Below are 112,182 nucleotides of genomic sequence, written 5' to 3'. Positions count from 1 at the left end.
CCGTCAAAGTATCGGGACCGAATCAAGCATAACCAACGGCTCGGCGAGTGCCTAGAGCTGCACGGAATTCGGATGAAGTGATGTTCCTGTACGCGGCTGTATCACATCTCCCCAATATTTCATGACAAATTATTATTGCGGATGTGCGCTGCATCACGACAGCGAACTATTCATTGTATCTTCGCTTGCGATGGCCGTGTACTGCAAGCCAAGTTGCGGGGTAATTTTAGACGGCACGGCGTAAATGTCGGACAAACTAGCTAGGTCGGGCCTGGGTTAGGGTAGAAAGCTAAAATGATTAAGCTTAACTTAACTCAATCAAAGCAAGTGTTTCTGGTTTTCGACTAGCCGCTGTGGTTCAGACATCACTTGAATAGCGTTCCCACGTATGGCAATCTTGCTACGGACTTTTGGCGGATGCAACCAACCACAGATACCTACAAACGTCTACCAGGTGCTACTGCTCTAGTTGACCCATCACAATTCAAGTTGCAAAAAAAGCAGTATAATGGACAATTCAGGGAACATATCCCGTCTGACAACCTCAGAACCGCCACAATATCTGTTCGTCAATCATAACGACGCTTTCAAACAGAGAATTAGTCTACAAATGGCCCAAAAGGCGGTGTTCCTGGGCACCCACTAATTTCTTGGCATGTCCGTGATCGAGCGGCCGGCCGCCGCCCCATGTTCGTGGAATTGCTTTACTGCATTTCCGCCTAAATAGAAGCAGCCAGCGATTATGTAGATTGCGGTGGCGGAGAAGTAACATGACTTGGGTTGATTCTACCCGATCCCGAGTTTAATTAATATTGTCCACGAAGCAATTCATTGCGGGTCTTGTTCGTGGTGCCGATTCATTGTGGGGTTGTCTGGAAGACAACCATCGAAGCAAGCCAAGACTCGTATTTATCCGGTGCGAATGTTGCGCATTGTCTCAACATCTGCAGCTAGTCGACTAAATATTTCGATCATTTGCACAAGTGAGGAGACTCCAACTACGAAAAAATGATCCGTACACTAGAAACCCTGTCCAGGCAGATCACAATACGCGGTCACCACCCATTAAATCATCCCACTCACCGTCAACATCGTGGTTCTCAAAGTGATGACTGATAATCTTTAGTCGATTCTGCTTAAACAGTCACTTACAAAAGGCTCCAACTCCAAACCTCCACTGGAACAGGAAGGAGCATGACCCCAGACAGGTCGCGCACGATTGAGCATCCAAAAGATGGCATAACTGGTATTGATTCGGATGGACAGACTGTATGGTGTGCGTGGAGGATGAATTGAGAATATTACGCTCCAGAGTTTAATTCTTCCGAAATTAACGCTCTTTCCGAGATGATTTATAGCAAACAAGGTATGGATCATAAGTGAGCTAAAGTAAGCTAACCATGTGCAATGCCCTCCCCTAACCAACAAGACAACAGAACACGCCGCAGATAAAATATACAAAGGGACATTTTCCAGGACCCACTCAGCTTCTAGTGACTCAGAGAAGCTCCGTTTTATCCTCAATGCGTTCCATCGCTGTGTCGAAAATTGCAGCACGAATTTCGTCTCGAACCAGCTGCTCGAAAGAAATCTATCAATGTGGCTAATGTGTCGTCGCCGCTGAGAATAATACTCGGGATGCAGTCCTCAAATACTACTTCTCAGAGAATTGATGGAACATTGTGCTCAAGCCTGTATACTATACATTATCCGGGAATCCCCAAATAGTTTGGTGCGTCATATATCACAACGGTTGAGAGGGATCCAGCAGTGCGTGTGGAAGACTATCTGCATCCTCACATCGGCACACATCAATGACCACTGTCTGCATTTTCCCAAAGCATGTAGTCCACTTGAAAACTGACTGTCCAAATTGGTGCTGGTCGAGCTGACGACTGAGCCCATCGTCAGCTTGCTGGATGGTTGCCGCTATTTCTTGTTTGTTTGTTGAACAGCTGGCATTGTGTACTGCTTCTTTAAGACACAGCGCAATTTTCAGACAGAAGTGGAGCGCACACATGCAACATGGGGTGTCCTCTTGCGGGTTATGCACACACCTACTTCTAACGCAACCCTATTATTCATTTTGTCGTCGACATGGTAAGTAATCGCTGCCATGCTCCCATAACCAGTGGTTCTACGCTTTTTCACATCTGGTTGGAGACAGGCGGCTTCGAATGAGACAATCTGCCGCGAGCTGTCATACCACAGGTGGAAACCTAATACTGGGTGCCAGAGGGAATGGGTGTCGGCGATCCGATCCTGTTAGAATACACCCTTGTTCCTCTGTGTCACGACCGAGACTGAAAAACTGTCTCGGAATTCCTACGATCGTTGCCACCGATCGCAGTAAATAACGCGAACAAGTTGCACGCTGTACGACTTCTGTCGGGATTGGAAGGGGAGAGTAAATCCCTGCGCTTACCCGTACAAACCGCATTTAAGCACAGCAAGTAAAGATAAAGATACCGAACCAATCATTCAATCATCTACCTGATTCAGCAGCCAAGCCAATTCAGCTGCCGGTTGGTGTATCCTTTCTTGTTAGAGCCTGCAGGTCGTTCTCAGCCAGTGCCAGACCGCTTTGTTAGTAGTCGAATGTCAGTTTTCTCGATGTCTGTCGGCGTCTTTATGTTTCCTGTGAGTAAATCCGCCATCAACTACATGGTGACTACGGAATGATTGCAGCGCCAGGGTCATGGCAACCCGGCATATCTTTACCATGAAAACAAATGGCTCGTGCGGAAGAAGATGACAGTAAAATGTTATCTAGTACAGTCAAACCTCGCTGTAACGATGCATGAACACCCGGACATAGCGATGGTTTGATGCTCAGATTACATCGGGCTAACGAGTGTTTGGAGGGCGCAAGATGGGACATGGGATTGGCGGGTTCATAGGAGACTTTGTTCCGCTCTGTTCTGGCCCAGAAACTGGCGACGGCTGCACAAATACATTAATCTCAAAATCCAACTCCAAGAATTGCCAAGTCTAATTCACTTGCAGATTGCAGTCGCTCTTGTAGATCGTCTAGTATATCAGTATTTAATCCAACTCCACTCAAACAAGGAACACCTAGCTATCTCTCTCAAGCTTCATATCAATCACCGCGCACGAAAAACATCCGCGGACAACTCTAATCGGAGCCGAGCGCAGGAAGACTACGACAAATTTTCGAGTCGCCTCGTTCAAACCGCACGAAAAAGTACATACAAGAATTGCGTTTGCGAACACGTGCCAGCAACATGCGTAGAATCAGTCAGGAAAAAGAAGGGTTAGCGCCAGATGTGTCAGGCATGATACAGCACAGTCATCTCGCATATAGAGTAGTTAAGCGTGGTGAAGCCTATCCATGTTAATGTAGCTTGAGCCTAGCACTTAATAAATGCATTGATCCGCCGCCCTTCGGAATTTCCGGGCACGCCATCGCAGAATTCATACACACAAACCCTCTAGATGACTTATGCAGGGCGAATATGTCACTCTCAATTGTGAACGATTGCTAGCGTGTCAGAAATCTATTATCGATCAAGGACATGCGTCGTTATTATTGGATGGCATATGTAAATTTACAGATGGAATTTTTTCTTGACGGACAATTAGATGCCTTCCGCCAACTGCCAGTATGTTCCGATTCCGAAAGCGCCTTGTCTGCGTCCAGCACCGCGCATGTGTCACGCAGGGACCAGATCACTCGCTGAAAATAAGTGTCAATTTTCAGGTTTGGGGTTAATTTCGAAAACTAGCTTTGAGCTAATGTGCCTGAACGAAGCGCCGCACGTCCAATTTCTCTTTGCTTTCTGACCACGTGCGGCCGATTACTGGCCGCTGTGGCCCGGCGAATCAGTTTAGGCCGTTGCCAAGTAGCCAAACCTTGGCAGGGTCGTCAGGCCACGGCACGTTTAGCTTTAATGCTGTCAATAGAAAACAATTCCGAAAAGATTTAATTGACTGTACGATAATCCGGGCCGGCCGGGGTTGGCCCCAACCAATAATCGCGTCCATCTGAGCCCACGCACGTGCTTGTCCCGATGATGAGAACTCTTAGGTCGAGGCGAAAACGTTTAATATTCCGACGCCATATTACCTTCCCCTCCCGTATAAAAGCTCCAACTTGTCGTGCCGAGCTACTGTTTGCCAAGCCTTGGCAGTAAGTGGTAGCTTTCACCTTCGCCCTTTTGATTTCCGACAAAATGGCTGACCGCGCTGTTAATCACCATGGCCCTATTGCCGGTCAAATTCCCGTTCCCCACGGAGGCCAGGACTACGATACTATTAACGGACAGATAGTCGATGACGCCGAGAATAGTGATGCGTCGGGTCCGGCTGTTGACTCAAAGGAAGAGAAAGCCATCTTCTCGTACCTGCTCCATCCGGACGACAGTTATGACGAGAACGGAGTCTATTGGGCCGACATGAAATTCGGACAGCAATTGTCTTTCATTTCCAAAGTCGACAATGCGGAGGCTAAGCGAGAATGGGGAAATTTCTGGAAGATGTTTAAAAGTGACCCGCTGGGCCCTGTTTCGTGGTATTTCAGGGAGTGTGTTATTCCAGGCGCTGGATTGGGACTTGAGGGGTATGTCTAATGTCCATTCATGTAGCTTCTATATCTCCTGCTAACATTTACGTTAAATAGTTATGTTTTATTCTCAATTGGAAACGTGACGCCTTTGTTTCAGAAAGTTTGGCCACTTTGCTGGAAATCGGCTAAGGTTTGCAACAAAACTTGGCTTGACGCTACAACGTACCTCGAAGTCTGTGGCATCATTGTTGGACAAATTTTGGTTGGGCTCATTGGCGACAGTATCGGTCGTCGATTTGGACTTATTCAAGATGCTGTGATTATGGTTATCGGCTTGATCATGCTTACAGCGTCGTGGGGTACGACTCTTAATGGATGGGTTATCTGCTACTCGTGGTCGCTGTTCTTTTACAGTATCGGCGTTGGTGGCGAATATCCCATGACTGCGACTTCGGGAATGGAAAATGGCACTAGCTCCGGGAAGGTTTCAACCAAGGAGGATCGACTTCATCGTGGCCGCAAAGTGCTCATGGCATTCTTGATGCAAGGCTGGGGCCAGTTTTTCAACCAGGTGCTATTAATCCTATTGCTTCTTATTTTCCATCATGGAAGCGGAAATCCACCTTATTCGGAGGTTGCAGCTCAGTGGACCTATCGCGTTAGTTTTGCTATTCCAGCTTTGGGTACTTTATGGTTGGTATACTATCGTTACTACAAGATGCCTGCGGCAAGTAAACAACTGGTTCTTGCTAAGAGGAAAGCTAAGGTTACTGGCTATGACCTAGAGTCTTTGAAGTTGTGTTTTACGTATTTTGGACCGCGCATGTTTGCTACGTGTGTTGCCTGGTTCGCGAACGACGTGTTCTTCTATGGAAATAAGCTTTTCCAGAGTCAGTTCATTAGTGTCATCAGCCCCAACGAGACAAGTATTATGGAGGGTTGGCTTTACAATCTGATCAACGTCGGCGTCAGTCTTGTTGGTTACTATTTGGCGGCTTTCCTGATAGATCACAAGCTGTATGGTCGCAAGACGATGATGCAGGTTGGCTTCCTCATGGATTTTATCCTGTTTGTGGTACCGGGCTTTCATTACCATTATTACACTCAGAAGGAGCATATCACTGCTTTCCAGGCCATGTATTTCTTATCTTCCTTCTTCAATCAGTTTGGTCCTAACTCGGTGACATTCCTTGTTGCCGCTGAGGTGTTTCCAACGTCGGTTCGTGCCACAGCCCACGGTATTGGCGCAGCGTGCGGAAAGCTTGGTGCGCTATTTGCCGGCATTTTATACAACTACATCACTACCCAGCAGAAGTTCTACATTGTTCCTTGGTTTGGACTTGCGGGTATGGTGGTGACGTTCTTTTTCTTGCCTGATACTACTGGTCTTGATCTTAAAGAGCAGGACCGCAGATGGCAGTTTATTCGGGAGGGCAGAGCGCACGAGTACCACGGAGTTGCTATCCATCCTAGGCATTTGTCTTTATGGGAAAGATTTAGAGGCGTTGGAAAGTACTACGACCCTGAGGCCGATTATGAGCAGAAAGTCCATGAGATGAGAAAGGACTGGGAAGCTAAGCAGGCGAGGAAGTATGACGAGTTGGAGAAGGTTGACCACGACGATGATGATACTGAGTTCAGCGACGAGGTCAAGACCTACTTGGAGAAGACGGGTCAAGGTTTGAAGCCCGCGAACTAAGTTATTAGTGCGAGTCGGTGTTCGTCAAAAAATTGCGGAATTTCTGAGAACTATGCAGTTGTAATTTAATATTGGTACTTAGAGAGTGAATCTAATCTAGAATTTTTGATATCTGGTAACTTATTGTTTATTTAACAATTTAATTAATCGGCTTATTAATTTTACTTGCACGTCATAGCAGTGACGCGAGCTCTCCGAAGACGATTCCTCTTAAGCTATCCGTGTCAAGAAAGAATTTCATCCCTTGGATCTTCTGGACACAGATGGCGGTAGAGTTCCATCAACTGATGCGTACGTGCCTAGAAGGCAAGGTGCACACGTACGGACAGAGATTGGGATTGGCGGGTTGGTATGAAACGCCGTTCCTCTTCACAAGTCCCCTGACCCTAACGCAACTGCCAATGTTTGGAAGGCGCATGCTCAAGAACTATACTGTGCGCCGCGAAGTTATCACTAAGAAGGATAAGTTATTCGAGATTCAATATGATTATAAAACGGCAGCAAACGACTCTTAGTCAAGGGGAATAACTTCTGATTGAGCCAGCTTTGCGTATGAGATATAATATCAAGCTGCGACTATCGATCGCTGAGAAATTCAGAGACATTTAAATTGGCTTAGGATACCAGTCCCGAAGACGTTTCCGTGAAGTATAGCTTACGATCGACCGAATACGGGGAGTCCGCAACTTTCGGTGTGAAACGATTTTTTACAAAAACAAAAATTTGGTAATCGGATTACAGCCAATCGTTTTAACCGAATTCTAGGAGTTCTTGGCCGACATCAGCGTCTCGCATACGTCATTATGGTCACACCTGACGCAAACCCCCGCGTACGTTATCCACTTTTTATGAAAGATATTGTCTGTTCGTCCTCTACCCAACATCGCCGAAGGGTGCCATTTCTACTGCTGTAGCACTAGCAAGCTCGTGTACTAAGAATCGTTCTAAGGGAGTGCCAATTGCACACATTCCTTCTGTCATTTCCTGTACTGCTGTTGCTTGTTGAATTGTATGTATACACGATACGTCTACGACGGGTTAAGATATTTTCGGCTAGCAAATCTGCGGTAATATGGGTGGTCGAGTGATTCCGGAGTGAGCCAATGGATTGCAACAGTTCATGGTTCATGGTTCCGCTCCTGAGGGCTTCGTACCCACTTGGCGGCCGCCGAATCCTCGGGGTCCACGGCCGGAATCTTCTCGGATCTCGGTCAAAGGTGGCTCCGTCTCCTTCCGCTCGGGTGCCGCAATGACTTTGAGAAACGAATTGTTGTTTTATCACGAAGTGTAATATTTGACGAGCCTAAGTTATACAAAACTCGCGCTATGAATGACAGTTAACGTTTCGATGTTTGCTAGATCATGGTGAAAATGATTGCGTTCGTGAAGAGGTTTAAGGGTCAGGGTTTAGAGGATGACGAACTCACAAGAGTCCGCGATCGGCAATCGCGCTCGATCCTTTGAGTTCCGTTGACTCCCAGATTATCAACAGATGTGGTCTGACTTGTATGACTACAGTGTCGTTATCCACATGCTCTGTTCGTCATCAAGCCTGAGCTTATGGACTGTCTGGATATGTTGTGCCATCAAGGATTGATCCAAAATATGACCCGACCAACGTGCAGATGAGTAGGTTCCAACCCGAAACATACATCATCCCGAATCCTTCGAGCGACATTCTGTCTACTAACAATTAGTTAGGTCTGCCGGAATAACCAGCTTTCGGACATCCGCCAGAGCACTTTGAGCACCCATACTCGTGCTAAAAGACCTTGGCTACTTCATCGTCCTTTGTTGCAGTCTGGCCTTGCCGCTTCGGAATCGGCTTGATTTTGATGGAAACGGAAGAGCAACGTCGGATTGACGGATGCAAATAACTTCTGTGTAGGGAACGAGTGCATTGAAGGCCATGGACTTTGTAACGGCCACTTATGTAAGTGGGTTATTACTTAGGGTAGGATATCCCTGTCCGATCCTACATTTGATGTTGAGCATGCCGAACGTCGGAGATAGTGTGAAAATCCCACTACACGCGGATCGGAAAGGCACTCTTTCCTCCGTACAAAGAGCTCCTTCCTACCTGGGTGCCAATCTCATACTAGGTGGGCCAACGACAGAGCATTTGCAGTGATATACCTAGCCAGTAGCAAAAAGCTTTGCTCTCTCCTACCAATTGCCATAGTATTGTGGCCTTCACAGATTAATAAGATACAATTATACTAGGTTTCTACTCTCGTTTCTGTGTTGCTATTTTGTTCATAATCGTCCGGCTGTACTGCCTGACTGATGAAAACTCCTGCGTGAGACAGCTCGCTAGTCTCAGATTGATCTATATATGTTTCGAAACTCTTGGCAAAGCTGAAACGGACGGGACGGCATGACGGTCCAGCGTGCGATCCAACATGAGAGATGCGTGACGTCAGACTGTGGTCAGCCGCGCTTTCAGAGAAGTATTTTTGGCTATACAGCAAGTTTTCATTGTCGGGAGATAAATAGCGTATCGACCGTCTTCTGTCAGGCTTCTTTCATGAATCCAAAGAGCACAATGAATCTCCGAACGCTTGTGACTTTTGCGGCCATACTCACTGGCGTGCTCACGTTACCCTGACCCTAACCTATCGACGCCCGGTGGTTACGTTCATTCCTGGTTGCCCTCTAGCTGGCTCACAATTTTGTTCTTCTTCTACGCTTGGTGCAAATCTTAGGAGATGACTTTGTTTTATGATTTCTCTTGGATGAATTCACTAATGGATCGAGGTCCGTGGGCATACTCGTCCTGAATGGCAACGTGATGCAATGGGCAGAGTAATTCTTATTGGCTTAAAAACTGAAGCGTTCGTACTTGGTGGACGGAGCCTTACACTAGAGTTATAGAAACTCAAATTTCAGTTGATGTTAGCGATTAAACGTTTACTAATGAAAAGTGAGTACACATTAATGTTTTGGATGCTGCGAAAGAAGCGCTGGCTTTGAATTATTGGCTTGCCGACACTATAATAATTATGCGATGAAATTGGACATGCGTTTTGGGCTGTCCTAGCCTTGGGCCACTTAGCGTAATCCCAATCTGTCGAAGAGGAATTCGTCGAACCTGTCTGTCGCAAATGTAATGAAAGCATGCCTCAGTGTATCTAGAAAGTTAGCGGTGTCGAAGGGGATTAGTCTGTCCTGGATATTCGCAGCTTGCCGTTCCCATACATCATGAGGATAAAAGTCACGTATCCTCAGTCCACGAACTTCATGATCATCAAGGGCAACGGTAAATCCCTCCCGAATCAGGTACTAAAAATAGGCCATATTTGAGCAGATCATTCTCCACAGAAACAGGCTGGCAATACTGCTCACCATTCTATTGTGTGAATATTGTCGCCAGACTTCGATGAATACTTCAGTCAGCTCTCCAGCCCACATGTGATTCCTGTACTCAAGTGGACCATAGTAGCCTTGTTGGACGCTCAATTGGGCAGTTTCTCCAACCGCACGTGACATTACTGCCTTTTCTGCTCTCCAATCTGTGATCTCTCGATACCGACGAGTAGCAGGATGTTTAAACCGTGGCTTTTCTTTAAAGCATACCAATACAACGACATTAGCCCCACTGCCATTGATCCACATATCCTTATCATCAAGAAGTTTGCCATAGGCTTCAGTATACCCAACCTGAACGGCAATCACCATTTTGGCTTCGCCATCCAGATGCTCATAAATAAATCCTCCATCTGCCTCTTTTCGGCTCCCCCTGTACTCATCAGGGAAATGCTTGCTGGTAGATCCAACTAGGCCAATATTTTTTAATGTATGGGGACTGCGCGGAGATAGATATTCCTCGACGAACGCCATGGTCTCGGAGTCGATCCAGCGTGCTGCTCGTTCATGGATACCACTGGGGGCAGTCATTACGGTCAATGTCTAAGTCAGACTATTGTAAGTCAACGATGGGTACCTATAATATCAATTACTGTTAGTTACATTCTGACAACAGTGACGAGCAACAAACATCCGATCCTCTGAAATGCCGGCCTCCGGTTTTAGTTCGGAAAACGCAATGTCTAATTGCAGAAACTTTTCATAAGACAGCTGAATATCTAATCGCTGCTCTGGTGGATTCTCCTTCAGAAGCGTGAATGCCTCGTCGTAGTTGGAAAGTGCCTGCGAGTCCGTAACTGACATCTCTTTCTGTAAGCCAAAAAAGTGGATTCCGTCTCGGCAGCGTCCAATTTAACGCGTTTGTCATTTGCCTGGTCGGTGGCGGCAGCACTGTCGGGCACGGTGTTGATCTCGCCCATGACACGTGCGTCGTCTCTCCCTTTTCTCTTGACTGTAGACCTCGTGGCATATCTTACAGGCTTTCTCTCTGTCTGTCGGCTGGATTCGGGGGTCCTCAGCCTCTGAGTGATTCGCGATCGGCGCCACGCCCCGTGAGGCTCGGCTGCCGCTAATTGATTGAGGATCGCACCGTCGTAAGCGGTATCCATGGCGTCAATACGGTAATCTTCTGATGTGTGATGATTGAGTGCGGGTCACGACACTCATTTTCCGACACTTTCCGCCTAATATTTCGTATATATGTCGTTGTGATATATGCAATGTACGGATTCCATTTGGGCACAAATAATCCTTTTGTGGCGATTTTAAGCTTTTTCTTCGGTCCCAGCATTTCGGTTCCCTCAAGAGAGAGTCATGCACCATGATTATGATGCTGCCAACATCCAAGCCAACCCTAAGCCTGCAGAGAACTAGAGCCCGAACCCTCACTATAAATACCCTATCCCCGACTGCATGAACACGTAAATAATCTGACGACAAGCCGAGGCGGACTACCTCCTCCAACAATGAACCCGACAGAAACTTTTTGAGCTGTCAGCATGGCTTACTCTTTGAGTGACAGCTTCTGCACGAAATTCAACATCTCCAAACCATTTTTGCCTTACTATCCAGGGCAGCAGTTTACAGTTGTATCTCACGATCCTCCAGAGCCCACGAAAGGTAGTTGTGCTCTTAATATCCACACAGCTCGGGAAAGGGAGTCGAAGCATCCTCTCGAACGTTGTATCCTCCATCCCCCTTTACCGGTTGGCTGGAACCACCACGGTCTATCTTAAAATTCTTGAACCAGTCCGACTCGGTGATAACCATAGTGCTCAAATCGCCAAGGTTCAGGTGGATCGCGTTATTCCACATGAGTCCAATTCCCCACCGGTCGATACTCCCTTGATTGCCAAGTTCTACGACCCTCTTTATTTCGACCATGAGCAAGATGATGCAGACCCGTTTCTCTGCGTTGATCGCGACTATTCTCACGAGGCCGCAGCTTACAAGACACTGTCAGTCTTGCAAGGATCGACTATACCAATATACTACGGCTCATATTCAATGGAACTGCCTGCAGAAGCGACCGTTCGTTCTGTTCGATTGATCCTCATGGAGTTCATTCCTGGATCCTCTATGCAACAACTCAAGCCATCTGACTTCTCACAGTTAGACCGCCAGGTCATCATGAAGGCAGTAGTCGATGCGGAATCCTTAGTGTATACACATAATGTGAGGGATAGGGACATACACCCGAGGAATATACTTGTCCTGACCACTGCCACGGCAACGTACGATAGGCGAGTCGTGTTGGTCGACTTCGGAAGAGCTGAGCTTGGCCGGTCTGCTCATCCAGAAGATCCGGAAACCGAGGCGAGATATCTCCCAGGCGTTCCGATCAGTCCTTTGCTGCGCTGGAACGTGGCTTGGTGGCGTCATCGTCAGGCTCCTTTCAGTGAATGGGTTGACTGGGATTGGCAATCTTGGCTCGAACATAATTATGGAACGATAGACTCCACCTCAATGGGGTATATGATAAAGATATGGCTTCCTTCCTGGCTCACTAAACCGCTACCTCCGCCTCCAACCGGTGGTGGCAGTTATAGCGACGACAGTGATGAATGTAGCGACGACAGTGATGATACAGTGAATAAAATCCCGGTTGTCCGTCAGGAGTTAAATATCATAATCACTGACTGTGAGTGACGTGTTTTACAGCATGTACATTGCTCATGCTCTTCGTCTTTCCCGTCGCGCCTCTACAAATTGACTTTTTATATTTATAGTAATGGGACAAGAAAGACGACAAGAATAGAAACCATTTATTTTCGTTGTCGAGATCGAGAGTAACCTATCGTCCTTATCTGAGAGAAACGGAATATTCCAGTAAGGATTGAGGTTCCAGGGATGTAAACCTCTCAACTGCACTCACAATCATCACTGGGGGATTAAATTGTTCACCGAGGTCAGTAGCCGCGCCTGGCAACATCTGGCCAAGTTAGCCCCTAATAGAACGGTTGAGGGGCAACCGCGGGTGGCGAGGAACCGACTGGCGTCTACATGTTACACTATGCCTGATATCATATGTACTTTGCACACCTTTCGCTCGACCATATCCATAATACTAAAAAATGCTAGTTCATAACCAGAGACTAGGGGTGGATACGATTTGCGATTAATCGTTATTCGTAGTCGTAAAGTCCAATACGATTACTATACGAGTCTATGTAAAACTTTACGATTAACTATACGAGCGCTGAGGTGGGTTACTCGCAAAAAATCGTATAGTCATGCACGTGACTTTCATTATCTGCTCTGAAATGCACACGTAGAGGACAAACAAATAAATAGAAATAAATAGCACAAAATTACCATTCAGCTGCTCTTGAAAAGTGATCTGCAAGTAAAGTAAGCTTTCTCATGGTTCCTGACTCCATGGAATGACGTCTCTCTGGCGGCTGCCATTCTCGGCATCTTTGTGGGCCCTCCACGACCTTAGCAGCCAGGTTTCAGGATCAGGACGACATATTGGTTGTAGATGTTGATCTCGCAGAGTCCTTGATTGACCACTTCTGACAGTGTTTGCAAGCTATTAGCTGATCATTCCGAAGCTTCTTCGACCTCTTTGGCCTTCACAGTTGGCTAACCCACGAGTGCGTAGAGAGATATTGGAGTCTGTCCGTATCGGTGAGGATTCGAGATCGTGGATTTCCTCAGTTAACCCTGTAGAGGATGACTTAGAGGCAATCTGGCTGATAGAATCCTCGGGTTCCAGATCAACAGAGCTCTCAATGCTCGACTGGGCCGTGTCTGGCAAGATATTCTCCATCGGCTCATCTCAACCGTGACCATCATTCAATAATAAATAATTAACCGCTTGCTTTCGGCGGGGTCGCGTCGGAGGACCCGTATTTCTAAGTTGTCAAGCGCGCGGCAAATGATCGAGATAGTACGTTCGTATTATATTTGTAAGACAGTCAGGGTAAATTTCCTCACGCCATACCTAAATAGAAATACGATTACTATACGATTACTATACGATTACTATACGATTTTGTGGTAGACTATACGATTACTATACGATTTTGTGGTAGACTATACGATTACTTTACGATTAGGTTCTCGGTTTTGCGATTAACTTTACGAATAGTATAAAATTTTGACGGTACCGTAATCGTATCCACCCTACCAGAGGCTACGCCGGTGGGGGGAGGGGGTTCAGTGAAATGATCAGCTCGAATGGCTGAAACTGGGCTGGATAAATGTAAAGACAGACAGTAAATTACGGCACCATAGTTTATGGCTCTATCGGGGATCGAGTGTCGTTATAGCGAGGTTTGACTGTAAGTCTTTTCCGGCGGAGGCCTCTGACGGTTCGGTGGTTGCCGACGCCGGTATAAGACCTTCAGGAGCGGTCGCAGCAGGGTACAAAGTCCTCGATGAGATGCTCCTGGTAAACTTTGTACTGTCTTGACGAGAGTTTCTTGCGTGTTCGAAATCCTCAACATACTGCTTATGCGCACTTGCCGCGGTGTGGTATTTCCGAGACAAAACCACGAATAGACTATTCACTGCATGACAATGTACACATCCTTCTCCAGGTTAGTGACTCTTCAGTGTACCTGGCAATTCTAATGCGATCAGCGGTGGTAAGCTGTTGCATATTATTGAGCCGCACGGCGTGGGCCAACCCTCCTCGCCTGACACTTACACGTATCCAAAGCAGCCCAGGAATTTGGCACTCGTTAGTTTTGGCCTCATCTACTGGCGAATTATCATCTTACACGCTGAACCATTTGCTACACGTCGCTTCCTTAATTCACCAGTAATATGGCTGTCTTTGCGGAGCTGAATAATCCTGTCGATGCGTTTTGCAAAATCAAATATGACTATGTCATTGTTGGAGGGGGAACTGCCGGCTTGGTCGTTGCTGCTCGACTCTCGGAAGATGAGAATGTCAATGTTGCAGTACTGGAAGCAGGCGAACTGCGGCTCGACGATCCCATCATCACAACCCCGTTGCTTTCAAGTGCCGCTCGGGGAAATCCTACATATGACTGGTTATTCGAGACCATACCTCAGGTTCGTCACTGTGCATAAGCATCCTCCGGAGGGGTACTAAAATCTTCAGACTACTTTAAACAATAGGGCTATAAAGTGGCCCCGTGGAAAGCTTGTCGGAGGATCAAGCTGCATCAATAGCCATGTATTTGTGCGAGCGTCGCCGGAAGAATACGACGACTGGGAGGCTTTGGGTAACAAAGGATGGAACTGGAAAAATTTAGCGCCATACTTCAAGAAGGCAGAGACATTTCGCCCCATCCCAGATGGTCATGCCAGCATTCGGCAAGCCAATGAAATGACGTCTCATGGTACCACAGGGCCCCTGGAGACGACAATATGCAACGATATCAATGAATCGAATGTACTTTGGATTCCCGCATGGAACAATCTTGGTGTCAAGACTGTCCTGGCTGGCGCTGAGTCTCCCGTCGGCGCCCAGTTCACGAAGTCCACCATAAGCTCCAGGACAGGACAAAGAAGCAGTTCGCTCTCGGCCTACTATATGCCCAATGCGGATCGGCCCAACTTACATCTTCTCCCCAAGGCTTTGGTATCAAAAGTTTTATTTACACGTCCTAACGATGAGCTGATTGCAAGCGGTGTAGAATTTACTGTTGGCGACAAGCGATATGAAGTCAAGGCAACAAGTGAAGTAATTCTATGCGCAGGTGTTGTTAAGTCTCCTACACTTCTCGAGCTTTCAGGTATAGGCTCTAGATCTATTCTGGAGGCATATGGTGTGGAGACTTTGGTTGACAACAAAGGCGTCGGAGAGAACTTGCAAGACCATGCGTTCACCATAGCAGCACACCAGGTCTTGGATAGCAAGTATTCCCTTGACTCTCTAAGTACTTCACCCGAGCTGGCCGCGATGGCCATGGCAGAATATACGGCAACCAAAACCGGGTTGTTCTCAACAGGAACGAACGTCTCTACGTATATTTCATATGATCAAATTGGCTTGACGGCGCCGAAGATATCAAACGTGGCAAGCACGCACAGCATTCCAGGGTTAGAGAAGCAGTATGATCTTCTATTAGCACGGCTTAGGAATCCCAATGTACCAGCCTTTCAATTTACTCTCGTTCCTACGTATTCGCCGTGGCTTATGCCTGAACCCAAGCCGGAAGGTGTCAAAGATTGCCTCTCGATCATGAATTGTGTTGTCGCTCCATTTTCACGGGGATCGATTCATATTCAGAGCTCAAATCCTGGAGACAATCCAGTCATTGATCCTCGGTATCTTGAGCATTACGCTGACCAGGATATTTTCACAGCGGCTTCTCGCCAAGGGCTCAAGCTTGCAGCTACCGCACCACTGTCGGATGCTCTTGACAAATGCATTGTTCCAGCTCTACCGTTGTCGACAGATGAAGAATACAAGGACTTTGCTCGACGGACCTTGGGGACATTCTATCATCCCATCGGAACATGCTCGATGCTGCCTCGTGAAGATGGTGGAGTGGTCGACAGCAGCCTAGTGGTTTATGGCACAAGTAATCTCCGTGTTGTCGACGCGAGCATCTTTCCTCTGCACATTTCTGGCAATATACAGTGGACGGTGTACGCCGTTGCAGAGAGAGCGGCAGACCTGATCAAGCAAGGTGCTCTTATCCGTAATTGATGGAATGCCGCAATTTTTTTCCCTTTCTCAAATGTGTGTAAAAATTCAGGACCAAGGACTCGATAGCGAGAGAGTAGCCGGATATGAGGAGTTATCCACAGGTTTTTGTAACTTCGCGAGCATACGGACGTATGGTGATGGGTGCATAGTCGTACCTATATCGGTCGCACCGAACCAATTTAATTTCTCTTCCGTTCAATCTCAATTGTTAATTGCGGCATTTCACGGTGGTATCTCTCTCGGAGGCAAGGGTTGCCACTCTCTCGTAAAAATGACAGTGGTTCTGGTTCGTAGCCATAGTGGTAGGTTTTCCACTTTCCCGGCGCTGCACCTGAAACGCGATTCGCACATGGATGCGAGCATGTTTAATATGTTAGTTAGGTACTATTGTTACACAAGTCGGACAAGGTCAATATAAATGGAGAGCTATTTGTCTTTGTTGTGCTAATGAACATACAGACAATCACTTTTCAACGCCTGCCGCTAACAGTTTTTACGCCCAAATTTTACATGAAGTGTAGTCAGACTAATTTCCTAGCACGAATCACTTTTATACTCATCATGGGTCTTAACCATGCTGCTCCCCTGCTGTATTGGGATGACGCACGCCTCAACTACAACTGTTCAAATTGGCGTGGATGCTGTGCATCGAAAGGGAGCCGCAGTGACAACTGTGTCGGCTTCATTGATGGTACTGCCCTGCCGTGAATCACGTCTATGACTCATATATACTCACCAAATCTGTGAAGACGTCCAGTCAGCCTGCAAAGAAGACAAGCCACAGAACTGTTGGCAGCACAGCAGTAACACCGAAGACTAGAGAGACTGTGCACAATCGTGTTCCACAAGTGTGTTTCCATGGAGCAGTCGAAGATAATGGGTGTTGTGAGACGTCCGCTTTCACCAGACGCCAAAATTGAAATTGAAGTCCAGGCAAGATAGGCTGAATTATATGAACATGCACAGGAGACAATGAAATCAACAAGTCTGTACTTTAACAAGATCCGTTACGTGACTGCCGCTGACCGCTTAAATTTCAGGGTCCACGGTTCAGGGTTCAGGGTGTGCCGGCTCACTTTGCCAACATTGCATCAGCGTGCCGTCTTCAATGGCCATTGGGCACCCTGTTGACAGCGCCTCGTCATCATCCTTCCAACCTCTTACGAGTACAGTTGCGAACGCTGCGCATTATGAGATTTTCCTATATAAGACGAATGAAGAGTTGAATAATCCAATGTTAGCCATGCGCCAGCGTGTTACAAACGATTACAAAGCGAGAAGTTATATTCAGCAATATGCTACATCCAATGCATCTGCAGTCAAAATTGGTCGGGATACATTTTACTCGTTTGCAAATGCAGCGGTAAGGTATACAACACACGTAACCTTCCAGCGGTAGGGGCACGTCAGAAAGTGGTATGATGGGTTCAGCAAGATGCCCGAAGAATTCTTTCTCATTGTACTTGGAGAGTGCGTTGAATTCACCTATAGCAAACGACTCCGTAGAAGTCTCTTTGGTGGTCTAGAGCAGGGGAGGGTGGGAGTGACGAGGACGGTGAGGACGGAATATTATTCGGCGAATAATTATTCGCACCATTTTGCGTTGCGAATAACGAATAACGAATATTATTCGCAGGATGTCCGCGCAACGAATAAAATTGCGAATATATTCGCCGAATATTCGTTAGTGGAATATTTATTCGCAACCCCTGAAACCTTAAAGTGCTCATAGTTTATTACGGTTCCAACACAAGAAGAAGCAAAGGCATTAAGGCACAAAACAACAAGCAAGTGAAAGGCGGAGGCATAAACTGCAAAACGAAAGATGCATACCACGAAACGCAGGACTGACGCACTGTAATATGTGCGTGGTAAAAGCAACCTCTCACTAGGTCACAGAGCAAGAAAAGTGCGCAGCTCGCTATCAATTTACTCCTTACATCACATTGAGCTGGAAGGCTGTAAGAGGCCATATTGGCTCTTGAAACTGTGAATTAAATTTATTATTAGGGGGCATCCCCTGAGGACGTGATTAGATAAATTACGAATATTATTCCCACTGCTCAGGATTTGCGAAGAAAATTGCGAATATTATTCGCAGCGGTTGGGACTTGCGAATAACGAATACGAATAATGCCGATTACTGCGAATATTCGTATTCGGAGCAGCCCTAGATGGATTTCAGAAAAATGCGGCGGAGTCATTAATATTATTATGGGAATTATCATTCTCCCGTGAACCGACCCGACTTCATGCGCTCATGCCTAGAGAATCCATACAATGCACAAAATGCTTGACGATTTTACTACAGCATTACTGGTTTACCCTCCCTTCACCGGTCATCGCACGGGCACGCGTGCAAACACACTATCACCATTTGAAGGAGGATGATTCAAATGAACGCGAGCAGGAAGTTGCTGATTACCACTTTACCAGTGACGCGCCGCACTCATTGCCATCATCAGGTAATTTTGAATTTGGTCTTAGTACGGTGGGTACGATGCCACAGTGGCATTTCCGATATTATCAACTTTTTCAGTGGGCATTATTAATATTTCCTCTTAATATTATTACGGATATCAATTTGCAATTGTTTATTTTGTGTTTATACTCTATCCTTCGGCTGTGCAGTGAAGCTGTTACAGTACTCAAGTTCCGGGTACGGAGGGATCGCTGCGCTAGTCCCAAAGAGGAAGTAGGTCTCCGATTCGTACGCGATCGCCGCAGGCACGGAGCGGTGGAACTATTGTCTGATTAGAAATCAACAAATCAACAATGCGGTAGTGATATGGTCATGGCTGTTATTGTTCAGAGAATTAGTCACTTCGATCGCCGGCCTCGTGATGCCAGCTTGTGGGGATACTGCTTTGCAAGCCGACTTGATGGGCGGGTGCCTTGTTGATGAAAAGCGCAGTAAATCTGTCTACTAGCTGGAATCCTGCTGCTGAAGATCTCCTGTCCCATATTGCAGTCAGGGTGGATATATTAATGGCAGCGACACAGATTATGTCGCACTGCAATTGTTCGAGCGGAAACTGGATCTAATCCAATTTCTAGAACTAGCACATGCGATAACCGGTACAGGATGATAAAGTCAGTTTATGATAATTGCGCTCAAGACTTCGGGCCCCGTGTTCATCCGCAGTTCGTCCGCATGCCGCCCCCGACACGTTTGTTGCTGACGCGCTGCGAACGCTGTCAGCAGAGCGGTTCTTCGCGCGCTGGCTAGTAACTAGGTGGTCCTGCAATATAAGAGAGTCTAATATTCTGGCTGTTGAGCTTCTCACTAAATACTCACTTCCCTTGTGGACTTATCCAACGACATTGTACCGTTCAACACTATCTCCATCAACAGAATGGTCAGCAAGATCGCCTTGGTACTTGGTGCCGGTCCTAACATCGGCCACGAAGTCACAAAAAAGTTTGCTGCGAATGGCTACAAGATCGCAACTGTTAACCGCTCAGGTGGTGGCCCAAGCCAGTACTTCAAAATAAAGGCGGACTTGAAGGATCCTCAGGCCGTCCCCGGCGCGTTCGAGCAAGTCAGGAATGCTTTGGGTGAGCCGGACGTTGTTATTTATAATGGTTAGTAAGTCATAAATCCTATTCAGTACTTACGGCGCTGACGAAGGCAAGCTACGGCACGTCGTTTTTTGCCCGACGGTGATGCGTTCTCCCTCGCAATTTCGGAATTCGAGGAGGATCTGGCGATTAATGTTTCAAGTCTCTACGCTACCATTCACGAGGCTGTCAAGGGCTGGAAGAGCACTTCCGTCTCTCCTAAGACTTTCATCTTCACTGGCAATGCCTTGAATGTGTCTGGCGCACTGCCCACACTTCTTACCTACGGCCTGGGCAAGACGGCGGGTGCCCACCTCATCGATGCGGCAGCTAAGTCATATGGCTCGGATGGCTACAAATTTTACTACGTTGATGAACGCACGCCTGACGGTGGCCCGGTGAAAAATGACCGCGATGGCAACGCTCACGCTGAAATCTACTTCCAGCTTGCGGAAGAACCGGAGCAGGGACCGTGGGATTACACGTTTGTGAAGTCCAAAGGATTCTCCAAGTTTGAGTCGGATGACTGAGATAGTCACTGCTGTGCGAATAGTGCCAAATGTTAATGGACGGAACCTGGCATGACGAAGTATCGTTAATTTCCAGAACGAGTTGTATGCTTTCTCCAATTGCTGGTTGTCAAAGAAGGCGCAGTGAATACAATGAGGCTCAAAAACAAATAATATACTTAATATTAATAGTAAATACGAGAACATAGTTCATAATCTCTCTCCTCAATGAACTTCTACTTTGCAGCCAACACCGCCCCAGCATTCTTGTTGCTCGTAATTGCGAGCCAAACTAATTGACCAGAATTACTTTTCACCCTTCTCCATAGCATAGTGCACACTCTTGAGGTCGGTTGCCCCATTATCACCTGACTCGCAATCGCGAATACCAGGATTCAGATCAGTTGCATATGCAAGCGTTTTGAAGTGACGCGGCTTCACTCCAGCGGCATAAAGCTCGTCCAGTCTATCAAAGGAGATACCCTAAATTGTCACAATTAGCAAGGTCTATCTTTTTTAGAGCTGGACAATATCAGCATACCTTTGTTTCTGGGAAAAGGAAATACGCAACGACTGCTGTAATGGTTCCGGTGCCAAAGAAGATGAAACCAGTCTTACCGCCAAGATTACCGGCGTCCGTGTTGATCATATAAGGAATCGTAAACTGCATGATTAAGCCCCATACGGCATTCGAGACGGTGACCAGGGCCTGCGTGACGCCGCGAAGACGAAGAGTGGCGACCTCAGAGGCTAATACGAACCCTGTCGCACCGATTGAAATCTGGTAGATAATAGCCCAGATATAAATGAGGACAACAATCACCCAGCCGGCGGTTACCTGGTTGGGTAGGCAACCCATAATCCCGATGATGAGAAGAAGCAAACAAAGCACGAAGAGTGAAGGAACGATAAGCGTGCGTCTACCAAGCGTTTCGCTGAGTATGAAAACGGCACCACTTGCGAGGAGCATCACGGCGTACAGTATGCAGGATGCGAGGAAATAGTTTTGTATGTTGATGAGCTCAAAGAAGTAGGTGGCGTAGCCTGTGACAAATGTAGCTCCAATGAGTTGTTGACCACTGGCTGCAAAGATCGCCGTAATTGTCCGCTTCAGGTTCTTTCGACGGAAGCACTCCATCTCGGCCAGAGGCAATGGAAGGCCACAAAGTGTTGTGCGTTGACCCTCAATATTGGGGGTTGGTGCAACTTGCTGATGGCGACATCACTCTCCAGCGTTTCATCTCAATGTCATAAAATTGTTCATCACCCATACCATACATCCTGCGCAGCGACTTCTTCGCTTGTTCATATCGGTTCTGTCGTATGAGCCAATAGGGCGACTCAGGAAACCAAGGGTAGAGCGCGACAAGGAGAACTGTACGGGAGAGTTCAGAGATGCACAATACAATCGATGCCCCCTACTTACGAGGAAATATGTACATCGAAACAACGGGCAACCACCACTGCCATTTGCCATCGATGTGGCTGCTTCCATTCGCAATGACAACTCTAAGGCATATTTAGACATCCGTCCCAAGAGAACAATTTTGCAAACTTACATTGCGAATTGGCCAAGGACAATACTAGTGTTGAAAAAGCAGAGGAAGAAACCGCGAAGCTCTGGCCGACATGTCTCCCCGATCCAAAGGGGCGAAATAGTAAACATAATACCAATTGCGCCACCTATCACTGCACGTCAGCATAAAAGATACGAAGCAAAGCAACAATCATCGACAAACCATTAACGGCACGGCCTGCCAGATGCAATTTCCATTCCGTAGCTAGCTGTTGCAGCAGGACGCCCACTGTCGACGTGATGGCCACAACAAGAATTTGTGGTCTTCGACCATACTGTTCAAGGAGAGGTGCGGCGATAAGCGCAGCAACAAGATCACAAGCCGGGCCAATCGACGCCCACGCAGACAGTTACCTGACCGGAACGATGAAAGTGCCGTCGGCTTGAACTACTCCGAATTGGCGCTTAAACTCATCCAACTGGTGAGATCTTATTAATTGAATATTTACGTTCCGCAGCAATTCAGGAACGCTCAGATAATTCATCCTTGTGCATCTCTTTACGAATCTACCAGACCTAGGTAGTCATCTTTCTCGCAATGACGTGGGCTGACAACAGAATACCAACCAAAGCAACACAACGGGATTTCTCGAATACAGCAACTTTGCCTCAATGTGCTCAGTTTCGTTCGGTACGGAAGTGCAGTGCCATCAACCACAGGATAATGTTGGAGCCGATGTGGAATCCTGCCGTGCAGAATCAGCTAATAATCAAATGACTACTTTCTCAGCAAGTGGTGTTGGAACGAGGTACAATTATCGTCGGTTGAATAAAATTATTACAGTTGCCTGATTAAAGTTATGAACAAAACAATTTCCCAAGCGCAATTAGAGTAGGTAACGAGTGCAATGATCATGACATCACAATATATGAATCCCATGCGAGTTCTGTACTGGTCAGAAGCAGCAAGTAGAAATTTGAATCGAATAATGTGAAAAGAGTGTGTCCGAAAAGCTCCAATATTCGCGCATTAGACAGACTGTCGGAACATATTTTAGATAGATTATTTGACTCCCATATAACACTCAATACAACCAGATAAATAGGCTGTTTGTAAACCCTGGATAATTCTGCCTGAAGATCGGTTACCGACGCGGTGGTGATCTTTCCGTAGCCACGACCCCCTGCTCTAGTTAGCACTGACGTTATGAAGACCAATATTCTCTGACATAAATAGTGACACTTAGAACAGTCAACCCGAGAACTTTTTGAAAATGCTGCTCTTGTAGAATATATGCTCTGCTCAGAAAGCTTGGATAAGCTCGGATTATTATACTTGCCTGCAATCCGCTCGCACGGGCAGCTATTCATCGTTGGTTATATGTGCGCTGCCGAATTTGGCTTTCGATGATAAGTCAGTAAACTCAGATTTATTATAGGAGACTCATGGGGCAACTACTAGTACTCGCATTCAAAACCTTGTCTTGCTATTGAATCCGTTTTAGACAGTGCAAACGAATATAATTTCCTCTACAATGAATGAAAGGCAAAATTACCGGGGCCAAGTTTGGGTTCCAGAATGAGGGCATCTGTAACCCAGAGCTGCAAGTTATGTCTGGGCACTAACAATCTTGCCCCTGAAATCCACCCTGGCAACAGGCGTTTGTTCACTATCATGCGTTTGGCCGGGCCCGCCACCTGAGCCCACACTCCTCGTACTACGTTGCGTGTCTTGATTCGATGGCAGCCTCACCGAGAGGTCACGGAGAAGTACAAGGAACACGGAACACGGAACTGCAATCTCAACTGAACAAATCACTCTGGAACTATGCGTAACACGAATTCACTAGTCACCAAACAGCGGGCTATTTCTGTTCTCTGTGCCTGTCGCCTGATTATATTATTTATATATACCTGCGCCTGTCCGCACTGCTGCTGCTCCCGTCTGCTTTTTCTCCTTCCTCAGGGCAACGTTCTCGAGATGAAGTCGTCTCAGGGCCTCGCGTCAGACACACTCGTACGCACGACTACTGGTGCCAAACGTGTCGGAGATGTCCAAGTTGACGATTATCTCTACGATGCAGGAAATCGTCCAACACTTTGTACTGGTGTTGCACCACCTGCTACCGATCAGTTGAAGAAGATCATGTATCACGAGTTCGATTCCAGTGAATGGACATCTTTCACTTGCACTCCGGATCATCGACTTACTCTGACCACGACCGGTACACGACCTTGCATCTCAGGAAACAGGGTCTTCTGGTTTACTCGCTGTGACCGACAGCTCCCCGTAAAAGAAGCCTGCGATCTCCATCTGGACATTTTGAGTGACTACTTCTATCAAGATCTTGTGCGTGGTGATAACCATCCAGAGCCGGCTACTGTTCACGCGTACATCGAGACGGTCCTCGACCAGCGCTATCATCCCGATCACCAGGACAAATATTGGGCAGAGAGGCCAGAGAAACCATCCATACATCTATGGATATCTACTTGGATGTACTTTCTTCACGCAGAGCCGAAGCCGATGAGGTTGACTCCATGGATAAGGTGTTCCAAGACGTTGGTTCTACGGATGAGGTGTTTAGCATCGACGAGCTGAACCAATTGACTGGTATGTACTCCGTCTTGCGAGCCTTGACGCTGCCTCGTCCTGCTAACGCTTTCACAGGGGATCTTAATGTGCCCTCGGCCGAGTACTCTCTCCCAGAGGAGCCTTTTGTGCAGTGGGATCTGGCGAGCTCCCAGTCTACTCATTCATATGTTCCGTCATCGCAACCGCCTCCGCCTGACGGCGACCCTCGATCGAGTTCACCGTTGTCTGACTCGTCGTCAGCGTATCTGGATAATGCGCATGCGGACCGTTTTGCGGCTGTTCGAAAATCCCTTGACAGCATTAACTGTGATTGTGGTGGTCTTCGGAGGGTGGGGCGCCGCTTCAAAACCGAAGAGCAAATGCAGCTGGCGCTCAAAATTTTGCAAGGCGATCTTCATCATCTGGTTGATCCTCTCATTGTCAACGATGGCGAAGAGTTCTCCATGACAATCGGGGAGTATGAGCGACTCTGCAGCAAGGAGGTCAAACGCCTTTACTTGAAGCTCTATCGTACTCCGCTTGTCTTTCATCCATCCACATTGTCCGCAGGTCCGCAAGCTTTATTGGTTGATCCATACTTTTTAGGGTTGTGGCTCGGTGATGGCGACGCTGCTAATACGCGAATTACTTCCTCGGACCCCGAGACCCCGGTCTGGTTGAAATCTTACGTTGACCGACTCAATAGCTCGAAGCAACCAGATGATAATCTCTATTTGGCAGAAACGTTGACCCATGCGGCTGGCACGGTGATGGCAAACGGGTATAGGAGTAACTGTGATGTCTTCCAGTACAGGATCGCGTGCTTGCAATTACGACCAGGGAAAACGAATAACCCCGTTCTGGATGGTCTTCGGAGACTCGGCCTCCTCGGCAACAAAAACGGCGGTATTCCTCATGAATATATGGCAGCTGATGAGGACACGCGTCTGGCCGTTATTGCTGGCCTGATCGATAGTGACGGTAGCTATAACAAGAGAGATAACAACTACCGCTTCACCCAGGCTACCGATGGCCACAGAAAGATTGTGTACGACCTAAAGGAGTTAGCGCTCAGCTGTGGCATATCGGTCACCGGTGTTAGTCTACATATGACAACGAGTCCGTTTACTGCCGAAAATCCACACACGCCAGTGTATGCCATATATCTTGGTAAGGGCTCAGAAAAATTCCAGAAGCATCTGCTCATACCTCGCAAGAAAATGACTGGGGCAAAAACCTATTACTCTCATGATGCCCGCCCGTTCAAGGTCGTGGACGCACCAGCCGGCGAATATACAGCACTTGAAGTAAGGGGAGGCCAATTCCAACTCGCCAACCGCCTTGTCGTTTATAACTGACAGCTGCTATCTTTAAATCTTCAATATTTATAGTTTTATTATAAGTTATAAGTTATACGTGAACTAATATAAATATATTTAATATAAATTAAGTAAGACAATTATTTACGTAATAGTGAGCAACGTTTAAACCAATAACTATTCCCTATGGAAAGAGATTCAGCGCTTGGTTAATCATTCCGATCCACCAGGGGCACCTTGAAAAACGGACCTGGTACATTGCTCTGACGCACTGAGTACATTCGAATGACAGTTGTGATACGTAAATTTGCAAAAGATTCCACGTGCATCCCTTTAGACGCATCTCCATAGTAAAAAAATGAAAAAGACACACCGTGGCCATGCTACATGAGTTTAAGTGTTTGACGCACCTTGGTGTATGAAAAGTTTCAAAGTTTTTCCAAAGAAGCTAACTGGCCTCCGGCGACATAGTCAAGACCCAACATCATGGAACCGATTGATGTCCACAGAGCTAAGTGCATTTTAGTAAGAACAGCGGAGTAAGACCTAGCAAAAGACGGCAAACCCCAGAAAGCGTAACGATAATGCGTCCGAAGCATCTGCCATTTCTTCGACGGGTCAATGACCGTATAGTCAATCCTGCAGCGCTGTCAGTAAGCCTGAAACTGCTATGGTGTTCCATAGACGTACTGGCTCGAGGATAACTCCATTGTAGCTCAAGGTGGCTCGGATTTTGAGGTGAGGAACTGATTTGAACAATAATAGACAAATCGAACGCGTGACGGAAGTAAGGAAATGTTGCAACTATTTAAGATTCATTCTAGTTAACGAAATAATGACAACGGATGATCCACGGTAAGTTGCGGGGAATCTGGAGAGTTGCTACATTGCGGGGCCGCTTTTGTGGAAAGTGCAGCGACACATCAGATGGACGAACATGGGACGTGACTGGGCGAAACAGCGTTCTCGCGGAGGTCCGCCTTAGTTGCCATCTACTCGGTGCGTGGAGACCATTGACGGTTCCGCAATCCCAGACAATTAATCATTCGAGTCATCTGCTAATGTGGAGTAGACGTCGCAAAATGCGGGGAACAGGTGAGAGCCAAACTTTGTCGGTTGTTCGTGTCGACGATAAGGTTGGCCACCCCGCGCAATTAACGTTTGGGCGTCGCGGAGCTACTTCGTTCCTCCGCGTCATGAAGCGAGCTATCTCCCGCCGTCTTCGGATGCACTTGCGTGGTCCGCGAAAAAGATACGACTGTGCAATAAAGAACACTACGGCTTTATGTTGGTCAATAGAGTAGGGGTGTTCACGAATAAAAATTTCGTTATTCGTATTCGTAGGATATCTGCATATTCGTAACGAATAAAATCCGAAACGTCGAATACGAATAATGAATATTATTCGTAAATCGGCGTCGAGGCTAGTGTAGTAAGTACTTTATTTCTAGGGCTGTGTCGGATGCGGATATCCGCCTAATTTGACCGTATCCGCCATCCGCCATCCGCCATCGCGAGGTTGGCGGGTTTACATCCGTCATCCGTCATCCGCCATTACAAGTTTGTCGGATCCTCATCCGCCGTCTTGTCGAATAAATCCGCCTTCCTATCCGCCTTGATCGGATAAATCTAAAATAATTACACTAGCCTAATTAGGTTAGAGGATTTCCTTTGATAATTTAGCGCCAAACGTTATTTGGAAATCAAAATTTCACCCGATTCGTTAATACGACTCTCTCACCTTAAGTAAATAATAAAATAGTCAGGATTACAAGACAATGTACTTGTCAGCAAACGCGTGCGGCATCGACGATCTGCATTCTGTAAGCGCGTCGACGAGAATGTGCAATGTTCTGCCTGAGAATTAATCCAGTCTTTTCAAATCTCGAATACAAACCTCGAAATCCATAGCTAACTCGTTCGGACATTATATCCTCGCGGAACTCTAAGCGTTTCGAGAATATACACTTCTCAGCTACATTACAGTGAACTTGGACCTGACCTTAAATACTCCACATCGATCTTTCCTAATTAGGAAATTATTCGCCTTATCCGCCATCCGCCGGCGGATACGGCGGATAAATATCCGCCAATTTGGGACCTGGCGGATATTTATTCGACATCCATATCCGCCAACTTAAAATGCGGCGGATATTTATTCGAGGCGGATAATTTGGCGGATAGAATCCGCCATATCCGCCCATCCGTCACAGCCCTATTTATTTCTGTCAGCCATTCCGGGTTTATCACGCGTCGTTTGAACGCGTCTTTATTCCAATTTTCGTCTTGCGTTCCCTGGAAGTTATTCCTATCCATAACAACATGTCAGACACTGATTGTGAAATATCTTCTGTCAGTTGGACCGATGAATTGTCCGCCGGCTTATCCAAACGGGCTCAGAGAATCGACTGTCACTCGATGACGGCAGTGACGAGGAGGCGGCCCTGGAAGACCGGACTGTGAAGAATACTCGGTTGAATCTGCCACTGGAGGATAGTAAACCAATTACATCCAATGATTTGGCAATTCAATTGATTCAAGACTCAGATACTCCTACAGACTCTCCCGTTGCAGATGCTAGAGACCCTTGCGAGACAATGAGAAAGTTGATGCTATTGAGGGATGCTTATAGAAGAGAGTTTGCCTGTAATGAGTGCTTTTTATTGTACTAGTATTTAATTTTACGAATATTACGAATAATTCGCATTAGTAAGCAAGATATTTGCAATTATTCGTATTCGAATTACGAATATTTGTACGACTACGAATATGTTCGTTATTCGTGAACACCCCCACAATAGAGTCGCGCATTATTGTGGGGAAGCGAAGATGGAGGATTCGCAGTAATACTTTTACTGTCCAAGTGCAGGACATCTATCAGCAACCGCCACCTTAGCTAACTCGCCTCAATATGGCACCTGCCCTCTGTTGTCCGAATGATCGGCGATAGACATCATGTTTTCACTTCACTGCTCCATATGGTGAATGAATGATCCTTGTGTGCATCGGTTATGATTGTAGATGGGACTGACAAAGCAAATGTCCTGGATATGATACCGAAACAAAGCAGTACCATCCAACGTGAGCCTAGAACTGTTTGATAAGATTTCATCGCCCCTATAAGGGATTATTTTAGGTGGATTTCGAGAGAAAGGTCCGACAGCTTTCCTCTATGTCGCATCGGTTGGAGTTCGTCGAGAGCCTGATGTTCTATATCTCTCCATTCATTGGGCAGCCGACCACTTTCAAACATCCAAATTCTGCGCGCGTCCTCCATCCTCACAGCTGTCAGGCGTCAGAATCGCGAGTCCACGAAACAACTGTTCGGTCTCTGCCATACGAACTCCGATCCAACGAGATGTAACGTAAGTTTTCTGGCTATCGATCTGAACCAAAATGTCGTCCTTATTGACGTTAAGTTTCTCTAGATCCCATGTCGCCGCGAGGGTCTTGGTAGCACGCCAGAGACGGTCGCAAAGTGCTGCTCCAAGCTCACTAGTCATATTGCTCGAAGTGTACTCTATGTGAGCATCGAGACTTTGATGGCGATGAATCGCCGATGACGTCTTTAACTGACGAACAAGGAATGCTGCCTTCGACCAATACCGCTCTATGCCTTCACTATGTGTATCTCCAAACCAGGAGGCGATGAGGATGATACTTTACCTGACAGGAAATTTGATGGGCATAGACGTGAAACTTATTAACCGCAACGAGAAAGTCCTTGTCAAGTTCTTTACCTAGTATCTATGGACAGAATTAGTATCCAACATTGACATTCAAATTATAGGGACATACCGTCAGTGAACTCTCCAACGCACACCCGACATCATAGGTGACTCCCCATTTTGGCGCGGTAGGATATCGTTGGACTACCTGCTTGACAATCTCCAGAACATCTCCGAACGGCTCCCCTTGGTGAATAGGTTGCGACAGAAGAGAGGATGGCCATGCCGGCACACAACTCCTAGTAAAGCTTGAGAATCAATCAGAGCATCTCCAGGCTTTTGTTTCGGTGCTTGGAAGTTGCTCGCGCAGCTATTTGCCTTCACATTTCTAGCCTCAGTCTTTGTCATATCCATGAAAAATATACTCTGGTTCAGGTTCGGTAATAGGCGAGAATCGTTGCCATGTACTTGTTGAAAATTACCATCAATTGATATTGTTGGACGATCTTCCCTAGTTTCGCACCAGTGCAACCAAAACACGATGGACACAAGCTTGCGAGCGCGTTGAAACGAATTGATTCTGGATGTTTTGTCAGTGTATAGTATTACACATGGCAGTCAGCACTGGTCACTTGCCTGTCGGTTGCACAGACACTTTAATTTTGTCTTGCCTTTTGCGACCTTCTTGGTGCATTTTGAGCCAGCGGTAGTATGTATGACGGAATCTCTTGTCGAAGTCCGGGAACTGTTGCAGGTACGATTGTTCCAATGATTGACGCAATACTTTCGCAAATGCGTCGACAGACAGTCCGCCAGTATTCTTCAGCATGTGGAAAAGTTTGGGCGCACAGGAGCATTAGTCCGTACCCTAACTTGATCAATTGAATGACCCTGTTGTCTGGACGCAGTTGAATATATTGTGCATCTATACGAATTAATTTGTTTCACGCATGTAGGATGGCTCGGCGATTCGCATACGATTTATGTCAAGCAAAAGACAAGACCGGGAGTTGTAGCCTTTGAGAGTTGCTCGCGGCGGTACTTGCCTTGCCGTATTCCATGCGTCCGCATGCCGCTGTCTCTTTCAGTGTTCCGTTGTGACAATATTCTTCCAACGTTTATGATTGTATCTGCCGTAAGGTTGTCTGGCAATATATCAAGGGGGTTCTCGTCCCTGTGCTCCCAATGCTAAACGACGTTAATTCCACCAGGTAGATGTAGATGCACAAACGCAGAATGCTCACGTCTTCAACTGTCCCATAATCCTCATAATTTTTGACATAGTTTTCAATCTGAGCATTACCAGCCGACTTTATCTTCCTCTTACGACTTTTAGCGTTTAGCAAGGCTCGCGCTACTCCTGGGTCGCCGTAAATCAAGACATCGAGAGTGTTTATGGTATTTCATTCAAAGAATACGGTGCTCGTCTATTTTGCCTTTTCCTCCTTGTAGGCGGTCTGGAATTGTCCATGTCGTGGGTGATAATAATCGAGATCCCGAATTAGCGACGCGTTCTGAATTTGGCAATTGGATAACAGTGAGGTACGTGTACGTCCATACTTGTGAAGATGAGTTTCTTAAGGGTGTGGTACTTTGGACACTCCTCCAAAAATTAAGTGACACTCGGGGATTCGGCTGGCCGAATGGCCTAATCCGTCACAGGAGTTAGGGCAGCATACCCTACAATAGAGATATTTTGCCACCAAGTTCCTTAAAAGATCCTTTGGGTACATTACCCAATTAGTGCCTGCCCGTCCTAATTAGGCAATCGCAGCTGTTAAGGCGCCTTATCGTTAAGGCATTTCATGACTGACCTTATCCACTAATTAGGCAACTGCACTAATCCCAAAGGATGAGCAAGCTATCCCCACTCTGGACTAGCTCCAACCTTGAGCACCTACACGTTTGACCTAGCAAATTAACCTTGCTTGGTCTTTCTAAACACTACAACCAGCACTATACGCGCGTTTCTTGAACCGCGGAAGACGATCGTTAACCAGATTGCTCTAGATGTTCCATGCGTTTCATGCGAACTCACTGTCTTCCAGTAGCTCTTCTGTGGAAAAGTCCTCGAATTTCGTGTCTAGAGGCCCGATAAATCGTCCAAGCTACGCGTTCACCTCTACAAATGGATCTTCGATAGTCGTTAGTCCGGAACCCCAGAGTACTAGAGAGTCAGTTCCTCTAGTTTCCCCCATAGCATCACACATTGTTACTGTCTCACGCGCACGCCCACAATCGCGATTTCTTCCTCGTCGATTGATCCCGCCCTCTCACCAACACCAGGATCAGCTGTGCCGGCGATTGAAGATATCGAACGGCGGAAGCGAAGTTATTTGGACGAGAACTTGAAGGCTAGACTAGTCCGTCTATGTGTGCTCCACCAAAGCGAGTATGCGAGACGACGGAAAGTCCAGTTTTGGAAGGATATTCAAGTTGCCTCGAGCTTGCGCCTGTAAACTTTAATATTTTGGTTAAGGTGTTTGATGGCAAAATTTCTGTTTTGGAAGCGCCGTAAGAAAACAACTTAAGGGTTAGGGCTACCATGTTAGGGTGCGCACGGACTGAGAAACTATTGAGAAACTTTGTGGCAAAATGTCTCTAATGTGCACCGAACCTTTGTGGCTTATTAGGGCGCCACGTTCGTGCTTTAAATGTACATGGTCTTTGGTGGGCTCAGCGGCGATCGATGACTGCAAGCCAATCTTTGTGGCGACTCTCAACGATATCACCAAGTTCGACTCTCAGCATGACTTACCCTTTGAGTGACAGCTTTTGTACCAAATTCAACATCTCCAAACCATTTTTGCCTTATTTCCCAGGGCAGCAGCTGACAATTGTATCTTACGATCCTCCAGAACCCTCGATCGGTAGTTGTTCTCTTAACTTCCACGCCGCCCGGGAAAGGGAGTCGAAGCATCCTCTCTCCTTTACCGGGTTCAATTGGAACCACTACTGTTTATCTTAAAATTATTGAACCAGTCAGACTCGGAGACAATCATAATGCTCAAATCGCCAAGGTTCAGGCGGATCGCGTTATTCCGCATGAGTCCAATTTCCCACCGGTCGATACTCCTTTGATCGCCAAGTTCTACGACCCTCTTTATTTCGACCATGAACAAGATGATGCCGACCCGTTTCTCTGCCGCAGCTTACAAGGCACTGTCAGTCTTGCAAGGATCGACTATACCAATATACTACGGCTCGTATTCGTTGGAACTGCCTGCAGAAGGGACCGTGCGTTCTGTTCGATTGATCCTCATGGAGTTCGTTCCTGGAACCTCTATGCAACAACTCAATCCATCTGACTTCTCACAGTTAGAGCGCCAGGTCATTATGAACGCAGTAATCGATGCGGAGTCCTTAGTGTATACACATAATGTGAGGCATAGTGATATACACCCAAGGAATATACTTGTCCTAAGCACAGCTACGACAACCTACGATAGGCGAGTCGTGGTGGTCGACTTCGGAAAAGCTGATGTTGGAAGATCTCCTTGTCCAATAGATCCGGAAGAAGAGGCAAGATATCTCCCTGGCGTTCCGATCAGTCCTTTGCTACGCTGGAACGTGGCTTGGTGGCATCATGTTCAAACGTATTTCAGAAAATGGATTGACTGGGATTGGCAACCTTGGCTCGAAGATAATTATGGATCTATAGACACCTCCTCAATGGGGTATATGATAAAGATATGGCTTCCTTCCTTTCTCACTAAACGGTTACCTCCACCTACAGCCGCTGATGAATATAGTGATGGCAGTGATGACTTTAGTGAATAATCCTGCCTGTCATGGGTTATCAGCGCTGACGTTCATAATCACTGGCCATTCACTTCCCATGAGTTGTTAAGGTGCACTACGTGTATATGCTCCTTGTGGCCTGTCTGAGTCTGCCAATTAACTTTTATAATAATAGGACAAGAAAGAAAGAAAATGACTAGAAGACATTTATTTTCCCTGTCGAGATTTGAGTAACGTATCTTCTTTATCTGAGAGAATACAATTGATGATTCCTACAATAAATCACTGGGCGTTCACTGAAGTCAGTATCCTCGTCTGGCAGCATATTACCATATTTCGCCGTTAATAGTGTTGAAAGTTGTTGAAAGTCAACTTCTATCAACCTTCACTTTGACATCTGTCACTAGAATGTTCTATAGGGGTCTAGTGCACTCTAGAAGATTCTTAGGTGAGGGGTTTATGCTGATTGCGTAGACTCGATTCCGTAATCATATTCTATGATATTCGACAGGCCATCCTCGGCAATCACATGCCAGTATATGCACTTCAGCGATCTACACAAGAAGGGTCCTTCGATGGAAATGAGTATATTGCAATTTTAGAAACGTTTATTGCTTACTTCGACGGAGTTCGTGGCTTTGTCGCCGCTGAGGATTTTAATCAGGGGCTCAGGCAGTAGGGCGGTTGTTTCCCAAAATCTAGTACATACCCTATACGCATGAGCAAACTTGAGATAACCAATGTTAGGCCATGAAAAGTCAAGATGCACTGTAATCGAGGCAATAATTTCCCGTCATCCCTCTTTGAGCCGTTTGACGTTTGCTAACTTCCAAATCCGGTCCAACCGGTCCCCAGCTCGGACCGGGCTGTAAGTCTACATTCAGAACGAGGCCCTTCCGGTCTGGACCGCCCATAAATCGGTTTCCGGCCCCGAGCTCTAGGTCGCAGGTGAAGAAGCCTCGAATAGGACACCGGGTGACACGCCGTTGAATTGCTGTCCCACTGATCGGGATCGGAAATACGAACTGACTTTGCCCGTAATTCCGCCATCGTGAAGGAGTATGTACTGCAGGGATAAGTTGTTTGGCCTGGAAGTTTCTCTCATTTGCATCTTCAGGTAAACTTGAACGTCTTTCCTTCATTCTCAAATCATTGCGCCGATTGCCGATTGTTGAAGAACATCAACCTCTCGCGATCTACCCAGAGTTCTGCTTCTAACCTTCATCGTCGATGTCTAGCAACCGATCCGCCGGCGTGCAAGGAGTTCCCTCCAAGGTTGCAGATGGTGAACTTGTGGTGAAGGTTCATGCTTGTGCAACAGGATCGGCAACTTGTTCGATTCGTAGGACTCTTTGATTACGAAAAATGGACTAAAATATGCGCTTAATTCTTGTTAGTATTTTGTTGAATTTAATCCCGATAGAAGCTCACATGGCGATCTTGCACAGAAACTGGGGACTAATTTTCAACTAAATTTATTGCTTCCTGGTAAACTTCCTCATCTACAATCTTGGTACAAAGCATCTACTTAAGGCTAGCCAGAAATCGTCGCCTGATATCCTGAGCAAGCTTGACATTATTTCGCGCACGTTCACGAGAGTCGTTCGCGCGGCGCTCAAGCCATTCATTGCGATCCTTCACAAATTCCTCCATCCTGGCTATTTGGGCAGCGACCTTTGCCTTGTGGACCACGCTCATTGTCGACATGTCAGGGCGGGGAACGTTATCCGCAGGAGGAAATTCGGGTCTGCGAGGCAGACGCTGCTCGACTGGCAAGACGTCCAACTTGGGGCCGGGCAGAGTCTGGTACCAATATGCAGTGGTGGACCAGTCATCGCGAAGGTGGTTGGCGTGGCCAGACTCCATACTCACCTTGATCTTCTTGTTGAATCGCACTGGATCAGGCAAATGCCAGCGGTAACTGACCTGATAGTTGGGGACGTCCTCTTCGTGGACGATGGTGCCACAGAAGGGAAACTGATTCTTTTGCATGCCCCAACCGTGACTGAAATAATCCTCGCCGCCAGTGCCGTGCATGCTAGGAGGCCAAGTATCATCATCAATAAAAATCATGTCATCGCCCTCACCCCACCAAGTACCTTGGAAATGAGCGACCGAGTGATTGCACCCGATATAACTGCCGGCACCTTCGGTCTCAAGAATAACATAATTGCTCTTGCCGTCCAGATTCGGCACCTGAGTCTCTAGAGAATTGGTCTGGATCTCAGGTGGTGCCCACCCATTGGTTGGATTCTCACGGCGCCAATGGGCATGGAAGTACAAGGTGTCCTTGCTCAGTGGCTCGGGCAAGAGCTCGTAGTCGATATAAAAATATTGAAAGTAGGCAGCGTCGTTCTGATTCTCGACCTCAATTCGAGCACGCCGGTTGAAAGGCATGGGCAGGTAACAGTTGAGGGCGGAGGCACCGCCAAATTTTTTCTCTTCGGATGGCTTGACCGAAACCGTGAATGGCATCGATTGCATGTTAGCTGCCATTGAATGTCCCACGCAGAAAAAGTCGCCGATGGGTGCGAGAACACTAGGGTTCTCCTCACCGTCCCAGTACATCTTTATCAACACCTACCAAGGCTTAGCAACTGGTACAACTTCGAACATGTCACGTCATGCGAATAACCTACCTTCCTATAGTAATCGGGATCGTTGACCTCGTAGTTGAGACCAAGCGCGTTGTGGATCTCCATCATGGCTACACCGGACTTGGAATAAGGAATGAGACCGGGTCCGACGATGCGGCGGCAAGTCTGCACAAACCAGAGATGGGTGATAACACCAGGACCTTCGAGATCGGCCAAGACGGCTGTCTCTCCGGGCATGACGACGAAAGCATCCTCATTTAGTCCCTTTTGATCCCAACTGGAGACTCGAGCGCTACGAACAACTTTGTGCTGCGCAGCGCGACTCATCAAGTCCCCACCGAGGGAGAAGGCAGAAGTTTGGCTCATGATAGGGATTGGGTGGAGAAACAGCTTTGACAATCATTAGCGTTGGGACCCGGAAACAGGTGGATAGCTGCACATACCGAAGATCGGTCTGGGAAGAAAGAAAGAATGCAATGCGTAGGTTATAGTAGAGCTGTTAAGCAGGAGATCTAGGGAGAAGACAGAGGAATCGATCGCCCTTTTGTATATCGCCAGATGTAGAGAGTAGTTGGTCGACAACCCGCCTATTACCCTCTCTTCGCGATCTCCACTCCCCTCCATTCTGTGGCTGTTGATAGAACGGAAGCCGGAGAGTCGTCTCCGTATTGGCCAAGTTGCAAAGTAAAAGAGTCTCCACCATGGCGGTACTCAATTTAGGTGTAATAGTGGGGTCGGCTTTAGTGGAAGCTGCTCCGCGACTTGGCGGGATGAGTTCCCCGCATCAGGCATAGAGTTTTTCCTCGGGACCACTGTTCCTATTCCGCGCCTATATAGATTGTGCGGTCCACACATTACTGTCTCCCCGGCTGGCGTCTAAATTATGACAGGAACACGCAATGACTTCGCCTACGAATACCGCTGCCTCTAGGTTTCATGGCCGGATCCAGTTGTCCGAAGACGTTGGATCCAGACCCAGCAATAGCCTGAAAGGACTAGCGGAAAATGTTGGACCGTCATCCGACTCCACCGCCAGCAGCCACCACCACCACCAGCGCCGACGGCGAACTGTTCTAGCGTGCGACGTTTGCAGGTCACGAAGGACCAGGTGCGATGGTCGACGACCACGATGCTCGTTTTGTCTGCAACACGACTCACCGTGCATTTATCGACCAGCGGCAGCACCAGCACCATCAAAGTACGTTCAGCGGCTCAGCGATTGCGTCATATTCAACTGATTAATCTTCTCGCTCATTCATTAGGCTAGAACTTGAGATATCGACAATCAGAGAGAGTCTAGACCATATCACTCACCTACTTTCCTATCGAACTGAGAAACGCCACGCCCCCTCTTCAGCTGTTCTGGCAGCTGTCGCTGAAGATTTTCCTCCTGAACAAGAGACAACGCCCGACTTTCCTTTCATGACCCTTCGGACACGGTCAATGATGATTATTATTGGGGTGGAAAAAGATTTGGCAGACTTTCTCGTCAATATCGAGAGAGCAGACATGTCGAGATTGGCTCCTTCTAGGGGCTCAGGGTTCTTGGTGCTTCAATACCAACGGGCGGTAAAGTCAGTAAACGAATTCCGAGCTGCATGTGTGGATAGTAGCTTACACATGGTTGGTTTAGTGCACTCGCGGCATTTTCGGAAAGGATCCACACGTGGTATCCAATCCTTCACCCCGGTTTTTCAGACCAATTCTTCCAATCCATCACAGGCTCGTTCCATAACTCAACAGACTCCTGTCTTGTGCTTTTGGTTGCTGCAATCGGTTCACTAGCCGAGTGCGATTCTGTTTTGGCCGCCCTCGAAGCACGTCCCGATGCGCCGTACATCGAATCTGCACTTGCAATGCTGCCGACAGTGTTAGTTGAATGCAGTCTCCGGAGCCTGCAATGTCTTGTCCTGTTCAGCATATATTACTGCTGCCTCGTGAAGCCTTGTCAGGCTCACGACTATGCTCTCATGGCCTCTTTCAAAGCGCAAAATATCCTCAAATGGTATCTATCCAAGTCAGTCCGTTGGGGTTCTTTAATCGTCGACTGATTGAATTAGTCAACTTTACGTGGACGACTCTGAAAAATTGGAGCTTGTGAGACGGGCGTTTTGGGCAACCCTCTTGATTGAAAGGTAATGTGGGGCTGTATCTGCATTTGTGCGATTCTGACAAGCGCATAGCGAGTTGAGTGTCCAATTTGACCTGGCAGAAAGCGGCATCTGGAAGCTTGACAGCCACATACCGCTTCCAGACAGCCACGAGACATGGAATATTGCTACAACGGCAAGTCCTGTGTTGCCCACTTCGCCTGAGAGTGTCAATTCAGCTGGAACAAGCTCCGATGAGATGCGATCGTACTTTCTAGCCGAGATCGCTATGCGCAGAATGCTCCATCGGTGCACGATATCTATTAGCACCACTTCAAATGGCCACTTCATCTACGCTCCAATCATCGCAGCCGAGTTAGAACTCCAATTAGAGCAATGGCACGCCGTCCTACCCGAGCACCTCCGCTTCGGACAGCCCGATTCAGACGACAGGATCGAATCTGCAACAGCGGGCTTTCTGCAAGTGCAGTACTACTCGTGTAAGGCGTCCATCTATTGGCCTGCAGTATATCAAGCGATAGAGTCGTCGGAGGCTGACGGCGATCTGCTTCCTCATTGTCGCAAATTTTTCGATTCCTATGTCAATTTCATGGTGAGTGCGACTTCTACCGTCCCACGCTGTTTGCCCAACCTCTGGACTCTTTATTCAAGGTAAGAGATCGTCACAGAAACTTTGATGGCTCTGCGCGTGCTCATTCTTGAACAGCATATTCATTATCTCTATGGCGGCCTTGAAGGCTGCAAACACGCCATGCCTGCGCAGTACTATGCCATCACAGGTAGCACAGTGCTTCGAACTGGCGAACGAAACTTTTCAAACAATTGGTGGTGTCAGTCCATCTCTGTCAGCCCTTCAAGAGATTCTAAATGAACGTGTTTCGACGCGGCATACGGGCTGAGACTAGACTGCGCGGAGAGGAATCGCCGCGACTTTCCAAACCCTCATAACTTGTCTACTGTCTTCTATAATAGACAAAGAGTGTTGAGGCAATCTATCGGTCGGTCAGCTCGGTCGGTCAGCTACTGCTCGTGCAAGCCATGCCGACTGTCATCCGAAACCGGCTTCGCCTCTTGGCGCACTTTGAGGCAAATTTATCTCTGAAGCGATTTATAAGATCTTATGCAAATTACATTATCAGATTGGTATGGCGACAAGCGTGGCACTAAATATAAGCGTAATATGGTGCTCAGTAATAAAAGATATATGCAGCGCCGTTCCGGCTCACACACGGTACATTGTGCTTCGAGGCGCATTATTGATTGAACCGTCCCTGACGCGAAGTTGTAGCAGTTGGCAAAGCGGACGACGATCTCCAGTTGGGCGTATACATTATTACTATTCGTCTCATACAGGCCCTGGGTTCTGGGTTTCAAGGCTTCGTCGAGCGAGGATCAGCCAGTGGACGAAATGACTTGGCAACACAGTACTGCTTGTTATCGGTACCTTTGATCGCATATGCCAGAGCAGCCTCGTACTTGAGCGCAAGTCAGTAAACTATGGGAATAGACACGACAACGATGAATGCGGAGATGCCGGCGGCCATAAGAGAAAAAAAAATTGCAGTAACGGTATACAGTCTGTTAGTAGAGTATAGCTACTGCCGCATATAGCAGAGGAACAGGAGTAAATATAGTTTGCGCCACCTATTTGGCCCACTCAAAGAGAAACAACGTTACAGAGAGCGGAATTAGGATGGACCGAAAAGGCTGCCCGTCAAGGGTAGGCTGTGCGGAGTGCGAGGGTAAGGGTTCTATACCCCTGTCAACTCGCATTCAGCTAACTTTATTTAAGCCTCACAAAGCTTCCCCGCATAGCTGTCAGCTCTGACTTGCTTCACTTCTCCTTTACTATTTTATCGCTTTCACAATGGCCGACAGCACGCAGGCCGCCACTGGACTGTCCTTGATTCGATCCGGTGTCTCATTGCAACTGTTTGGACTGCTCTGGGGAATGATTGTTCAGTTGACCCCGTTTCCGAGATTGGCTCTGACGGCGCACATCCAGTTGATGGTCGAAGGTCAGCTCAGTTGAAAAATAGCGGTTAGGTATTAAGATGTACAGGCTGACAGAACATAAGGTGCTATGGTCCTGGGTGCTGGTCTCCTTCTTCGGCAGCCCAACCTCCTCAAGCTAAGCACGTTGGAGTCGAGGATAGTATGGTGGGGCATGGCTTCTATATGGGTAGTCATGCTGGCTGAGTGCACAAACGCCTTCTGGTAAGCAGTGTCTTTTGTTTTTCGGTAACGATTGAGATAAGCCCCTACTAATACGGTTTGTTATAAACAGGGGCGCGAATCAGATTTTGCCTATTGTAAGTGTGCTGGACGGATGATAGATCGTCAGCCGTAGTAATGAGACTGATTTGTGAATACAGGCGGCAGCAGCTGCCGGGGCAAAAGGTGCAGTCCTATGGCAAGAGCAGGTCATGACAATTACACATGTGCTTCCATCGGTCGGTCAAATTGGGAGCTTTGTGGTGCTTTTCCTGGCCATATTTAGGAGCCAGGACATGAAGAAAACGAAGTAGTCCTCGAGGAAATTTGAGATGAATATCGTAAATCCAAACGATAGCACTCACGCTTTTGTGGTCTAGCTAGATGGGAGTTCTTTATGTTTTCTTTCCTACCTGACGACCTCAGGACGCATGTTGTTTCTCTTGAATTTGAAAGTCATCATTCGGTGTTTGTATGGATGTTGTACAAACAGATATTGAGTGCAAAATAAAACAAGTAAAGAAAGAAAGAGTGAGAGAGGACCGAAAGAGACGAGACAAACAAGCGACAATACGGTTACATGCGATCTAAGAGTTGCATGAATGAGAGGCGGCGGTCCACAATTCTAATTACGTCACAGGACATGATCGCTAATGATACGTGGATCCTGAATATTTGTCCCCAAATGTACTGAAAACCCTTGCCCTATAAATTGCAGTATTACCGCGTGACCCTAATCATGAAATTGAACTCTATTATTTGAACTATTCCATTTGTATTCTAGTCCTCACTTAATGAAAGTTCACGCTACAGCCCTTGCCCTTTGTTTACAGCATGAGAATTTTTGACGCGTTGTTGTTTACTCACAACAGTTTATACAGGAACAGCAGCCCACTACCTCGATTACGCTCTTACAATCCCTACTAGCCTTAAGTTCTAGTTCAATTTATCGATTACAATATGGACCAAACTGAAGTAACCGTTGAGGACTCCCAATACTGCCGAAAGTGCCCGGCATGTCGCTGTTGGATTCGCCGTGATACTCTTCGGGAGCTAGAAAATACGTTTGCAGGTCCTGACTGTCATGTGTTTAGGAGCTGCCAGCGGTGTCGGGAGAAGGTGAGTTGGTTAATGAGCTTTGATATGAAGATCCAAACATGACCCTTAGCAGCGACAAAGGAAAAGTCAAGGTCGCGCGTCGAGGCGCGCAGGATTTGACCTTGATGGGTGCTATGAGACTCATAAGGAATTCGTCGAAGCAGTATCTTCATTTTTGGGACAGCATGACAGCCATAAATATGATTCTTCTCTTCAAACTCTGAGAATAAGGGCCAACCTTGCATCGACTGTTTTGGTCGACAATGTTATCTCGATAGTAGATTGTGCGCTAACGGCGGACCGCGATTTACAGAAGAGAGTTGTGATGATGCTCAGGAATGACATTTTGGATTGTGCAGGGTACTACTTTCATTTGCGACATGCTCATGAAAGACGTGACGGCGCAAAGTACAGCTTTAGTTGCCCTCGCTCCATTGAACATAAGACAGAGCGGGATCCCTTAAGCATTCAGCGTTATACAGGTAAGTCGTGTTGATTTTCGACTCTCCACAATTATAACTGTGGTCATGATAGATAACTAATATCTTGCCTAGCTCCGAAAGAATACTTTGAATGCCAGGGGAAACTTCACATAAGCTTTTCGAAGGCTAATGAATCCGCAACGATAATCTACGAACACGTTGGCCATACTGAATCGCCGTCAAAAACCAAAGCTGATCTCCATTAAAGCTTGACGGTTCCCACTTACCCAGGTACCGATCAACAATGCAGGCCTTCGATTTCCAAAAATGAAAATTCGCTTCACAAGAAATAATTCAACTTCGTCAGCTCATCTAAAGGAAATTCTTTTCTTCTCTGAGTCAACTATCGCGAACACAAGTCAATTGGAAATAATTCCAGTCGACTAAGGAATAATTCAAGTGCCTAATCGCCTCCCTGGGCCACCACGATAGCTGAGTACAAGCTTCCAATTTACGACGAGCCGTAATTCCCGCAATGGTACCCTCACTGGCCCAATTCACGAAGGAACACAATAAGCGTTGGAGCGCGAAAATTTCGGAGGTCGACGGCTACATTTTTGTTACACCTGAATACAGCTCCAACGTCCCGGGCTCCATCAAGAATGGCATCGATTATCTTTATAATGAATTGTGGGGAAAGCCTGCCATGGTCGTCACCTATGGTATACGCGGTGGTTTGCTTGCGTCTGATGCGTTAACTTAAAGCAAATTTTAGAGGGCATGAAGCTCTTCAGCATTTATATGGCGGATCTGGACCTGATGTGCTTGCCGCCGTGGGTAGCGGTACCCTTAGAGACGATGCAACAGCATTATTGGATTACAGAGAAGGAAGAGTCTATTGCAAAGGGATATGAGGAACTAAAGCAGAGACCTATTGTTGCCGACAGTGCAAAAGCCAAATAAGGTCTCGGTTGTGGCCGCGAAACTTGGTTGTGCACAGAGCATTGTCAAGAAGATTTGTGTAGGGCAGATGTAGACGGTTGGGAGGAATTGTAATGAGAGTGGCACAAAGAGTATTTGAAATAACAAACTCTAGACTCTGCATTTAGATAGTAAATGATGTATAAGGTTTTGTTATGTCTTAATGTTTGCAATGAGGTGACAGTAATTACTGTCTTATTACGTCACATAACTTCAGGCTAATGATAGTGGGCTGACGGGCCAATCTCAATAACTTATTAACGTTTGACTTGTTTTACTCAGGTACCGACGATACGCACCATCGTATCACGACGACGCGACGGTCTGTGCACGATACTCTAATGCATTAAAAATCAGCAGGTCAGCACTATTTTGGGGGACCCACTTTTGAGTACGAGTGGAAATAATTACGGATTATCGTACAGTGATCGTATTGCATAGTATATAAATAGTATGTAATATTATTCCTCATTGGGAAGGTAAGATTACAATCCTTGTACAGAAACCTCATCATAATTAGGTGCATCTATTCCCTTAATGCATTTCCCGGTGACACCTTCAATATGGGACCTCCTACACGTCCTCATCGCCAGCCAGCTGTTGATTACTTGATTTGATGATGGGTACGACGAGTGAGCGTAACCCTAGCCTGTGGGACTAAGTGGAGTCTACAAGCGAGAACTCTAAATCCCGTACATGTTCAGTCTGCAAGACAAAGCACTATAAGCTACGATACCTGGGCATGCTGCGACGATATTCATTGGATATTTTCGGTTACTAAAAACACAACGCGAAAAAACAGAAACAAAAATCACTTTTCCTCCTGCATTACGGGTTTCCAGATCCAAGTATTATCGATAGCGGATTGTTCGCGCCGAATATCCGAGCCCTAACCGGATGGATGTGCAAGAAAATCTCATGGTGACATGTAAGCCCTAACCACAGGCCTGCCAAGATTGCCCGGCTGCAGATGTGATGCAGTAAACAAATGAAGCATTTTTTTGTGGAACAGCATAATCAAGTCATAATTTGTCCAATCTACAAAATCCAACCATTGAGAACCGCAGAATCGTTGAAAGTGGACAAGGGCTGATAATGCACTCGGCTTTTTCCTCCTCTGCCAAAGTGTTCCGCCGAAATATTTAACCTATTCAGTCCAGTTTTAGAGCCAGTATTCACCATGCCCGGAAACTGTCTGTCGAAAAGGTTATAAATCTCTGTTGGCGTGAAGTAATCTGGACCTTTACTCTCAATTTCTCCTTGAAAGAACTTGATATACTCATAAGTGTGGTCAAGGTCTTGCGTTCCATCAAAACACGAATTGGATGAAGCGTGACCAGGAATGATGGCGGACGGCTGCAAGCCAGCCATAAATTGCAATGAGGTTAACCAAGACTCCGTGAGTGCGGGTGTAACAAGGTCAGACAGCCATATATGCAAATCATGGCCAAAGATCGCATCACCAGGAACGAGAACTCGCATGGAGGGAATCCAGAATATAGTCACGTCAATCGTGTCCGCAGACAGTGGGTCGAAAAGGTACACTGGAGCATTTTCGTCCCCAGGTAATGCGAAAAAGCTGTAGTCATATACCGATGGAATACTCGTATTCTGCACCACATTATGCGAACCGAACGTGCGACTCCAGTCTTCAACCTAGCGGTATGCAGATCAGCAAATGTATTAATTGATCGCTTTATTGCTGTGCGTACCTTCTTGGCTGCTTCGCTTTGGATTCCACGTGCAACACGAGCTTTTGCATAATATCGAGCGTCCGGAAACTCTTCAAAGAAAGCAGAATTTCCAAGATAGTGATCAGGGTGATTGTGGGAAGTAAACGCTGCGACAACAGGCTTATCTGTCGTAGCCTTGACCCATGATGCGAGTTCCTTTGACTTACCGATTGTCATTGGCAAATCTATGACCATGGAAGCTTGAGAGCCAATGATTAACGAAGACACCATGTTGACCCCTTGTTCAGTGTTAACATAGGTCTCCACCCGCAAAGGTTGATCCTGAGTCAGATTGCAAATTGACGCCAGTGCGCTCAAAGATAGAGCAGCCACGGACAGAAGGATGCACATCAACTTGTTGGCCATATTGCTGCCAGGCACGCACAGTGACTTCTGTGCTGCAAGGTTTATTTCTGCGAGTTAGATCTGTCAAATGGAAGTGACGCAGTGTTTATAGCAACCACTGTCGACCCGATCAGTCTTCTGCTGTCTTTCCATCTTTAACAGGCATGGATGGACTTTAATTTTGATCACGAACTAGCTGTCACACACACACACATGTGTAGTTCTACTCACAGACAATCCAGTAGAGCAAAAGCAAGGGCACTTCAATTTGGTAACCGGCTTATATCTGTGTCTACACCTTTTCATAACTGTATAGATCAGTCGTTCCTCTCAAAGTATTAGTATCCTTCACTACGTTTAATTATCCCAATCTCCTCCAACACTGAGCAAATATGCTCGCGTATGGCTTCGGGTTAGGGCTATAACCATCACGCATTTGACGACCATTGTTTGCTTGCCTTATCTGGAACCCTGTCGATCCAGTGGCGCAAGGCGGTATCAAGCGAGATGGCACGGATCATTTCTTTCGCGCGAATGTTTACAGTGGTGACAACTAGAGATGCCGAGGCTCTGATATCGGACGTAGTGCCAGCAGCGTGCGCCTGAGGATCCATCCCGTACCCTCGCCGGCGAACAGTCGGGCTCCTCCATTGGAGCCGGATACTCCGATGTCGGATCTCGGGCAACGGTCGATATGTCCCTTTCCGCTCCGGTTAATGACAAGATATGAAAAGTAGATATGAAATTTATTGGTTGTGGAGGCTCGGACGGGGGCGCAGGGAGGCATCTTAAGAATGCGCTGACGCCGCTGAGTCCTCGCCGAGTCCTCATAGATGACATTCTGAAATATATTGTTCCGTATCGTACGTATAGTGCTCGTCGCCAAACTCCTCGCAGATGGTGCGGCTTAACTCAATCATACTCGGTGCCTCTCGGCACTTGTTAGTGAGTTCCCCTCTTTCAACGTATTCACGTGCTAGCCAAAGGGCAGAAGAATGAAGATGCGAGCACAATATTCATTCACACTCCAGATCCTCCCCAACCTTCTGTATTATCTGGAGCTGGCTTAAGTCGCATGAAATTTGTCCTGTCGTTTGAGTTACCCTAACCAACCTGTACGCTCCCTGCCTCGGCATGTGCTGTCACCGACTCATATTCACAGCTCATGATGCACGCACACCGCGCGATCACGCACTCACATTTTTCGTATAACGTCATTGGCTAGTGGAAATCAAGTCACAGCATCCATCACTTTGTCACAAATGATGTTGCTGTGTTCTGAATTAAGCCACTGAACAGCCCGGCCATTGCAGTGCTCCCGGCAGCAATATCATCGATGCTAAACAGTGTCGCTGAACCTAGGTAAAGAGCATATATATGGGATCTATAGAGATAGGGATCGGCACGGATACACGGATAAGGGATATATCCGTGGATATCCGTCACGGATACGGATACGGATACGGATACGGTAATATTGATTATTGTGGATATCCGTTGCGAGTAACAAATACAATGTGTAAACTAATAATGCTGGGAGTCTGTTTAAGTGAGTTGCGATTTGCGAAATATTCAGTTGTATAGGGAACGGAAGTCCAATGAATCCAGAATATGGTTACGGATACGGATATAGATATTTTACGCGGACACGGATACGGATACGGATAAGGAAAATTGGCCTGGATATTATCCGTGCCGATCCCTAATCCCTCCGAACATCCGGCATGCCGATGGTCCTGTGTGCTGACCAACTCGGTGTCCCGAGAGCCCTGCTGATGAAGCACGGGACAGAGCTTTGCGGGGAGGAACCGAGGGAACACGAAAGAAGTGCGGCTCGGGCGCTGAGCATGGCATATCACTGTGCATGTCAGCACAGTGATACCAAACACGCCGTGACGTCGGGCGCATAAGTGCGAACCTGACATTTCCCGTTCCCAAAAAATAGCCCCCGGTTGTAACGCTGCAGCAGCCGGTTTCCCGTGGATAACGCCGATGGAAGTCGCGTACCAACCCCATACTGTACAAATAACCGGTGCTGCTTGGCCATGCGGCGGTAGGCCCGGTACTGAGGTTCAGGGGGCTGAACCAAGGCAATGGTGGTGATTCCCCAGATTAATGAGCCGCACAGTCAGAGGCACTTCGCACATGGTTCCAAGACAGACAGAGAGAGAGAGAGAAAGAGGGGGGGGGGGTTCTGTATACTAACGAAAGTGCGAAAATCGAAATCTCGGAACTAGACAATAGAAAGTAACCAGTTCGAGTTGGCAATTTTTCTAGAATTTTTAGAAATTTACCTGAGATTGACATCATGCAAACTGGGCGAGTTATATTTTGCCGTTTCGGGTTGTTTGTGAGAGGGTTAGGGTGCGAAAGTAGGGTGACACAAATTGATCGTTAGGGTCTAGGGTCACATCCTTGGGACCATATTCCACGGACGTCTGGGAGCAGCCGACAGCAACAGGCCAGCTTAACTCCAAAGGCTGCCGACATGATGAAAAGGTAATTGAATCGGCAAGTCGACCGCACTCATATGAAAAGCGGAAGACTGCCAGGGTAAGGGTAACCCTTCGGGGTCTCGCGTCCGGAATCGAGACTTTGACGCCGAGAGCCATCTAACTCAAAATACGTCTAGCCGGAGCATTGACGGACGTGGAAAATTACGCAATGACGTTCTTCTCCAATCACACATCCTCATCCGTCCTCGCATGTGATAGTAAATCATAGAGACTTTTCGACTCTCAGAATACTACTGTCACTGGATCGTTCTTCGAAGGCATAAACTACCCCGTCCGTCCGCCAACGGTCGCTATCTCCATCATCCATAGCAACGATTCACCATGAGCGAGACCACATATAAGGAAGGCCAGAGTGTCAGCTACAAGCCCGTCGGAGGTGAGTGACTTGCATAAGTTCACGCTACAACCACTGACACAATCACCAGGTCCTGAGTCGAACACTGCTGAGAGCATTGGCAAAATCACACGCGTCATAACGGAAAGTGAGACTGGTGGTAACACTGGCGTCAGGGTTCGTGCTTCAGCAGAAGCGCCCCGTTCTGAGGTATGGTTGTCTTTGAGCTAATGCTTCCTTAATATTCTCGCTAAAATGTTAAGGTGCCTCCCGTTCTATCGCGCACGCTGGGCGGTTCTGCGGGAAGGAGAACAGGCGCGAAGCCAGTGAACGAGTACAATCCAGGGAGTGCCTTCCCCGGAGTGATCGGGCGGACCACGGATGTGTCCAGCCCGGCATGGCCCGAGCAACCAGGGGCGGTACCGGGATCGCCCAACGTGGTGATCATCGTGCTCGACGACACGGGCTACGGGCAGTTCGGCTGCTATGGCAGTCCGATGCAGACGCCCAGCCTCGACGGGCTGGCCGCCGACGGGCTGCTCTACAACAACATGCACACCACGGCACTATGCTCACCGTCGCGTTCATGCATCATGACCGGCCGCAACCATCACGCCAACGCCATGGCGGCAATCACCGAGATGTCCACCGGGTACCCCGGCTACAACGGCAACATCCCGTTCGAGAACGGGTTCCTGTCCGAGATGCTGCTGCAGCACGGATACAGCACGTACATGGTCGGCAAGTGGCACCTGACGCCCACGGAGCAGGAGTCCCCCGCCGGCCCCTACACCCGCTGGCCGCTCGGCCGCGGTTTCGAGCGGTTCTACGGCTTCCTCGGCGGCGACACCAACCAGTGGTACCCGGAGCTCGTGTACGACAACCACCAGGTCGATCCCCCGGCCTCACCGGAACAGGGCTACCACCTCACCGCGGACCTGGCGGACAAAGCGAGGCTCTTCATCTCCGATGCCAAACAGGTTGACCCCGACAAGCCGTTCTTCCTCTACTTCTGTCCCGGGGCCACCCACGCACCGCATCACGTACCGCGGGAGTGGGCGGACCGCTACCGGGGACAGTTCGACGACGGCTGGGACGCCTATCGCGAGGTGACGTTCGCCAACCAGAAGCGGCTCGGCGTCGCACCCCCCGACGCCGTGCTCTCCCCCCGCGACCCGGACGTCCCGGCCTGGGACTCCTTGTCCCCGGACGCTCGGCGCCTCGCCGCACGCATGATGGAGGTCTACGCCGGATTCCTGTCCCACACCGATCACCAGATCGGACGACTCCTGGACTTCCTCAAAGAGACCGGCGAACTCGACAACACGCTGATCATGGTCGTCTCCGATAACGGGGCCAGCGCAGAAGGCGGGGTCACCGGGACCACCAACGAGGCACAGTTCTTCAACAACGCACCCGAAACGATCGAGGAGAGCATCAAGGCGATCGACGAACTCGGCGGCCCGACCACGTTCAACCACTACCCCTGGGGCTGGACGTGGGCAGGCAACACCCCGTTCCGGCGCTGGAAGCGGGAGACCTACCGCGGCGGCGCCAGTGATCCGTTCCTCGTCCACTGGCCGCGCGGCATCATTGCGCGAGGTGAGGTGCGTACACAGTATGCACACCTCGTGGACATCGTCCCCACCGTGCTCGACGTTCTCGGGATCGAGCCGCCCGACACCATCAAGGGCGTCACCCAATCTCCCCTACACGGCGTCAGCTTCGCCCACACCTTCGACAGCCCGACTGCGCCGACGCTTCACCGCACCCAGTACTTCGAGATGCTCGGCCACCGGGCCATCGACCACGACGGCTGGCGCGCCGTATGCCCCTGGCCGGGCCCCTCCTTCGCCGAGGCGCGCCAGCCCTTCGGCACGCCCATCACCTCCGAGACGCTCTCCGAACTCGACGCCCACTCTTGGGAGCTGTACCACGTCGACGAGGACTTCGCGGAAACCCGTGACGTCGTCGCAGACTACCGCATCAAGCTCATCGAGATGGTCTCCCTCTGGTACGTGGAGGCCGGCAAATACGGCGTGCTGCCGATCGACGGCAGCACCCTCGCGCGGATGTCCGTAGAACGCCCCCAGATCGCCAAAGTGCGGACCAGCTACACCTTCCGGCCCAGCACCCAGACACTGCCATCCTCCGTCGCCCCCCGCGTGCTCAACCGTCCCCACAGCATCACCGCCGATGTGGAAGTCCCCGCCGACGGCGCCGAAGGCGTACTGATGAGCCAAGGTTCGATGGCCGGCGGCTGGACATTCTACATCAAGGACGGCAAGCTGACGTACGTTCACAACTACGTCCGGCGAGCCTTCTACACCGTGTCCTCGACGGATCCGGTGCCCGTAGGCCGTCATGAGCTGCGCTTCGAATTCGAACCGACGGACAAGCCCGACCTCGCCGCCGGCAAGGGCGTACCAGGGCGCGCCCAGCTCTACCTCAACCGCCGCCTTGTGGCAGTGGCCAATTTCCCGGTGACCACCCCCATCATGTTCAACCCTGGCGGGCTGACATGCGGCGCCAACCCCGGCCAGCCAGTCACATCCGACTACCAGTCACCGTTCCGGTTCACCGGCAAGCTCCACAGTGCGACCATCGACCTGTCGGGCGAACTCATCACTGACGCGGACAGCGAGATGCGTATGCACCTGGCCCGGCAGTGAACCTGTGGTTGTCCGTCGTGGCCATGGAGTTCCCCCCGACCTGGCCGGGGCCGGAAAAGTCGGCTTCGCGCGCACAGCCGCCGTTGCCGGAACCGCAACCGCCATCTCCAATCGTGTGACGCGACGCCAGCAGGCTACTGCTGAGCAGAACGTCTCAACAACTTACCCGTATTGCCCAGTAAGCCATCCATGCCACCACCAAGCGTGAGGCCACCAACCCTTGTGTGGTTAGTAGTCCCACCGACAGTAGCAAGACAATGATTCGCCGCAGCAACATCGTCATCCTCCCAGAGTGCTCCTCCTTGAGCTGCGGCCGTTTGTTGTTTGAATCCACAATCACACGTCGCATTGGAGAGAGGTCGATGACTTTCCACGGTCGATGGACGAGGTACCTGAGGAGGAGTGACCCCCTCCACAGACTGCGATGCTAATTGAGATTGCCTGAGCAACTAGAACCGTCTTGGAGATATCCTCGGCCGACTCAGCGAGGACCACCGCACCCTGCATAGATTTCCGTCAACTAACGTGTTGACTTAGGTAGCATACGGCTTGCTTTTCGGCACACTCACTCTAGCGCTTGAGACGCTCTGCATATCCCTGTGAGTGAGGTGTTAGGACTTTTGAAACTGCTAATTGATTGCTCAACTCGCTAATCGGGTCTGGATCCATGATCATTCCGATATCCTATTGTTAGTCCCATATTCTGTTTTCCAAAATGTTGGGATATGCCCGTTCGCACTTTGGTGACTGGACAGCGTCGTATTTATGGCAGTCTCATTTCTCCTCAATGCACCGCGTGAGAACTCAAAAGCTTACTGGCGGCAATGAATCGCGGATTTGGACTATTCATGTAAAATACTAGAAATTTTTGTAGCAGGTCTACGGATAGGGCTGCACACGAATAGAGATTTTCCTTATTCGTATTCGAATTTTTTGGCGTAATTTATATTCGTATTCGACTAATGGTTTGGGAGGTCTTATTCGTATTCGATTCGTAATTATTCGTAGGTTTGCCAAGACCCTGCTCACGACAGGTTAGGGTAAAGCCAATGGACACCGATCGTTGTCGCGTCTTGTTGTTTACACTTGGACACGCATCTAGGCACGCGTTTGTAACGGTTTTATCAAAACCAGAGGATATCTTTCCTTATTGAGGCATAAAAAGTCGTCGCCGCACCTCTGCTTTCACCGATATGGATGATTTCTCTGTATCTCCACGCACGCACCGGCAACAACGTTCTCAAAGGGCCGATTATCACCTTCTTAATGATGGCAGCGATGACGAAGCCGTGCCAGAAGACCTGACGTCAACCGGTACTTTGAAGATGGAGCTGTAATGATAGATGAGTCGGTGTCAAAGGAGAAAAACTGGCTACTCTCTTGGTGGAGAACACCTAGTGATGAATATCCGCGAATGGCAGCGGTCGCGAGAGATTATTTAGCAATACCAGCTTCTGGGGTGTCGTAGAAAGATTGTTTAATAGTAGTGGACGCGATTTACTAGGCTTACGGAGGAGCTCGTTGAGCGCGGAGACTATGAGGCGTCTGGTGTTGCCGATATTTATATAAATCTGAGGATGTAAGTACTATTTAGGATACGAATAATACGAGTAATTACGAATAATGCAAATTTTCTTCGTACGAATATTATATAAGCACTAGACAATTTATTCGTATTCGACTTACGAATTTCGTAAAGTCGTTATTCGTGTGCACCCCTATGACCACCCCTTCTCCTGGGGCCAGGAATCCCGAGCCCAAACAAAAATCGAATTTACAACTCAGTGCATTATTGGAATGAGTAAAATCAGGCGGTTCGAATGGTATAATTTTTATTGCTGTCTGATTAAGTTGGACATATGAAATAGGAGCAGAAAACTTCGGCCGGGTAAATCACTGTTACTACCCAACGAACTGCCAGGATCGCAAGCTAACAAAGCGAAGGAGTTCACATGAATACCGGCTTTGTGCTGAGATTCATGATAGCTGAAGAGTAGGTAAGGTAAGAGACTGGTCTGTGGTCAATAGCATCTCTTTACGGAGAAAACGGCATAGGTCAAAACCATAGCCAAAAGGTTTCTATCAGCATCACACCAACACCAACATGTCCCTGAATAAGATCACCACCTGTCTCTGGTCCGATGGTCAGGCCGAAGAGGCTGCCAACTACTACATATCCATCTTCAAGAACTCGAAGATTACTCATGTACAGCGATACACCGAGGCAGGCAAGGAGATCCACGGTCAAGAACCGGGAAGCGTGCTCGTCGTCGAATTCGAGCTTAATGAGTACCCGTTCGTCGCGTTGAACGGCGGACCGCAAGTTAAGTTCAACGAGTCCATTTCCTTTCAGATCGACTGTGCCAACCAGGATGAGGTAGACTACTACTGGCAGAAGTTGGGCGAGGGTGGCGACGAGGCGAAACGCCAGTGCCGTTGGCTGGCTGATAAATTTGGAGTGTCCTGGTAGGCGGTTCCGACTGCTGTGAAGGAGATGCTGAATGATTCCGACAAAGCCAAAGCAGATCGCGTCACGGTCGAAATGATGAAGATGAGGAAGCTGGATATTGCTGCTCTTAGGAATAAAATTCATCGTTGCAATGCGGAGATTCCACGCCGACGTTCAGCGAGCAAACGACTCATTTCAGCCGACTTAAAGTATCGCATTTCTGCAGCAATCAGTTTCTCTCATTGCTCGACATGGTGACATCGACTCAGTACGATTCGAATATTAACACGACAGGAAATCCCACCATCGATAGACCCACCCTCTGGCGCAGATAATCAGCCCTGTGGTCGCAAATCGCAAATCGCGAACAGCAACAACATTCCCTTTATATTCTCCTCCCCGCTCGCCACCTCATTTTCCACTTATCCAGTGCATGCCAATACAGTTATGATTTGAATGTCGAAGGCCAAAGAATACTTTTATCACGATTCGTCGCACCGTAGCAATCCGAGGTCCTCAAACTGGCGACGCAAAGCGGTTAGTCCCCCTTGTTTAGTGCCTCGGCGACTACCTGTTCTAATACAGTTCACATGCAGAAACTACCCATCTTGTAGGGGCTAACCTAGTACAATAATTAGAAATTTCAGCTGATGCTTCAAAGTGGATGATATATTGCCGAGGCCGTCGGCGTCGTTTAGTTTAGGGTTCAAGCAGTTTGTCTGATATACACGCTTAACATTCGATAAACTGTCTTTTTGTCATGTGATCGTTTCTTCTGGTTAACTACACCTAAGGCCTATCAGCTCCAGGTCTAACCAACTTTTATATTTTTCATCTGGTTGCGACCTTGTTGCTACACCGTCGCACCGAAGCACGGATAGTACTAATTTTCCAATTTCTCTCTCGTAATGAATCTCAATACCTAAAAAAAATAGATACGCTCGCCCATATCAGAAATCTCGAATCTCGTGCCGTGATGGCGTCATTGGGATGTCATTGGGTCTTTTGGGTTCGCGTGGTCGCCCTGCGTCGCGCTACTTCTCGATCCATGGTCACATGAGTTCATGCAACTCTGTGGTATCATGTCCAGGTCCATACGACTCTCGTTGATATTATTAGTATACCATTTGTCTTTCGTCCAATTCATTTACGACTCTATCGCGAAATTCCGATCTTGACTGCATCCTCCAAATAAAAATATTTGAAAGCCTTACCCTCTGTATATCTACTCTTACGCCCAAGCTTAGATAACAGTTGACTAACTCCTCCAAGGGAATCATGCGACGAAGAAGACCTGTGCTGGGCACTGCTCTGTTGATAGGGGCATCCAGGTCTGCGGCTAGGCACGAGGTAGAGGAACAAGCACGACGTGATGCGGAGATACAGCGAGAAGCCGAAATAAGAAGGCTTGAAGAAGAGAAAAGAGAGGCACATGCACAGTTAGCTATAAAGGAGGCGGTTAGTCAAGAGGTGGGGAGACAAGAACGACAATCACAACTGGCATATGATCAGGCGATGACAAAAGGTGGCATAACCAATCAGACTCCACAACCGGGAGTGCATCCCAGCTATGGCGATGACAGTCATGAAGCAAATATTCGCTATTGCGTAGGATGTGGAAACGCTTGCAAGCGTGAAGACAACTTCTGTGGTAGATGTGGACGCAAGCAGTTTTCAACTTGATGGCAGATGCTAATTGGAAATTTCAGGAACGGATTCTAGTATCTTAATATGACACTTATAAGAGGAAGTAGGGATATGTTTTCCCTAATCTTAATCCCAGATAGCATCAATTCTCTGCAGCGAAACCCGAGTTTTGATTTTCAATAGACCGTGTGGATTCCTCGTAGGATCACCTGGGATTGACTTGCATATTGTTTGATCCCAAGGAATCCTCGCCCGCCGTATTAACCGTCGGTTCTGAACAAAAGAATCCATTGTCAACAAGTAGATCTAAAAACTGTATCCACTAGATAGTGTGACAGACGGAATCTCCATCAACCTGTAGCTTAGTCTACCGCACTCGATCCATAGTCGTGTCTAACCAGATTACCGAGTTTCGTTGTACTGAGTGCAATCATGCACCGTTTGACACCAGAAGAAAGCTGTCAAAGCATATTTCAGATCACCATCGTAGGTGTAAGTATGAAGTCCATCAGAGATATGCTGAGTAAATGTCTCGTGAAGGTCAACCCAAGGGCAGGTGTCGCGCAAGGAGATCTTCTGCATTTTGATACATCTCCTTGATAAACCCTTTCAGTGTCTTCAGGCTAAATAAGGTGCCACTGTTAAGCCTTAATGCCGTGAAGTCGTCCGTCGCCCAGGTTTTTGTTGGCAGGTGATGGTTCGACCCATATGAGCTGCAAGCTGCATAAACCTGGACACAGTATGTAAATGCTGTAGACAGACGCGGCGATAAATAGAGTTCGATCTCTCTGTCAATCATTGGCCTATTAGCAGTCAGGGATTAGAGCATACCTGAATTGTATTCATTCAATTGGGCGCATACTCATCTGTTTGCTCCTCCTGGGTCATTACTCGCATCACTCGGTACAGCACAAAGCATCTTATAAAGGAGATAGATCTCACCAGTCATATCCCAAAGAACCGAGATCGACATACATTATTCCCGGAGTGTTCCGACAATTCTTTCTTTCGTTGTGCCGCGGAGAGAGTCTTCCGAGGCAGTAGCGAGGAATCGCAGCACTGCGGACCGATTATGTTGCCCTCGTTATCTTAGAACGCAGATCTGACACAACACATACTAAGATGCTTAAAGCCGTAGAATTTTGTAAGTAAATTAGAATTGATCCGCTATCCAGAAATTCTAAAATCATGCATTCGATTTCTGCATGACAATATAACAGAGAATCTCGTTTGATTCGAGGGACTTTTTTTCAGCATTACAAATCAATAAATGCCAGTAGTCGATTCGGTAATCCTCGCCTCACGAGGACTGTGGGCTGTGACAGGTACGGTCACCGTGGTCCACATACTCAACATTCTACATTACTCCGCTTTCGTTGCACTTGCCAATGTGTACGGAGACTGGTACTTGCAGAGAGACGGCCTTGATATTTACGCCAACAGCGTGTTCAAAATTCTTTCTTTCACTCAAACGATCATGTTTTGCTGTACCACAACGATACATCATCTAGCAACAACATCATCTGGAAGGGCGAAAATGGACCGCTGTTCCAATTTGGCTGGGCTTTGGCTGGGCTCCGCGTAATATCGTAATATCACGGTCAATGTGATGGTAGGAACAGATCCTCTGCTCCTCTCTGTCGGGCGTCGCTGAAAGGAACCGCACAAGAATCGGAAACATAAAGTTAGAATTAACAAAGTGAAACTGGGACAGGCTCAAGATACCTCTATTTTACAATGATTGTGTACAATACGCGGAACGATCGACGCGAAAAGGGAAGTGTCGTCAAATCAACCACGGATCTTGTAACAATTCCCTAGCTGTGGGACGCTCTTTGGGATCCCAAGTGAGGGCTCTTCGTATGAACTGGAGGAACCTGGTGTTATCTTCCAATTTAGTCTCGGCCGCCTCTAGATTCTTCGCCGGAATAGAAACAAAATCGCCCCATTTGCCTACGAAACAAGGAATGGTTAGAAATTCCGAGAAATGGATATGACACTGAGGACTTGCGCCACACGCACCGTTTTCATCCCAGTACTCTAGTGCTCTATTGCGATGTCGATCGAGGAGCTCAGAAGGAGGTGGACCTAGAGCCGCTATGAGTTCGGCAAAGTGAACACCGTCCGAGAAACTTCCGTCTTCTTTGCGGGCGCTGAACAGAAAAACCTTCAAGGAGATCCCATGCCTAGAACAAGCGAGGAGTGATAAGAGTCTCTGCACGGAACTGCAACGTTGATTCAACTTACTGTAAGGCCTACACTCCAGATGTCGACTGGATAACTCCATTGAATCCACAAAAGAGTCTCAGGAGCTCGATACATGATAGGCATGATATCGCCAGCGTGGAGGCCAGGGCGAATTCTGGCTTCTCCAAAGTCGGAGAGCAGAAGTGGCCCGACCTTGGGCTTCATGAGGCGGGATAGGTATATGGTCCGGTCTGCAAGTTGCTTGCGAGGCACGGGATGCGACAACTCGTTTTCTTCCAGTTTTCGGAAGAGAGAATCGTCGTTTAGACCGAGGAGCAAGTTACCTGGGTGAACATCTGAATTCTCCACTTAGCCTCGTCTTAATTGCAAGGTGTGCCTCGCTCGCGCATCTACATGTGTACGCAAGATGAGAGGCGAAAGAAGATACTTACCAGTGTGCACAGCTTGCACCTCTGTGTGGAGGAAATCAAGAGCTTCGAGAAGCTCCCTGATGGCCCCCTTGACGAATTCCTCATCGAATCCGCGACCCTTCATGAATACGGTATCCAAATCGCGGAGACTCATTTGAGAAACCTGAAGAGCGAGCGCGATGTGCTTCCCATGAGGACCGATAATGTCAAAAGAGCCGAGCAGCTTTCTGACGTTATTGGCGCCAGGATGGTGGCTAGGCAGGATCGTGTTCAAGTGATTGTAGAAAGGCAGCTCGCGGTGCCGAACAGAATTGTGTATGTAGATTTTAAGGGCTACATATTGGTGATCTCTGCGCTAGGGGGTTAGCCATCTGTCCCATCCGATTTAATGAGTAACTCACTGAAGGTCACGAGAAGCCATATTGTCGAGGACGAGCCGTAGCCCAGTTTGGCCAAGGTTTGGAACCTGTCATTGAAGACTTCTCCTAGTCGGACGGGATAGAAATGTTCGGACTTGTATTCTGGCATTGTTTCCTCCTCAACAAGCTGATCTTTGCCAATAGCATCGAAACTTTCAGAGGGAAAGGCTCGCGGTTGTGAACCTGGACGTGCCGTGGACAGTCCCAGCTTGGCTGCAAGGCCGCCGAGGCTCCATGATGAAGCCATCGGCATACCAGACCGAAGGAATGGAGATGAGGATGAGATGGAAAGAATTGGTGACCTAGAACGACGGAATCGCCGCCATGCTGTCCGGCACAACACCATGACTTTTGCTAATAGATAGTGATATTGGAAGTTGGAGTGGATGAGGCTGAAACGCGAGGGTCCGGCTGAAAAGCGAGGGTCCATGCCCCGACTTCCAGCGACATCCAGGTTAGGGTTGGAGGTTTCTAAACTGGTACGAGTACAATGCAGTTCGGCTTGGATACCGCGAACATAAGCGCTGTCCTCCGGGCAGCCAGACCAGACATCTCGCCAAATGCGTAGCCTCGACGGCACGTTTATTGGCGCTTTCCTACTGGTTTCTGAGCATGGGACCTTGGTCAAGCGGCGTGGTACTCTGGTGGGTTTTAATTTTATGTAAGGGATAATTAGAAGGACCCGCGACCTCCTTCAAGGCTCATAGCGAAACGTGTAATTAAACTTCAGCAACAGGTTGAGTGTTGGAACTTTTCTGACCGAATTCGAATTTCTTCGAGTTCGGTTACCGCGCATTGACATTGAGCTGGCAATGTCTTAGACATGATTGCATGGCCGCTCATGCCAATTCACAAACCTCTAAGACGAAGAGGCATATAGCGTAAACACTGCTACTCCCACAGTGCTCCGTTAGTTGAGGTGCAGATCAAAGTACAGTTCACCAGAATACTTCTACAATCTTTCGCCCGAACTACTCTTACAGTCCTCGATTTCTTCACTATCACCTACATCCGTATCAAGTACGCCATCACCATGTCGACCCGAGGCTTCTCTACTACTGCCCGGAACTTCCTACAACTTGGTGGGAGAGTTTCTCTGACAGATGTGATTCAGCTGAACGGAAACAAAGGACACAAATGGGCGGAGAATGTTCAAAATCATGGAGTGAGTTATCACACAGCCGATAACCAGACCTGCACAGACAGAGCGGAGAGGGAGCTCCAACTAGCCGAGACACGAAGCGGAGAAAGAACAAACTCCGATCATCTCTCCTTTGCAATCTCCATGGTCGGGGGCTTACGTGGCCGCCCACGCGGTCGTTTTGCCTTAGGTTTCTCTTCCGCCTCGCGAACGATTTTCAACACTTGCTCCGTACTAAACACAAATTCGCTCTGTAACTTGATTCTCTTCCCTTTGGTTTGTTTCTTGCGGGTTTGGAGCAACTATTTGCACTCTTGAAGCTCCTTCCGTAAAATAGTTAGCTCAGCATCCTGACTTTCGACCAGCTGGGTCATTCGCTTCGCATATCGCCGAGTTGGTGAAGCAGGGGATTCATTGCTTGCCAGAGCTGTATTAAAGACCGAATTTGCGTGCTTTAGTTCTGTTCCATCTGGAGAAGAGTCTTTAGAATGGAGAGGTCTAGGTCCATGATATTTAGTTGAGGTTTGAGGAGTACATGGCGGCTCAGGTGCTGGAAGTGGAAGGCTATTTAACACTCGCCGAGGACTAAATGGGATCAAACCAGCTCCTTTCCAGCCACTTTGAATGTTCTGAGATGTAAGAGCTTTCTCTCGAATGCGCTGAAAAAGTTCAACCCAATCAGCCCGTTTTATTCGCTGTATGCCAGCCCGAGTATACCGGTCCACCTCTTGAGCATGATATCTCTTTAATGGCCCATACACCCCAACATCAAGTGGCTGAAGTAAATGCGAACAATGAGGAGGTAGGATAAGAAGGTCAATACCACTCTCCATACATAGAGCAATCATATCGCCCGTGATGTGGCTAGAATGGCCATCCATAATCAGTAACCGCGACCGATTTATAGACTTCTTGCGTGACTCTGGTCAAATACTTTCCATAACTACTCATAACCATGGTTATTAGACGTCCAGCCGCTAGTACTCGTTGAGAAGCGCCAATCGGGAGGTGTATTCTGCGGAATCCATGCTGAATTGGTATTTTGGGCCTTAAAAATAACCATTGGTGGTAGGCGCCGCCGGCTCCGTCAACACATTCCAACACAGTTACCCACTCTTGCTTCCCTGCAGTAACCTTCCAATTCGATTTCTGAGTAGAATCGACAATTATACGCGTAGATTGAGTGTCGCCAACTGCAAATCCTGTCTCATCCATATTGTATATATCGCAGGGTTCGTACTTCTGTTCTTGGAGTCGTAGTTGAAAAAGCGTCAAACCGGGCTGTAATCTTGTCGGAGGTTGCTTCTTTATGTCGTGCCGATTCCAATTGGCGTGAGTAAGTTCCTTTCAAGCTTGGATATCGTTTTAGGAATGGAGGCTACATGGACCCGCAATGATACGATGTCGGGCGCGCAATGGAAGTCTTGATTCTTTGAGAACTGAGCTGTGAACTGAGAAGGGGGCTGAGGAAATCTGCATATGCTTCCTTACTCTGATGCGAAGTATAGATCGCGAATGATACAGATTTATTGATATAAGCGTCATTTGTGCAATGACTGTTGGACAAACACGTAAACTCACTTGTGATCTCCCCACCGGCAAATGCTTTTCAAAGTACAGAATATTCCACTTAGGAAGAGAATCAATGTAGTGATTACGACAATGAAATATTTCGAAAATGCAATATGGATCCACCCACAAACATCTGATATTTGGTCCTTTAAGACTATTTCAACTTCAGCTTCCTAACTGTAGTCACAAACACAGAGTATCGGGTTGATGAAACAAGGACCGTCCGGCCCGCAATCCCTGAGCCGGTTTGAAATGGCACCGGTGTTACTAGCACCTTGTCAACTTCTACGGGGAATGTATACAGTACTTTAGTGGTACTCCAAGGGCCAAGTGGGGTCGGCGAATATTTAAGCTTCAGTCGATATGCCATGCGCTCAGTGGTGTAATCATAATCAGTCTGGAGAAAGACTAAAAGGTACGAGTTGTGATATACTGAATAGAAAATTGAGGCCTCATTGGGGAAATATTCGCCGTCAGGGAGCGAGATAATATTGCCTGCGCGCGGTAGGAAATGGTTCAATCGCTGACCATGTCCCGGATCCTCGATTGTAAAATCGCCACGAGGATTTATCTTCGACTGTGGATGAGGGAGCAAAGGCAACATGCACGTCCTGGTAGCTTCCCCCATGCCTTTCTCCAGAGCATACATATAGACAGTGCCATCAACAGCAATGGTTGCAAAAGAGCCGTAACCGTATTCTTCGGGCGCGAGATATATCGTCTGCGGCCGAGTGTTCTGACGATGAACTCTTGGATTACTCGGACTCCGATTGTCCAAAAGTACCATCGAGTTTGCACGAGAAAGTCAATAGCTTGAGCCGCACTGAGTGAGGCATTAAGCGAGAGCGCGATTCCTGAGCCGCAGACCTCCTATGTAGCAAGTTGCGGCATGGGCGTCTGCGAAGCTATGCCACGGGTCAGGAATAACCGTTTGCCTGCCTGACTGAGTACATGTAGAGCATAGTATATATTTTATGTAAGTACAGTAAAGTATACGGCGGTTGAAACGATTCAGGGCAAATAACATAATCAGGGTAAGTTAATGTCACGGAGTCGACTGGTCCGAGCATCAGCTTCCCCGCGCTCCGGCTTTAAGCTTACTGACCCTATATCCGTGGCACGCTTGGTGCTTCAGCCGAATCACCAGCATTGGAATTCAACTCCAGAGCTGGCGGCTCTCGAATTTCCCAATGAATATATTTGCCATGTTCCCGCTCATTCGCTTACAAACAATCAATGAAAATGGGCAAAAAGAACCAACTTTCCGGCCATTCGTTGCCTAGCAGTGCGACATGTCATCGGTGGCGCTGCAGCCTGGATTCCTCCTAACGTACGCAAGTTGCATTGTGGAGGTAGAAATGCACCTACTGATCTGAAGATGGCCTACAGACCGATGTCCAGAACCTGTGCATTTGTTCGATTGTTGGACTTCGAATGGTGGATGGTGAGAGAAGAAGAGGAGGTCAGAATGTCATTGGTGTGTAGGTAGCAAGCTGTCAGAAACGCATCCTTGACAGTGATGCCCCCCTGACTCGCGCGGCTCGGCGGCTCGGTCGCCTGCGATACAACTGAGCCGCACGCCGGCCTCGTCATCTCCTCGGACAGCCGGTCTTCCTTCGTGCTTCTCTCCATTTCCCGCTGCGTGCTCCGCCCGACTTTCCAGTAGATTTGCCATCAGCTCCTCGGCTTCCAATTGCCAGCACGTACCGAATTCAGGACGGTATCTCGGATGCTCGGAAAGTGACGGCGTTAGTTGTATCGTGCACGACGGGGATTGAGGTAGATAATTGCGTGTATTTGTTCTTTGTTTGCGGTTTGGGGCTGCCTACGGGCTAAAGGATAACATGTACACATAGTAATCCTTACATTCAATGTTGTACACTGGAAGCGACGGATATAGAATGAGACCGGTCGAGCTCCTCTGCCCACCGGATAATATATTCTAAAATAATCTATCTACTGCTATCAGCTGCCTTACAAATACAACAAACTACTATGCACAATAATAACACAATACTATACGATATTATACGTTATTATACAAATCACTTCGCGGTTTAGTGAACTTAGCCGGACGCACTCCCGGTCGATCTCGGACCAAATGGCGGCGTCGTAAAGCTCTCGCCGATGCCTAAATCGATCGCCGTCCGTGATACACCTGACAATGACATTGCGCACGAACGACGAAACTAAGCCAGTTGTAAGAGTTTGAGGTGTTAATGTAACGTCGGAGTTCGGACGTCCGCGCCATGCGGTTAGGGGACTTAAGACTGTGCGACGTATGAGCGCAAAGTCGCCGCCGCCTCGTTGTTGTTTTACGCTTATTGGGATTCGTTTTTTGGGCTTTCCTTGTGTGTGTGTTGTGCCGAGGATTTACGCTTTGTATTGTCCCCAACCTCCGTGCCATTGCTGTTCCCAATTTAACACCCCAAACTTACATTTTGAAGAAATTAAAATCACACATAAAAAATAAACAAAAAACAAACATCAAACAAAAACAAAACAAAAACAAAAGTAAAACGACCCAAAACACCCTCACGCCAGGACGCCGTCGCCTGCGGACCGCAACAACTCGTCCGACACAGGGACAACCTCGCCGGGAATTGCGGTGTCCGCGCTGGGTAGCCTTATACGCTCTTCCGGGTGAGCGTCGAAGTGGGCCGCGATTCTGACCCATTCTGGGCCCCTCGGCCTAACTCCTAGATGGTGGTAAAGGACCTTGGCCAGCACCCAAGGGACAACGTAGGCCCGAGCAATGCTATTAGCCTGGCGACCCGACAGCACGGATGTATAGGCATGCGCAGCGTACTCCACCGCATCGTCCAACGTGCAACTCCAGACTCGCTCAGACCAAGTCTCATGCACAAACCCACTACCATCCCAGCCATCAGCCGGGCGCTCCACCAGGGTCTCTAGTACCCGCTCCTGGATGCAGACATCCAGGGCCTGGGACGACAAGGGCTCAAGCGACGAGAGGGACAGGGCTCCCTGATCCAGCTGGTTCAGATCCACGGCCACCGGAAGCCACCCGGCAGCCACCTGAGCCTCCTTCAATTGCGCATAGGCGTGCCCTGCGGCAACGAAGTCGGCCACCAACGACCAAGAAAGCTCAACACGCCCGATCTCGCCGCTATTGACCACGGCCTCCGACTGGAGGTATCGGCGGGCATCCGCAACCAAAACCTCCTCAAACTCTGGGTACACACGCCCCAGATGCTCCAAGGCGTAGACAACTGTCTCCGCCTTCGAAGCAGCACTCAGACCCGAGCTTATCACAAGCCTAGCGCTCTGCCTCACCATCTCACCGGTCACGCTAACCCTTGATAACACTCGGCCTCCACCTGCCGTAATCTGAAACAACTGCGATCTAGACTACAACCTTATTCCACATATTTCAACAATGCCCGAACGCGTTTGCAACCCTATCTTTGAGATTGGTTTTGAGGTCGCATATAAAAGTACGACTTCGGAGCCTATCTCATCGTATGGCTGGGGGGCAGCAATTCAGATGAAGGAGCTTATTCTCGTGAAAGGTATGGGGCTCTAACGTGAGATGGTGAACGTTAGAAGTTCAAAAAAACAAACTCAAACCCGATCATTACACCAGTGAGAACGGTTTCAGGCGAAGACCGAGCGGAGTGAATCAGCTACCGAGCTCCGACTTTACTGCCACCTTTGACGCCAACCATGTGTCCGGGGGCTTATCACCTACTGCAGCAAACTGACCGCGAAGGGAACCAAGAAGTCTTGGAAGAACTTTTCTCGCGACAAATCCGTTGACCGTGCGATCCGGTCTGGAAAAAAAAGGCCTTCTGAATCCATCGACAGCACTCCAACAGAGTCGAATGCATGGACACAAGACTCTACCGACGTAACTCTGTCCTGCTGTTCAGGGCTGGAGGTTTTTGGACAACTTCCGGCGCTTCCAGAAGCGGTCGTCACAGCGCGCATGTCAGGTCTAGCAACGCGACAAGATTTATGTACGGAGTCAAGGTCTTGATAATCCCTGACGCCGTATGAGGCAACTCACCCTGAAGTGCTTTCACTCCGTTCAGGAGCACAACTATACTAGCGTTAATCTAACCCTACCCTGACAAAAACTATACCCACCTTCCCTCTACTTCCTTGCAAACCTCTATGGCCCCGGACATAGCCACGACGGACTTCAAATGCAGTACTCTCACATCACCCAGGTAGATCCTCTTCTCCAGCAAAGCGTCGACCTCGTCGCCATACTCGGTGTCCAGTCTGAACATAAACTTAAGTAGTGGAGCCATCCATCCCTAACCCAAACTCTTAGGTGTACTCAGTCACGCTTTCTAGTGATATTCCAGGCTCAAGGTTCTGGACCATCGCGTCCTCGTTAGCCGTAACTAAGTGCAACTGGCTCAGCCGATATTCAGTCTTATGAAACCAAAAATTGCGATCCACAGTGTCCGACTTTTTGAATCTCATAGGGGCGCATATGCTCCTCACTGTGTTTGTGAACCCCTGGCCGATCTGGCGCTCGCGGAAGGATAGCACATCCTTAAACAGAAAGTCAAAGAACGCGCGGAAGTGCCGGTCCAGGCTATGACCCGCTTGGAGTACACAGGTCGTGCCCAGCATATCCGCGTCTTCGACCTTGCTATATATCGGATGCGCCAAGAACTACCTCTTCCAGTCATCGTTTGAGATCTGGCCGGTCTCCCGCTCGATCGTAACAGCACTGGCTTCGCCGACTCCATCCGCAACGACTCACTTCCCATCGCGGCCGGCACTCTTGTCGATGGCCGTTTTACACACCGAGAAAATCACAACCTGCCAGTCTCCAGGGTCGCGCGCGAACATCCCGGCAGTCCTTCACGCTGGTCTCATCGTCGTCGATCATGTTGTACCCGCAGTCGCCCTTCAACGCGGTGGGCAGTCGTATGACACCGGTCACTGCCCTTCTTGGTCGCGTAGTGATTTCGTCGGCAGCCGGCTTGGACTGTCGGGCGTCGGGTCCATGTCGTCCGGCTGTACGTGGGCCTCCCAGTAGATCTTCCGTTGGGCTCGGTGTTACATAATCATGGTGCTGCACCGAGGAATATGCTTCGATACTTGAAAGGTACCATGGTCCGTGGAATTGAATATAGGCAACTGGAAAACATCAGTTTGTTGCCTATAGTAACCTCGACTGGGCGCGAGATAAGACACAAGACACAAGGTGATTTGACCGGGCTTGCGTACCGCTTATCGCAGTGAGCATCGTTGAGCTGGATATGCAGGCTAGTACCATCGTTCAGTTCGTTGTCGTGCATCGCCACTTATCAATGCAATCATGCTTGTCAGCAAGTGTATCCGTTATGCACAGTCAGATATACGGAAGCAAAGTCATTGATTTCCATTGGCTGCAATTTGTCAACCCCATCTTCGACCAACTTGTAGGCGATTCATCACATATCCACATGCATGTGAATTTAACTATCTTGCTTGGCCCAGTCTTCCACTGACGCGCTCCAATCGGTAGCCCCTAAACCCGGAACGACCTGATTTGGACTCAGACATTGAAGACGCATCCTTGAGGCGCGGAGAGGAAAAATGTCAGGATCACACACCTGAGGGTCTTGTAAACTAACCACGGTTAGGGTACACCTAGATCACTTCGGGTGAAGCTTGTCAAAGTCGGCGCGGTCGCAAGCACCGCCGCTTACCCAGCCGCATCTTCAGCCTCTCCAGAGCATGCGGCTGGGGGACACGTGCTACTACACAGAACCACGACCAACCCTGGCCCTAACCCTGTGCCGTGCGGCCGTTTGTTAGCAAATGTCGGTCTGTCAGTCATGGTTCAGGCCCCTGGACCGCGTGTACTACTATGGCCAGGGAATTGAGTGTACCAGTCGCGCAGATGGCCTGGGGAGATCAGTTAACAAACATCCTAACAAGTCTGGCTTGTCAGAGTCGCTCCCGACTCAAAATCCATGAATCTACTAAATAAATAGTCGACGTGGTGAGAGATTTCTCAAGGACAATACTCGTATGCCAAGCTGAAGCGCTTTGCCGCACTATTTCAGATGGCATTTCGTGGCATCGAGCGTGTTCCCGAGCAAGAGAAAGAGTGCAGCCCGCCATGGGACGCCTTGTGGTGCTTGTTATCGGCAAGCTAAACACGTTCTTCAAACTTGATGATACGTGCATTTGGTGGTGGATCGGCAATAGGGAAACAATTCGAAAATTATCTTGGTTGTGGGTGACACTGACATCATTCGCAGAATGCTCAGGATCAATGTTCTGTGTGATATTCCCAGCTCGAGGAGACTCAACTGCAGGTCTTCTTGTACCCTTGCCGTCTGTTTCAGCGTCAGATGTACTGACCAACATTGTAGCCGGATCCATGATAATAGTAATACAGGCGTGGAGAGTGATGCGATGATTATACGCGTTCGTTCAGAAACGCGGAGTCGGAGATAACTCTGGGTGATGGCATCTGCTGGCTGCGACTTACCCGGGTCACCCTCACTCACGCGGCTTTAGAGTTTCACCTTCTGCACCCTCAGGGTGGGCATGGCCAATGCAAACTCAAACTCTTGTTTACAGATTACCGATAAGTATCAGACACTTGGCATCTCAACGCAACTCATTCACGTACCTCACCATTTACACATCCACGCACTGAGAGCACTCGTGCGAGACGGAAGAGCCAAATCGAAAGACAATTTGCTAGTCACTTAATCAATTCCTCCAACTTATTTTGAACATGACATTCGTACTACAGCCTTGTGTACCTGCCGACGCCCAGGGCCTCGCGGCAACCATGGTGGGGGCTCGTTTTGGAGATCCCCACTGGGTTTTCTTATGGGAATATCCTTCACTCGAAGACGTTATTGCCGCGGCAGCGGAGAGGCTCCCATGGAACCTGATCAACAGAAGAGAAACAGCTCGGCATGAAAAGGTCATCGATCTCGAGACTGGCGAAGTTGTGGGGTACGCTCGATGGAACCTTCCGCCCGTCTTGGCTGCTAAGAACGTCTGGCTAGAAGCTCAGGTTGCCAAGCCTACTCCAGAGCATCACGAGCTTTTCGAGAAGAAGTTCAAGGCTGTCACCGACAATGGTCGCATTAGAGGTTTAAAGGCAGATATGTCATCGTTCCGAAGTGCGCCACTAGAAGTGGTTGATGCAAAAATCATGAAAGATGGACCTTATCTGAGTAAGTTATTCTTATAGGCTAACACGGACGTAACCGACTGTCGGTGACTAACGTGTTCGTCGCTGTAGCTCTTGATTACTTGGCTACAGCACCTGCCTTTCAGCGTAAAGGTATCGCGACTATGCTCGTGCAAAGTGGGCTGAAGATAGCAGACGAAAATGGAATGAGGACATATGTGATGTCCGAACCCGCTGGATTTAAAGTTTATCAAAATAATGGCTTCAAAGTGGTGGAAACCGTGTCCACAGACTATTCCCAATATGGCGGAACTGAGCCCTTGGTTCACTATTTCATGGTGAGACAGCCAGTTTCTCCTGAGCCGTAATACCATGTACCTCTGTTTGATCAGGTATTGTCATAATCGGAAGTTGGGAGCTTGGAGCATACAGTACTAGGTAGACAAACATATATCATATCATTTAACTTTGACTTCAATGTTGTTGTTAGTTCATCTAGTTCATACTACTAACAGGGATATCTTTACACATGAATTGCAGACCACGCGAGTCCATCTAGCGACCTCGTCTAAAGGCTTTCCCTTCGATCTCTCGATCAATCCCAGACAATGCTCTCTGTGTGTAACGACGGCGGACTAGACTCGAGGCGGACTGGACTTGGATGCAAAATAGACCTGGAAGCAAACTGGACTGTGACATAGGCTTAAACAATATGATTCAACGAATACAAGACTTTGTGCCTGATCAGACAGCGAGGACAAACCCCTCCTTTTATGTTCCGTCTGGCATCTACTAAATTGTATGTACACGAAGATGACCCGTAACCGACACGCAAGCACGTAACCAAGACAAGAACAAGCACGTAAAATCAAAGGACACGCAAGTCAAATCCGGTCGGAGTTTGTTTTCTTGTCACTACAGTTTTTCGCTTCGCCGATCCCCGGTGCGTGCGTCTGAGCGTAGTGAGGACCAAAGAGCTTACGAAGGTGGAACTCGGTGGCTGATCGTTTTAAATGTATTGTCAGCGGCGAGGGGGAGGGGGGGGACGCACCCCTTCTTTATACACCTCTCGTCGCTCATGTGTAACAAACTAATTAACAAAAATTCTGGCAAAACCTACAATGCTTTGGTTGCTCGCTTCTTGTGCTTTGGTTTACAACCGTTCGCCAATTTTTGCCTATATTACAGCGTATATGCTATTGCTCCATTACTGTTTCTCACGTTTGCGCATGCCCGGCCCGTAGTTGCCCGACTGGCTACTATTCATACGCGATCCTTGCATATGCACGGCTTTAGCTCTTTTCAGCTGGCTGGCTTGGCTCGCCACGAGACTTGACGCCTCGTGCGCGAACACATCTGAGCCGCATTGGTCTAGTCGCGGAGACTCATCCATTGTTAAATGGCTAGATAGCGCCATTAAAGAGCAGCACGGAGACAGTTTCGTATATCAGATATGTCAGAATTTCAGCATTTAGTAATGATACCAGCTCAGATAGACTGATATACTTTCGACTCTCTCCTTGGGGGCAGCTGCCTTGATCGCGCCTCGGTTCAGCCATCGCAAGTATGCTGCACAGTGGGCCATGCCTCTTTGGGCCCATAGGAATGTGGAATTCTCATGCGAAACCACCCTATCACTTTTTCCGTATGACGTGTCAAACCTGCTGGCAGCCCGCGCTGCGCTACGCTTGTCAATTCCAATCTTCGGGGTTCAAACTCCGCCAACTCCGCCCAGCCGCATCTACGCTGTCATTTACATGAAGTGAAGACTAAGCTGCCATCAACTTTCATCTGCACGGCTGAATTGATTGCTAATCTACCATCTACTTTCCGAGATCATTTGTCAGCGTCAATAATCACAACTTGAGTTGAGTGGATTTATAGAGCGGATCAGTTACGGAATAAATGATTCGACTTGAGCATATAAAGTCTCAAGAACTCCAGTCGAACCCTGACTGGTAGCAGTATCGCCAGAGTTAGGGCTTGCCGTCGACAACACACATAATGGGACTTATAAAGAATGTTATGGTGCTAGGTGTGGGTGCATTTCAATCTAAAGCCAATTGTTAGCCAAGTTGACATATTCAAGGCGTCCGGGAATGTTGGTAAACCCATTGTGAGCGCACTTTTGCGGGCAGATTTCGCTGTCACCGTCAACTCGAGCGTGTCGTCTCTGTCAGACAACTTCTTTTCGAACGTTGCGAAGGTGTCAGTGGATTACAATTCCGTGCCGTCATTGAAGGAAGCATTTAAGGGACAGGACGCCATTGTCGAAGCTTTCAACCCAAATGTGTCTGTCTACCAAGACAAGATAGCCAAAGCCGCCGTCGAAGCTGGAGTGAAGCATATCATCACTCCGGACTTTAGCAGTGACACATTTAACGAAAATGCAAAAGAGCTGCTAATCTTTGAGCCAAAACAGCAAGCCCAGCGGCGTTTGGAAGAAGGAACCAAAAATAGCGGAGTCAGCTGGACAGCAATCATCACGGGCCCTTTCTTTGACTGGGGTAAGTAGTGATGGACATTCCGTAGCTATGAGAGACTAATTAGTCCGGTAGCAATTCCTCGTGGAATATTTTGGGTCGATCCCAAAACCAGGACCGTCACCGTTTTTGGGTCCGGCAACCAGAAGGTAAGCATGTCAAACATCGACATTGTTGGTCGAGCTACTGTGGCCGTCCTCTCAAAGCCAGATTCCTTTGCGAACCGCCCAGCGTACTTTGCCGACTACAATGTGACCACGAATGAGTTGTCAAAAATCCTCGAGGAAATCACAAAACCCAATGGGTGGAGCGTTGCGCTTGTTCCTGTGGCGACGCTGTTTGCAGATGGAAAACAGAAGTGGCAAGAAGACTCTGCTAAAAATGTGCAGGATCGTCTCAACTCTGCTGCTTACCAGATGCTGGGTACTTACGGTATATTCGAGGAATCCAATCGTTATGGGGCAGATTTCAGCGACAAGATTGAAAAAGGATGGCTCCGAGATCTTGAACATCTGAAAGAAGATTTGTCGCAAATCGTCAAGGAGGACTAATGTCCAGGTGTATCTGGGGCAGGGCTAGTCTATGAGCACAGAATGTACGCAGCTGTCAATTGCAGCAAGTTCCTCATTGAAATTTTAAGTAATGTATTCGAAATCAGGTTCAGTTGACGTATCAAAGATGAATGTGGCCGTAAGGCGATCACCTTGAATCGATTTCTATGTTCGCACTCTAGTGCTTTGCTCTTGAATTGGCGTGTTCAAAAAAATGGAAAGATCTGGTCCAACTACTGCAGTAAATATTGCCCCTGACGAGCGACCATGGTGGTATGGCCAAGACTAGCCCTCTTTCGTGCTCGCCAGGCATTAACGTGCGGTCAGCACGGCGGACGACCTGTGAGCAACGCGCTGTCTCGCTGCACCGAGCTAGGTTCTTAAAATTAAGGTCTGCTCTCCAAGCCAAACGACTGCGCGGACAAACGTCAGACTCCTTACACTTCCGTGAACATAACAAAGTTAATTAACAAGAGCTGGGGAGAATGACTGTCCATGTATCAAGATAGGCCGGGCAGCGCTTCCGATTCGGAGTCTATATGCGCAGTTCAGAGGTCTGAACCGGGGGCGACAGGGGCAACTTTTAGACCACTAATCAGCCGCCCGAGTCCGCGGTTAGGGCCATTCTGGTCAGACTCGGCTGCCATACAAAATCGGACGCGACTAAGGGCGACATTTAGAGTTTGGGCTCGATTGTAATTTTGGTGACCAGACGCCCGGCAAACTCAGGGCCCAGACAATGGGCTAGGGCAAGTTGCTGCGACCACCCACCCTAGAGAAGTAAGCTGACCATGTCCGACTGTGCCATAGTTATGAGCCGCAGAAAGTCAGGGTAAGTGAATGATTAAACAAGCGATGCGTCTTCGTCTTCGCTAAGTTATTTAGATCAGCGTCTGAGGAAAGCTTTTTGCCTGTTTTGAGCAACTGCAAGGCTTCTGGATAATGTGGCTAGTAAAGAATGTGCCCTTCGTGCCGTATATTGAGTTTTTTAGTCGCCACCGTGTACGGGACTTAGTGATCTGGCCTTTTGTTGAATTGAATTCCTCCAAAGGTTTGTTCAATACGTGATTTTTGTACCCACCTTCAGCCAGGCAGAGAATAATCGGGCGTAAATTTTGTCATCGTCGAGTAAGAATACATTTGGAATATTGTCAATTGCACGAGCACGGTACGTTGGCAGCTAATTTCTTCGCCGTTGTGTAAAAAGACTGCTATAAGGTGTCAATAAAAATTACTGCCAAAGAAATTCCCAAAAATGAACTGTAGAGCCAGTATAACGACTGGAGCGCGACTGAGTCGAGACGGCGCACACTTGAGTAAACAAATAAACAAGTAAACTCAGAGATCGAGTTGGTAGGATAACAGTTACCCTGTTAAGTGTAAATTGAATGCCTGCGCTAGCGATGGGTTAGGGCTAACTTTCAGTATAATCTGTACGTAAATAGGCGCGTGTGATTTTTGTTCGTAGTCGAGGAAATGCTAGTAAGCTTAATATGGGAAACGGTGCTGTCGCTGACTCTTACAAAGCTACTATAGTACTATGGTCTACGGCAAACGACGTTTTGTCAAATGTAGCTTAGTGTCACTGTTGCTTGCACTTGTGACCTAGCCAGAGTATGGACGAAATAAGGTCGACCCATGTGCTCAGGCTTGCATCGACAAGTTTATGTTTGCTTTATTTGTGGCAGTGGTCTAATTTGGTTATCAAGGACGAGTTTGTCGTCGCTGTCTATTATTTTAATTTGTATTAAAGCGTTTACGCTCAATAGCTTGTCCGGCGCAACAGTCCAACGTGACAGCCAGTGTGGAAATGGCTTGGGCATTGTACATTTGGGAGACTGAAGCTGAGCCGTTGCTCAATAATGTGAGTGTGGATGTTGCGGCTGTGAATCGCTGCAAGGTCGGCTGGGTGCTGCACATCTCGAACCGAAACTGTACTCAATCGATTACCCTGCATTAACCCACACTGCGTACTCCGCCAGCTCCGCCAGCTGGCGATGGCGCTTCTAGCCATCGCTACAGCAAGATAGAGGCGCAGCTATTGATGAATGTCTCTTAATAGAGAACGTTGGCAAACTAAATTCGAATATTGACTTCTCGCGATTACTAGCAGATGCTTTGTACAAGGCTGATTCAGCCTCAGGCTGCTAATTGTGCTGTGCCAAGGTGCAGAACCTCACATGCCGCGCGGTACTAACACACGGCTCTCTCGCGTATTTGCATCCTGCGGCACTGGCTATTGATTGTCCATGCGACGAATTGTGCATCGTGTGCGGGTATTAATACATCTACAACTGCCGTCTTAGATCTCAACTACATGATTCGATCATTAAACAACATGACTGTCCAAAAATTGCTCTTACCAACCGATCCTCACGAGCTGCCGCAGTTCGTCATGCGACGTCTTCACTTCGCATTTGAGACTGCATTCTACAACATCCTTAAGAATCTTGAGAAGCCACCGCAAACTGATCTCAGCAATTTCCTCGGATACTGCGAGGCTTGGTGTATAACATTGCTTGGACATCACGAAACTGAAGAGACTATCACCTTCCCCTATCTTCAGCAAAAGCTAGACTTTGCCGAGGAAGTAGAGCAGCACAAGAAGATACACGACGCGCTGGACGCTTTTCTCGAACAAATAAGATTGGCGAAGAAGGATTCTGCCGCATTTGATCCGGCAAGGATGACTCAAATCTTGAAAGACGCTGAGGACAATTTAATGGCGCATCTCCACCAAGAAATCGAGGACTTGGCACCCGACCGCTTGAAGGTCTTCTCAGGCGAAGAATTAGCCGAGATGATGAAAGTGTCCGAGAAATACGCGATGAAGCACAGCAGTCCTGTTGTGATCCTGCCTCTCATTAGGTCTCATACTCCGCCTGAATACAAGTGTTTTCCACCTTTGCCATGGGCGGTTGAGAAACTCTTGTTACCGTTTCTGGCAATGCGGCATAGCGGTTATTGGAAATACTCGCCTTATTCTGTCGCTTAGACTTGTTAGTTCGGTGCAGGATCTCAGTTACTTGGTGCATGTTTTCCTATGTCAGTGCTTATATCGTTCAAATTCAGTCTTGTGGTGGTCGCCAGAATGTGTCTTTAATAAGTGAGAGTACAACTATGGCTCCAGAAGTTCCCACGGTTGCATGGTACCTAGCCATTCTATCCAAGCAATTTTGTTAATTCTATAACAAACTGAAAGCAGCAGCTCTAATGACTGTGAGCTGGATTTAAAAAAAAATACACTTTAGATAATTGTTGTAGTTAGGCTGGAACCCGACATCGAGCACACCCAGATGCTTAGCATTATTGTAAACAGGGAACGACAGTTCACATCCTCATTTGATACAATACTTCCATTGTTTGCTCAACAGTATGCAAAATAATACTTGCGAAAATCTTGCACTTTCAGAAGATAATGACGTGAGTAAATAATTGTGCAGAAACAAATAGGGACGTTATATCTGAGTCAGCTCGATTCGCACCGCACAAAGCCAGCGCGGTATCATGGGCTCCCGATTGCCTCTAATGGCAAGGTCAGCATCAGACCGCTGCCTTGAACCACTATTCCATCATTTTCCACCAGTTGCTATTGCATCGATTATACAACCAATTCATTTTTATTGGCTCGCCATCATATGCCGTGCCGTGAAATTATTGCGTTTCTAGAGTAATCGCCATATTTTCAACATAATACATCGTAACTTTGCAACGAGGATCGCGCAGTGGCGGTAGGTTCCAATCGGCTCTCCTGACTACCTTCCGATAGCACACCAAGTTCGGTCTAGTATTTCGAACGCTTATCAGTTGCGGTTCAACAATACGCGCATATCTGGAAGCTGAAGGAGCGGACCGGCATAGCCAAGACTGGCAGAAGTGAAGGAGAACAAAATAGGAGGATGGAGACGGAGCAGCGGGTAAGGGTTATCTAACTGCATGTCGCGCCGTCGGTGCCGACGGTCAGTAAATGAATGGGCACGATAGCTCCGCACTCTGCACCCCTATAACAAAAACTCTGAGCACACTGTGATGTTTGGTCAGAGATGGCAATTTGCAGAGCCGCTCCAAGAAATTGTTGTTGTCACTCTGGCGACTGGTCACAGTGAGTCAGTGAACAAAATAAATGGCACTACCCATGCATCTGAAAACTGTTTGGACAGAGTCACTTGATCGATGTGACTCTCCCGCCGCACACGATCCTCTACAGTATTTCGGCATAGCGAGTTCCTTGTGACAAGTCACTAGACTCGAGTAACTACGAGAGTTTTCAGGAGTAGCTTCCCATTTAGATACGTTACTACTATATTTATTGAATCACAGCAACAGAGCAACCGAGCAAACCGTTTAATAGCAGCCGGCAGGCTACTATAAATTACGCTTCGCCAGATAAGACTGACGCAGCTTGATACTCCTAGTTCTCTCCAGATTGGCGAGCTGCTTTTCTCTCTTGGCAGCCTCAAGATTGCGGGACTCCGATACCTATGATAAATGACACTACCGTTAGCAATTCCTGATATAAACTAAATAGTAGTTTTACCTTCAGCGTGGGAGTGAGAGCCCTATAAGATTGCCGGCAGCTTGTGGCCGAAATTCGGATTGATTGTGGCTCTATTCCTCGTTAATTGCCTGCTAAATCGCCAATTGATAACTTTTAAACGGTACCATTTTCAACGCTGCCATCCCCTCCTTGCGGAACATCGGTGATCTCGTGATCTCTCCATCCGCTTCGCTCTGCGTGTCTTGCAGTGTTTCTTCTGCGACATATTCGTCACTGTCCTCATCAACAACGCGTACCTGATAATCCGCGCTTAAACGGGAGCTACTGATACAACCGTGCGCACGTCGGAAGTATCCCGACAAAAACACAACTGCTGCCCACTGGCCCTCGGCCAGAGACAGCAGAGGAAATTCTAGCTCTAAATATTCGCACATTCTTATCTGGATACCCACAGGAACATGCTTCCACTTTTTATACGAATAAAATGTGGGTTTGCAAAAAACCCGGTATCTCAGTGAAATAGCGATACCGTCATCTCTTGGCACCGCGGCGTCAAGGGCCTGCAGGTAATGCAGCTCAGCAAAGCTGTCCAGGTAGCCCTACAAAGACCAGTTAGCAACATCCATTTCAGCCGCGCAACGGCTACATTTACGCAAATATCTTTTGCCGCTCGTGTGATGTTACGCTCTTTCGATAAACCTGGGCAGGTTAAGGTGGCCCTATTGCCGATTTGGCCGGCTCCTTGCGGTCTCGGTACCGCGTTCCTTCTTCATCAAGTGTGAAGAAGTTAGCATAATCTAAGTTATTCACATCTAATCGCACTTGCTATATGTAGGTTACCGTCTACTGGAAGTCGTATGTAAGATATATTAGAGTACTGCGGCATGATGGCTGACTTGGCGTGTTAGTGTATGTACATAGTTGGTAGTTAGGTAAACAGTGGGAGAGAAGGGAGAGGGGAAGGAAGGCGGTAGAACTAACACGCGCGCGTCACTGACATTCGTGAGCCGCATCAGCAAGCCAAGCGGAAAAACTCACTCCAAAATAAACAATACGTCCCTCGTTATTTTATCATCCTCGTTGCATGAGATTTCTCAGTCTCCACTCCGGAGTCGGATCGAGCACGTTGTCGGAGCTCTTTGCTCTTCGGGAGGCAATTGGTCTACGAAAGAGAATACGCCTCCAACGCTGCCGTTAAGGTCTCAGCCTCATTGACCCGCTCTTGGGGAATTCCCTGTTCTATTCTTATGTCGTGTGTCTTGCTCGATCGGCCGTCGGTCAGCCTTCGCTGCAAGCTAGAAGCGACTTCCAGGTATATGGGGCTTTCTGACTGGGGTCTCAGTGATTACTTCACTCGCTACGCAGTCCGGCAGGAGTCCTCAGCTTGGGCTTACATCGTTGAAAGTCGCATCTGGCCTTCGCTGGACATCATATTTGCCACACTCGTGCATCGATCTTCGAAGCACGCCTTCGGAGTTTGTTCTTTCTCCGCTTCGTGTCTCGGCTAGTTGGAGCTCCCTCTCCGCTCTGTCTGTGCAGGTCTGGTCATCGGCTGTGTGATAACTCACTCCATGAGGATCATGTGTTCTGATCCTGTACTTCGTTTGCTTCACGTAGCTGATGTTCTTCTTGTTTCGTGCTCCGAGTTTGAGGAGGCTGCTCGTGTATATATAGATCTGAATTGTCCTTGAGACTGGTCTCCATCGAGACTAGACTCTCAGCTTCCATTCTATAGTTCACATCGTCCATCCAGCTCTATCTCTCTCACACGTCTTATCAACGTAATCGCTAGTAGCGAACATTATGCCTGTAGACAACGGCAATGTTCCGGCGGTCTTCATCGAAATGCACGTTATGTCGCGGAATTAGGATACGAAGTCTCGTCCAGGACATATTATCGCCATAAGAATCAGAGAAGGCTTATTGGTAGAGCATCACTGCTTACAGCAGACAGAGATGAACAGGTTAGCGGCTATTAAAACTCCTTTTAGCAAACTTTTTGACTAAACAACTTAGCCTTCTCTTTTACAAGGATCTCTCCAGACTGTCAGTAGCGACCAGGCCAGACACTCCATTTAATAACGACGAGTTTGGTTCTCAGCAGCAACAGCATGGTCAAGAGTTTGAAGATGATGTTCAGCATAATGACGATATTGGCGACTGTCAGAACGACGACGAGGACGATGCGGAAGATGAGGACTTTGCGGACGTAATGGCCGACCAGGAAGAGTGTTCTGATGGGCAGAGCGTTTTGAGCGTTAATGACTTATACGGAGACAGGGAGCTGGATATTCTGGACGGGGATTTAGAGACCGACGACGACACAAACGATGGAACTTTAGGCCATTCTAATTCCTCTCTTCCAGCTGTGCAACCGTCACCTTCACGGATCATCTCAGGAACGCATACTAGTGGACAACCTACAAGTGAATCTTCGTACTCGAAGTAGTACACTTTCTTTACTGACAATGAGTCTAGTGCGACGCTTGTCGTCACGACCCTCAACGGTGAAAAACGGGGAAACAGGGCGATATTGTGTCTGTTACGTTGCATTGGCAATTTCAATTCGCTGACCCCCAATTTTCCAAGCTGTTGCTATTCAACAGTGAATTCTACTAATGCGTCATGGAATTAATGGACACTGGAATTACGACGATATCTTGACATCTATGTATTAATGTATATAAATTCAAATGATCATTCCTTATTAAATACTCCTTAACTTCATATTTAATTCTACCTTGCGCCTACCAATGGCATCACTTCCGCATATATACCCTGCCCTCCCATGCGCTTAGTCTCTTGCCTTGGTTGTCAGAATTCCCTAATAGCAATTCGAGATTTTCGTCCTTCAGACTTGCAGGAATGTAAATGTCTTGCACTTCGTCGGAAAAGTTCAGAACCACCAACGCTTGATCTCCACTCGTGCTCTCTTTGATGAAGGTGAAAGTCTTCAGGTTCTCAAATTCACACACTTTAAATATCCCATGGATGAAGAGTTCCGAATGCGCTTTCCTAAGCTCGAGCATGCGTTTCCAGAACGTAAAAATACTGTCGCGGTCATGTCGTTGTGCTTCCACATTAATTTCAGGATAGTTGTCATGCACGCGCATCCATGGCTTTCCCTCTGTAAATCCTGCATTTGCTGAGCCGTCCCACTGCATCGGCGTTCTCGCGTTGTCACGTGAAATTTTCTGCAATGCCCAAAGTGCTTTTTTGAGCATTTCCTGGTTTCCTGGGTACAACACATTCATTTCCTTCCAGTAGTTCTGTGACCATACGTCTTGATACTCTTCCGCTCCCCAACCCGTGGGCACATTGACCATCCCAATCTCTTGGCCTTGATAAATGAACAATGTGCCGGTCAGTGTTGCAAGCAGAATTGCCAGTAATTTTCCTGCCTTGTCGTGATATTTAGGATCATCCGTCGCAAATCTCGAGATACTGCGCCCCTGGTCATGATTCTCTGCAACTACCGTTGTCCATGCATCCGTCCCGATTACCAAGCCTTGTGTCTTCATGATTGCTTTTTTCATATCCGTCAGCGCATGTTGATATAATTCGTGTTTCTGGGCCGACCCGCAGCCCCCAAGCATGAAAATATCAAAGTCAAAGACCATTCCCAGCTCTTGCTCCTGAGCAGAAACATAACGCAGGACCTCATCCCTTGACTTAGTGTCCGGCAATTCTCCAACTATCATGACATCTCCGTACTTTGCGAAGACCTCCCTTCGAATCTCCTTCAGCCACTCGTGCATTCTTGGTCCATTGACATAATATTTTGTTGCCTGCTGGTATGGTGAAGTTGCATCGACTACCTCAGCGTCAGGATATTCCGTATCTTTCGAGTATAAATTGACGGTGTCGACCCTGAAACCATCGATCCCCTTCTTCAGCCAGAACTCGATTGCGGTCTCATATATTGCGAGCCTCGTAGTTTGATTTTCCCAATTTAGATCTGGCTGCTCGACGCAGAAAAGATGAAGGTAGTATTCGTCCCTTTCGGGAACGTACTCCCAAGCGCTACCTCCGAAGATCGAGCGCCAGTTGTTCGGCGGTTGGCGCTTGCCGTCAACTATACGTGGGGCACGCCAGATGTACCAATCAGCCTTGTCGTTGTCCCTGTTCTTCTTACTCTCTTTGAACCATGCATGCTCGTCACTGGTATGGTTAACGACTAAATCCAAAATCAACCTCATACCACGAGCGTGCACTTCTCGGATCAGTATCTCCATATCTGCGAGGGTACCATATGGGGGATACACATCCTCATAATTTCTGATGTCATAGCCCATATCTGCTTGTGGGGAATCGAACATGGGAGAGAGCCAGATTATGTCGATTCCAAGGTCTTTGAGGTAGTCTAGCGTGCTGACGATTCCCGGGATATCACCCAATCCATCGCCATTTGAGTCTTTGTATGAGGCAGGCCAGATCTGATAGCACGTGCCATCTTTCCACCACGCTGGTTTGGAAATTGTCATTGTCGTATAGAGCACGGTAGCAGTAGCTATAATCCACTCGATAATGGAGGAAAAGTGATCAGCACCAGGTGGCAGTCCATGGCCTTTAAATGGCGAAGCTTCATATCAGAACTTCTAAATGGTAACGGGGCATCAATTCAAGGCGGGGTTGACCACGGACAATTCTCGGAAAGACTACGACGCCACATCGGCCACCATCGTGTGAAGACCGCTGTTTATTTGTCTGCGGCTTGAGTAAAAATTGGCAGGCTGACTGCAAGGACCGGCTGGTTTTATGACTCATCGCCGAGGAAAGTCCGATTAGGATCCAATCCGCGAGCTAGATACAAGTCATTCCTCGCCTCACCCCGCATAGCGCAAGGTTTCGCGGCGCCCCACTTCGAAAGAACCAGGGTTCGGGGTTTCATGCGGCTCAGTTCCGTCCGAAGTAGTGCCGCGTGTACTTTCTCCGCCTCTAAGCGCAGAAGTGCGACTAGTGAAGCGATTGATTAAGACAAGGAAGTGGCAGGTTTCTTCAAGGTAGGGCTGTTCACGATACGATATCGCCGGCTTTTTCCCATATCGCATATTGTATCGCCAGCCAGAAAAGTTAGGCGATAACCTCGCCTATCGTATCGCCGTATCGCCTAAAATACGTTACGATATCGCCAACTGGGCGATAAAGCGGAAGGATAAAATCCTGAAATTAACTTAACGCTGTAGAATTGTTTTGCCACTTTCCATCCTGGATCATTATCCATATCTTTTTTCTCCGCCATGACTGACGGACACTTCAGCAGTTCACCGACGAGTCAAGAGCTTAGTAGCCTTCCCCGCCGTTCCCGTCGTAAACTTGATTATTACTGGCTTAAGGATGGTAGTGACGAGGAAGCAGAGTCTCAAGATCGACTTCCTAGAAGTCCTCGATTGGCCGCACAATCAAATCCTGATAGCTCTATCGATGAGGTCGCAAGCAATGTCTTCCCTGACGAATCAACTTCTCAGTTATTAACAAACACGTCAGTTGCTGATACCGCCTCCAGTATCTCCAAAAAATCGCGACCGAGACCTGCTTCAGATTGGCTTTGGGGTACTTTAATGTTACAGTGGTACCCCATAAGCAATTTATCAATAGGAGATCTATAAACTGGACGATGAGAAAGAGATTCGCTGTCAGCAGCCTGGCTGTGCCTGGCAGACTTTCAATTCTGTGAGGGGAACATCAACTAGTAATATGAAGCTACATCTACAAAAGCATGGCATTATTACGGTTTCGCCTCCCGGACAGAGAACAATCCTTGCCGCTTGGAAGCAAAGCGATGAGCTCTCGCATCAAGCGCGACTTGAAAGGAATCTACTCCGATAGACAGTGACAGAGTTGCAGCCATTTACCGCTATAGAAAGACCGGCATTTCGCTCAATCTTTGCATCTCCCTGGAGTTACACTGTCAAGAGTCGTGTCCTGAGGGTCTCGTACTGAGCCGCACAGTGACGTCAGCCAGCTCCCTCCGTTCAGCCCTTACCCTTCATCCGGGTAATCCATTCCATCCTCTTTAACTATACTGAACCACACCACCCTGGACGAGGATGGAAAAGTGCTTCAGACTGTGCGGCTCATTTGTATGCAATTTCCATCTTTCCATCCTAGTTCAGCCCCCTGAACTGCGTGTTATATTTGTAGGCATTTGAAGCCTATTGAACATTAACTCTGAACCACACTTTAGCCGCACCATCGTAAGAAAGGCCACGGCCTCACGCACTAAAGTAACTTTGATAACTTTATATTCTGTAGTACTGTAGATATAAACGCACCGTGCGCGATTATCGTTATCGTTGTGAACAGTGCGTTTACGCCACGGGCTGTTGGCGCAAAATTTAGGACTGCGCTAAGGAATTGCGGCGTCGCCGTAATTGAGTTTAGGTCTGTCGCCATTGGGAGCGCTAATTGCGGCATCGTATGGCGGGCACCTTGCTTCGGACAATGAGCAATACAGGGTTGTAAGTCTTAGGGTAATATACTATTAATTGTTCTTTAATCATATCCTTATCAGTATCCATATCCAGATAATTGGCTTTATCCGATCCATATCCATAGTAGCCACGGAAATGATCCACGTGATTATCCGGGATCTTGGACAGAAAATAATCCTACACTACTAGTGGCTAGATTGACTACTCAATTGAGCCCCAAACTACCGCTATCTATTCCCCACCCAAGATTAAAAATGCAATAGCGGTGCGCAACTGATCAGATTCATCTTCTCTTTAGAATGCCGTTGGTAAATATTGTGACGGTTGACAACAACCTGCGCACAATTCGAGTGGCGCTGAGCTTTGTGACAAACGAAGGGTTTGTGTGGGGTGTGGCGATGCATGAATGGGTACGACCTGCAATTTTAGACTGTCCCAAAGAGGCTTAGCGCATAGGAGCTCCATGATTCTCCATGTTTAATGACAAAGATATGTCAAAATATGTCAACGTGTAACTGCGGCAATTTCCACGACAGAAGCCCGCCAAGCCTATTCGCTGTGATAGCGTTTCCGGCTATTAATCCATATAATGAGCAGATAACCTCGCTGGATCGATATTGTAGCAATTTTATCGCCTTATCGAGACTCGACAGCTTGCGGAACAAGGCCGTAACGTTCAAACTGTATGTCCATGTACTGGGTTGCATCTCCCACGTGACGCCATTTGTAAGACATTGTCGGGCTCAGGGGCTCAGGGAGGCACTCAGGTCCCCCACCGTTATCCTGCTGTTGCCCTTCATCCTGCGTATCGATGGGCATACTTCGAGAATTGGTGGGCCAGTGAAACTTCATGGATTGATAAAGCAAAGAAACTTGTTCAGGAACTACGGGACTCAAAATACAGGCATCTTAGCATCTCTTCTGTACACACCTTGCCGTTAGATGCCAAACTTATTTTGCTTGTTTTTAGTAGCTATAAATATATGAATTATGTTAGTAATTAAGCTTAGTATTAGTCACACTCTGGAATTGTTTTAGTGCATATTATTTCCAGATATTCCACTCAATGTGAAGCAAGTATTTCAAGATGACGAACTCACATCACTCAAGAAAGATGGGTAAATGACGTACTCGGTTGCGCCGGTGGACTGGATGCATCAGAATTATAAACTCTGGCTTAGCCCTGACTCAGCACATCACTTGGATGTACTGAGAACCGCTGGCCAAAATTCTCAGTTCGTTGAAATGACATACCCAGTACAGGAAATTGAACTGGGTACATCAATTTTATTTACTTGGTGCTAGATTCGTTTCCATAGGGTAACGGCGGAAGGTATTCCATACGAAATTTAACAAAAATCGTGAAGAAAGTCGCCAGACACCACTGCCTTCTCAACAGGTGTACCCTACAATAGACGAGTACGAGGAGTGGCAACGTTTGCACCTGGACTGGGACCAGGATGTTGTTGATCCGTTATCATATTGGCACGAGAAACGAAGCCTTTATCCATGGCCCTTGACGTTCTCTCCGTTCCACCCATGAGCGCAGATGTCGAGAGATTGTTCTCCTCTTGCGGTGGAATGTTTGACCCTTCGCACAATCGTCTGGAGGCCAATACAATAGGTATTGTGCAGCCTCTGCGCTCTTTGCACAAGGCTAGTCTTATTCAAAGTAAAGACCACCTTCTACAGATGCCAGAGTCGCATGAGAGGTCGCTGAAGGAATGGAAGGAGTTGACGGGTGACCAGGAGGGAGGAGAGTGGGTTTCAGGGGCTAACGAGGTTATCGAGGTGTAGATACTAGATAGTGAGCTTGAATGTATCTATTCCTCCATTCCACTGTCCATCCACTCCACTGATTCCCTCCGTGGATCCATTCCATTGCGAAATTGCGCCTTAGCGTTCACGTGGAATGGATGGAATGGATCGCCACAACTGGCTACCGATGTCTAGATTAGTAGTAGCGGATCTGTACGAGACCCAGATCCTTACAGCAAGCTCCAGGCGTAAAGAATGAACTTTTGCTTTCAGGGTTGGAAACAAGAAGTGAACGCAATACAAAACAATCGGCCCACGTGCAAAACGAAAATAAATATCTCCAATAAATACTCACCGTGTAATGAAGACAAGATGGCTGTAAGATTCTGGGGATGTAGCGTTGCGGCTGGTTGTTGGCGCAACCCACATAGGCCTTCCCCGAAACTGTGCATGAGATTCCCCTTACCATGACTGTTCACATATGCCTTGTATAGTGCTTGTCTTTGTTTGTCATCTTTCTCTTTCGCTTGTTTATTCCGTGCTTATTTGAGATCTCTACGTTCGTATTCTGCTAAGTAACATCAGGTCCGACGGCTATAACAAGAGGGGTTTGTCCTCGGTATCGGACGAAGCAGAAAGTCTTGTATTCTTAGAATAATAATACTCATATTCTTGGTATCGATTATCGGGCCCAGCTCAATCACAGTCATAGTCATAATCCCGTTTTAGTCAGTCTCAGCCCAGTCCGGTCAGCCTTCGTTACGCTGGCAACGGAATAGTACCTGTTATATAGATGCGGAACCACGAGAAAATAGCTCTTGCTTGGAAGCGGTTAAAATGAGAGCATGCTGTTTAGACTTTCCCAACTTCATCCTAAGGAACTCATATCGATGATCCCTCTTATTTTACTTAAAGTGGCACAAGCCCGTCCTTGCCAATAAGCTTCCCTGCGTCAGCATCCCTCTCCCCCGCTATAACGCTCTCGAGCAGCTTCCCGCCAATGCTGGGATGCCCACCCCCCATCGCCTTTATCTTCTCCTGCATGTTTCCGAGATCCGTAGCCAAGAACCCGGGTCCGACACCCCAAACCTTTACCCCATCCGCCTTCAACTTGTGGTTCCAGTCAAACATCAACATGTTGAGTGCCGTCTTGCTACAGCGGTATCCAATGGTCTCGAACTCCATCTTCTTAGGCCACCCTGCCGGCACAGGCGGCATGTTGTAATTCGTGCCTGCCTCCGTGAGTCGGGAGAAACCGGCCACGAAGATCAAGCGGGGGTCGGCTGACTTGAGCAAAAGCGGCATAAATTTGTGGGTGAAAACCTGCGTACCGGCAACGTTCACATCGTAAGCCTTATTGAAGCATTCGCGGAGACCGACTCTGCCGGAGACGTATTCGACGTCGAAGGTAGCCCCTAGGAGATGTTAATTCGCATGGAATGTCATAAGATATAAGGAGGTGTACATACCAGCGTTATTGACGAGGACGTCGACGTGCCCTGGACTGGCCTTGACTTGCTCAAACGCCTTCTCGATCGACTCGTCACAAGTGAGATCGATTTGGACCAGTTCAACGGTGTTGGTCGACTTTGGACATTCCTTGTGGAGGGTCTCAATTGCAAGCTTGCCCTTCTCCTCAGAACGACTGCCTAGAAGAACATGGTAGACATTGCTGGACTCCAGCAACGCCTTGACAGTCTCGTAGCCGATGCCATTATTGCCGCCGGTGACGAGAACAACCATTCGGGACGCCATTGCTAGTAATTTTTGCTCTTAGTTCGCGGAGTTGTTGTCTTTTGTGTCTCGTTTGTTGAGTAACTTGAGTTTCTTATCCTGAACTCGAACATTTTATTAGTGACCTACTCCGCCTCTTTATAGCATATTCATTTTTAAAGGAATTACCGAGGCCCACAAATACCTTCCTCTACATTGCGATAAGTCAACCTCGCCTTTCTTGCTTGACGGGGCCTTAAACGGAGTTATCACATCTTCAGCGACAGTGTGGAATTAAGCTTAGTCCGGTTACGTCCGCCTAACGCCCATAGGGTTAGCATTAGGGCTACTGACGATATTCAAACTTAGCTAATATTATTCGAGCGATTATCGGTGTCGGAGCGATATCGGCCAATCCCCCAGCGGCCAATGCGAATAGCGATTACTATTCGAAGCATTCTTCGACCGCCGAATCGAATATTCGCCATATCGTGCCGCTATTCGATATTCGACTTACAGAGGGCTGTTGCCGTTTTGCCGGCGCCACAACTACTAACAACATGTGGGTTCGGGTTCTGTTTGCCTGGCGCTTGGGGTTTTCAATCAACATCCTTCGCCTCTGGCACCACGGCAGCAGCCTCCAGTGCTACCTTGCAACGCAGCAAAGCAGAAACATATTAATGATTTGATTGCCATCTAGTATTGTTTGGCAGTGCAAGCGATATACCCAGCCCAAGAAGCTTCTTTTGCTTCAGCTCAAGTTTTCGAGTGGAGAATGGTGATTGCAGAACCATTGGACAAATGGCTTCCGGCGTGTGATTCTGCTCCAGTTGGTGTGTCAGGAGAGAGAGTTCCTGAGGCCTTCGGCGCCGCACATTACGGCGCGCCCCACTGACGTCACTGCGTCCAGCGGCTCGGACATGGCGTTGTAAACTCTCATGGGATTTTGCGGCAAATCCTGCTGAAAAAAAAAAACCGATTTTGATTTTGCAGTAAAATGCCCATCCCGTTCTGAGCTTATGTTACTAGTGAAGCCGTTTTCGACTTAGTGTGTACGTAATTTTCTCTACGGCGAAAGGTGACGATCAAAAATCCAGAATGCGGTCTTGTGTAATTGAGAGACTGAACGTGTATGTCTGAGCACTAACACTTTTGCCCCTGAAGTCTAGGATGGTCGAGTGCCACTCGTCCGCAATTGGCTGGGGTTAAGGTCGGACGGATAGAGACGTCGTTTCTATTAAAATAAGCTCGGCATTTCATGGCCGGTAGCAGAGCTATAGGTCGAGATGTTCACTTTTATCTCTTTTCAGAGCCTGAGAAGCCGCTCGGTGGAATGCGATTGAATCCATCGGTAACGCAGAAAAACTTTCTATCTATGCTCGGCATCCTCATTGTTGCGTCTGGTCCATATAGAGTCACATTGAGAAGCACCGGAATCGACCTGATGCCAATAGATGATGCTCTCAAGCCAGGTCATTATGACATAAGACCATATTCTCGCAAAGGTAACATATCTTCTTATGAGTCCTTGTGCTGCTTCTGAGGTTTAGACAGACACAATATCTATCACCGACGAGCCGTGCATTACTCGAATTCTTTCAAGAACTATCACCGGCAGGGATGATATTTTCCGAGCTCGGATCCGTGAGAGAGATGGAAAGTGCGTGATAACTGGCGTTGTGAACACAGAGATTAGTTGGAATGATTGGACAGGCTTTGAAGCCGCCCACATCTTCCCAGTCTCCAGCGAAGAATATTTCGTGCAGAACGGATTTTCTCGGTACATTACGAACCGAATAGGACCGCGTGACACGGGGATAAATTCATGCCAGAATGGGCTGCTTATGCTGTCCAATATCCATCAGAAATTTGATAGTTTTAAATTCTCGATCAACCCAGATGATGGCTATAAGATAACCTGTTTCGATACGGATATTTTCGGAATAGATGGGAGGACACTTGACCCTATTTGTCGAGATCACAACAATGAGAAAGGTGTAAGAGACGAACTCCTAAGGTGGCAATTTCGTCAAGCAGTATTGGCCAATATGAGGGGCGCTGGAGAGCCGATCTTTGAGATGGACTTTCCACCTGGATCTGATGTGATGGGGGAGATCCTCAGTGGGCCAGAACCAGCCAAAAGGATGGAGGCGGAGCTTTTCTCAAGGTTGAGTGGGGTATCATTAGGGTAGTGGAGTAAAGTCTATTTGCACATGCCCAAATGAGTCGTTAAGGAGCGATGACTGATCTTACATTAAGCACTGTTTTATAATTACGGCTATACGCTCGCGTTATGGACGACGTTGGAGGCCAGGCGAAGGATACCATGTGTACCGGGAAAGGACTGGGCTGGGTGACCTCTGCACGGGAAACAATATCGCTAGCCAGGACTAGATTAGGGACTAGACTAAACTGAACGACAATGTATACAAGGAATACAAGAATTACTTACCTTGACAGAGAGGGCGAAGTCGTCCTTGAACAGGACCAGGCTTCCTTGCAGTCGAAGTCAGAGTAGACAATGGTGGAATATGCATCGAAGGAGATAAAGGGTGGTGGGAGTCGACGGTACGTGCTTGGATCTGGATTAAGTCAAGAGGACTGGTATCGACGAAAGAGGACACTAGCTAGATGATGTAAGCGTAACGAAGCTCAATGAAAGATAACTAGCGCCCACTAACTGTTCCGGTCTATAATATCTAAAAACTAACGACTAGATGGCGTGCAGCTAGCTGGGCAGCGTCAAATAGTCAGAGGACGAAGCATACTAGCGATCACCAGGTTCCGTTTGCGACTCATCCCGGTGGTATCCTTTTTGTTCCGGAACTTATCAGCAGTCAATGGCGAAAATGTAGAAGACGAGTCCTGGCTACCATGCCAACGCCTTCGTACTGAGTGGCTCTTCGGTAATCTTTCTCTTTTTCTTCTCTTGCGGTCAGTGCATCGCAATGTCAGCGTTTCCAGCGAGGATCGCGCAGTTTTTTGCCTGGCACGTGGCATTTAGGTTAACGCGTAACGATCTACTGTACTCCAATAGAATCTATCTCATTCCCAGCCACCAGCCAGTGATTTTATGTTTACACGGCAAACCGATAACCCTGGCCGCCCGAAAAGTCGTCCATTGCTCTGATGTCTTGAGCGCCACCCACAACTGGTCATGCAAGCCAAGATTTCGACAGTCCTGCTCCCCATCACCATATCTCGAGTTAACTATCAGCTCTGTTCGATAGTCGTCCACGAATGGCGTGTAGGGAGTAGCAGACGTTGTTGGGGACAAGTACCACAGACTGTGACCCGCCAGCGTCAGCGGTTAACCCTGACCCAAAATCGCTCTTCGGAATGCCATCAAGTCAGCGACCTTCCGATAGCACACCTAATTCGGTCCAGTATTCAGAATATTTATTAGTTGCCAGTTCATCAACACGCGCAGACCTGGAAGCTAATGGAGCGGACGGAGAATAGACAATGCTGGCGGAAGTGAAGGAGTGCGGCTCCTAAGCCACACCTACCGTGTTGCGACGGAACAGCGGGTAAGGGTTATCTGACTACATGTTGATGCCGACATCAGACACGAGCTCTGCACTCAACACCCAGCTGAAGCCTTTTAGTAGTTCTAATTACTAAATGACGCAAAATTGATACACAAATATAAATATATTACGAATTATGAGCTTGGTAACTAGTCGTTCATTGGCCCAATTTATATGTGAGATGTGTTTACATCTCAGCTCGTAGTCATTTTCGAAATTACTCCCCTACAGTTTCTTGCCGCCGGAACCAAAATTCTTTCTGTTGCTCTGTCAGCCAGAAATAAAGGTCACTGCACCTCTTATTTGGAACCAGTTCTACAAGATATCCAAAATGAATATGCTATACGGCGAAGAGGAATCCAGATCACGCCATCTTGTTACAGCAGCGATCGGCACGGCACGTGCCAATACGTCGCAAGCTGCTATGGGAGTTGAGGGAGCCGCAAAATCCCAAAACAAGGAGTATAAAGATCAGGCTGTGTGTCACACAAGCGTGGTTCTGCAAACATCCATGTCGTTGGAAATGCCTCTTCGTCATAATGAACAAGCTTCTTATCAGCGAGCATTGAACTTCCTCATGGCAAATGAACCCGAAAAAAGGCTTGATGTATGCCTCTCGCCTAAATCCTTTCAATTCCTTGACGAGCAGGCCCATGCACTCTATGGCGACGCGAAGTATATTCACATTAATTTGTTGAGAGTATGACTAACCAGCGATAGATATCCCCGTGTTCAATATTCGGCTCTTGACTCAAGGGTCATTATCACTACGATTCCAACTGCACTGCACAGTCGGTCAGCGTCCGGCTTGCAAGGCTTGATCTCTCGATCCGTGCGGGACACACTCATACGACTTAACAAGGGCGAGTTAAGCGATGATGTTGTTCTCGTCGGAGACTCTGAATACAGCATTGTGGATGATCAAGGGAGGTTCTCCAGAAAAACTCCTGATGGAGGTCTCACGTATAGCGATGAAGAGGGCAAAGAAGCATTGACCATCGTTATTGAAGCCGGATTCTCCGAGTCGTACCAGCAACTGAAAAGGGACGTTAAGCTGTGGCTGAACCAATTTGAATGCCATACTGCTATGATTATATTTTCCACTGAAAATCCTAGCTTTCGAAGTCCAACAAATGAAGGTAATAACACATGCTCGGTCACTGAGCGTGGTTTGTTTGAAAGTGCCATGGAACACACGCAGAGGGTTAATTCATTTGGGCCATATTGCTTCGGAGGCCATACGTGGTTCGGAACCATGGCTACCGCAACAATTGAGGTACTAAAAAAGAATCCAACCACCGGCAGAATCAAATCCAAGAAACAGGTGAGCAGCAAAGCATAGCCTTGAAATATCCCGGTGCTAATCAACACAACAGGAGGTCGTTCGTACCGGACAAATGATGGTACAGGGCGATAGCGTAGATGTAGGTCTCACTATTGGGGACGCATTTCCGCCTAATCACGTGGCGATTGAGGATATTCGTGAAGAACCAGTTCTTCTTGCGACTCATTTGGTGCGCAAATTTCTGGTATCTGGAGCGCGTAGGACTGCGGAGACCCGTTTTTTTAATTTTTTCGGGAAATGAAGCGGTCACAAAATTCTTGATTGGCGTGTGTGCATTGTCGGAGGCGTACTGGTTCTTGTCGTTGATTGAGATGTCTGGCCGGAAGTGAGTAGGAGCAAGGCAGTTTGAAAGTACCATTTGATTGTTCGTCTGTCAATATTTTCTGAACCTGAGACCGACAAGGCGGCTGAGTAGGAGGAAGGCAGTTTAATAAGTACCCTGATTGTTTTTTTGACCGGGCTCTGCAACTAATATATATTGCGACTGTGCCAGCATAGCATGAGAAAAATGGCCCCACGGTTCGCCCAGTCCACTTTAATAAAATGAAATGGCTGGTGCTGTTCCTTGACCGAGTATGATCAGTAATCGTTATGTTGGGTAGAAGGCTGTCGAACTAATCTGCTTCGCAATCATGCCTCTACCTCAGCATTGCGTAGGTGACTTGGACGATGACTTCGAATGCCAGCTGCACCAAATATTAACGTTAAATACGCCCAATTTCTGAGCATCTCCACTTCAACTACCTACTTTCGCATCGTCCTCGTAAGGATATTGTCTATTTATTGACAACAAGACGAATTCGACTCTTCGAATATTATCGACTCAATTCTACAATGGTCAAGTCAGTCCTCATAACAGGCTGTAGCGAAGGCGGGATTGGTGACTACCTGGCGCGAGATCTCCATAATAGAGGGCTCAAAGTTTTTACTAGTGCTCGTGATCTGAAGAATGTGGAGCACCTTAAAACCCTGGGACTCAATGTACTCGCCCTTGATGTAACTTCATCGGAGTCAGTGGAGGCGGGCGTAAGGGAGGTCAGGTCCGCCGCGGGAGGCACGTTGGATATTCTTGTCAACAATTCTGAGAGTGGTGAGTAGTTAATAACCACATTATTTGCGCAGCGCTTTTTAGAGACACATGCTGATATTCGTAATAAATCTTAGCCTATTCTATGCCAGTGCTTGACACAGATCTAAATATCGCAAAGAAGATGTTTAATGTCAATCTCTTTGGTGTCATTAGAGTAACCAAGGCTTTTAGTCCTTTGCTTACAGCTGCCAAAGGAAAGATCGTCAACCTGGGATCTATCGTTGGGGCATTTCCTGCTTCGTTTATGGGTACGTATTTTCGGTAGCTGCTTTGCGCAGAATGCAATATATTAAAAATGACAGGAACGTATAATGCAAGCAAGGCCGCCGTGAATCTGATTAGCGACAATCTGCGCATTGAGGTCGCACCATTTGGTGTCCAGGTCGTCACCGTAAGTAACAGAAACTGGATATTTTATTAATACTGATCTGATATTTTTAAGGTAACGTGATCGGCAAGCGAGTGGATCGTCCCAGCGAGCGGATCGGTCGAAATTCCATACAAAGTAGCGATTTTTAAACATCTATATCTTAGCCACGCTAGCAGTTCTTACCTAAAATTTTAAATTTTGCAAATAATGGACTATAAATCATTATCAAGCCTCTTTTTTAGAGATAATCTTATTAATTACCCAGGTATCTTAAATTACGGCTAAAGGGTTTCAGGGGTTTACAGGATTTCAGTAAATATAATCATCAATATAAACATCAATCGTTTTTCAAAGCGATGATGTAAGTCGTCGATATCTAGCTACTCTATTCTCTAAATTGAGCGTAATTAAGAAAGATTTCGTCGAGTTTTAGAGGTTTAAAAACCGCTGCTTTGTATGGAATTTTGACCGATCCTCTCGCTGGGACGATCCATTCGCTTGCCGATCACGTTAGTAGCAGGTGTCGTGTCGTCAATTGGTGTTTCATGGACCCTAACCCTGACCCTTCTTTGGGTCCAATGCAATGCCATTCGCGGCTCCTCACATCACGAGTTCGTTGACGCAGTGCGATGCTCCATTAATGGTCTCATCAAGGAGTTACCTACGGAAACAATACCGGTGTCGGGTCTCTTAGGATCGACTAACCCATGTTCAACTGCTGTTCACACGGAACCTTTCCCAACTTCAGTCTTCAAAGTTTATCATTTGAATATTTGCTACTACCACCAAGATCTGCACTAGAGGCCGTTCGACCCAGCATCACTGCAAAGGCTTCGTCGCTGACCTCCACGCCTGCCTACTCGTCAACGCATCACTAAAACGCTGACGGCGAGGTATAGGTAACATCACCTCCATCCTAGCTTGTTTGTGGCTTTGAATTTCATTTCTCTTTCTGTGCCTCGCATTGAAATTCAATTTTAAAATACCTCGGACGGCAGAATTGTCGATAAACCCCAGCCGCGGGTTGGGCTTTCTAGCGTATCCCAAATTCCAAACACCTCCAACTGCTTTAAGTTCGACGTAGCAGAAAATGTGGCCGCGATGACCGCTGACAACTGCTCTCCAAAGGGTCCCATGCTTTTGAGAGCACAGTAGAGTATGCCGACAGGCGCAAGCGCAATGAAATTAATTGGCTGATTTAATGTCAACTCGGCCGCTATGTAGGCGCACTGCTGGACAGCTTCCAGAGCCGGTTGACATGGAAGCCTAAGTTCGTCCGGCAAAAGGAGCGGAGATGTTTCCCTGGCAAGTAGCTGACTTTTGATGTGGTGCATGTCTTCCTGTGTGAGAGTAATGTCAGGAGACTGTCCGACGGGCGCAAGGAGCTCCTGCAACCGGAACAGGTATACCAGGGCGGCATTGTAGCTGAAAATCTCGAGTGCTTGATCAAGGCGTTTGAAACGGATCTGTCGAGCCAGGAGATTTCCAATCAATAGGCTTTCTTCCGTGGTTGAAGAACCCACCTCAAGAGTGGCAGAAGTAGCTGACACTGTCGCTGCTCCGGGGTTTTTCTGCTCCCAATCATATCGCCAGCCTTGGAGCCGTTGGCGTAAAATGTCTGCCTTGGCAACAACTCCAGCCGCAAACGCAGGATGACTATGTCGTCTAGAAACCAGAATTTCCTCTGCTAGCCCTGGGAGAGTCGAAGTAATATCATAAAGTCTGTCCATGGAGGTTTTCTGCAAGCCGTGAAAAGGCCCTATCTTCCACGCATCTTCTTCCAGGAAGGTGCGACGTCGTTTCGCAAAAGCAGTACATACCTTCCAGGGCCGTTAGTTTCATTTGCATCAATCGTCGAGTCAATCCCTTACAAGCATCGATCTGCAAGATCTAAATAGGTTAATAGTCCTATCGTCCTGGTTATATCCGGGACCGCAATGCCTTGTAACAAGTCCTAGCCCCACGTCATGCTCTAGCTTAATCGATTTCTCCACAACATACTATTGGGAATAATTTTAGTAGCTTTTATCATAGGATATCAGGTCTGCTACTCACAGGGTACATTCCCAAGACCATGACGGGGAGTATTAAATCAGCAGGTGACGTACTAGTGTGCAGGTCCAAACCCAACGAAACAAGCCGCATACTATCGCCATAAAGTTGCATACTCCTGTGTAGCAGCTTCGAATCGGAATGTCCAATGCCAAGATATCCCACAAGCAGAGAATCGCAGGCTATATAGCTTGCTGAAGTGGTGTTACTTTGTAAGCCGCTGATCACGACTGATTTCCACCAATGTGCCCATGTGTAGTGACAAAGAAAGTAGTTCAGGGATATTTGGTCCTTGAAAGCTACGAGACTTAGTTCAGATGCATAAGCAAGTCTCGGAGACGGAGTTTCATTAGCCCATGGTCGACTGGATAGATTAGGTAGACTTTGACGGGTTGTCGGTGAAGAGGATTGCGAGCCGTGAGTAAGACTTGCATTGACTATCCGTAAGGGCATAGCATATCCCCGGCAGGGGTGTCCGGACTTGAGACATCTTTGACAAGACGGTACGCCTCGGTCTGCAATATGATCAGCTATCTAAAGCAAACATGCGAATAAGGTTTAACCTCAGAGCACACTCTTAACCTAGCGCTACTAACCGCATTTTACGCGACGCCTTCGGCATGTATGGCAATAGCCACTAGTCGGCGCTCGACCCATAACGAACCGTTAAGCAAGTCGGACTAAATGATATAGTTAGCACTTTCCTATTGCAAGGGAAACGCGCGTACTTCTAAGTTCACGGCGGGATTTAGTTATTATGATGCCTCGAAAGAAAAATGATGTGACGAATTGATCCATGGATTGATTGCCACTATGTTTCGGCCGCACCTTTATGCGCGGGGTCTATATTACAGTAAGGGTTAGGGTAATTGTCAGCACTATGGGAGGATTCTAGATTCACGGGTCACAGACGCGGTCATGCTCCAACCGGGGTGCCGCTGAAGTGGACAATCAAGCCAAACCATATTGGCCAATCATCGCGGAGACAGCCGACCCACATCTAAGGCTCGAAACCTGTCCGAACTTACGGCCTAAGGCAAGGCTTCGGTCACGTTCGAATGGAGAGTCTCCGAACACGATCACCGGGAGTATAAGCAGCAAGAAGCAACTGTGAAAAGTTGCACAGTAGCGATGACAGTGTCGGCGCGGTTGTTGAACTGTGTCACGCGCTCCAGGCCGACACCCCTGTTTGTTCCGGCGGCGACATTGACCTTCCCAGACTTGACTACGTTTTGAGACTTGCTGTACTGAATAGACAGTGGTAGGACGCCAGTCAGCTTCTTATGACGACGTCGAGATGCAAGACTTATAGAAGTCGCTACGTACTACTGACTCGTATTCTGGACGCGATTGATCAATCGACAACCGAAAGTTGCGTAAGCATGACGAAATACTGATTATACATAAGGGGAATGTCTGCTTTTTAGTTGCCTCGGTAAGTACCCTCGAGTATACAACCTGCCAAGCTATGCTGCTGGCATTTCCCGTTCACCATTATTGCAAAAGTCACAATGTGACCCTACTAGGCTGTAAAGATGGCCTATACTGTGATTGATAGAGATTTTGCTTGGCGAACAAGGTGATTTGACATTTATGACAGTGACGAGCCGCACATTAGGCCCTTTGTGATCGGCGATTACAAAGGCTTAGTCAACGTCACCGCCGCCCAAGTTTAGTGTTTGGCAGAGGGTGTAGGTATTCCTCGGGTACTGATCCCACACGTTCACTGCGCTTAGTCACTCTCTCCCCCCACACAACAACATTCATCGCGCTAGCAATCAATGTCGTGATCGTGGGTTCTTGTCTGCGGATTGTACATAAGAGCGGCAGTATCGCGGACCGGCACACTAACCTGCTCCCCGCAAAACACTCACAACGACCCTGTCGCTCGACTCAACTCGCTCAGAACTAAATCATCAGTCAACCTCAAATGGCCCCCAGGATCGCTTTCATCCTCGGCGCTGGTCCTAACATCGGCCAGCACGTCGCAAAGAAGTTCGCTGCCAATGGCTACAAGGTCGCGGTGTCGTCCCGCTCAGGAGGGAGCTCGACTTCAGACGACTTTTTGAGCGTCAAGGCCGACTTCACCGACCCTCAGACCGTCGTAAGCGCGTTCAAGCAGGTCAGAGATACTTGGGGTGATCCCAACGTTGTTATTTATAATGGTGAGAGTCCTTATGCGTAACAAATGCGGCCGAGTAAAGACCGTTAACTGTGTGCTAAGCTGCCGGCGTTCACTTCGCACCCCCTACCGAAGTGTTCTCCGTCCCTTCTCAGGCGTTCGAGCAGGACCTGAGCATCAATGTTTCCAGTCTCTACATTGCTCTCCAGGAGACCGTCGCGGGCTGGAAGAACCTTTCGTCGCCTTCCAAGGTCTTCATCTTCACCGGAAACATGCTCAACGTTTCTGGTGCCATCGCGCCATTGTTCACGCTCGGCGCCGGCAAGTCCGCGGCTGCCCATCTCATCGACGCGGCCGTCAAGTCGTACGGTCCACAAGGCTTCAAGTTCTACTATGCCGACGAACGCAATGCCGACGGCTCGCCGGTCGGAAATTCGCCTGATGGCAAGGCCCACGCCGAGACTTACTTCGAGTTGGCTGAGGACCTGGAACAGCGCACATGGGATTACACGTTTGTCAAGTTGAAGGGATTTACCAAGTTTTAATGTTAAATCGTAGTCGCTGTCGCTGAACTAAGTCGTAAATATATCAATATTGCTTGGTCACAGTATCCAATACGTATAATTTCCCTACTACGCGTGTGCTGTATATCCCAATGAGCCCCTTCCTTGACAAAAACTCTGAATCCCTGTCGTACATGCTCGCCACAGCCAGAATAGACATCTAAGCTCGTTAAACTTCTGCCACTCGTCATGTCCGCTATTTATGTCCGCAAGACTGATTTGGATTCTCACGTCGTACATCCGCCGCAGCTCATTCCAAAATCCAAATTCGTCCACGCTCGAGCGGATCTCGGATGACACAGTATGCGATTTGGAATGGGAACACCATGTTCAGAATCGCACCGTTTGACGCATGGGAGACGATGTAGTTCACTGAGCGAAGATTATGCGGGCATTGACATTTAACATTGAATCGTACTTGTTGTCGACATAAGTTTTGACGTGCAAGTAGCGCATGTCTGCGTTTGGAACCAGTGAATTTTCAAAGTCAAGATACGCGAATGGGACTGTCAAGAATTGCAAATACGCGATCCCTAACTCATGGCACGATACAACGTAACCGGTCCTGCATCATGCAATATTGCACCCTTGACAGCCGGCTTGAACAAATGCGTGCACTCGTGGTCGCTATTGCTGATCGTATTGAAGTGCCGCGGCTGGCTGTATTGGGTGCTCAATTGCCAAATCAAATGCGGTAGGCTTTGGGAGATGTAAAATGCTCGAGTTCATTTAGCTTTTCATGGACTTTGGCGGAGCCCCATCCACACCTTGCGAGTGCGATACTGGCGCGATAAATTATTGATATTCAGGCAGTTCGAGAAGCAAGTCAAGGAAGAAATCAGGAATTAGCTTCTCCGAAGGCGCATGCTCCCATAGCATTCTCTTCCACTCAGGCTCATTTAAGAACTTTTTTGTGCGTCGTCGTGGCGCGAAGAACTATCATACCTCGAAAGCTCTGAAATACCGTGCGGTTGAATCCAATACGATATGCCGCTGGCCCGCATCTTGGCATCAGCTCACTCGCGCCTGAAATTAGACTAACCCAGGACTGAAGCGTAGATGAAACCAGCATGCCAGCTGTGATACAGTCGTCCTCGAGCGTCATCAAATTTCCTCGCATACTACTCAGGTTCTGGCCGATCCATAAGCAGCGACGAACTTTCTAAGAGTACCGTATTCTTGCTAGGCTTAGGCACCGCCATGACTTTTCGTTGCGTGTCCCCTGTATCAGGCCCTGGAAGGGGTGGTGCCTCCGTCATGAGCCGACGACGAATTGGATGATGGTGATGTTGACTCTTCCTGCGCCGTGACCATATTATTGGAGCCTTGATCGTATGATACGGAAAATGTGCTTCCACAATCGCTGGTGATGATGTTAACGAGCTCCTTTTGGTGCCTAAGAGCCTGGACATACCAGTTTGAACCCATCAGTGCAATATCCGGAACGTCATACACGCATTGCAATACGACAGGACCACACCAGCGCATGTGCGAGGAAGCTGCGGGCGACATGACGAATTGAGGGAGTAACCCATGCGGTCCCAGTCCGGAAGTCGTCGAAACGATGCGAATGGCCGACGATTGAAATTTATCGACAAAAATCTTAACGCATAGCTGTATAGATCACATTCAGGAAACAGCGTTGGCGACGGAGAATCGATGAAAACTCAAACGCTCGTAATTGTTTTTGAATCGAGTCCTCAAACAATACGCTAGGGAGAGAGCGCAATCTGATTCGTCTCTCGCAGGGGTGAACTCGTACTTTGTTATCCGTCGCCAACGGGTTTCGCTGTCGGCTATCAGGGTTAACATTGTGGCTAGGTGAGGACGCTGTGCCGGTAACTGAGCTGGTAACAGCCTTGCATCCAATGCTTAGTTGTTCTACAAGCACGGTTCTGTTTGGTCACACTACTGATTAGCACTTGTTTCTCAAAAACGATGAACGTCACTCGGATAGCTTGACCTTGTGCTTCTTGCAGGTGGCGCAACCTCTGCTTCCTCCGGGCACCGACCACGATTCTTGTATCATATCTCAGCTGTCGACGAATGTGACTAAATTACCAATAGCGAATATATACGTGCCAAGTTATATTATATAATATAACTTACTGAGTAGCAAGTGTTTAGTTGGGCTCCAACATCTTACAACGATAGCCAGATATAACGATAAAATCTGGGTGACTTTAACACAAAATATAAAATTAAAAAGCAGAAATCATTTATTGCGTGGAAACTAAAACCAATTATTTGCATTAATTCTCCGCTATTTTATCCGACAGTCTCCAGGAAGACAGGCTGCTTGACTGCAGACAACAAAGGAATAACAGCTAACTGAACAATGTAAGAAACGGCGTACTGTTCGGTTATTTCTACGCTGGTATGTACGACCTACCTAATATCCGGACTATCGGCTCCTGTACCCGCCTTCCCCATCTATTCGTCCCAGTACTTATTCAGGACGCTGTCCTCGATGCCTCTCCATTTGGCATATGCGCCGACAGCTTTGATGACCGGGGCCATAATACTGAAGGCGGTGCCGGCCAGCCACATGTCCGACATACAGACGATGATGCAGGTGTATACGAAGCCTTTAGGCACACCCTTGTCATCACACAAGCCATCCGTGGCCATTCCGTAAAGGATATACAGCGACTACTCGAAGCCGATGTGCGCGGGGCGGATGGTGGTGACGAATTTGATAGTAGCCTCAGACGACGGATTGAAGAAGGAGTGTTCCTCGTTAATGGCAATGGTCCTGCTCTCACCCGGCTTCAGGATGAGCTTTGAGCCGCCTTTTAGTACGACGCCCAGATCGCCGTCGAGGACCGTGAATGTCTCGGTGTAGGAGGTGTGGTAGTGTGGCGGGTTGCCACCGTTTGGGCTGAGCGTGACGATCAGCTCCGTGTACTCGCCATTCGTCTCGGCGCCATACTTGGTGAAGAAGATGGAGTCCTTGATTTCGGGATTGACAATGGTGCGACGCGCCTCGTTGACCAGTCCGGGTGGGAGACGTCCTTTGGGCGGCATTGTGAGTGAGTGAGCAACGATAATACTGAAGATGGAGAGGAGGTGATATAAATACTTGTTCGTACGCAGTGTTAGGGTCAGGGTCTGGGAAACCGTCCTTCAGCTCGTGTAGAGAAGTACGGACCAAACCTCGTCGTAGGGGGGGCGCGCGCGATATTGAACACTACAGAATCCCATATCGGCCGCGACCGACGATTATATATGCGCCGGGCCATTTTCCATGTAAGATTTGACCAATAATCCTCTTGGCAGCGTGATAAGTCTAACGACAAGTAAGGAGTTCCACCTGCAGTCTCCTACTAAAATTTCTTTCTTGGGCTTGTGACAGAAGCCGCTTAGTCGACACCTCTCGGACCCCACTACTCTCCGGCTATCTCGCTTGGCTCGGCCCTTCTCCGTCTGGCAATTCGCGGCTTTGCGCGTTTTAGGTGGGCTTATGCCACTTCCCCTCCCCTCCTCTGCCAGTTTCCCGCACAGTGCAGTTGTCTAGAGAGGACACAGCTCCTGCTATGTTATATTTGCTGTTCAGAAGATCTCATCCTTTGTTTTGCGCCTAGTTTCAATCCCAGTCCTCGTAACACTTTGTCTCGGATGAACCGCAGACCTTTTGGCCAGTCCCGACGTTAACAATGGCGCGAAGCACGTGGCGACGAGTTCCACTTTCTAACATCAAACACAGAAAACATGGACTCTTGTCCCTCGCACAGTTCGGTTCGACTTCGATCGGTTTTAAGGCTCGCCTCAACCCTGATCCTTAACGTAGCCGAATACCTCGTCATCTAAATAGCGTTCAGGGTAGCCTGAACCCAGTGACGCGCATGAATGGATAATGGATAAGGAGATTCCCACTGTCCCTAACTACAATCCAGCAAAACAACTGCCAAGGGAACCAGCAGTACCATTTTGCGGCATTTTTTTTGAACCGCCGTACCACGAATGTTAACAGAAAGAGAGTCACTAGGTTTCATAAACTGACTTTCTGCCGTGTCATCTTATTATTATTACACATTATTAATATTTTGAAACCGCTACTTGACTCTAGGATTTATTTATATTTAATGCAGGAATAACAAATTCTAGCAATTCGTGAGCCACAACGAACGATTTTGATGTCAATTTCTTCGCTTATTCGGAGAATTACTGCTGGGCCACGAAACTATGCGTGACCTTTCGCTAGCAGGAATCAATCACCGTTAGGCAGTTGGTACGGGCAGTATTTAATGGTTAAAGAGGTTTGAGCCTCCGCTGCACCATTCTGGGGCACCTAACAAAGGTGCGGCAAGGTCGAATCGGATCCCTCTGACACAAACATTCGCTCATTCGCCCAAACTGTCTAAGAATCCACATATAATCGTACGAATAAACAACTGCAAAACGCACTAAACCCTAGTAGACCATCTGGGCCCCAATTTATTCTTACTGACATTACTTATACGGGCATACCATCAAACCATATCGGCAGTCTATTGAGCACTTACCTTCACTATCGGCAAGATTATCAATTAGCATACTTTGACCGCGATCTCAAACGATGTCCAAGAATCAACAAAACAATCGGAATTAAAACCATCAGCAATGAAATTCCAGCCAACAGCGTCGAGCCCCATGCAACCGGAAAGCGCTCACTCCCCATTCTAACAAACATAGCCTTGGCAAAAAGGGGGAATGCCGCGGCAAAGCATGATCGGAAAAAATCGTTGCCAGCAAACACCGAGGCTAGGAATCGTGGGTACGACATCCCGAGATAATTGAACACGACTTGGAAGATCGTGTATCCGCCCATCAGGAAGACACCACTCGCAATAATCGGGACGATCCAATGCACGGATACAGTTGAAGACCACCCAAACATCAATATTGACACAGGCAGAAGTGGAGCGGCGAAGAGCGCAACTCGGAAGATCATCTCTGGAGGGGCTCCGCTCTGCAGCCGCGGTCCAATGTAGAAATACATCGTAGCACAGAACGTTATCGCGGCGACTATGCCACCAACAACGATTCCGATATAAGACAAGCCCGTCTGTATGAGATTGAATTTATGAATGCCGACAAATACAAGTGGGAAGGCCTCGAACCAGGAATACATAACAGCGTAGATGAGCGCCGTATAGCAATTGAGAAAGAACACACCTGGCTCCGTGAACGCGATGAGAAATGGCCGAACGAAGGACTCATGAGCAACCTCGTGGAAAGTCTTATTCGAATATTCTTGCTCCGCCTTGGTCGTGTATTCTTTGTCACCCGTCAATTTTCGAAGACGGCGAGCACGGCGCTGTAAGATCGTAGCTTCTGAAGTCTCGGGGAGCAAGAATACGAGGATGACAAATGCAAGACCAGAAATCCACAATAAGCACCAGAACGTCCAACGCCAGTCCTTGGTTTGTGAAAAGATGCTACCTAGCAAAGGACCCATCACGGGACCCATGAGTGCAGAGACCGACCACAGTATCAGCCCGTATGACAAGTTATTCAGACTGATGACATCACCAATTGAGGCGCCACCATTGGCGAGAGGTGGAGACGACACAAAACCAGTGATCGCACGAAGTGCTATGAGTCCTCCAATATTCGTCACTAGTGCTGTTGGGACCTGAAAGATAACAAACAGAAACAACGACGGGATGTAAACCCAGTTACGGCCGACCACCGGTGCCTCCGAGAGCGGAGCAAAGATCATAGGCCTATATTATTGGTAAAGCGTTTCAAGAAATAATCGAACAACGACGAGTAGTGTCTTACCCAATGCCGTACGATAGAACGTAAACAGCGAGAGGAAGGAGTGCAACAACGTCGTTTACATGAAATTCTTCCATGATCTGCTCAAGGCCAGGCGTGTAGATGGCGGATCCGATATAAACAGCGACGGTGAGGATACAGATTTCGGCCAAAATAAAAAGCTTCTTTCTACCGGACCAGTTGTGAGGATTTTCTGGATCATTCGGACCGTACCAGTCGACAATGTAGTTGGGATCGAATGGACTCGCTGCAGATGATGGCGGACTGCCACTCTCATAGTCGAGCTTGTTCGCAGCTAATTTTATCGTGGTCTCCGGGTCATTTTTGATTATAGTTGATAAGGGAACAGGGTTATCTGTGCCTCTGATACCAAAGGAGGATGGAAGGATAAACCCGGGTTGCTGATCAGGAAACTGCAGCAGACGACCGCCAGACAGAAGATGAATGATCTCGCCACCAAAACTTGAGCGAACTAGGTCTGACATGGTCTTAGGTAGGATATAGGAGCAAAGGAAGAGGAGCCGTACATAAATATCTACTACAGAGTAAAGCAGCAACACAGACCATCCGGTCAGTGGCAGAAGGCACGATAATGGACCGAGAGTCGGCCCCCAATCATTTCTTATCGTTTCGAGAAGATTGGCTTATGCACAGAGGCGGGACAGGAGAGCTCTGAGAAACTGGCACAATATTGAGCAGAGTAGGCAGTAAATCCGGTCGGGCTTGTGCCGTAGCCGAGTGTTGGTTCCCACGCTATTGTGGGTCGCGTCATTAATTTAGTAATGATTCGATCACTACCTAATAGTCCGATTTCACAATGGATAACCTTAAACGTCATTGTGCCGCGATTTGCCGCTAACGCCGTCTGAACTTTGTATGAGTAGCGCTGATCCAGCCATCGGCCTGTCCGTCTGGCTTTCACTGCCCTGACCGCGCTCGCTCAGTCGGTGCGGAAAATGCAATGCACCGGCCATGGTGGACAATTCATGTCATTCAATTTTGAAAGAATTGGTATATTACGAATTCGTGTTCTGTTCGATATGCAAATACCAGAATTAGGAGTTTGTTATTGCAAATCTGACAAGAACCCAGAGTAACTCCCGAGCACCATTGCAAGTTGTTGTATCTATCCAGCACGTGGTGTGAAGGTTTATGCAACTAAAGTTGGCTTGACAACAAACATGTCCCGCACGTCTGGCGTCCTTGCTTCACGAAGCGATCGACTACAGTGCAACACATATATGTCATTGAAAGAGTGGAATTCGTTTCGATCAGCCTCAATCGATAATAGCGTGCATGACAACCACGGTGAAGTGGCCGGCGAAACTCTAAGCCCGAAGATCGGCGACTAACTGCGCCACTCTCATCTGCGGCTCGGATTGACAATGAGACAATGAGAGACCACAGTAAACTCTTGCCTTAGTAATCCTGTACACTTAAGTTATCTCCAACGTAATTTCCACAACTCTTCGCTTGAGACAGGGTCAGGGTTAGGATAAAGACGCGAGACCCATGTGATTCAATTATGCAACGTGCTGTGCGATTGCGCTGTCAAAAGTTGAGAGAAGCACGCTAGCATGGAACGCCACATGCACTTCGAGGAAACTTTCCTAACTAGGCAACTGCGGAGGAACGCGGAGGCTATCAAAATCGAGCACCATGTTCATGGGAACAGCCCGTTGCATTTCTGTGGGATTTAATAGAGTGATAGAGAACGTTGCTGCTCTCTTTTCTCTCTCCCTCCTTATATCAATACTTGTCCTTGATCTTGGATTTTCCAATCTTTGCAATGTCTCTATCCGGAAAAGTTGCGATCGTCACTGGTGCCGCTCGCGGTATCGGTGCTAGCATTGCCTTGAAACTTGCTCAGGAAGGGGCAAAGGTTAGTTTCATATCCCTACCATTCCGCTCATAGAATAACATCACTAACTCTGCTTTTCTAGGTGGCCATTACATATGCTACTTCCTCTTCGACCCCGAAGGCCGCAGCCTTGGTTTCGCGGCTCTCTGAACTCGGCACTTCAGGGATTGCTATCCAAGCCGACCTCGCCGACGACACAGCCCCTAACCAGATCGTTGCTAAGACTCTCTCTGGCTTTGGTGTCGACCATATCGATATTCTCGTCAATAACGCCGGAGTTGCAGACGTCCATCCTGTCGAAGAGGTCACTCGAGACATGTATGACAATGTGTTTGCCATCAACACACGCGCTGTGTTCTTCATGACGCAGGCTGTTCTGCCGTATATCTCCAAGGGGGGGAGGATTATCCACGTGTCTTCGACCAACGCCAGGACTGGCATGCCAGGCACTGCAGTGTATTCCGCGAGCAAGGTTGCCCTCGAAGCTTTTACGCGAGTGATGGCTGCTGAGTTTGGCCCCAAATATGGGGTGACCGTCAGCGCGGTGAATCCTGGCCCCGTCGCCACAGATATGTATCTATCCGCCCCTGACACACTCCGTGAGACTATGGATGAGTTGGTTAAGAATGTGCCTGCTGGCGGACGTATGGGAACACCCGAGGATATAGCGGACATCGTGAGCTTTCTGGCTAGCGAAAACTCGAGATGGGTGAGCGGGAATGTGGTGACGGCTAATGGCGGCATGGTAATGATGTAGTCAGCAACTCCATCCTATCTTGTTTGTTGCTATGGATTTCATTTCTCTTTCTGTGCCTCGCATTGAAATTCAATTTAAAATGCCTCGGACGGCAAAATTGTCGATAAACCCCAGCTGCGGGTTGGGCTTTCTAGCGTATCCCGAATTCCAAACACTTCCAACTGCTTTAAGTTCGACGTGGCAAAAAATGTGGCCGCGATGGCCGCTGACAGCTGCTGTCCAATGGGTCCCATGCTTTTGAGAGCACAGTAGAGTATGCCGACAGGCGATTTAATGTCAACTCGGCCGCTATGTAGGCGCACTGCTGGACAGCTTACAGAGCTGGTTGATATGGAAGCCTAATTTCGTCCGACAAAAGGAGCTGAGATGTTTCCCTGGCAAGTAGCTGACTTTTGATGTGGTGCAGGTCTTCCTGTGCGCAAGTACAAAATTTACCGCCCATTCTGCGGCTCATTTCTATGGTGATTAATTGCTCTGATGCGACTGACCCCTGAACTTAAAATTACCTGCATCCTGCAATACTGTAGCCCTTTGCGGAACGGCGCTAAAAGGCGCCACACCACTCTAAACCAGTTTGGGTTTATGTCACACAGACAGTCGGGCCCACACAAACATTGAGAGGGGGTTAGGTGGCTTGACAATTACGCCGAAACTTCAAAGTGTTTGCGTTCTTTTAGCAGGGATTATAATACGCACGCACAGTCAAATATGAACGGCCCACACAAAGCAACCGACAGCGTTATATGACATACAAATGCTCTCGCCAATGGCCACGAAAATCCCGTTAAATTCATAAATGCAATAGATGGTTTTGTTCTAAGAATCCTGAAGCTGCCAGCCCCTTGAGAATGGAATGTCGATGTTAGTATCTATTCAGACAGGGCGGAACATAAAGGCAGGATTGCATTCTTTTTTTTTGCGGACTGAATATGGCGTGTGGCCATTTGCCACGATACGGTCCGTAATCGAATTCTCGAAGTCTATAATACCAATAATGCGGGTGTGGTCGAGGTCCTTGGAGGAGTTGAAGGCATGGTCCAATATAGCGTTTCACGGCTGGTGGTCGCGAAATCGACACGCAATGTACGGGATCATTTGCTTCTTCCTTGACAGCAAAAGCTGAGCAAAATAACTGGTTTTAGGAATCCCAGAAGTTGTGGAACGACATACTGGCAAGAATATTGCTCTCCACGTACTTGATATTATTGCCAGCTATGAGATTTCCACAAAACTTGCGTACTTCACACTGGACAACGGCAGAAGGCGATGGATACGATTTCTACAGCGCTTGAGTTCAAGGGCAGAGGTCGCCGAGTCCGATGCTTTGGTCATATTCCCAACCTTGTTTGTAAGCAGCTGCTTTTTGGCCACGACGCAGATGCGTTTGAAGATGAGATTTACGCCGATTCGACTATTGATGCCTCTCGCCATGACGCTTGGAGACGGAAAGGGCCAATTGCGAAGCTTCATAACCTTATATTGGGGGAGGATAGTCGATTTCATTGGCTTCGTTGGCTCGGTTTTGATTTGTATTTGCAATGCTACTTTGCTCAATCCGTGTTCTATCCCTATGGAAACGAATCTAGCACCAAGTAAATAAAATTGATGTACCCAGTCAATTTCCTAGGGCTGCAGGCGGATTGGCGAATTGGTGGATGATGATGGCGGATACAAATCCGCCAGGCCTCACTTTGGCGGATATGGCGGATACGGCGGATATTGGGTAAATTCTTAGACAGAAATTATGGCAGGTGTCAAAATCGGTTGCTCAGAATAACAATGTAAGACTTTAAGTCAACCGATGCCACAATGAGTATTTTCGGATGGAATTATAATTTTATTAACTTAAGGAAGAATATATTATATTTTTATTACAATTTTTTTGCACGCCATCCATCAACATCAACATTCTCATCGTTTCGCCTTTCATCGCGTATCTGCGTACCCCCAGAATATCTCTGCCGGTGTTAAACATCCTCTCAACAGAGATCTGAAGCGGGGATTGCTAAATAGTCTCTCGCCGCCGTCGCCATCCGAGGATATTCATCCTTGTGCTTACGCCACCAATCACATAGCCAATTTGGACGCTTTGCGTCGGTCAAAACTATCCTAGGGCTCTCGAAGTACTTATCTATGTCCGGCACAAAAGATTGCCTTACAGGCTGTAGCTTTCGCAACATCCGAAGTTCAGGGTCGCTATATTCGTTGTCGTTTTGTGGAAATTGCTCCGTCGGGGTAGAATCCACGTCAGTACTATCATACTCCCGATGAAGTTCCAGTCGTATTTCCTCGATGATAAGGCGACCGGCGTCGTCATCGTCACCTAACTCCTGCCGAATTAACCTTTGACGCGCGGGTCCAGAACAAGAGCCGTATAGTAAGTGGCACTCGTCCCCATGAAAGTGTAATATTTTTGATATTTATTCATGCCGCTTTTTTACTGCCAAGGTAATGTCCATGTCCATTCTAGAGAAGCTTCCTTGTCGTTCCGAAGCATCATGCAGGCAGTAAGTCATGAAGTTCATAGTAAATTGGAACCGCGAGGCTAATCTGCGGTCTCTTGTTAGAGCCAAACAGAGTTAGCTCATTGAACTTTGAAAGAATAACTTAGTGTGGATTTGCCGCAGTCGTTCCCAATCAATGTCAGTATATGACGGCAAAGGAAGGTCTACTTGAGGCTCTAAGTATTTGTCGATTTGAACTTTAGCCTGTAGGCCGTCGGAAAGCATGCGGTACGCTGTCATACTCGATGAACTTATCAGGAAGATCAAGAAAATGGCAAACTTCTTTCCACTTTTGTCTTCGCTGAGGGCTGCGATCAATCCACACAGCAAGAATGCGAAGTTTCGCCAGGACGCCTTGATTCTCTAGGTACCTAGGATCTTGACGGCTCATGTCACATGCCGTAAAAGCTTCAGCTGCAGTTCCCGCCTTCAAAGCCGATAGGACGTCCTTGACAATCATATTCAGGATATGTGCCAGACAACGGACATAGCTGCCTACCGCCCTAAACCGGGTGGAAGAACTGAGTTTTCTCTGGAGATTTTGATACAGCACTGAAAACATCTTTTCATTATTGCTTGCATTATCTCCAGTAACCGGAATTAATTTGCGCTCAAGATGAAGCTTAATCAGTGTTTCCTCCACTGCTGCCGCCAAATTTTCGCCACTGTGCGATCCATGGAGTTCCTTGAAATCCTATGCTCTCTCTTGATATTGGAACTCTGGAGTAAGCCAATGGCCAATTATCTCAAGAATTGGCAGGCTAATTTTGCTTGTCCAGACGTCCAAAGAGAGAGCAATCGTCTTGCAGGTTTTGGAGAGTTCCTCGTTCAACTGTAAGCTCTGTGCTGCGAATTCATCGGCCAACCGTTGTTTAACAACCATACGGCTGGTAAATGAGAGCGCGATTCCCGGAATATCACGAAAGATTTGTTGACATGCTGGCGACTCCAGGGTTGTAAGTGGTTGTTTTTCAACGACTATCCAGCGCAGAATATTCTTCTCAAGAAGTTGTTGATCTGTAAGTGTCCCCTTGCCGTTTATGAAAGATAATATACTAGGCTCTGCTCTTTTTGGTTCTGTCACTTTGTTGGGAGAATCTATAGAATGCTGCTTACGGAGATGATCAATAATATTGTCGGTAGAGGCCTGTCGCTTTGAATCAGTAGTCTTCCAACCGCATTTTTCTGCTGGTTCCTCGTCCAAGACCGCGCGTCGGATCTCGCTATCGATCAGCTTCCTCTTGTTGCTTTTTTTAACGATCCAGGGATTTTCAAGTTCGGATATCTCGAAGTATGTCCAAGGCCACTTCGTGGATTGAGGTTTCGAACGTCCACCATGCCGGAGAGGTCCTTGTAATGGAGCAATACTAATCGAGGATTCCGTCTGAATGGTCGACAACTGCTCGACCTGCATCTCTGCTGACGGCTCAAACTGAAGCTGCTGAGTCTGCGAAGCTGATTCCGACGGAAGGACATCGTTCTCCAGAGAAATGATATTTGGTGACTATCGAGCCGGTCTTCTGGCGAAGCCTCTTCATCGATTCCATCATTCAGCAAGAAGTAATTTCTGTTTCGACGAGTGTTCATACGATTCATTTTGACGTTGACTTGAAGGTTTGAGACTAGTGTAGAATACGATCTTTGGATAGCTGATATATGGAGTATTATTAAGAGGGATGCAGGAATCTTCAAGGATTCTTATATATTCCAACTTCTCCCCACAACCTACACAGCCAATTAAAAAATTCTTAAATAAGGATAAGCAAGTCAATTACAGCATTCTCATTACAAATGACGAAACACCCGAGCACCCGAGGGGGTAAATCTGTCGCACCAGACCGAGTCCCGCTCAGCGATTCCTTCGGACAAAACCGACATGACAACGCGGCTATGGCCGAGCGTAAATACCAGACCCCAGTCGTGAATGCAAAGCAAGCGCTCTCATAGTACCAAGCAATCTGTTCAGTCTCGACAAAGAAAAGTTTGTTCGGGCAGCGTACATGCCTTACGGGTGGCGCCGATGACAGTCGAAATACGTGGCATATTCTAGTTCATGCCTTACCTGCTCCATGTAGGAAACTCAAAATCGATATGTTAATGACTTCCGCGAATTTTTTCAAGGCGGATTGGCGGATTTGGCGGATATCTGGCGGATGAGTATCCGCCATACTTCAAAAGGCGGATCCAAAAGCGGATACATATCTCCCACCTTCAAAAAGGCGGATGGCGGATGCGGATATGGAAAATTTTGGCGGATATCCGCATCCGCTGCAGCCTTGGAGCTGTCTACTGTAGCTGGAAGGTTGATTCTCAAACAATTTTCTAGAGTGCAAATTCTTGCGTATTTAAAGACTTATTGCCCTTGGGACCGTTGATCAAGAGTAAGACCAACGGATCACCACAACACCCTTATTGTTGTTCACTTCCACTTGCTCACATAAAATTATCACATCGCAAAAGTGCTAAACTGAATAATATATTCATTTCATACAAAGTACCTTTGCACGCAGTGGCGACGTAAGTTGAGAGGCAATTAATTCTGCAATGGAGCAATGAGGAGCTTGGTGGATCCAAAGAGCCAAACCTTGTATATCCCGCAGCCGCACCATGCGTAACCTCCATGGTGCTCTTGTCTTGCTGCAAAGTAAAAACAAAACAATTACCCTGGTGGTTCGAGCTATGGCAGTGATGGTTTGCGTCCCAGGAATATTTATAAACAACTCGCACCCTTAAAATTTTGTTTCTTTGCTTCAGCGAGACAAAATTCCGCAACAGTAAGTAGATTTTGATCTGTTCGACGCATAGTGACTGACCGACCCCGGTGATACATAAAATGCAGTGGTGGGAACAATATGATCCAGTCGACATTTCTGTAAATTCAACTGAAGTTCCTGATTCTTGGAAGGTATGCGTTCTCGAAGGTGTTTACTTTGGTGCCAATGACTACGGCGGAATGTTGGGAGCTCGAATATCGTCCATATTCGTAATTGGATTTGTTTCTACCGCAGTCACGCTCTTCCCTTACTGCGCCAAATACGTGCCATGGCTACGGATACCTAAATATGTCTACCTGTTTGCCCGATACTTTGGTAGTGGTGTTATCATAGCAACGGCATTCGTGCATCTTTTGGACTCGGCGTACAGCAGCATTGGACCGAACACCTGTGTCGCGGTATGACGGGAAACTGGACATCTTTCTCCTGGCCACCGGCAATAGCTCTTGTCACGCTATTCTTCACTTTTTTGATAGATATCGCCTCAGCGATGTGGGTCGAACACAAACACGGCATCGTCGACCACCGGAACAGAGACCGCGTGGCAGATCTCCTAGTTAGCCGCCAAGCTACCGCCATTTGTTCCAACGTGCATGAACACACATATAAGCAAAGTGTAGTGGAGCTCGACCCGGGAGGGAAGAACTTGACAGTATGCGAGTGTTCGGACGATTTCAAACTCGATTAGGGCAAAGAAGTCAAGGTGCAATTTGCAGCGTTTCTAGTACTCGAATTTGGCATTATATTCCACTCGGTCGCTATCGGGATTAGCCTCGGTGCATGCGGCACTGAGTTTAAAACACTCTACCCGGTACTGATATTCCACCAAAGCTTCGAGGGCCCGGTGCCCGTCTGTCTGCCATCCGGTTCAAGGAAAAGGACCTCGTGCCATACATTTGCGGCTTAGCATATGGCTTGGTCACGCCAATCTCGATTGCCATCGGTCTGGGTGTTCGGACTACATACAACGGCAACAGCTACACGAGTAATGTCGTTCATGGCGTGGTGATTCTATTTCCGCCGGTGTTCTAATCTACACCGGGCTTGTGGAGCTGCTGGCACGCGACTTCATATTTGATCAGGAGTGCCATCGCGACAAGAAGAAGTTACTGTTTATGGTTGTTTGCACTATGACCGGTGCCTCAATAATGGCTTTGCTGGGAAAATGGGCATAAGTGATATTTACTGGGATGATAGACTTAATAGCAGACATGTTTTGCACCATTAATCGCAAGGCTTGGAACGAATTGTAGAATTGAATTTCCACATTGGGATTGCGTCAAAAAGTCGAATACAAATAAGCAAAATCTTTATTCGTTTGCAGCCCTACGCCTAGGCCAGAAGGTCAATATCAACAGACATACAATCTAATTCATCACTGGTAGGAAACTGGTGGCGTGCTAGATATAGTGATTTTGTGACGGCGTGAAAATACGACTCCACTGTCAAGCAATTGCGCGGAATTGGTATATTCTCAAGGGCAACAAAAATGCCACTGAAATGTTTCATAATATCAAAAATGCCACTCGGAGCGATATTCACCGTACCAATTATTTACCTTTCTGGACGCCGCTGCCTAACTCCAAGGGTGGTCCAACCAAATTAGGGGCATTTTGCATACATAACGGCGCATCCCGCTAAAGCAATCGTTATCGATCACAATATAGGGGTGGATACGATTATAGTCCATTCAACTTTTGACAAAAATGAAGCTTTAATCGCAAAAAATCACATAGTATAGTATAAAATCGTATAGTAATTGTATTCCTTATTAGAAAGTAGGATTATTGCTCTTGTACAGGAAACCTCTGTCCTCTGAAATATCATCATGATTAGGTGTCTCAGGGTTTAGGGTTTAACCAACCCAATGCCTAACAACTACGATTTTTTACGAGCGACTAGATTCATTGCTCGTATAGCTTAATAAACTCTGCGACCAATCGTATAGTAATCGTATTAGACTATACGATTACAAGTTACGATTAATTATTAATCGCAAATAGTATCCACCCCTAGTCGCCGTGAAGGTAGTAATCGTATCAAGTCGTGCATGTACTGTCTGCATTCCAGAAGTCTATTCTATAATCGGTTGTCACCCGCGCATTTTGCTATATGGGAAGAGTTGCTGTAACCAACGAGATCAGTCGTACGGCCAAATATTAGCCTGAGCTTATTGCCTTCAGACATTTCCGGCAAATTCAGTGCTGCTGCAACGACTGACATGAATAAGACCGTCGTGATGATCGAGCGGCGGCCGTCTTGAACTCTCATGCGCAAAATTGTTGTTCAGGAATCTCCTTATATAATCCGGATCTGTTATAATATCAACGGTCAAGTGATATAGATCGCCTTGAAACCTGAACGAGTATATTACTTTAGGTGCATATATAACTTGCCTAGACGTGACGCCTATGGTGTGACCCCAAGATAATTCGCCCAAGTAAATAGCTGAAGACATAAATTAACCGTGTAAGACTTCATCAGGGGCGGGTGGCCTAGTTTTATAGGTGGGAGGCTGGGTGGCTTCACCCCAGCCATGCCAAAGTGCGGCACTCCCACACAGTAGAGTTGGTGCACGCGAGGCTTCGCATATCGCACTTCTCCCACACACACGTTGGCAGCGCGACTTGCGCGGGCCGAGCCCTACAGAAGTTGTCCCTACCCTTGAAGCATCAACATCGCTCGCTCAACACAAGGTTCACCGCGTTTGTATGATTTCCGTCCAGGTGGCTAACCCAGCCGATGATTATAGTTTTACGTCAGACATGACCCTAGAAATTTAAAGGTTATATGGGCAATCTATACGATTAATTTCCTTCCGAATAAAAAAGCAGCTTACAACGCAACGAAGGCGTTGGCTACCCATTGCCCAGCAAATCGATACATACCAACGAAACGACGAAGTACTT

General features: G+C 47.8%; 40 protein-coding genes across 40 annotated transcripts; 23 read left to right on the top strand and 17 right to left on the bottom strand.

Moving 5' to 3' along the window:
* Positions 1 to 4,078: 4,078 nt before the first annotated feature.
* Positions 4,079 to 6,377, top strand: POJ06DRAFT_226126 (major facilitator superfamily domain-containing protein). The gene is made up of 2 exons (XM_056185721.1): positions 4,079 to 4,579; positions 4,640 to 6,377. The coding sequence occupies exons 1-2, from the start codon at positions 4,194 to 4,196 to the stop codon at positions 6,222 to 6,224; spliced, it is 1,971 nt and encodes a 656-aa protein (XP_056041609.1). The 5' UTR covers positions 4,079 to 4,193; the 3' UTR covers positions 6,225 to 6,377.
* Positions 6,378 to 9,483: 3,106 nt separating this feature from the next.
* POJ06DRAFT_258679 (uncharacterized protein) lies at positions 9,484 to 10,242 on the bottom strand. Its single transcript, XM_056188288.1, has one exon. It carries the CDS (start codon positions 10,119 to 10,121, stop codon positions 9,507 to 9,509), a length of 615 nt encoding a protein of 204 aa, XP_056041608.1. The 5' UTR covers positions 10,122 to 10,242; the 3' UTR covers positions 9,484 to 9,506.
* Positions 10,243 to 11,089: 847 nt separating this feature from the next.
* Positions 11,090 to 12,737, top strand: POJ06DRAFT_296713 (uncharacterized protein; the record flags this gene model as incomplete). Its single annotated transcript, XM_056190567.1, has 3 exons — positions 11,090 to 11,315; positions 11,341 to 12,201; positions 12,252 to 12,737. The coding sequence occupies 3 exons, from the start codon at positions 11,090 to 11,092 to the stop codon at positions 12,317 to 12,319; spliced, it is 1,155 nt and encodes a 384-aa protein (XP_056041607.1). The 3' UTR covers positions 12,320 to 12,737.
* Positions 12,738 to 12,786: 49 nt separating this feature from the next.
* On the bottom strand, positions 12,787 to 13,438 carry POJ06DRAFT_258676 (uncharacterized protein). Its single transcript, XM_056188287.1, has one exon. It carries the CDS (start codon positions 13,360 to 13,362, stop codon positions 13,126 to 13,128), a length of 237 nt encoding a protein of 78 aa, XP_056041606.1. The 5' UTR covers positions 13,363 to 13,438; the 3' UTR covers positions 12,787 to 13,125.
* An 800-nt stretch (positions 13,439 to 14,238) lies between these two features.
* On the top strand, positions 14,239 to 16,445 carry POJ06DRAFT_146011 (uncharacterized protein). Its single transcript, XM_056184593.1, has 2 exons — positions 14,239 to 14,615; positions 14,665 to 16,445. Exons 1-2 carry the CDS (start codon positions 14,364 to 14,366, stop codon positions 16,219 to 16,221), a joined length of 1,809 nt encoding a protein of 602 aa, XP_056041605.1. The 5' UTR covers positions 14,239 to 14,363; the 3' UTR covers positions 16,222 to 16,445.
* Positions 16,446 to 19,577: 3,132 nt separating this feature from the next.
* POJ06DRAFT_239889 (uncharacterized protein) lies at positions 19,578 to 20,312 on the top strand (the record flags this gene model as incomplete). The annotated part of the gene is made up of 2 exons (XM_056186063.1): positions 19,578 to 19,806; positions 19,858 to 20,312. 2 exons carry the CDS (start codon positions 19,578 to 19,580, stop codon positions 20,310 to 20,312), a joined length of 684 nt encoding a protein of 227 aa, XP_056041604.1.
* Positions 20,313 to 20,597: 285 nt separating this feature from the next.
* On the bottom strand, positions 20,598 to 22,352 carry POJ06DRAFT_282865 (hexose transporter; the record flags this gene model as incomplete). The annotated part of the gene is made up of 8 exons (XM_056190066.1): positions 20,598 to 20,774; positions 20,833 to 21,474; positions 21,518 to 21,666; positions 21,718 to 21,800; positions 21,851 to 21,974; positions 22,031 to 22,142; positions 22,227 to 22,286; positions 22,317 to 22,352. 8 exons carry the CDS (start codon positions 22,350 to 22,352, stop codon positions 20,598 to 20,600), a joined length of 1,383 nt encoding a protein of 460 aa, XP_056041603.1.
* Positions 22,353 to 23,788: 1,436 nt separating this feature from the next.
* POJ06DRAFT_296709 (uncharacterized protein) lies at positions 23,789 to 25,740 on the top strand (the record flags this gene model as incomplete). The annotated part of the gene is made up of 3 exons (XM_056190566.1): positions 23,789 to 24,211; positions 24,265 to 24,421; positions 24,479 to 25,740. 3 exons carry the CDS (start codon positions 23,789 to 23,791, stop codon positions 25,738 to 25,740), a joined length of 1,842 nt encoding a protein of 613 aa, XP_056041602.1.
* Positions 25,741 to 26,129: 389 nt separating this feature from the next.
* On the bottom strand, positions 26,130 to 26,411 carry POJ06DRAFT_270129 (uncharacterized protein; the record flags this gene model as incomplete). Its single annotated transcript, XM_056189421.1, has 2 exons — positions 26,130 to 26,340; positions 26,392 to 26,411. The coding sequence occupies 2 exons, from the start codon at positions 26,409 to 26,411 to the stop codon at positions 26,130 to 26,132; spliced, it is 231 nt and encodes a 76-aa protein (XP_056041601.1).
* A 2,535-nt stretch (positions 26,412 to 28,946) lies between these two features.
* Positions 28,947 to 30,198, bottom strand: POJ06DRAFT_277413 (uncharacterized protein; the record flags this gene model as incomplete). Its single annotated transcript, XM_056189716.1, has 5 exons — positions 28,947 to 29,317; positions 29,373 to 29,448; positions 29,500 to 29,610; positions 29,664 to 29,949; positions 30,002 to 30,198. 5 exons carry the CDS (start codon positions 30,196 to 30,198, stop codon positions 28,947 to 28,949), a joined length of 1,041 nt encoding a protein of 346 aa, XP_056041600.1.
* Positions 30,199 to 32,386: 2,188 nt separating this feature from the next.
* On the top strand, positions 32,387 to 33,541 carry POJ06DRAFT_145796 (uncharacterized protein). The gene is made up of 3 exons (XM_056184590.1): positions 32,387 to 33,064; positions 33,122 to 33,220; positions 33,286 to 33,541. The coding sequence occupies exons 1-2, from the start codon at positions 32,484 to 32,486 to the stop codon at positions 33,147 to 33,149; spliced, it is 609 nt and encodes a 202-aa protein (XP_056041599.1). The 5' UTR covers positions 32,387 to 32,483; the 3' UTR covers positions 33,150 to 33,220; positions 33,286 to 33,541.
* Positions 33,542 to 34,634: 1,093 nt separating this feature from the next.
* Positions 34,635 to 36,073, bottom strand: POJ06DRAFT_239884 (uncharacterized protein; the record flags this gene model as incomplete). Its single annotated transcript, XM_056186062.1, has 2 exons — positions 34,635 to 35,690; positions 35,750 to 36,073. The coding sequence occupies 2 exons, from the start codon at positions 36,071 to 36,073 to the stop codon at positions 34,635 to 34,637; spliced, it is 1,380 nt and encodes a 459-aa protein (XP_056041598.1).
* A 533-nt stretch (positions 36,074 to 36,606) lies between these two features.
* POJ06DRAFT_200448 (uncharacterized protein) lies at positions 36,607 to 38,717 on the top strand (the record flags this gene model as incomplete). The annotated part of the gene is made up of 6 exons (XM_056185190.1): positions 36,607 to 36,905; positions 36,970 to 37,281; positions 37,341 to 37,724; positions 37,768 to 37,842; positions 37,891 to 38,469; positions 38,525 to 38,717. The coding sequence occupies 6 exons, from the start codon at positions 36,607 to 36,609 to the stop codon at positions 38,715 to 38,717; spliced, it is 1,842 nt and encodes a 613-aa protein (XP_056041597.1).
* Positions 38,718 to 39,585: 868 nt separating this feature from the next.
* Positions 39,586 to 40,394, top strand: POJ06DRAFT_145827 (uncharacterized protein). The gene is made up of 4 exons (XM_056184592.1): positions 39,586 to 39,836; positions 39,897 to 40,035; positions 40,106 to 40,130; positions 40,194 to 40,394. The coding sequence occupies exons 1-4, from the start codon at positions 39,686 to 39,688 to the stop codon at positions 40,344 to 40,346; spliced, it is 468 nt and encodes a 155-aa protein (XP_056041596.1). The 5' UTR covers positions 39,586 to 39,685; the 3' UTR covers positions 40,347 to 40,394.
* A 502-nt stretch (positions 40,395 to 40,896) lies between these two features.
* On the top strand, positions 40,897 to 41,953 carry POJ06DRAFT_145786 (uncharacterized protein). The gene is made up of 3 exons (XM_056184589.1): positions 40,897 to 41,151; positions 41,204 to 41,612; positions 41,685 to 41,953. The coding sequence occupies exons 1-3, from the start codon at positions 40,993 to 40,995 to the stop codon at positions 41,816 to 41,818; spliced, it is 702 nt and encodes a 233-aa protein (XP_056041595.1). The 5' UTR covers positions 40,897 to 40,992; the 3' UTR covers positions 41,819 to 41,953.
* A 134-nt stretch (positions 41,954 to 42,087) lies between these two features.
* POJ06DRAFT_239880 (uncharacterized protein) lies at positions 42,088 to 42,515 on the top strand (the record flags this gene model as incomplete). The annotated part of the gene is made up of 2 exons (XM_056186061.1): positions 42,088 to 42,286; positions 42,328 to 42,515. 2 exons carry the CDS (start codon positions 42,088 to 42,090, stop codon positions 42,513 to 42,515), a joined length of 387 nt encoding a protein of 128 aa, XP_056041594.1.
* A 1,056-nt stretch (positions 42,516 to 43,571) lies between these two features.
* On the bottom strand, positions 43,572 to 44,632 carry POJ06DRAFT_239879 (beta-lactamase-like protein; the record flags this gene model as incomplete). Its single annotated transcript, XM_056186060.1, has 2 exons — positions 43,572 to 44,189; positions 44,246 to 44,632. 2 exons carry the CDS (start codon positions 44,630 to 44,632, stop codon positions 43,572 to 43,574), a joined length of 1,005 nt encoding a protein of 334 aa, XP_056041593.1.
* A 2,816-nt stretch (positions 44,633 to 47,448) lies between these two features.
* POJ06DRAFT_270121 (uncharacterized protein) lies at positions 47,449 to 50,133 on the top strand (the record flags this gene model as incomplete). Its single annotated transcript, XM_056189420.1, has 3 exons — positions 47,449 to 47,503; positions 47,553 to 47,671; positions 47,725 to 50,133. 3 exons carry the CDS (start codon positions 47,449 to 47,451, stop codon positions 50,131 to 50,133), a joined length of 2,583 nt encoding a protein of 860 aa, XP_056041592.1.
* A 2,104-nt stretch (positions 50,134 to 52,237) lies between these two features.
* On the top strand, positions 52,238 to 52,603 carry POJ06DRAFT_270120 (3-demethylubiquinone-9 3-methyltransferase; the record flags this gene model as incomplete). Its single annotated transcript, XM_056189419.1, has 1 exon — positions 52,238 to 52,603. The coding sequence occupies one exon, from the start codon at positions 52,238 to 52,240 to the stop codon at positions 52,601 to 52,603; it is 366 nt and encodes a 121-aa protein (XP_056041591.1).
* Positions 52,604 to 53,759: 1,156 nt separating this feature from the next.
* POJ06DRAFT_145745 (uncharacterized protein) lies at positions 53,760 to 54,448 on the top strand. Its single transcript, XM_056184588.1, has 2 exons — positions 53,760 to 53,801; positions 53,855 to 54,448. The coding sequence occupies exon 2, from the start codon at positions 53,861 to 53,863 to the stop codon at positions 54,263 to 54,265; it is 405 nt and encodes a 134-aa protein (XP_056041590.1). The 5' UTR covers positions 53,760 to 53,801; positions 53,855 to 53,860; the 3' UTR covers positions 54,266 to 54,448.
* Positions 54,449 to 55,903: 1,455 nt separating this feature from the next.
* Positions 55,904 to 57,659, bottom strand: POJ06DRAFT_292807 (kinase-like domain-containing protein). Its single transcript, XM_056190410.1, has 5 exons — positions 57,249 to 57,659; positions 56,869 to 57,180; positions 56,477 to 56,772; positions 56,252 to 56,444; positions 55,904 to 56,182 (listed from the first exon to the last, which is right to left on the bottom strand). The coding sequence occupies exons 1-5, from the start codon at positions 57,610 to 57,612 to the stop codon at positions 56,016 to 56,018; spliced, it is 1,332 nt and encodes a 443-aa protein (XP_056041589.1). The 5' UTR covers positions 57,613 to 57,659; the 3' UTR covers positions 55,904 to 56,015.
* Positions 57,660 to 60,133: 2,474 nt separating this feature from the next.
* POJ06DRAFT_292793 (uncharacterized protein) lies at positions 60,134 to 60,775 on the bottom strand (the record flags this gene model as incomplete). Its single annotated transcript, XM_056190409.1, has 1 exon — positions 60,134 to 60,775. The coding sequence occupies exon 1, from the start codon at positions 60,764 to 60,766 to the stop codon at positions 60,134 to 60,136; it is 633 nt and encodes a 210-aa protein (XP_056041588.1). The 5' UTR covers positions 60,767 to 60,775.
* A 1,567-nt stretch (positions 60,776 to 62,342) lies between these two features.
* Positions 62,343 to 63,291, bottom strand: POJ06DRAFT_258625 (uncharacterized protein). Its single transcript, XM_056188286.1, has one exon. The coding sequence runs from the start codon at positions 63,277 to 63,279 to the stop codon at positions 62,515 to 62,517; it is 765 nt and encodes a 254-aa protein (XP_056041587.1). The 5' UTR covers positions 63,280 to 63,291; the 3' UTR covers positions 62,343 to 62,514.
* A 3,245-nt stretch (positions 63,292 to 66,536) lies between these two features.
* POJ06DRAFT_258623 (acyl-CoA N-acyltransferase) lies at positions 66,537 to 67,639 on the top strand. The gene is made up of 2 exons (XM_056188285.1): positions 66,537 to 67,148; positions 67,217 to 67,639. Exons 1-2 carry the CDS (start codon positions 66,698 to 66,700, stop codon positions 67,471 to 67,473), a joined length of 708 nt encoding a protein of 235 aa, XP_056041586.1. The 5' UTR covers positions 66,537 to 66,697; the 3' UTR covers positions 67,474 to 67,639.
* A 1,470-nt stretch (positions 67,640 to 69,109) lies between these two features.
* POJ06DRAFT_239871 (uncharacterized protein) lies at positions 69,110 to 70,139 on the top strand (the record flags this gene model as incomplete). Its single annotated transcript, XM_056186059.1, has 3 exons — positions 69,110 to 69,142; positions 69,165 to 69,612; positions 69,664 to 70,139. 3 exons carry the CDS (start codon positions 69,110 to 69,112, stop codon positions 70,137 to 70,139), a joined length of 957 nt encoding a protein of 318 aa, XP_056041585.1.
* Positions 70,140 to 72,167: 2,028 nt separating this feature from the next.
* POJ06DRAFT_258619 (uncharacterized protein) lies at positions 72,168 to 73,380 on the top strand. The gene has a single exon (XM_056188284.1). It carries the CDS (start codon positions 72,457 to 72,459, stop codon positions 73,132 to 73,134), a length of 678 nt encoding a protein of 225 aa, XP_056041584.1. The 5' UTR covers positions 72,168 to 72,456; the 3' UTR covers positions 73,135 to 73,380.
* Positions 73,381 to 74,271: 891 nt separating this feature from the next.
* Positions 74,272 to 76,460, bottom strand: POJ06DRAFT_277401 (uncharacterized protein). Its single transcript, XM_056189715.1, has 3 exons — positions 76,032 to 76,460; positions 74,802 to 75,236; positions 74,272 to 74,747 (listed from the first exon to the last, which is right to left on the bottom strand). Exons 1-3 carry the CDS (start codon positions 76,086 to 76,088, stop codon positions 74,679 to 74,681), a joined length of 561 nt encoding a protein of 186 aa, XP_056041583.1. The 5' UTR covers positions 76,089 to 76,460; the 3' UTR covers positions 74,272 to 74,678.
* Positions 76,461 to 76,593: 133 nt separating this feature from the next.
* Positions 76,594 to 77,086, top strand: POJ06DRAFT_270112 (uncharacterized protein; the record flags this gene model as incomplete). Its single annotated transcript, XM_056189418.1, has 2 exons — positions 76,594 to 76,601; positions 76,654 to 77,086. The coding sequence occupies 2 exons, from the start codon at positions 76,594 to 76,596 to the stop codon at positions 77,084 to 77,086; spliced, it is 441 nt and encodes a 146-aa protein (XP_056041582.1).
* A 205-nt stretch (positions 77,087 to 77,291) lies between these two features.
* On the bottom strand, positions 77,292 to 79,121 carry POJ06DRAFT_226099 (glycoside hydrolase superfamily; the record flags this gene model as incomplete). Its single annotated transcript, XM_056185720.1, has 1 exon — positions 77,292 to 79,121. The coding sequence occupies one exon, from the start codon at positions 79,119 to 79,121 to the stop codon at positions 77,397 to 77,399; it is 1,725 nt and encodes a 574-aa protein (XP_056041581.1). The 3' UTR covers positions 77,292 to 77,396.
* Positions 79,122 to 83,475: 4,354 nt separating this feature from the next.
* Positions 83,476 to 84,798, bottom strand: POJ06DRAFT_226095 (uncharacterized protein). Its single transcript, XM_056185719.1, has 2 exons — positions 84,299 to 84,798; positions 83,476 to 84,244 (listed from the first exon to the last, which is right to left on the bottom strand). The coding sequence occupies exons 1-2, from the start codon at positions 84,582 to 84,584 to the stop codon at positions 83,739 to 83,741; spliced, it is 792 nt and encodes a 263-aa protein (XP_056041580.1). The 5' UTR covers positions 84,585 to 84,798; the 3' UTR covers positions 83,476 to 83,738.
* Positions 84,799 to 85,821: 1,023 nt separating this feature from the next.
* Positions 85,822 to 87,215, top strand: POJ06DRAFT_258603 (HNH endonuclease-domain-containing protein; the record flags this gene model as incomplete). The annotated part of the gene is made up of 2 exons (XM_056188283.1): positions 85,822 to 86,047; positions 86,097 to 87,215. Coding segments are annotated over exons 1-2 (805 nt in total), but the record flags the coding sequence as incomplete, so codon positions are not given.
* A 1,188-nt stretch (positions 87,216 to 88,403) lies between these two features.
* On the top strand, positions 88,404 to 89,773 carry POJ06DRAFT_292774 (uncharacterized protein; the record flags this gene model as incomplete). The annotated part of the gene is made up of 3 exons (XM_056190408.1): positions 88,404 to 88,747; positions 88,793 to 89,396; positions 89,449 to 89,773. The coding sequence occupies 3 exons, from the start codon at positions 88,404 to 88,406 to the stop codon at positions 89,656 to 89,658; spliced, it is 1,158 nt and encodes a 385-aa protein (XP_056041578.1). The 3' UTR covers positions 89,659 to 89,773.
* A 99-nt stretch (positions 89,774 to 89,872) lies between these two features.
* On the top strand, positions 89,873 to 90,958 carry POJ06DRAFT_302852 (NAD(P)-binding protein; the record flags this gene model as incomplete). Its single annotated transcript, XM_056190785.1, has 4 exons — positions 89,873 to 90,507; positions 90,582 to 90,755; positions 90,810 to 90,898; positions 90,950 to 90,958. The coding sequence occupies exons 1-4, from the start codon at positions 90,252 to 90,254 to the stop codon at positions 90,956 to 90,958; spliced, it is 528 nt and encodes a 175-aa protein (XP_056041577.1). The 5' UTR covers positions 89,873 to 90,251.
* Positions 90,959 to 91,757: 799 nt separating this feature from the next.
* Positions 91,758 to 93,736, bottom strand: POJ06DRAFT_258596 (uncharacterized protein). Its single transcript, XM_056188282.1, has 5 exons — positions 93,658 to 93,736; positions 93,526 to 93,609; positions 92,933 to 93,444; positions 92,749 to 92,877; positions 91,758 to 92,697 (listed from the first exon to the last, which is right to left on the bottom strand). Exons 2-5 carry the CDS (start codon positions 93,584 to 93,586, stop codon positions 91,855 to 91,857), a joined length of 1,545 nt encoding a protein of 514 aa, XP_056041576.1. The 5' UTR covers positions 93,587 to 93,609; positions 93,658 to 93,736; the 3' UTR covers positions 91,758 to 91,854.
* Positions 93,737 to 94,451: 715 nt separating this feature from the next.
* On the top strand, positions 94,452 to 95,630 carry POJ06DRAFT_145600 (uncharacterized protein). The gene is made up of 2 exons (XM_056184587.1): positions 94,452 to 95,094; positions 95,154 to 95,630. Exons 1-2 carry the CDS (start codon positions 94,860 to 94,862, stop codon positions 95,594 to 95,596), a joined length of 678 nt encoding a protein of 225 aa, XP_056041575.1. The 5' UTR covers positions 94,452 to 94,859; the 3' UTR covers positions 95,597 to 95,630.
* Positions 95,631 to 98,047: 2,417 nt separating this feature from the next.
* POJ06DRAFT_296697 (uncharacterized protein) lies at positions 98,048 to 98,642 on the bottom strand (the record flags this gene model as incomplete). The annotated part of the gene is made up of 2 exons (XM_056190565.1): positions 98,048 to 98,266; positions 98,306 to 98,642. Coding segments are annotated over 2 exons (556 nt in total), but the record flags the coding sequence as incomplete, so codon positions are not given.
* A 1,497-nt stretch (positions 98,643 to 100,139) lies between these two features.
* Positions 100,140 to 102,351, bottom strand: POJ06DRAFT_296696 (major facilitator superfamily domain-containing protein; the record flags this gene model as incomplete). Its single annotated transcript, XM_056190564.1, has 3 exons — positions 100,140 to 101,322; positions 101,381 to 101,855; positions 102,345 to 102,351. 3 exons carry the CDS (start codon positions 102,349 to 102,351, stop codon positions 100,140 to 100,142), a joined length of 1,665 nt encoding a protein of 554 aa, XP_056041573.1.
* Positions 102,352 to 103,166: 815 nt separating this feature from the next.
* Positions 103,167 to 103,995, top strand: POJ06DRAFT_200977 (putative oxidoreductase; the record flags this gene model as incomplete). The annotated part of the gene is made up of 2 exons (XM_056185217.1): positions 103,167 to 103,259; positions 103,321 to 103,995. 2 exons carry the CDS (start codon positions 103,167 to 103,169, stop codon positions 103,993 to 103,995), a joined length of 768 nt encoding a protein of 255 aa, XP_056041572.1.
* Positions 103,996 to 107,316: 3,321 nt separating this feature from the next.
* On the bottom strand, positions 107,317 to 107,805 carry POJ06DRAFT_179750 (uncharacterized protein; the record flags this gene model as incomplete). The annotated part of the gene is made up of 1 exon (XM_056184739.1): positions 107,317 to 107,805. A coding segment is annotated over one exon (489 nt), but the record flags the coding sequence as incomplete, so codon positions are not given.
* A 1,527-nt stretch (positions 107,806 to 109,332) lies between these two features.
* On the top strand, positions 109,333 to 110,448 carry POJ06DRAFT_282845 (ZIP zinc transporter-domain-containing protein; the record flags this gene model as incomplete). Its single annotated transcript, XM_056190065.1, has 5 exons — positions 109,333 to 109,663; positions 109,717 to 109,925; positions 109,962 to 110,084; positions 110,105 to 110,278; positions 110,326 to 110,448. The coding sequence occupies 5 exons, from the start codon at positions 109,333 to 109,335 to the stop codon at positions 110,446 to 110,448; spliced, it is 960 nt and encodes a 319-aa protein (XP_056041570.1).
* Positions 110,449 to 112,182: the final 1,734 nt, after the last annotated feature.

This window comes from Lipomyces tetrasporus (genome assembly GCF_029532465.1).
Source record: "Lipomyces tetrasporus strain NRRL Y-64009 chromosome Unknown POJ06scaffold_9, whole genome shotgun sequence".
Classification (NCBI taxonomy): domain Eukaryota; kingdom Fungi; phylum Ascomycota; class Lipomycetes; order Lipomycetales; family Lipomycetaceae; genus Lipomyces; species Lipomyces tetrasporus.
Note: the sequence above shows the minus strand (reverse complement) of the source record. Positions and strands in the feature narration are given on the sequence as shown.

What these genes read in the sequence shown, in the direction of transcription:
- POJ06DRAFT_226126 (XM_056185721.1), top strand. Translation starts at nt 4,194, where the DNA reads ATGGCTGACCGCGCTGTTAATCACCATGGCCCTATTGCCGGTCAAATT. An exon ending in GCTGGATTGGGACTTGAGGG is followed by an intron (nt 4,580 to 4,639) that starts GTATGTCTAATG and finishes TACGTTAAATAG; the next exon opens with TTATGTTTTATTCTCAATTG.
- POJ06DRAFT_258679 (XM_056188288.1), bottom strand. Translation starts at nt 10,121, where the DNA reads ATGACTGCCCCCAGTGGTATCCATGAACGAGCAGCACGCTGGATCGAC.
- POJ06DRAFT_258676 (XM_056188287.1), bottom strand. Translation starts at nt 13,362, where the DNA reads ATGGAGAATATCTTGCCAGACACGGCCCAGTCGAGCATTGAGAGCTCT.
- POJ06DRAFT_146011 (XM_056184593.1), top strand. Translation starts at nt 14,364, where the DNA reads ATGGCTGTCTTTGCGGAGCTGAATAATCCTGTCGATGCGTTTTGCAAA. An exon ending in TATTCGAGACCATACCTCAG is followed by an intron (nt 14,616 to 14,664) that starts GTTCGTCACTGT and finishes TAAAATCTTCAG; the next exon opens with ACTACTTTAAACAATAGGGC.
- POJ06DRAFT_145796 (XM_056184590.1), top strand. Translation starts at nt 32,484, where the DNA reads ATGAACAAGATGATGCCGACCCGTTTCTCTGCCGCAGCTTACAAGGCA. An exon ending in GGGTATATGATAAAGATATG is followed by an intron (nt 33,065 to 33,121) that starts GCTTCCTTCCTT and finishes TGATGAATATAG; the next exon opens with TGATGGCAGTGATGACTTTA.
- POJ06DRAFT_145827 (XM_056184592.1), top strand. Translation starts at nt 39,686, where the DNA reads ATGGCCGACAGCACGCAGGCCGCCACTGGACTGTCCTTGATTCGATCC. An exon ending in CATCCAGTTGATGGTCGAAG is followed by an intron (nt 39,837 to 39,896) that starts GTCAGCTCAGTT and finishes ACAGAACATAAG; the next exon opens with GTGCTATGGTCCTGGGTGCT. An exon ending in CGAATCAGATTTTGCCTATT is followed by an intron (nt 40,131 to 40,193) that starts GTAAGTGTGCTG and finishes TTGTGAATACAG; the next exon opens with GCGGCAGCAGCTGCCGGGGC.
- POJ06DRAFT_145786 (XM_056184589.1), top strand. Translation starts at nt 40,993, where the DNA reads ATGGACCAAACTGAAGTAACCGTTGAGGACTCCCAATACTGCCGAAAG. An exon ending in GCCAGCGGTGTCGGGAGAAG is followed by an intron (nt 41,152 to 41,203) that starts GTGAGTTGGTTA and finishes GACCCTTAGCAG; the next exon opens with CGACAAAGGAAAAGTCAAGG. An exon ending in AAGCATTCAGCGTTATACAG is followed by an intron (nt 41,613 to 41,684) that starts GTAAGTCGTGTT and finishes TATCTTGCCTAG; the next exon opens with CTCCGAAAGAATACTTTGAA.
- POJ06DRAFT_145745 (XM_056184588.1), top strand. Translation starts at nt 53,861, where the DNA reads ATGCGACGAAGAAGACCTGTGCTGGGCACTGCTCTGTTGATAGGGGCA.
- POJ06DRAFT_292807 (XM_056190410.1), bottom strand. Translation starts at nt 57,612, where the DNA reads ATGGTGTTGTGCCGGACAGCATGGCGGCGATTCCGTCGTTCTAGGTCA. An exon ending in TCTGGAGTGTAGGCCTTACA is followed by an intron (nt 56,445 to 56,476) that starts GTAAGTTGAATC and finishes AGTTCCGTGCAG; the next exon opens with AGACTCTTATCACTCCTCGC. An exon ending in AGAGTACTGGGATGAAAACG is followed by an intron (nt 56,183 to 56,251) that starts GTGCGTGTGGCG and finishes CTTGTTTCGTAG; the next exon opens with GCAAATGGGGCGATTTTGTT.
- POJ06DRAFT_258625 (XM_056188286.1), bottom strand. Translation starts at nt 63,279, where the DNA reads ATGGTGAGGCAGAGCGCTAGGCTTGTGATAAGCTCGGGTCTGAGTGCT.
- POJ06DRAFT_258623 (XM_056188285.1), top strand. Translation starts at nt 66,698, where the DNA reads ATGACATTCGTACTACAGCCTTGTGTACCTGCCGACGCCCAGGGCCTC. An exon ending in GAAAGATGGACCTTATCTGA is followed by an intron (nt 67,149 to 67,216) that starts GTAAGTTATTCT and finishes TCGTCGCTGTAG; the next exon opens with CTCTTGATTACTTGGCTACA.
- POJ06DRAFT_258619 (XM_056188284.1), top strand. Translation starts at nt 72,457, where the DNA reads ATGATTCGATCATTAAACAACATGACTGTCCAAAAATTGCTCTTACCA.
- POJ06DRAFT_277401 (XM_056189715.1), bottom strand. Translation starts at nt 76,088, where the DNA reads ATGCACGAGTGTGGCAAATATGATGTCCAGCGAAGGCCAGATGCGACT. An exon ending in CAGATGCGACTTTCAACGAT is followed by an intron (nt 75,237 to 76,031) that starts GTAAGCCCAAGC and finishes TGGTCTTTGTAG; the next exon opens with GGCTACCTGGACAGCTTTGC. An exon ending in GGATGGCAGCGTTGAAAATG is followed by an intron (nt 74,748 to 74,801) that starts GTACCGTTTAAA and finishes AACGAGGAATAG; the next exon opens with AGCCACAATCAATCCGAATT.
- POJ06DRAFT_226095 (XM_056185719.1), bottom strand. Translation starts at nt 84,584, where the DNA reads ATGGCGTCCCGAATGGTTGTTCTCGTCACCGGCGGCAATAATGGCATC. An exon ending in CGTCCTCGTCAATAACGCTG is followed by an intron (nt 84,245 to 84,298) that starts GTATGTACACCT and finishes AACATCTCCTAG; the next exon opens with GGGCTACCTTCGACGTCGAA.
- POJ06DRAFT_258596 (XM_056188282.1), bottom strand. Translation starts at nt 93,586, where the DNA reads ATGGGTCGAGCGCCGACTAGTGGCTATTGCCATACATGCCGAAGGCGT. An exon ending in AAGGCGTCGCGTAAAATGCG is followed by an intron (nt 93,445 to 93,525) that starts GTTAGTAGCGCT and finishes ATCATATTGCAG; the next exon opens with ACCGAGGCGTACCGTCTTGT. An exon ending in TGGTCTTGGGAATGTACCCT is followed by an intron (nt 92,878 to 92,932) that starts GTGAGTAGCAGA and finishes TATTCCCAATAG; the next exon opens with TATGTTGTGGAGAAATCGAT.
- POJ06DRAFT_145600 (XM_056184587.1), top strand. Translation starts at nt 94,860, where the DNA reads ATGGCCCCCAGGATCGCTTTCATCCTCGGCGCTGGTCCTAACATCGGC. An exon ending in CAACGTTGTTATTTATAATG is followed by an intron (nt 95,095 to 95,153) that starts GTGAGAGTCCTT and finishes CTGTGTGCTAAG; the next exon opens with CTGCCGGCGTTCACTTCGCA.